Below are 112,857 nucleotides of genomic sequence, written 5' to 3' on the forward strand. Positions count from 1 at the left end.
TAAAAAAAAACAATGAAGCACAATTGTTAGTTTATCTAAAGTCATTTTTGCTTATTAGTATGGTTGAACTGGATCATCAAAGGTCCGCAGCACAGACATTGGTTAATAAAATGGGATTAGATACATTCGTGTTATTTAACATATTTAATTATTGCAGGTTTGCGTCATATTCTGAGTTTGCATTTCACTGTTTTAATTCATTTTGATGAATACTAAATCTGTTTTTGCCAGTGGGATGAATTAATGCACATTCACATTTAGTCGAGAACTACAGTAACATCATGTTCACACAGCACACACAACGCCTCTGTACTTCCGATCTCTCCCAGTATGGGGACAGGAGACTTGTTGTTCAATAAATGGGAAAACAAAGTAACTGGCGTTACTTTTTTGAAAAAGTAACTCAGATATTTTCACTAGCTACTTGAAAAAAGTAATCTGATTACGTAACTCACGTTACTTGTAATGCGTTACCCCCAACACTGAATACAACAAGTAAAAACGAGAGAGAGTGTGTGTGTGTTAATGGTCATATAGTGACTTTACAATATATTGTCAAATAAACCCAGTGAAGTGCTGCACTGAGCTATGAACAGCTCTGAAGCCTAATATTGCTTTAAGAGGGGGATGGGTTGAGGGCAAAGATCAGCTTAAACATGTCAAGAGAGACCCATACCCTCATTCTTCAGTGACAATTTAAGAGGAATTATTCAAGTCACAAAAATGTTTTACAGTTTTAGTTTAATTTTAATAATACTGTATTGTGTTTTAGAAGCATGTAATTAAATCTCCTGATTTGTATGGATTACTTTTTGAAGCTTGGAAGTTTTGGTAGAATGGACTTTCATTGAAGGAATAGAAAGCTCTTTTAGGTTTCATTAAAAACCAGTAAATAATGACAGAATTTTCATTTTTGATGAACTATCCTTTTATAAAATCTTTAATTTCTTCATAGAACTGTGCACTAGTTGTAGTAGTAACACATGCAGTGGCTCCTTTACCACAGTCTCTACTGCACTTGTCTTTCACTTGTTGGATTTTGAGCAGGAAAATCCCTGGTCAACGTGACGTGGACACATTCAATAAAGATTACAGTAATCCAGCTCAATCTCCTGAACAGGTGCTTAGGCCCAAACTCAGAGGTGTGGATTTAGATTTAGAGATTTAGTGCACAGCAGTAAAACACCCTCATATGGAAACAATGAAGACGAGCATCTCACTGTAAAAAGTGATAAGTTGACTTAACTTAACTTAAAAAAATTTAGGAAACCCGTTGCCTTAAAATTATTAATTAAATAATAATAATAAAAAAAAAAAGTCAAGTGAACTTGACAATTCACTTAACTTATTTTTTTTTTATTATTATTTACTTATTAACTTTAAGGCAATGGGTTTCCTCAATTTTTTTAAGTTATGTCAACTTATCACTTTTTATAGTGTAACCTCCCTTTTGCTAAAGGACACTGTATAACTGCATCAGCATTGACACAATATCCTATTAAATGTTCTGAGATATCGAGTTAAAGAAAGTTACACCTGTGAGCAGTGCGATATCATAATATCATCTGTGGTCTGCAGCTGTGTCCAAAACACCACACGGCTGTTACTCATCTCCTCAATATTCAGCATGAATGTGTGACTTTTAATCCCATTGTCAGTTTGTTCCTGGCAGATCAGGGCAAGGACTCAGTGTTCTTCCCATTAGTTATATGCCAATTAGTGCTGGATGCTATTCAAATAATGTGAGTGGTGACACTATAGCATATAAAACAGAGCATCTCTGTTCAGATTAGTACGAAGTCATGCTATAGCTACAGCATACAGGCTAAACGTACAGGGGCTGAACTAAATAATGTGAACACCCATTGTTATTATAGGGGTTCATTTGTGTAGTCTACAGTGAAACTTCATTTGTATTAGTGCTGTCAAACGATTAATCGCGATTAATCGCATTCAAAATAAAAGTTTTTGTTTACACGATATATGTATGTGTACTGTGTTTATTTATTATGTAGCCTATATATAAACACACACACATACAGCATATATTTTGAAAATATTTACATTTATATATTTATATTTTATATTACCGGTATATATAAATATATTTAATATATAAACATAACATATTTTTCTTAAATATATACATGCGTGTGTATTAATATATACATAATAAATATACATAGCACACACTCATTTATTATGTAAACAAAAACGTTTATTTTGAATGCGATTAATCGCGATTAATCGTTTGACGGCACTAATTTGTATTTATCTTTTCATTGTCTGTATTCTCTAGTTTGTGAAGTGTAATAAGCTGTGTTGAGAAGAAGTTACTACAAGCATGACTTGTCAGACTTCCAAATTGGAAAAATCATGGGAGCTTGGGAGTCTTTATGTTTATGACTGTGTAGTGTACACAAAACATGGCAAGACTTCATCAGCATAGAAGAAGAGTTGGTGAATAATAGGGACTGTCAACCACTAAGAAAGATTGTGTCCAAACAAGCAAACCTCAATACTGACCCTGTTTCCACAAAAACCAACCACAGAGAACTTCACAGAACCAACATCCATGAAAGAGCTGTAATTTATACAGATACTGATGATAAATTGTGAAAAAAAGATGCCGTTGTGATCATAAAACCTTCTCTTCCGTGTCATTCTCTGCTCATCTTGTGACCGTGCATCATATTCTGACACAAAAGAGAAGAAATTGTTGAATAAAGTCGTTACTTTTGTTTTCTTTGCACACAAAAAATATTCTGTAGCTTCATAAAATTGCAGTTGGACCACTGATGTCACATGGACTATTTTAACAATGTCCTTACTACCTTTCTGGGCCTTGAACGTGGTAGTTCCCTTGCTGTCTATGGAGGGTCAGAAAGCTCTCGGATTTCATCAAAAATATCTTAATTTGTGTTCTGAAGATGAACGAATGTCTTATGGAATGACATGTGGATGAGTAATTAATAACAGAATTTTCATTTTTGGGTGAATTATCCCTTTAACGCACACTAAATCCATACTATATTACATATGATTTGGTAGTAAAACATAAAGTGTTGCAAATTTTATTTGTGCAAAGATGAGTAGGCCTATGTTTATTTTGCTTTTTATCACTTAATTAGAAGAGGGACTACTCAACAGACATTTAAAAGTGTATTTTAAAATGCAAAGTATTGAAAATCAAAATATAGCTCTGTAAACACTTGCGTTTAACAACACCATAAGTTTGTCCCATTGGGTAATGAAAAGTACACTCATTCATCTTGAGCGTGCTCTCTTGAACACTTGGGCCAAATACAGGAAATACGTCATGTACTGTATGTAGACAAGTGGTTAAGTGCAAAGGCCACAAGTGTGGGCATTTGGATAAGCCCCTTGATTAGTTGTTTCAGGTGTGTTTAATAGGGTTGGAGCGAAACCTGGCAGGACAGTGGCCCTCTGGGAACAGGCTTGGACACCCCTGACCAAGATGAGCTTCAATCTATGACCAGACTAGACAAATCACCTGACCTGAATATAATCAAACCACTGTGGACAGTTTGGTGAGAAGAGAGAGAAGCAGATTCCCTTCTTCAACATCTCTGTTGTTCTGAAAGACGTTCTTTTTTTGTTTGAAAGAAAATGTTGAATTAACATTTTTTATAGTTAAAAATTTGACATTACAGTCAACATGGTAATAGGTTTTGAATATCTAATGACACAAATGTTACAAAAAATCTTACTAGGATGTGATTTCATAGCTAGTTTATACTTTTTATTATGCACATAAATGGAACAAGGTGAACATATTTAGACAGGTTGTGAACCCTGCTTGGTTTTTAGACAATTGAATGCAACTCTCTAAAAAGTCCAGTACTAATATTACTGCCACTCTTACCATTTAACAATTCAATTCGACCTTTGTGGCCAAAAAGGTGTGGACTTTGAAGTCTGCGTTCTTCAAAGGACACAGTCCCTGAATTGGGACAGAGTCATTGTCAACACCTGACCTTGTTTAATTTAGTGAGAGGATTCAACTTAGGCAGGATAGTCAAATAATACATCAAAAAGGAGATGGAAAGTTAAATTGAGTGCTTTGCGTTATTGGATGCAATATTCCACACAGTAAGCTCTTGTGTACTGTTCATTTTGGCATATGTAGGTCAGGCTGATATTCTTTGCATAACATTTGCATACTGTGCACAGTTTACATACTAAATACTGCAAGAGTGTTATATCACAGTGTGCTATTCCAACTTGTATACTGTGGAAAATTAAGTAAAAAAAATGTATACTGAAAAAAAATTATACTGTGTACATTAAGCATGTTTTCTGCATATACAGAATAGATTCAGTGGATGCCCTACTACACTGTAAAAAAAAAAAAAATAGTTGAGCCAACTTAAAATTTTAAGGCAACCAGCTTCAGCAGATTTTTGAGTTTTCTCAACTTATTTTTGTGGGAGATTCTCAAATTTGTGTTGTATAAACTTAAAATGACAAGTTGAGAAAACTCAAAAATCTGCTGAAGCTGGTTGCCTTAAAATTTTAAGTTGGCTCAACTATTTTTTTATTTTTTTTTACAGTGTAAGTTTTCAAAATGAGCATTATAAAAGAGCTTAACGTGTGAAATATTGTATCCCACAATGCATCAACTTGACCTTCTATTTCCAGTGTAATGGGTGAAACTAAAGTAGTATCAACTGCATTCATTATTTGACGGGACTAAGATATTTTTATACAAAATTGCATTTAAATGCAAATTAACAACTGGAATTAAGCGAAAAAGGTCATGTGACAACAATGCATACTACAGTCTGAAACACTTATTTTGGAAAGCCACATTTTTGTCCACTATTTGTTTTTAAAATAAATAAAGGTATTTATATTAATATATATTAATCGCATTTTATAATATATTTATAATATATGTGTGTATACTGTGAATATTTATTATGTATATATTAATACACACACACAGTATATATTTTGAAAATATTTCCATGTATATATTCATATTCATATAATTTATAATATATATATTTTAAACGTACACTGTAAAAAGTGATAAGTTGCCTTAACTTAAAAAAAATTTACGAAACCCGTTGCCTTAAAATTTTTAAGTAAATGATAATTAAAAAAAAAATAAGTTAATTGAATTGTCAAGTTCACTTAACTTTCTTTTTATTATTATGTACTTAATAATTTTAAGGCAGCAATTCTCAATTTTAAGTTTAGTCAACTTTCACTTTTACAGTGTATAAACAACATATTATTCTTCAATATATATACATGCATGTGTGCGTATTTATATATGCACAATAAATATACACCGTACACACACATATTATGTAAACAAAACTTTTATTTTGTATGCGCTTAATCGTTTGACAGCAATAGCATTTATTTCATAATTATGCTGATATTTATATTGAATGAATAATTTGAACACAAAAAATTCTAAAGTGACATAAAAATGCATAAAAACCAGATGGAGCATACATTATTACATTTATTTTATATTGCTAACACACACAAAACATACAAAAGGATCATTCCAGTATCAATTATCAGTTCAAACCTCACATATGCAATGTTTTGTGTTTAAACACATTAACATTTTTTGAAAAACATTCAAGAACACAGATTGACCAAAAACAAACACACAAATGCCATCTAAGCAGATAATTTAGCATCTTTGTAGATTTTTGCAGCAATCATTTCACAACCAACCACAGAGATCAAACAGGCCAAAAATCACTTTTACTGACTTCTATGCAAATTACGAAAACCGAGAGGGAATTTCCGAGCAGGATCACAGCAATAAATCACCGCAGGGTAGGAGATAATGAGATGGGTGGTGAGCAGAGATTTTCTGGGTGGAACTTTCTTCTGTTAATGAGAGGGACTGAAATGCATGCATGAAGATGCTGGATGTAGATATGAAATAGTATGATAACAGAGATGGCAAAAACACCTGGATTCAAAGCCAAGGTGCGTCAAGGCACGATGTGTGAAGTTCAGTGCTGATTTTGGTCAAAGCACCTAAAGCCTTGCTGGTTGCATATCATTTTTTCAATTTTTTCTCTCAGAATTGAAGGTAATATATTGGAAGAGTGTGTTAAAATTGAATCAGGATTCGTGTAAATGCTGGAAATTAAAAATAGCCACTTTTTTGTATCTGCTGGTGTGAGAAAAAAAGATTTCAGAGCTCAAACACAATAGAGGTAGAAGACATTCTCTCGGCTGATATTAATAGTCTTGTAGAGGAAACAGTCTCTGATGATTATCAGTTATCAGTCACAGAATTAGATGATCCATAACGGTGCAAATTTTGAATCCCAGGCATTCGATTCACCAACACATCAAGAAAATGTTACACTGTATAAAACACTTACATTATGGCATGCTATAATATGCACACACTGAATCTTTTTGGTGTATTTAATTGGCATTGTACTTGCCAAAACAAAGTTTATTAGCTCACATTATGAATACAGGTGACCTTATGCGAGTCACTTGACACTTGAGCAAAAAGAGACACGATGACACTCCCATGATATGCACTGAGAGGAAGTTCAAGCACAATGGAAGACTGAATCCAAGCAGCGATTATAGGTAAATAAATAAAACATCTAGAATAGGTTTACACAAGGTGAGAAGTAAATACTATGGAAATGTTATGGAGCTGGTTATCGATTTACTTACTTGTAGATATGTTTATAATGAGTTACACAATATACATGATGCAATGAGCAAACTGGGAGATTGCGTTTTGTTTTGGTGATGCTGTCACAAGCTCTTTGTGCTGGTTATACCCTGGATTACATTTCAGCAAACAATAGGTAGCAATTCCAGCATATTCAGAATTCATATTTTCAGTAAAAAAACAAAACCCTGTCTTCTGCAAGCACCCAGCGAGCGACTGCTCAACAAGAAATAAGACTTTTCTGAATTCAGAGGGGTGAAGCATCAAACATCTATAAATTCATCAACGTAAGTTTAACATGATTTACTGTAAACCTCATTATGAAATGATATGCTTCTCCCCTTATAAAAAAGATCTTATAAAATTTCCAACGTTGATTAAATCAGGAAAAAAAAAAAAATACTATGTAGAATATTATACAATAAATAATAATTCTCAATTATATGTCCTATAGAAAGAGTCTGCTGTAAAACTAAATGCCAGCAAACTAAATTATGGCACAGCTTGTTTTCATTAAAGAATAAAAGTCAAGTGTTTTAGATTGTGATATGGAACGAGTCATGTATCCAGCTATCTTTGGAGGTCCCATTTTAGGAGATGTATCATTTCCATCTGGCGTTTCGGCTGGTGTCATACCGGACTCGGTATAATATTCCTCATCTTCGTCGAAATAACCGTTCTCCATCCCGTAGGGTCCATCCGCACTGGACACAGCGGAGAGGTCCTGGCAGCTGCCCTTGTACTCCTGGATGGACTCGTGAAGGGACCAGAGCTGACAGAGCAGGGACATGTCCTGCTGCCGCAAACCCACCTGCGCAAACAAACTCTAATGAGTGCTTACGGAAACATCAAAGGGACAACATATTGCAGGCTAGCACAAAGTGACTCAAAACCAAACATTTACTTTGAAATCCATCTGTGGTGTTTACTCACATAACGCATATTCTGTGTTTGCATTCCAAACCTTATGTTCTTCTGGTTTAGCTTTGTTCTCATATTGTAATGATTTGATTCTTTCCCAGTGATGGTTCAAGTGTCACAACAAAAGGTAGTGTACAAATATACTCAAAAATAGACCTAAACAGAACCTGTTGTTTTTAAATATTTACACAAAATCACAAGTAGTAAGGAATGTAGGAACCCTGCATTTCTGTTCATCACAGGTGCATTTAGAACATTCAAATTGAACATTTTTGGGCAACACCCAGTAGTCCTGAACATTTAAACCGAACACTCATATCGAACATTTTTGTGGATCACATTCAAAACATCTGAAGCGAACATTTGTGGCCATCGCAGGCAAGTTTTGAATGTATGAACCGAACACTAGAATCGAACATACGAAGCGAACATTTTTGTTCATCACCTGCACAATCGGAACATTCGAATCGAACACTGTTGGGAGAAACAAGTTTTCAAAATATTCAAATTAAAAAAAAAAAAAAAAAATTGAAGATCAGGTTCACTTTCAAAACATAAAAAATAAATAATAATAATTGGTTTCACCGGCAGGTTACGAATTTGCAAACTGAACATGTGTGTTCATTACAGGTGAGACAGAACAAAAATGACGAACCGAACATTGTTCGATTCGCGGACTAAGGGAGTGTTAAAGTATTCAAATTAAACATTCAGAATAACAGTCACGTTCAAAAAAATCTCAAGTGAAGATTTTTGGGCACCATAGACTAGTTCTAACAGTATAATCTAACACTTTGGGCATCACAAGTGAATTCAAAACATCTGAATCGGAAATTGAGCATCACAAACATCTTTGTTCCGATTGGGCCAATGATGAACATTCTAAAGTCGAACAATGCTGGGGATCAAAGGAAACAAACAAACAAAAAAAACAAACAAACTAACTAATTAATAAATTAGGCATGAGGAGCGCAATCAGAACATTCAAATCACATGGATGTTCTAAACATTCAAATCGAACATTTTCCAGGATCACGGTCATATTCATATGAGATTTTTGGCCATTACAGCAAACTGCGAACATTCGAATCGATTAATCTGGGCATCGCAGGCGCGTTCAATTCTTGTTCCTTCCGAACTTTCGAATCGATTCGCGTTACAAAAATGTTCTATTCGTGACTTCGCTATCCAAGCATGTTGATTAGGTAGAAAGGTCACTAGCCTTTAAAACACAGGCACTGACAAGTTAAATGAACGCCTGCAGTCGGGAAAACAGCTGTTGCTTACAATTCTGTACCCTTACCATCTCTTTTCTGAGCAAAGCAAGGGCGGCATCCAGGTTTGCTGGTTTATTCGCCAGCAGACTGTCCGTGTTATTCCTTCCTCGGCTCAAGTCGTCCTGAATCATGGTCTTCTTCACATACATCCTCTCCATCTCTCTCCACGAGCCGCCGCTGGAGTTGAGCAGTCCGCTTAGGCTCTTGGGCAGCGGCGGCAGACCCTCAATACAGGCCAGCATACCGCCCGCTGCTCCATTCCCAACCTTACCATTCATACTTACATTCACAAATAGCACGCTCTGCTTACAGACGAGTGTACAGTAACGGCATGTGATAATTTACTTAAAGACCTTTACACCCTGACGTCGAAAAACCCATGTAACAGCCACCGCTCCGAACAACACTGTAATCTGTGAGGCTAGAACTCAACTCGCACTTCCTGTCGCTTTAAAGAGACCCCAGAGCAGACTGGGCGTGGCCGCCAATGACGGATAGCGAGGTCATTGAATATTCATGAGAATTAAATTCTGAATTAATCTTTTCTTCTGATCAAAGCGCAGCCAGAGCTATTGTGTGGTAACCTACATTTTCATCGCCTGTATGATATTATTTGGTCTTGCTACTGACCTTTTTGAAAACAAAAACAAACAACAACAACAACAACAAAAAAACAGTAATTTTAGGAAAAACTAAATTATAATAAAATAAAAAATAATCAACTTAATAAATATAAATAAAATAAATAGCACAAATGAATGAATAAATAAATAAATACATACACACATAAATAAATAAAAGACCAAAGATTTTGCAATGTGTTCTAAATTTGATTTGATTCGATTTTTTTAAATGAACTTAATATTATTTGGATCTGCTACTGAACTGTTTGGGAAAAAAATAACAAACAATAAAAAAACCCCAATAATTTTAAGAAAAACAACACACACACACACAAATATTTAGATCAAAATTTAATCTGATCAAAGCGCAGACAAAGCTAATGTGTGGTAACCTACATTTTCATCACAGTATGATATTTGGATTTGCTACTAACCTGCTTGAAAAAAACAAACAAACAAAAAAAAAACAGTAATTTTAGAAAAATAAAATAAAAAGTAAAATAACATAAATGAATGAATGAATCCCAAAGATTTGTGCAATCTGTACTCATTAACTGTTAAAAATATATACGTATTATATTCATTTTTAAAATGTAGAAAACATTATTTGTTTTTGGTACTGGCCTGTTAAAAACAACAACAAAAAACAACAATAATAATTCTGAGAAAAACTAAATTATAATTAAAAGGAAAATACATACATAAAAGATGAATAAATATAAATTAAATACAAATAAAGATTTTGCAATCTGTTCTAAAAAATTCTTCAAAATATGTACTTATATATAAACATATTAAAATATATTCACTTTAAGAAGCATTGGTGTTTTGATTACTGGGTTAAATCCAGATCACAGTCCTCTAATGGCAGCTCAGACCTTGGCTTGAGGAGCACATGGGCAGGAAATGGCCAAATGAAGTGACTCAGGGTGAGGTCAGGGCCGGAATCCCGACACAGAACAAAGGTGTCAGCAGCGGGCAGATGGTGAGCACGAGCAGCCACAGACCCGCCCCTCTGACACACACACACACCCAGCTGCAGCTGGACACAAAGCACTGACATGAGGCCAGTACAAAGACAGCATGCACACACACACACACACACACAAAGACAAAGCTGCTAAACTTCACGGCCTCCTTTACCAACCAAACAACTACATGCACACAATGAACACAACAAATGAAATCCACAATCTGGCTGAAACTGTTATCTGTTATCTTTGTTGGATACTCTTGAGAACAGTGCGATAAAAATTTGACCATGAGGACATTCTGTCATGACAATATAGATCCAAACAATTCACTTTTTACAGGCTCTTGTGACATTTTTCTGTTATGTACTGTCAACACATGTACTGTGTATTATGATGAATGGTATAACATGACTACGATATTCTGCTTGGGTAAATTTGGCTAAAATCCTTTGAAATGGCTGTATCATGCTGTATAATGGATCAAATATTAAATAATTTTCAAACAGTCTTCAACCATCCTCCAGGAAGTGACATAACTTATGGTGGCAAAATAACGGTATAGACAGCTATGTGCGATATTTTTGTGGTATTAATGTCACTTTGAGACATTCAGTCCCGTTTGATAAAATGACACAAATCAGTATGATAATACACATTTCCAAAGAAGAAATGAACACCATTAGTCAGTCAGTGCTTAATCTTTAAAAACTTGAGCTCTTATTTCAATCCTGTTAATTTATTTACACAATGACATACAATTTAGCTTGACCACAGCATATATTGTAAGGGGCCGTTTTTATATTCCACTATGCTGATTTTTCATAGTCTTTCTATGTAAACACATGGACGTGTTTGACTCAGGTCTCTTGCAGCATCTTGCGCATAAAAGAGGTAAAGGTAAAAGAAGTTAAACATTTAAAAATTACATGTTTAGACCTTGTCTTTTTTCAGTTTATTACCACTGCACTTTACTTTTTATGGTTTTATGTAAACATGTGCTTTTACCATTGCTCTCGTATCTTTTTGCAGCATCTCACATGACAGCATTTTAAAAATATGGTAGTCAAGTTAAAATGAACTTAACTTCATCTTGAGACAATTCGAAGTGAAAATTTTTGGGCATTACAAACTAGTTGCGAACATTCGAATCGAACTTCGAAACATTTGCTTTGACCATTGCTCTTGCATCTTTTGCGGTGCCTTAAGCATAACACGGCATTTTAAAAACATGTTGCTTAAGTTAAAATAAGTTCTACTTTTTAATATCATGCCTTTCTTGAGATTTCTTGAGACATTTTTGGCCATTATACAGACTAGTTGCAAACATTCTAATCAAACAATTTTGGCGTCAACATTTATTTTCAAAACTTTCGATATGAACACTTTCGAATCAAATTTTTTCCCCAACACATTTTGTGTGAATGGCCGTTAAGTCAACTTTATTCTGTAAAAATACTTTCTTAAAATTACAAACAAGCATATTCATTTTTAAAATATTACCAGAATTACCCATATGTAAAACTCGATGAAAATAAACACTTACAATTTTTCACAAGAGTGTTTCAAAAAGACAAAGGGATACTGAAATACATAATCGAACATTTATTTCAACAAAGTTAACTACAACAGTTTATAGGCAACATGAGTCAAAAATAATCAGGCACAATTTTGTATTTGAAAACACGATAGAAAAATCCACTTAACAAAATCAACATACAGACATTTATAACCACTTAATAAACTTCTTAATTTTATGTTAAAATAGAGCATCAATATTTTAAAACAAAACGTCTGACCCTAAATTGGCCAACAATAAATTGTGCAAAGTTTTCACTCCCAACAGAGAATGATGCATAAACAGACAGCACGGTTTTCCTTGAGAACCTGTAGTACATGTTAAAACCACATGCATACATTACAAATGACATCAGCATGTCAAACACTAAACAAATCAATGCGTCCCGCCTCTTTTTACGTAAATCAACGTTATGCGCACAGGCCTTTAAGTGAACCACGCCAAAAGTAACATCTGCGTGATCTACAAGTAACCCGAGCAGCGTGAACTCGTCATCAGGCATTGTTTCTTTCAAAGGTGGGTCGCTGGGTTTGAAACACAACAATACTTGTGACTTAACAATATATCATGATTATTATTACATCAGAAGGTTTGAACCTGCACACCCAAAACTCACTTCTGGGTGGAGTTCATTTTTAATTGTGCGTATTCCTCTAGGGCGTAAAGTAGATATGAAATTATTATGCAGAAGGTGGCACAAGCTCCGCCCCCACTCATGGGCCAACCTGCCAGAGCTGTTATTGATGACACCGAGATGAAAGCGACCTTGCAAAGCCTGATCCGGCAGAAAGCTAAGCACATCTAAATCCCACAGCGGACAGCCAATGCGTGTGCGAAATTCAGTACTGCTGATTCGACATGAACTGCGGACATCAACCCACACACCTCTTTAAACCACTCACTCAATTTCAACTAAGCTGTCAATCACGAACAACATTCTTCCCATGAGGCAAAAATGAGGTAGAGTAAGTCACACTGTAAAAAGTGATAAGTTGACTTAACTTAAGAAAATTGAGGAAACCCGTTGCCTTAAAATTTTAAGTAAATGATAATTAATTATGATAATTAATGATAATTTTTAAGTAAATTATTAACTTTTTTTATTATTATTATTATGTACTTAATAATTTTAAGGCAAAGGGTTTCCTCAGTTTTTTTAAGTTAAGTCAACTTTCACTTTTTACAGTGCAGTAATTGCACAAAAGTGCAAAAGGAAATATGGCGCACTTTGTAGACTTAAATGTCATTTATTTTAAGAACTGTCACTTATAGCTATTACATTGGAATTAAAATATCTCTACTATGACATAAAATGATATTTAATCTTTCTATTTGAAGCTATACCTGAGCAATGGAATATCACAGTAGCTTTATTAAAGCCCTACGGCCTGTACTTCCCCTCAGTGGTTATGACAGACAGGAATCCAGATGTTCATTAATCGTGGACTCTGGGACTTTGATGTGGCACACGGGGCAGTGGACGGTGATCAGGATTGGAGGATTGTTTGCTTGCTGATCCCTGACTAGCTCTTCCACCGCCTCTCTCTGCTGCACTGCGGACGTGGAGGACTTGGCGTTTGTCTGCTGGAAGTAATCAAAGATATGTTCAGATTTATGGTCGTCCCATGATCTCTTCTTGGCTCCTGAAGGCGTCGTCCCTGATGTCCGGGGGCTGCCGATGCTTCTAGGGCTCGGAAAGTTGGATTCAGGCTTTTCGGAGCCTCCAAAGTGCTTGGAACTGGACCCTGAAGTAACTGAAGTATGTGAACTTCGGGGACCGCCAGTGTTTCGCAATCCTGAGCTTTTAGCATCTGATCCTAGTTTTTGGTTACTTCCGAAGAGCTTAGAAAAGTAACCCGGTGTTCCAGACTTTTGGGGGCTTCCTAAAGTTTTCAACTGTGAATCTTGGAATTTCGAAGTTTGAGCACTGCTGCCGAAATATTTGGAGAGATGCGACTCTGGCTTTGGCACTGTGGCACTGTATGAGTTATGGTTATTGATCAGGCTAGTTTGCCCGTCTAAGGCACTAGATGAAGATGGTCCAATGCATTTAGCAGGGTTTGCTGTTGAGGCATCTGCAGCAGGCTTGGAGGAACCAGCAGCACTGATTGCTCTCTCTGGAGATTTGAGGACTATGTCCTGGAAGAGATCTCGTACCGACCTCTGCTTGCCTTTAAAGTCATTAACTTTGGTAATTCTCACAGGCGAGCCATTGACGTTGACGAAGGCATTAGTGTTACCAACAGACTTTCTGCGGGGAACATTCGATGCACCGGAGCTGACTCTTTTGGACGAGTTTGCCTCGCTGGGCTGCAGTCTTGGAAGGAGCGGCGAGTCAGGAGGAGAGGCGAGAGGTTCGGGTTGTGCTTTAGGAGGACTCTGATTCTGCTTGTTCATGGAAGTCTGTGTGTTCCAACCAAGAACAAACCCTCTCCCACTGAATGGAATTATATTTCTGAGGTCTTGTGAGCCAGAGCCTGCAACACAATACATATAGTTCAGTCATTTAAAGCTAAAGTTTGATTTTCTAGAAAAGAGTAAGTACAATGTGGGGCAATCAACTCATTGCTCTTTGTTTGTTTGAGAAACTCCATATCGCAACACTGGCTCAACCAATGGGATTAGTTTGGGGTGGCACTATCTGTTTGTTTGACCAATGGCAGAGAGGTTTTGTGTTCATGAAAACTTAAGGTGCATTCACGTCATTGTACAACCCGTAATTATTACTTGTAAACTCTGAATTTTCCGAGAGCTGCCACTTGTACCACCTGACCTCCGCAACATCATATGGAAAAACTTACAATGGCAGCAGCTCCAAAAGTAAAATGTAGTTAAGCGATCAACGATGGGACAATACAATACAGTTTAATGTAGCTAGTACAGAAATGCGAAATGAATAGTCTTATGTCCCATTAAACTTAAAAAAAAATTTTTTATTCAAGTTTATTAAGCATAATGTTTGTTGTTGTATTGTAGTTTTGTTTGATTACTGAAATTGCACAAATTCTTTATGGCATTAACATTGCTGGCATAGAGCACCATACAGCACCGAACGGTATAATAGTAATTATGGAAAAAAAGCAACATGGTGTGAATGTAGCATTATTTAAACCTATTTTGAAATATATTAGGAAAATTCACTGTTATACCGTAGGGGGCGCTATTGCACATCTTCTGAAAGTGTTTTGAATTTCTGGATCAAAACACTACAAAGAAGCAGAAAAAAGGGATCGCAATCAACCCAGGAAATATATTTTTCAATGCGGAAGTAAGCTGTTTTCTGTGAATGTGCGAGACTTCCGCTTCATTAGGCACAGTAGGGAAATAACCAGAAGAATAACAAAGTGCAATAAATGGTAAAACTGTGTGTTTATAATTAAGACAATACATTAAAACAATACGGTAAGAAACACTGGTTTGCAATATCAGGCTGTTTTGTACAGTTAAAAATAGCTGGAAGCGAATGACACCAGAAGCTAGACACGGCCATGGCCGCTCATATGGTGAAAAGTAATGTGGATAAGACTGCAAGTTTTGGGGGTGTTGATGGACTCGATTTACTCCATCTATGTTTTGATCACTGTTCTGAATCCGGTCCAGTTGTAGTCTTTGACAAAAACGCTATTTTCTCAAAATGCTGCTCTCTTTGCGGATGCTCTGTTCTTTCTTTTGACATATTGCATGTTCAGATATTCATGCTACAAAATATTCTGGGGCCCATGAAAATTTAGTGAAAATGATCAAAAATGCTGGCAGTATTTTTAAAAACACTAGTGGGAAAAGAGATAATAATGTGGGAATATCGACTGGATCACCTGTTGCACTGCTGGGAGGCTTTGGTTTCCTGGAGGTCTCATCGGAAGGGTTCTTGTCTTTCTTTTTATCACTTTTGCCTGTTTTCCCATAATTCTCTGGCTCTTTGATTTTGGTGTATGTTCCACCGCAGGTCCTCTGGTGCTCAGCCCACCAGGGGTCTCTGGCCGAGGGAGGTCTGTTCATCGCACGCTTCACGTATCCAAAGAACGGTCTGCGATTCTGACAAGGTCCATTACAGCGCCACCAGTGCTGCCTGTACACGTCCACCTCATCGTGAAAGGAGTGATATACCTGTGAAAAGACAATATTAAATCACATATATTGGTGTCATTAATATTTTCGAGGTTAAACTCTAACCAAGTTTCCAGGTCCAAACATCTACTCCGTTTCAACTCAACAACTGTTTATGAGCACTATTTATTTATAGCACATCTTTAAGCTAAGCTTTTATAAACTCATGGTCTACGCTACAGTCTTCAAGTTTACGGTGTCCCAGTCACCGATATTCTATCGATTAATAAAAGATGTCTCACTGTGGCCAACAGATTTCGGTATGGAAATAAAGGTTAGGATCATGATTTTTCGGTGGTGCTACAACACACTGTTAATATATAGTTGCACCATTTGTTGTTTGATTTTGGGATATGATAGAGCATTTGGACCCTGGAAACAGTGACGTCAAACTGGATATGGTTTCATACTGAATATCGGAATCGCTTCTTACAGTGATGTTGGTGCCACTTGCTTGGTTGATTCTGTTCATGTGTTTGCAGAACTCTGGACCATGGCCATCTCGATCTCTGTTGTTTTGAGTCACAAAGAGAAGAGCGTGGATCATCTCATGAAGAAGAGTCTGTGGAAAGAAACAGTAATATTAAAATCAAGCTGCAGCTGGTCCGAGAAATACATTTAAGGCACATAATCTGATAGAAATCGAAAAACACAATAAAAGTAAATGAGAATTTTCCTCACATAAAGCAGAAAGAAAATGATGCTTAAGAAGTTATTACATTTTAATGATAGATTACAAAAACAAACCTTTTTTTATTTAGAATAAGATGTAGTCAGTGTTGAATTGTGCACAATAAGACCAAAACATGTATTAACCCTGTAAAGCCTGACATATGAAATGATATCCTGAAAAATCCCTTTTTTAAATAGAACAGTTTATTGAACCTTCATTTTGTCAAAAACGGCATATGGCATATGTTTTGTATCATATTTGATACATCAGACTTTTATAGTCTACATAATATAATATAGTGAGAATATAGTGCTTATACCCTGAGAAAAACACTTCACTTTTATTCAGAGGCCAAAACTGGGCAAAAATATGAAATGTAGTGCAAAAGTTATTTATATGGCCAAAAAGTAAAATGAAAATCCAATAGCTTGTAATGACATTTTTATTACAGTATATTACAACAGAATATTTACATAAAATACATATAGGCCGACTGTAAATATCATTTGTTACTCGATATCTCCCAATAATATATCTTAGTAAGATTATAATTAAATTGTTAGTTTTATAATCAAAGCTCTGTCGCTTTTATTGTGGGGGCAAAACATAATGCAAAGCAATACAAAGATGACTGAAAGATAATAGTTCCTCATTTTAAAACAATTTTTTATCTTTAAAAAAAATATCTATGAACATAAGTAAACCTAAGCTGCAGTAAATGTTCATCTTGAAATATTCTGTTATTCTAACATTTTATATTGCAAAATCAACCAAATGGTGCTTACAATATAAGTACTATCATTACAATATAAATAAATCATTACAATATTGCTACAATATAAGTAAACCTAATTTACAGTAAATGTTCATCTTGAAATATTACTAGCAATATAAGTTATTCTAATGTTTATTTCATAAAAATCATTTAATATCTATTGGAGGACATTTTTTTTTGGAATTGCACTAAAATATTTATATGGTTAAGGAATGGAATTGGGATGTTTTGATTCTATTTTAACATTAAAAGTGAAAAAACAATAATATTAATAATGTTTAACCAACCTGTACAAGATCTTTGCGGGGTCTGAGCTTCAGGAGTGGTTCACTGAGCCGAATAGAACACAAGCCTCCTCTTCCCTCATAAGAGCAAACACCAGCACATCTGAAGGAGTCAAGCATTACAGAGCTGCATAATTATTAGGCAAGTTGATATTCTGAACATTTTTTATTTTTTCCAAGCACATTTTACCAATTCCAAACCACATCAATCTTAATAACTTCTATTAATTTTGTATTTAATCATTTATAAGTGATATATAATTGTCCATGAAGGCTGGAAGTGAAAACTCAGATTCAGATGTGTAGAATTATTAGGCAGGTTTTCTTTTAAAGATAAAATGAGCCTTTAACTCAGACTAAAAGTCAAAAATTATTAAATGCCCCTGAGAAGGACGCAATACTAGAGTTTGCAAAGTTAAGACATGACCATTGGACAGCGAAATGCTCACTGGGTCAGCACGGTCAGAAAAAACAAGTGGAGAAGAAAAGACACGTTACCTGCAAAAGAATTGAGGTGAATAATTAGGTGTGAAACCACCAGGAACCGTTTAGTCTCCAGCGCCACCATTTTCCAGAACGGCAACCTACCTGGAGTCTCCAGAGGAGCAATGTGTCAGGTTCTCAGAGACTTTGCTTGGGTAAAAAATTCTAAAAATGACTAAAACACTAAAAGTGTTGTGAAATACATGAAAACTGATTTTTTTTATAGGCTTTATAGACAGATAAATTGAGATAAATCACATCCTCTTGTACCACTCTTTCAAGAATTTATCATTTTTAGTTATAATTTGATCATTATTTTCATTTTCAGTCCATCTCTGCAAGACAGACTTTTCAGGATAGGAGATGGACTAAAAATTAATTCCCAAAACTTACTGTCAGATTCTGGAAGTTAACATGCAGTTAACATGTGTCTTTTCTTCTCTACCTTTTTTTTCTTTTTCTTTTTTCTGACCGTGCTGACCCAGTGAGCATTTCGCTGTCCAATGATCATGCCTTAACTTTGCTAATTCAAGTATTGCATCCTTCTCATGGGCATTTAATAATTTTTGACTTCCAGTCTGAGTTAAATATCTTTTTTTTTGCTCATTTTATCTGTAAAAGAAAACCTGCCTAATAATTCTGCACACCTGAATACAAGGAGCATTTCATTTTCAGCCTTCATGGACAATTATATATGTATATATTATATTATGAATGATTAAATACAAAATTACATTTACATTTAGCCGACGCTTTTATCCAAAGCTACTTACAAATGAGGACAATAGAAGCAATCAAAACCACCAAAAGAGCAACAATATGTATGAGTAACGAGTAGATAGAATCGAAAAAAAGAAACCTAGTGTTAGTTTTTCAAGAAAAGCTAGCAGTTAGAGAATAAATATGCAATTGAGAGGGTCAAGTGTGTTTTTTTTTAAATAAAAAGAAGACAGATAGATAAAATAGAATTAGAATAGAGAGTGCTAGAGTTAGAGGGTCAAATAAAAGATGGAAGAGATGTGTTTTTAGCCGTTTCTTGGAGATGGCTAAGGACTCAGCTGCTCGGATTGAGTTGGGCAGGTCATGCCACCAGGAGGGAACATTTAATGTTAAAGTCCGTGAAAGTGATTTTGTGCCTCTTGGGATGCAGCACAATAATGCGTCGTTCACTTGCAGAACGCAAGCTTCTAGAGGCACATAGGTCTGAAGAACTGGATTTAGGTAAAGCCAGAGCCAGAGGTGGTTTTGTAGGCAAACATTAATGAATAAATGAATAGTAGTTATTAAGACTGATGTGGTTTGGAATTGTGCTAGGAAAAAATACGACCAGAATATCAACTTGCCTAATAACTATGCAAGCACTGTAGGTCAGAAATGAACACAAGTCAAAGTCATCTTTCTGCCTATCTAAGCTCTCTCTCTCTCTCTCTAATACAGGTTCTGGTGAGCATCATGTCCGTTAGATGAGTGGATCTTACAGTGTCATCCGTGGACTCCACCTGACCTCCACACCGCTGAGTTTCCCCCAGAAGAACTTGTCATTGAACTGCAGGAACATGGCTCTCACGTCCGGATTGGGGTCCAGCATCTCCCACGACTCATCTACGATGGACAGCGGTCTCTCTGGTCTGGGCTGGGAGTATGAAATCACATCCATCACACCAGAGGAGTCAATCTTCCGCTTCTTACTGGACGGACAGTCTTCATCAGTCCATCCAGCAGTCGCAGTCTCCTGATCAAACTGCTCTTGTAAACGAAGAGCGAGTAAAAAGTCTTTATCCTCCATCTTCAGTCTGCTTTAGCAAGAACAGATCAACTAACGTTAGAACTCCTCATAAAACCATTAATCGCGACCAACGACACTGTCTCTCGTCTAATACACCGAAGGATTCTGTGTAAATTCTGGTCTAATCGCTGGTTTTCATGACTGTGACGATAAAGATTAACGTCTCAAATTTTGAAAGAAAACTGTCAGTGTATTTCCACTAGAGACCTATGAAATCCAAATTGCTGGCCAATCGTGAAGTCACACGGTGTTGGGAATGCTGGGAAATGTATTTGTAAGTCTAATTGTTATAATGTTACGTTATATGCATGAACAGAGCAACATTGGAGACGTGTTGATTTTACAATATGCAAACATTAAAATAACGCAACAAAAATAACAACCCGTGGAATAGTTTTTTTTTTTCCTCCTCCTCAAAAAAATGTTGACCAATAAAAATAGTTGCACGGAGTTGCTAGATCCACACAAACAACAACACATCTTAGAATTATTTGTTGTTTGTCATTTTATTTGATTTATTTTCCATTTGTCAGTTATTTATCATTTGAGATTTAATTATTCATTCATTACTGGAATGAATATTGGACACTTCTTCAAATATTTTACTCTGGACACTTCCTCCCAATAAGGTGGCACACTTAATTTGGTCTTTCTGTGTTTTACTCAGATGGGCATAATGACATATTTCATAAAATAAAGATTTATAAAATGTGACCCTGGACCACAAAACCAGTCATAGTAGCACAGGCATATTTGTAGCAATAGCCAACATTACATTGTGGGTCAAAATTATCGATTTTTCTTTTATGCCAAAAATCATTAGGACATTATGTAAAGATCATGTTCCACGAATATATTTTGTAAATTTCCTACCGTAAATATATCAAAGCTTAACTTTTGATTAGTAATATGCATTGCTAAGAACTTCATTTGGACAACTTTAAAGGCGATTTTCTCAATATTTCGATTTTTTGCACCCTCAGATTCCAGATTTTCAAATAGTTGTATCTCAGCCAAATATTGTCCGATCCTAACAAACCATACATCAATGGAAAGCTTATTTTCCATACCATTATGACTGGTTTTGTGGCCTAGGGTCACAAATGTTAACCCGTGTGTACAGTTTTAATACTGTATAATTCTATACTTTTTTATATATATGCTTCGTTAAGCTACGTTTGCAATAAAGTGAATGAATTAAAATATAACATGTTTATACACACATTTGACAGTTACTGATCCGATAAGTTTATTTTATTTTTTTGTAGTCAAGCCTTTTATTTATTTACTTATTATGCATATTAACATCGACAGCAACACTAAAAGACATGTGCCATACACCAGACACAAACAACAGCGTCTTACTAGATGTACGTGTAATTATTATTAAATTATTCAAACATATTATAAACGAGTGAATCTTTGTTGTTATTTTGAAACGTTCGCTGGTCACGTGATGTGACGTCACGGGGAGGCGTCGAGCGTTTCCTGTTGAGGAAGCGATCAGCTCTGCAGCTCAACTGCAATGACAGCCTGATTTCCACACAATTATCCTCTCATCTGTGTTTCATTTTCGCCGTAACATCGAAAAAATGGCAGACACTGGAAATCGTTTGCGTAAGTTGCTGGAATCCCCTAATTTTGATCCTCAGTCGTACGTGAAGCAGCTCTCGCAGCAGTCGGACGGGGACCGGGACTTACAGGAACACCGACAGAAGATACAAACACTCGCCGACGAAACCGCGCAAAACCTGAAGAAAAATGTTTATAAGAACTACAGGCAGTTTATTGAGACAGCCAAGGAGATTTCTTACTTGGAAAGTGAGATGTATCAGCTGAGTCACATTCTCACTGAGCAGAAGAGCATAATGGAGAGCATTACACAGTCTCTCCTGTCCACAGATAAAGATGAAGCAGCCAAAGAAATGCTCGCAGCCTTCCCAAAGGAAACGGAAGAGGTTAAACAAAGAACCCTAACCACACTATTGGAAAAAGTAGAGGGATGCAAGAACATCATGGAAACCCCAGGCAGATATCTGGTTTATAACGGTGATCTTTTGGAGTATGACGCAGACAACATGTCGCAGATCCAAAAGGTTCACGCGTTTCTGATGAACGATTGCCTGCTCATCGCAACCTGGCTGGCGAACAGACGCGGAGCCGTGAAATACAAATACGACGCGTTGTATGATCTAGAAAGCTTTGCGGTTGTGAACGTAAAAGACAACCCTCCAATGAAAGACATGTTCAAAATCCTCATGTTCCCCGAGAGCCGCATCTTCAAAGCCGAGAACAGCAAGATCAAGAAAGAGTGGCTGGAGATTCTGGAGGAAACGAAGAAAAACAAAGTGGCGAAAGACAAAAACATAAAGGAAGAGGAAGTTCCAACGTCGCCAGTCCGTCAGGAGGTCTCCACAAACCCTTTTGATGAGGATGAGCCTCTGTATTCAGAGGAACTGGTGGATCTCAGTCCCGAATGGATCCAGGAGCTTCCAGAAGACCTTGACGTGTGCATCGCTCAGAGGGACTTTGAGGGTGCTGTTGATCTTCTGGATAAGCTAAACGAATATCTGAAGGAGCAACCGGTGAGCCCACGAGTGAAGGAGCTGAGGGGGAAGGTGGATGAGCGTGTTCGACAGCTGACGGAGGTTCTGGTGTTCGAACTCTCGCCTGATCGCTCGCTCCGTGGAGGACCTAAAGCCACACGGCGAGCCGTCTCTCAACTCGTTCGCCTGGGACAGTCCACAAAGGCCTGTGAGCTGTTTTTGAAGAACAGAGCGGCGGCCGTCCAAACCGCCATCCGCCAGCTTCGCATCGAGGGCGCCACGCTGCTTTACATCCAAAAGCTCTGTAACATCTTCTTCACAAGCCTGCTTGAAACCGCCAGGGAGTTTGAGACTGATTTCGCAGGCAACACTGGCTGCTACTCCGCCTTTGTGGTCTGGTCTCGTTCGGTGATAAAGATGTTCGTAGATGCCTTCAGCAAGCAGGTGTTTGACAGCAAAGAAAGCTTGTCCACCGCTGCAGAATGCGTGAAGTTCGCCAGTGAGCACTGCATGCAGCTGAGCGAGATCGGCTTGGATCTGACCTTCATTTTGCAGTCTTTACTTGTGAAAGACATCAGGGCGGCTCTCCAAAGCCAGAAGGACATCATCATAGAAGCAACCAAGCATCGTAACTCTGAGGAGATGTGGCGTAGGATGAACCTGATGACTCCTGAAGCTCTGGCCAAGCTCAAGGACGAAATGCGAAGCTGCGGGATCAGCAGTTTCGACCAGTACACGGGAGAAGACTGCTGGGTCAACCTGAGCTACACCATTGTGGCCTTCACCAAGCAGATGATGGCCTTCCTGGAGGAAGGGCTGAAGCTGTACTTCCCAGAGCTGCACATGGTGTTTCTGGAGAGCCTGCGGGAGATCATACTGGTGGCTGTGCAGCACGTGGACTACAGCCTGCGCTGCGAGCAGGAGACCGAGAAAAAGGCCTTTATTCTGCAGAACGCATCGTTCCTGCACGAGACGGTGCTTCCTGTTGTGGAGAAGCGGTTTGAGGAGGGAGTTGGGAAACCGGCCAAACAGCTCCAGGATCTGAGAAAGAGCTCTCGGTCTGTCAGGGTCAACCCCGAGAGCACCATGTCCGTCGTCTGATAGAGATCAGTTCGGACGTGACTAACTAGAGGTCTTCAAATCTCAATACATTTCACTACATTGCACTCATGTGACTCACTTTTAGTGTTGCCATGCACTCCTAACCTCTCACACTCTTTAAAGGAATAGTTCACTGAAAATAAACAGTCATTTTTTTACTCACCTTTATGTTGTTGTACACAGAAAAAATTCGAACTGCAACTAATTTCATCCTTTAAATTTTCACCACAGAATAAAACAAAATAGGCAATTGTGACTTTTTATCTCACAATTCTGACTTTTCTTGCAATTCTGAGAAAAAAGAGGACTGGCAAGATATACACAGTTGTAAAGTTCAACTTTCTTGAATGTAAGTTTTTTAAATTTATTTTTTTGTAAAAACAGTCCTGTGACTAATTGTGAATTTTTATCTCACAGTTCTGTTTTTTCTTCTCAGAATAGTGAGTTTATATCTCATAATTGTGAGTTTATTGCTCCAAATTAGAATTTGTCAGAATTGCTTATAAACTTGGAATTGAGATGCTAACTTGCAATTTCAATTATGACTTAATATCTTGAAATTCAGACTTTTTCTCACAATTGCAAATTTATGAACTCTTTTTCTCAGAAGTGAAAATTGTGAGAAAATAATTGTAATTGCCTTTTATTTATTTTTTATTCTGTGGCAGAAACCTAACTGTATAACACTTAAATTTAATAATATTAAGTGTACTAATTGTACTTTGTAGAGAGATCAGCTGTTGGTTCTTTAATCATTTATAATGAACTGTATTATTCAAGTAAATAGAAATTAATATTGCCCTAATAAAACATTCATTTCAATCAAACAAAAAGACAGATGTAAAGATGAAAACACTTTTATTTATACTGCTTTCTTTTGAGTGTATTTTTGTACACATAAACTAGTAAACACGTTTGGTTTAAAAAAAAAAAGGCAAGGTGCTCACTTAAATACTCACTTAACATGAATATGCTGTATTCTTTTGATCTTATGCTCCAGATGTCGAAGCTTTTAAATGTAGTGCCCCCTGGTGTACAGGGAATTGTTCAATAAAAATAAGACTCTGTTAAAAATCCCAAAGCCAAAGTCTTGACAATAACACAGAGTTATTAAAAATATTCCTGTTTTGTCTGTTTCTTTTTCTCTTTGATACTGCTGTTTCTGTTCTCTGCCTGACTTCATATCCTTGATCAAATATTCGCAAGGTCTTATTGTATTGTGTTTTGTTGTTTTAACCCCCTGCGACACATAATACACCTACGACTTTGAATTTAAAAATGATAAGATGGGGAAAAGGTTTAAGGTGTTGGCACTGTTCATGAGACTTAAATAAGCATATTAAATTACCTTCTAAATCAATTTGAAGCAAGCATTTTAATGCATGCAAGAATATCTAACTTCACTACTTGATGCAGTCTGGTTTGCACTGACACACACACAACGTGGAAGCTGTTTTTCCAGCATTCTAGGTATGCGTCACCTTCTGGGTTATGACAGGAGTTCATTTTCTCTTGGCAGACCCCCAGCCTAATCTAACGGATCAGTCTCGCGCCTCTGAACAAAACGACAGGCATGTGAGAAAGAACAAAAGCATGTGCCTTTGTGCCCCTGATTGTCAAATAAATATTTTAACCCTGCACTATTAGTTTAGATTGGACTGGACATTAATCAAAAATCTTTTGTGATTCACGTTTTTTGTCCTATTTCTCAATTTTCACTTCTTTTTCCTATACATACTGTGTGTGTGTGTGTGTGTGTATATATGTATATATATATATGCATGTATAGAAACCTTTTTTTTAAACCATGTATTTCAAGAAAAAAAGTACTATAAATGCTTATATATATATATATATATATATATATATATACATATATAAATACACATAATTTATTTATTCATTTAGTATAATTGTTTTCCCATTATTTATTTTTTATATGAATGTATCATTTTCCCCATTACTCGTCAATCATTAGATAAGGTGGTGTGGTGATGTATGTGTGTGTGTGTGATGAAGTGCTCATTAATTCTGTGCTGTAATTAGACTGTGTGGGCAGGGTGGACTGTAAACAGCCCGATGCATGCTGGGAAAAATCCTTGCTCTAATTATTCACGACTACTCACAGAAATAGGCTACTGGTCAGCTCTCTCGGATGCCAGCACAATTACAACGCCTGTCCTCCTTTGACTGGGTTGTTTACACACGGGCTTCTTTAAATTGCAAATTAGCCCCCCCCCCCCAAACCTATGACCCTTGAATAAGGGACGATAATACAAATTCTTCTCGCCGCATTTAATTAGCGGAATTACGGGAGTTGTAGTTTTTAAGCGGTCAGCGGAAGCGGCGGGTATCAGCATAGGGACTACAACGCCCACAAGCGTCCTCTCACTGCGCATGCGCGGAGCGGGTAAACGGGAGCTGTCCGAGTCTGTAGTGCTGCTCTGATTTCGTTGAACGCTCGTGAGTGGGTTTATGGACGCGATGGAAGAAGAACTGAAATGCCCGGTTTGCGGTTCTCTCTTTAAGGAGCCGATTATTTTACCGTGCTCTCATAATGTCTGCCTGGCGTGTGCTCGGAATATCATCGTGCAGACTCCGGAGGGAGAGACCCCTCCGCAGAACCGATGCTCCTCGGACTATGACTATCTGGATATGGACAAGATGAGCATGTACAGCGAGACGGACAGCGGCTACGGCTCATACACGCCGTGCCTGAAGTCTCCCAACGGAGTGCGCGTGTTCCCGCCGGCTCTGGTGATGCACCGCCACTGCTCCATCACCTGCCCGCTGTGCCACCGCAGCGTGTCCCTGGAGGAGCGCGGGCTCCGCGGCTTCCAGCGCAACCGGCTGCTGGAGGCGATCGTGTCCCGCTACCAGCAGAGCCGCGCCGCCTCCGTCAAATGCCAGCTGTGCGACCGCAATCCGGTGGACGCCACGGTGATGTGCGAGCAGTGCGATGTTTTCTACTGCGCTCCGTGCCAGCAGCGCTGCCACCCCTCCCGCGGACCGCTGGCCAAGCACCGGCTGCTGCCGCCGGCTCCAGCGCAGGCGGGGACCGCGCAGCCGGCCGGCGCCTCCGCGCGCAAACAGACGACCTGCGTGGATCACGAAACGGAGAACTACAGCATGTACTGCGCCAGCTGCAAGACCCCCGTGTGCTACCAGTGTCTGGAGGAGGGCAAACACGGCAAGCACGACGTGAAGCCCCTGGCCGCCATGTGGAAACAGCACAAGGTAATTAACACATTGTGGCACTGTGGCTGGACCATGTAGTACAGTGATGGTATCACATGGTAAAAACACGGTACTTTCTCAAATTCATGGTACACCATGTTATCCAAGGTACTTTCAAGAATACCACGGTCCTACCAAGGTGCTCGTCTTCCTTAAATAAATAAGTAAATAAAAACAAGTTGGCTCCAAGAAGTAGCCTACCATTCACTCTTAGAAGAAATTGTGACCCTCTCTGTGAAATCCAGGCTAAAGTCTCAAAATCTAATTATAAGCATCAAAGGTTCCACTATGATTTCAATCTTTGACACGGTCTTGCTCAGTCAGTATTAAAGATAGCAAAGTTACATTTTCACAGAAAGTTCTTTATCTTATGAAGGATGGTTTTATGTAGAAAACAGTAAATCACACACACACACACACACACACACACACACACACAAAAGACTTTAGCTGGGTTTTCACAGCCATGGTCACAATTATTTTATATCGAACTTATTATTATATGTTCATATCATTATATGTTTATATCACTGGCGTCATATTTGGACCCCCTGCTGTGATTCATTACAGATGAAGATTTTTAGATATAGATTTTTTGAGAATTTAATCAAAAGACCCAATAGTTCTAAAAGATTTATATAATGATGCAAATAAAAGAACCATTTTAGGTTCCCCAAAAAACCTTTATATGAAAAGTTCTTAAAATAACATGTTCTGAAATTCCTTTTCTCCTAAGAATATGAAGACATTTTTAATACACTGAAGGTTCTTCGTGGAACTATTGATGCTAAAAGCTTTCATTTTTAAAGATGGTATAAAGAATCCTTTTAGGATTCTAAACACGAGATCATAGCATTTTATGGATTACATTCTTGTTGAAGTACTATTTCATGTATGTATCAATGAAATAGTGTATTTTATCACTGAAATAAATTAAAATAACTATTACACAGTCATCACAGTCACCAATAACTCATTTAGTTAATTCATTTTTATCCTGAAGTTTCTTTTCGGCATCAAGCTTTGTTAATATACTTAACCCTAAACCCTAATTTCTCAATGTAATTTTTCAATACATTTACAGTGCTTTTTTATCCTTGACATTCATATGAAAATGTTTTAATTTCTCCTTTTGTGTTCCATATACAACAACATCAAATTTTAACATGATGGCGAGTAAATAACGATAGATTATTTTTCCCCTTCAGTGAATTTTCAGTGCGGTGTTATTTGAACTACCTTGCAATAGCATGCAAATGTATTGAATGAGGAATAAAATCTATTGCATCTATTGAATAAGATTTCCGGCTAATAAATGCATGTACTTGTTAAAGTGCTGAAGGAGATGGTTCACATTTTTGGTATTGACTTCTCAGTCAAAACAGTTCACGCTTAAGCTGTTTTAACACACACACTCACACACACTGTCCATTCATTGTACTCGTGCTTGTCTCTGCCCCTTCAGCTCCGCTCTGTGTGTGTGTGTGTGCTGTATGTGTGTGAGTAGGTCAGTCAGTGTAAGTGCCTTATGCTGTACAGTATGTGTGTGAGCTGCTGTGCAGTGGCAGGGGGTAGTAGGAAATTGAGGAAAGCTTGTGTGTAGTGGATGGAGAGAGTCACGGTGTGTGTGTGCTGTTTTATTGTAGGCGGGGAGGAACTGTGTGAGTGTATATGAGTCAGTCTAAATTCTACCCTCCCGCCGGGCCTTTTTTTTCTTCAGCACTTTAATGGATTCAGATGGAGCCGACAGAACAGATAATTTTACACGTATTGCATGAAGCTGTCAGATTGATTGGTTAAATTAGAACACACCTTTAGTTTGAATTTAGCGTGAATCTCTTTAATCCTACATTGGGTCGCTTTTGGGTCTTTATCATTTAAGTGGTGATTGTGACAGTGTGCTAGTCATTTATGAACCAAATATGGGCTATGAATCATTATAACCTGCTCAGCTAGGAAATACACTGTTTAAAGAGAGATGTTCAGTATCAAGTAAAGATACAGGCTCATAAAATATTATCTGTTAAACCTGACGTATCTTCTCAGATCTTTTCCCAGTGAGATTGTTTGGAAGCTGAGTAAAAAATAGAACAGATAATTTTGAGAAATAAAATCAGAGTGAGAGCTATATAGTCACATTGTGATATAAAATCGCAATTATGAGAAGTTACAATTACAATAAATAATGTCACATTGTGAAGTATAATTCACAATTGCGAGATGTAGTCAAAATTACAGTACATTAAATGAAGTTGCAGTTACGTAAAAAATAAAGTCAGTTATGAATTATAAAGTCACGATTTGGAAATATAAAGTCACATTGCAAAATATAAAGTCACAATTAGGCTAAAAGCACAATTGTGAAATATAAAGTGATATTGTGAGATATAAAGTTCTAATTAACAGAATTAACAAAATTACAAGATATAAAGTTGTCACAATTTGTAGATATAAAATCACATTGTGAAATATAAAATTACAATTATGCTAAAGAAAATCGCAATTGTGAAAGATAAAGTGACATTGTGAGATATAATATTAGAATTACAATAAAGAAATAAAGTTGCAATTGTGAAATATACAGTGACATTGTGAGCTATAAAGACACAATTACAAGAAATAATGAAGATATACAGTCACAGATGTAAAAAAAATTGTCACAATTTGGAGATATACTGTTAAAGCATTTTTATTGTGCAAAATAAAGTCACAATTATATGCTAAGTAAAGTCACATTTGTGAAATATAAAATCACATTGTGTGATATAATGTTACAATTACAAGAAATAAAGTCACACTGTAAAATATACAGTCACAACTATGCTAAATAAAGTCACAATTGTGAAATACACAGTGAAATTGTGAGATATAAAGTCACAACAATACAAAAATATATTCACTGTTTGAAGATATAAAGTCACATTGTAAAATATTAAGTCACAATTATGCTAAATAAAGTCATAATTATGATATATGTGACCCTGGACCACAAAACCAGTCTTAAGTCGCTGGGGTATATTCGTAGCAATAGTCAAAAATACATTGTATGGGTCAAAATTATAAATTTTTCTTTTATGCAAAAAATCATTAGCATATTAAGCAAAGATCATGTTCCATGAAGATATTTTGTAAATTTCTTAACGTAAATGTATCAAAACTTAATTTTTGATTAGTAATATGCATTGCTAAGAACTTCATTTGCACAACTTTAAAGACGATTTTCTCAATATTTAGATTTTTTTTTGCACCCTCAGATTCCAGATTTTCAAATAGTTGTATCTCAGCCAAATATTGTCCGATCCTAACAAACCATACATCAATGGAAAGCGAAAAATTGACACTTATGACTGGTTTTTTGGTCTAGGGTCACATATAAAGTGACATTAGTCACAATATAAAGTCACACTGTAAAATATAATGTCACAATTATGCTAAATAAAGTAAAATTATAATACTATAATTTTACAATTACAAGAAATAAAGTTGCAATTATGAGAAATGATGCTGTAATTGGGAGACATAATGTCGCAATTACGAAAAATAAAGTCACAGTTAGTTTTTTTTTGTGAGGCATAAATTCCTCAGTGGAAGGAAAAAATTGCCATGTTGTACTAGTGTTCACCTGGCTGTCACCACTTCAATTTATTTAGAGCATACTGATTTGATATTGACTTATTTCCCTGTGCCGTGTGTGTATTTGAGGATTTTAGAAGCTGTTGTGTTGCTGTGGAACTCTGCTGAAGTCAATACACACACTCCCATATGGATTACTATTAGCTGACCCTTGACCTCTGAACTCTGACCCCTTCCTTAAACACTACTCATCACCCTGACCCTGACTGCCTACACAGACATCTGTCCTCTAAATAGTGCTGAGAGTCAAGTGTATGTAGAAATGTTCATGTGGCTGTATGCAAGCAGAGGTCTAGTTGTTACACATTTGACTCCAGCGTGTAGGCCTACTGAAAATCCGAGACACCTTCAAAAGTTGCCGTTGCACACGAAAAGAGATTCAGGTCAATTATTTTATCACACTGAGCAAAATTATACTTTGGACCAACCTGAAAACTCTGATGTGTAGTATAGTAACCCAAATGTATAGTTTTCTCAAGTTATATTCAAGGTTTGATTTAAAGCTTACATTTTGATTTAATATTAATCAAAGAAATGTATTTTCCCAAAGACAAAAACATTCATTAAAAAGTAAAAAGTCTTTATCATACAGACCATACCATCATTTTTCTTCAGACATCAGCCAAAATGTTACTTAAAGCTGCAGTCCGCAACTTTTTTTGGTTAAAAATGATCCGAAATCAATATTTGAGCAAGTACATAACCAGCCAGTGTTCAAAAGTATTGCCCTACTTTAGCCCGATTCACAACAGTTAGCTTATAATAGTGTTTTCTAATTTGAGTGGTACGGGTAGGAATTCATGGGAACTTTGAGCGTGCCGCAGCGTCATTACGTCACGTCTGTAAACATAAAGAAGTTTTCCCGGCTAGTAGGCTATCGCATGTGAGGATCCTGCAGGTGGCGGATCGTTTATAGCCTTTTCTCACAGCAGCTGGAATTATTAAATTTATTATTTTGATGGCGGATTGTAATCTTGAAAGGATTATAGGTTTATGAAACACATGGGACTGAAATTAAATTATATTTCAGTTTTAAATGTGCATTTGATTACAGATAGCCTGGGATTACACAAGATTTGTATTTTAAAGAAAACCATTTCAAAGGAAGAATAATTTGCTTTTTGGGTTAAAAGTATTTCTTAATATGAAATTCGAATGGTATGACAATTAAGAGATTAGACTGTATAGAAATTGAACTTTACACGATAATACACACTATATACACGTCACGCAATGCTGATGTTGTTAACATTAACAATTTGAGAACAAAGTATAACAATAATAATAATTTGCACGGTTTGATGTGATATGAGCTAATTAACCGATCTTTAGATTTAATCACCATTGGTAGCGTGATTTATTGTAATCATATTTTCCTCAGTTGGTCAGAACAAACGTGGCAGACTTGTTACTTACTCGTTCAGATGACAATATCCTGTGAAGATTCTTATTTGGGTCATACTCTTATTTGAGTAATACTTAGTTTTTAAATATTTTTAAAATAAAAATATGAATAAATTTTCTATTCTGTACTAAAACAACAACAACAAAAAAATAATAAAAATAGAAACAAATGATAAAATCCAACAATAAGTTCTGCAGTCAGTACATCATCTCATCAACATTTTGGTGTCAAGTGAAAATATTAAATGAAATTGATTCTTAGCAAGAAATCAAGTTTGGAGTGTTAATTGCTTTTAGACAAAACAGGTTTAAACCAGAAGCCATGCTTAGACAAGTAAAAATATCATGAAAATTAAACTGACAGATGTCACTAAAATAAAATATAAACAGAATAAAAATGGCTTTTAGCATCAGCACACATAATATACATGTCTTCTGTCAATGGAAAAACCAACAGTCTGCTGTGTGTGGAAATGCCAATGGATGTCACTAGAATGAAATATAAAGTGAATAAATATGATTGTAGTGCCTAGACACGTAATGCAGGAATGCCGTCTCCTTCCACACATAAATACAGTGTGTGGGAATAGCTGTGACCTCCTCCTCCGCACACATTCATGACACGCAACGGTGGTTTTGCCTCGCGCACACACACACACACACACACACACACTAGCAGATCGAATGTAGGTTAGATGTTTCAGACTGAAATATGCAGAACCACTCCTCCGTATGCCATCGCTGGTGAGTGTGTGTGTGTGTGTGTGTGTGTGTGTGTGTGTGTTTAAGGAGTCTTTTTCACGCGTTTTCCTGCCGGCTATCTGTGACCAAGGAAACAGCTCAGTAAACTCAGGCCACTGACTGAAATGATCTTAATACAGACCAGACTTCAGCAAATAAGACACGAATACATAGTGTAGCTGTAACGTTTCTTGAAGAAAATGAAGATTGAATTAAGAAAACTTTTGTCTTTGCAAAAGTCATCAAATACAGAAATAGCAGCTCACATTTTTTGGACTTTGTTGACGTTTGTGCAGCCGGCTGAAGTCAAAGATGGTCAGCCAGCAGGGTTTGATATGCAGCTATTCATAGAGAAGACAGGAAAACCCAGAAAGAGAGAGAAATAAATATAGAGACACCCTCCTACAAACGTGACCCGTCCTTTTCAACGCCTAAGTACAGAATCCTGTAATACAGCAGGTTTCCATGGATACCCATGAATATTACGTCAATGTTTCATTTTCCCACACAACTGAAAAGAACCATCAGTGACTGGGGTTTCTTCAGACTTGCTGAACAGACAACCTCTCACCTGCCCACTGTGATTTTAACCAGTGTCCATGTCAAAATCTGTAAACTTAAATGTCAAATATTTCATCTCAAAATCTAAATCTATATATTTTTATATTTATTAATGTACAAATTCCCTTTTATATGAAGAATATCTGAAGCTTATTCTTAGGGACCACTGAAATTGTATACATTGTGACTATATAACTTCTTTATGGATGTTGACAAATGTGACCCTGGACCACAAAACCAGTCATAAGTCTCAAGTTTTCAAAATTGAATAAATAAGCTTTCCATTGATGTATGGTTTGTTAGGATCGGACAATATTTGTCTTGCCTGTTTTGATATATTTTAAAATGTAATTTATTCCTGTGATATCAGCATCATTACTCCAGTCTTTAGTGTCACATCACATGATCCTTCAGAAATCATAATAATATGTGACCCTGAACTACAAAACCAGTCATAAGATTCACTTTTGTGAAATTGAGATTCATACATCTTCTGAAAGCTGAATAAATAAGCTTTCCATTGATGTATGGTTTGTTAAGATCGGACAATATTTGGCTGAGATACAACTATTTGAAAATCTGGAATCTGAGGGTGCAAAAGAATCTAAATATTGAGAAAATCGCCTTTAAAGTTGTCCAAATGAAGTTCTTAGCAATGCATATTACTAATCAAAAATTAAGTTTTGATATATTTACAGCAGGAAATTTACAAAATATCTTCATGGAACATGATCTTTAATTAATCTCCTAATGATTTTTGGCATAAAAGAAAAATCAATCATTTTGACCCATACAATGTATTTTTGGCTATTGCTACAAATATACCCCAGCGACTTAAGACCGGTTTAGTGCTCCAGGGTCACAAATGTGGTCACTATGAGCTACGTAGAAATTTAGAAAAAACAAACAAACTAAAAAACAATTCTAGTTTTGCATAGATTGGAACAACATAAGGCTGAGTAAATGGCAGAATTTTAATTTGCTGTAGGATTTAGGCTATTACTTTGTGACGTTTACTGAAATGTTTGTTTAAATAATTACAAACAAACAGCAAGTAACACAATTAAGTGAAATTTCAAAGACTGAAATAGTATTTTCTTGTGAAAAATACTCCAATAATCTTTAATTAACAGCTTTGAATTTTTTCCTCCTTAGAGTTTACTTACAGCAGTGCTATAAATATTGCTTTAAATATTTTGGAGTGATGAGTATAAACAAACTTCAGGGCTTCCCTTAGTGTTTTCGGCACATAACACTCATTTTCAATTCCCTCTGACTGCCGTTAATCTGAAGTTGTCTCGCAGCATCACAGAATGAATAAAGCAAAAGTAATGAATGCCGCAGTGAATAGCAGGGAAAACTAAAGGATTGACGTATGTGCGTTTAACCTTTAGAGCCAGATCTGCTCCTCAGTTCTTCGCACCATTGCAACGTTCTGTCAGTTATTCATTTAAAAATTGATGATGCCAATGACTTTCTGTCTGTCCACTGTGAACATCAAACCACAGAGATGTACAGCTAAATGGAGGCGAGAGACAGAGAGAGGGATGTTGTCGTCAGTATAGGGAGATTTGTGTGAGTCAGAAGGGTGATTGCTTCTGCTGACCTCTAGATGTACAGCATTAATCACACAGCTGCCCACAGAGACAGAGACAAAGACTCTGCTCCAAAACCTAATGAGCTGCTTGCACTGCAAAAATCATTTTCTTCATTAGTCATTTTGTCCTGTTTTCCAATAAAAACTAGATCTAAAGATTCTTAAAACAAGATTAATTTATTTGAAAAACAAAATCTGCTAAGATATTAAGATATTGATGAGATAATATATTGTGATTTATTACATATTTTTTTATTTCCCTTGCCATCTATAAGATGTTTAGATATTTTGCATTATGCATTATTGTAACATACTTAATACTGTCCAAATTTGAACAGAAACACATATATCTTCCACAGGTATGGCAATCCCATAACATATTGTTATAAGCATCCAAGATGGCAGATGAAGTGAGAGAAATATCGATTATAAATATATTTCAATCAGTACAGAAAATCATGTTTATGACAGTTTAATCAAATTAAAAATAATGAATCATTTTCTCCAATATTTGGGTATATGCTTATTTATTATCCTATGTATTCTTTCTCTTTATTGTGGCTATGTAAAGCACTTTGAATTATGATTGTGAATGAAGAGTGTTTTTTGTAAATAAACTTGCTTTGCCGCACCTTATTAGTGTAACATATTGTTAGCTTAGCAACATGCTAACACCCATGCTATCTCCTTCATGTGAGGAGCGCTAATAAACACAGAGCTGCTGCCTGTGTAGATCGTTCCAAAACCAACACACTCTCATGCTTATTCTTAACTAATTTATGTTTTTGTGAATTGGTGGTGATTACAATTAGGTATTCTCAAATATATACATTTGAGGGTTAAGGTACGGCCACATTTACTGCTGTTTGTCAAATGTTCATGGGTGAAATCCAGTTATTTCAATGGGAATTCGTGATGGAGAGACCTTAAAGTTGTCTTTCATCACTGCTTTTACTGTGCTTTTATTGTTTTTGGTTTACTGTTATAATATTTACGGAGGGGTTTGCTTGTATGTAGGCTATTTCCTGATCTAGCTAAGTGCGCATGGCAATAAGAGGTGCAAACTTGAGGGGAAGCACTCATTTTAGCTAATTTATGGAAATATTTGTGTAAATACGTTTTGATTTATCCGTCCTCTTTTAAATGGTATTAACTGTATCTACTTAACTCTTGTTCCTAATTTTCATGTATAAATCTTATTATGAGACAAGAGTTTATTTTATAGAAACATGGTAGGCTATGGTCCTATTTGTAAGGCCGGGAAAAATGTGTATTTAAGATGGTTCAGATCGAGATGGATTGAGAGCTTGTGAACGAGATTATTGTGGTGCTGTGTATCATGTAAAACTCCAGCCTCAGTGTAGTGGAGGGGAGTTAATACTGTTTTAAGTACTCAGCAGTTCTAATTTCAGACTGTTTTTATTAATAATCTTTGCTTTAAAGGAACACTCCACTTTTTTTGAAAATAGGCTCATTTTACAACTCCCCTAGAGTTAAACAGTTGAGTTTTACCATTTTGAATCCATTCAGCAGATCTCCGGGTCTGGCGGTAGCACTTTTAGCTTAGCTTAGCATAGATCATTTAATTGGATTAGACCATTATCATCAGCAATTAGACCATTATCATTAGCAATGATATGACGCAGCGCCTGAAAGTAGTCCCCAGCTATATCATAACTAGTTACCTAGCTGGGGACTACTTTCAGGCGCTGCGTCATATCAAAAACGGTAAAACTCAACTGTTTAACTCTAGGGGAGTTGTAAAATGAGCCTATTTTCAAAAAAAGTGGAGTGTTCCTTTAAACATATTTCTTAAACATATCTTAAACATATTTATTTGCACATCCTTTTTGGACGCCAACTTCGCTCCCGTGATTTTGATCCTCCTTGTGACTGCTCAGGGGTGCGTTTCCCAAAACCATCGTTAGCTAACTATAGTCGTTAGTTCCATTGAACTCTATTGGTAACGATGGAACTTGCAACCATAGTTGCTTTTGGGAAACGCACCCCAAGTCGTTGTCACAGAATTTCAAAATATTTTTGCATATTTCGCAACCGGTTCAGTTGGTTACTTGAATTTGCCACATTAGCTAACAGAAACCTGCTTGGCTTGAAAGTGATTTCAGTGTGGGCTGTGCGTCATATATCGATGCATTATTAACAATAGACAATGGAACAGGTTTGGGTTTTTAAAATTGTAAAATCATAAGTGTTCATACAAATCAAATCATACGACTTTATATGAAAAACTCAACTTGTAAAATAGTAACATTTTCTCATCAGATCGGGTTGTCCAAAGCAGTCATTTATGAATAATTTATGATGGTTGCCAAATGGTCCCATATGGAATAAATCCATATGAGACATAGGCTGTTTCTCAATATGCGAAACAGTCATAGTTTGTCCCATATAATAGCATATAAAATCTAAACAGCTGAAGACATCTTAGCATTTATTGCATATACATTTCAGGAAATATAGTAAGTATCAATGTAAAAAATGACAGATTAGAATGGAAAACAAATCATGAAAGATGGATGTGAAACAATTAAACCCTTTGTGTGAGAGCCTGATAAACAGACACTACATCTGACAGCAGGGGAAGGATCAAGGAGGATTAGCTTTAGCTAACTTACATTTGTTGTCTTTTTACTGATTCATTTCATTGGTTCAATGAAATTCAGTTTTGTTTCACATGCTTTGTTCTAAATCACAAAGTTACAATTCTTTATTGTTTATTTTTAGCATTTATTTCTTAAAACCGAGGTAATGAATGTGTATGTCAGTGAGCCAAAGTCAAAACGCATTTAGCACTTAGTTCAGTCAAGTAGTGATTGTCCTTTTTATAGCTATATACACATAGTTGCTGCCATACACCGTGACTTCACATGGCATTGCATTTTTATTTGCAGAGTGGTCAATAGCTTTACTTTAATCTAAAATAGTACACACAAATGGAGAATATCTCTCTTCTAAACCTGGTGACCCTATTTATCAGTTAGGATGCTGCATTGAAAGGCCTCTCCCCATGAAGAGGTACTTCACTGCATTTTGGAAGAGAGTCAGAAAGGGCAATAGGTTTAGATGTGATGGCAAACCTGACCCACTCTTTAGTGCACACTCCCCGAGGACTCACGATCAAGGTCACTACTACATCAGCACAGATTTGTATCTTACACACACACACACACACACACACACATTAAACAAACACACAGTCTCAGTCCAGCAAACATGCTGATAAGGCAAGTGCCCAATTACTCTGTCAAAAAAAATCAACCAACAGCAGTTATTGAAATGTCATTTGTGTCTCTGTGATGTCCCACACACACACACACACACACACACACACACACACACTGCTCATCTTCCACTCTCTCTAAATTCAATTCACGTCTCATCAGCTCTTCATCACATTGCTCTGCTGAAGTAGATAATAGGATAATAGCACTCCGTCTTTTAGCAAGAGTCTAAATAAAGAAGCTCCAATTTTCTGTGTGATTTCTTATTAGCACAACCTTTTTTCTCAGAGCTCTTCACATTATTACAGATAGACTCACTGTTCAGTAAATCAGTAAGGCCAATGAAGCATAGTGTTGTTATAGTTCTGCACTGCATGTGTTCTTCTGACTGACATCTTTTAACCCAAAGTTTATTGTCCAGTTTTCCACCTAGACATTGAAATGATACAGTGAAACCCATGAAAACTTGCACACCTACTCCACACTTGAATATAATAATGAATGTTATATATGTTATATATACACTACCTTTTAAAGGTTTGGGGCCGGTAAGATTTATTAATGTTCATGTACTTGTCTTAATAGACAGTAAAAATAGTAATATTGTATAATATTATTACAATTTAAAATTCTGTTTTGATATATTTTAAAATGTAATTTATTCCTGTGATATCAGCATCATTACTCCAGTCTTTAGTGTCACATCACATGATCCTTCAGAAATCATAATAATATTTGACCCTGAACTACAAAACCAGTCATAAGATTCATTTTTGTGAAATTGAATAAATAAGCTTTCCATTGATGTATGGTTTGTTAAGATCGGACAATATTTGGCTGAGATACAACTATTTGAAAATCTGTAATCTGAGGGTGCAAAAAAATCTAAATATTGAGAAAATTGCCTTTAAAGTTGTCCAAATGAAGTCCTTAGAAATGCATATTACTAATGAAAAATTAAGTTTTGATATATTTACGGTAGGAAATTTACTAAATATCTTCATGGACCATGATCTTTACTTAAGTAGTGATTTTATCTTCAGGTTTCATTGATAAATAGAAAGTTCAAAAGAAGAGCATTTATCATTTGTAACATTATAAATAACTTTTGATCAATATCAATAACTTTTGATCTCAATTTCTTTAAAAAACGACCCCAAAATGGTTTGTATATATATAATATTCTTCTATCCAGCACATGAATCTCTTCTCTTATAAAAGAGTCGTCATCTCTTATAAAAATTTGAGACATATTTGTCAAAAGTACCGTTAGTTTTTTATGATTTCAATGTAAAACCTTTTAGAGAGGACAAACCTCATTCATTCATTATTCGAAAGAAAAGTGTGCAAATTTGAGACATCAGTAATTAGCCTGCAGGATGTTTAGGACTGAAACACATTTGACCTCATCTGTGTAAGTGAGTCTGACCACCCGACCTTTGCACTGACTGTGGTCAGTAAACTACGTCTACGTGACATTTTGGACTTTAAAGTCTGTTAACACCATTTTAACAAAGCAAGCCTATTTCTTTGTTTGGTTCTTTGGTTGAAATTAGCCTGAGTAGCGTGAAGGAGGGCCAGATTGTACAGGGTCTATGGACACAAAAGCGGGGCGGGACGGTGACCCCGATGCATCATTGACCCCAGCGGTGTCCCGGTGTCTTCTTCTCCATCACACAGGCACACATACTGGGAGAAGTGGGCCATGAGAAGGGTATCTGTCAGGGTCTTGTTAGCAGGCTGGACAGCTTGCCGGGGCAGATGGCACGTTAATAGAGCGAGGAGATACGTCTGTGTGTGTGCTTGGGTTTGTTTATGTGTGTGTGTTTCTTTCGTTGATTTAAAGACACCGCTGATCGAAGAAGGCCAGGGAAGGCCCAGAGGAAGAGGAGCAGGTAGGAAGGAAATGTGTGTGTGTGTGGACTCGTGCCAGGGTGTTTTCCACAGACTTGAGTGATCATTAGTCAAGCCAGAGACCCACAGAAGATTTTGAATTTTAACCCTCTATTGTATGCATTATGGGAGCAGTGTTTAAAAAAAAAAAAAAAAAAAAAGATCTTATCTAAGCAATAATCATAAGCAATTTAACAGCTTTGGTTCTGATTCTTCTTAACAATTATGGTTCCTTAATGGTTCCTTTAGTACTTTTGAAGAATAAATATTTTGAGAAAATATGTTTTATTCCAGGCTGCATAAAATAAAACACAAATATTTTATTTATTAAATAGCTACTACTTACAAACATGTAATTTTAACTACACATTGTACACATTGTTAATAACCTTAATAGAGTCACTATGGTATTGTATATATCATTACAGTTTAAAATGTCTATTTACTATTTTAATATATTCTAAAATGTCATTTATTCATGTGATGCAAAGGTGAGTCTTCAGTGTCACATGATCCTTCAGAAATCATTCTAATATGCTGATTTAGTGCTACAGAAACATTTCTTATTATTATGAATGTTGTAAACAGTTGTGTTGCTTAATATTTCTGTGGAAACCATAACATTAAAAAATATATATTTTAAAAAAAGAGTTTTATATTTTAAATATGTTTTAAAGTTATAAATGTCTTACTCTTTACCATAACTTTTGATCGATATAACACATGCTTGCATCCTTAACAGTTCTTTTAATATTTTTGAAAAATAAATATTTTTGAAAAATAAATTTTATTACAGGCAGCATACAATAAAATCTAATAATTGGCCTTGATATTATATTAAATAACACAAACCAAAATGGGAAAACATTGTGCAAAAGGTGTTTATGACAAAAACAAGAATGCCTTAAAAAAATTATGCCTTGCAATTGCCGTTGTGCTTAGTATTACATTGCATGAATAGACACGTTTATAGAGCTTATTGTATAGAACATAATTATTTATTTACCTTTTACCACTCTTTTCCTTTCACTCTGGTGTGTGCTTTTTCAGTGTTCCTACTAAATCTGGATCTTGGTTTAGGTTCTCATTCCAACTGCTGTCAAATGTCCGTCGGGCTCAGACTGAGGGTTTTATTAGAGATCAGATTAGAATTAAATAGTTGGCACATACAGTACAGTAGGCTGTAAACTATAAAGAATCAATAATGCAAAGCTGTTGTTTGCTTTGAGAAGATCATATTCAAATGATCTTATAGCTGCTGCCTATGGATTACGGAGGTCTGGTAAAGCTCTGGGCAGAACCTCTCATGACTGGATATTAAGTTGACAGTGACAGTGTTTCAATAATCTAAAGCCAATTCGATACAACTCATAAATCATTCAAATCCTGACAGTTTAGTTTTGTTTGGGAAAAGACTGATAAGACATAGAGTTGAGTTGTATTTGACTGATTGAAGTGTGTGATGTCATATTGCACTGGTGAATGGGTTTAATTGGTAGTTGTGTTTAGTATTCCCTGTTGAAAACAAACAGCATATGCTGGTTAGGTATGTTTTGAAGCATGGCTGCTGGTTTGAGCTGGTTTAAGCTGGTCCTTGGCTGGTCATTTGCTGGTCCTAAGCTGGACCAGCACATGACCAGTTTAAACCAGTTCAAACCAGCAGCCGTGCTTTTTTTCCAACAGGGTTGTTGGGTTGGTTTTGGATGTTGGGAATTTTGGTGGTGTTTTGTGGTGTTCAGGATGTTTTGTGGGGCTTGGGGGTAGTGAGTAATGTTTGAGGATACTGGGAATCTGGGGTGTGTTTGAGGATTCTGGGAAAAGGGTAAAGTTGAATTAGCAGGACCAGATTATGGTCCTGTGGTCCAGGATGTTGGGTGGTGTTTAAGAATGCTGGGTAATGTTGGATTGGCAGGACTGGATCATGGTTTTGTGAGGCGCCTCAAAAATGTTGGTAGGTGTTTTGAAGATGCTGGGAATGTTGGGTGGTTGTTGAGGATGCATGGAATATGGGCTGTTTGAGGATTCTGTGAACGTTGGGAGGTGTTTGAGGATGTTGGGAAATGTTGGATTGGCAGGACTGGATCATGGTCCCATGAGGCCCCTGGGCAGTAGGTATTTATCTTTAGTTTGTTGTTATTTCATTGAAATAAATCAGGAGTCACCAGACTCAGTCCTGGGGGGCCGGTGTCCAGCAGAGTGTCCTGGGCGATTTTTCCGATTTTATCGATTAATTCGAATTTAATGTTTTGCCACAATTCTGTTTTTATAAATTGAGGAATCATGATTTTGGATTGAAATGTTACCAAACGTTAGAATTAGACACTTTGACAATATGCCAATGATAGTAAAGAGAAAAGAATTATCCAACCACATGTTGGCGCACATAATTAACGTGAGCGTGTGACGCACTCTGTGAAGGAACGTAAGTAGAATATTGCTAGGTGCCATTCAAACAGAATGCGCTTTTGTGTTGACAAAGATGCGACGCGCAGTGTTGCCAACTAATTTTCAGGGGAAGTTGCTAAAGGAAGGTTGATTTGTTGCTAAAAGTTGCTAAATGATGACACTGCGCGATGACATCATTACGTGATAACGAAGCAAAATTGTCTCACTACATCAAATCTCAGCAAAAAATATATTTTATATTGTTAACATTTATATTATATTATAACATTGTTAACATTCTGAACATTTATATTTTTAAGTGGTGTATTAGTAGTTAGTTAGTGTGCTACACTCTAAGAAAAGTCTGTAAAATAGGGCACAGTCTACTATGTTAATAAGAAGGAATTTTCTGTATTGATTTTTCCAAGTGTTTTTTTGCCTGCATTTTTAATTACGCATTGTAATTTGTGTTTTCAGGGTACAACAGATAACGGATGATGTCCTGGAAAATTACTAGTACCTTTTCCATTTTTGTAGATATTTTTCTTACAATGTACTAACTGATCGCAGGTACAAGTTACTAACAAAGTAGTATCATAAATTAATGAAAAGTTGCTAAATTTAGCAACAAAATTGGTAAGTTGGCAACACTGGTGACGCGGGCAATGGAATAGGAAAAAATGCAAGAAGATGGAAGTTGAACTTCTTTTAACACTTCTTGTCCACATAATATTTTAGTTATGGCATGTACCAGCAGGGGTGACTGTCCATGATTACCAGCCAAACCTTGACCCCCTGAATTGGAATATGTTGAGAATCTGGGGTATGTTTAGGAATAGTGGGAATGTTGGGTGGTATTTGAGGATACCAGCTAATGCTGGGTTGATCAGGACTCTATGTATTTTGGTAGGTGGAATTTTAGGATGCATGAAATATTAGGTAGAGAATACTGGGAATGTTCAGTGGGATGCGTTACATGAATTTATGCAGGTTTTAGATGAGCATGTGAAGATGGTGTCTAGTGATGATGTACAAGGGATTCAAATGTGTGATACTAGTGGATTAAAATATTTCATCTGTTTTATGCAACATGAATAGATTAATGTTTTAATTGAATTCATTGAAGTTACATAACATATTTTCACTCACGGCTCTATCAACACATTATTTTAGAAGAAAAGATTTTAAAGCATGTTAAGCAAATGATTTCATTGACCCATGTTTATGTGTGCAGTGTCAGCTGTCCCAGGCATTGAATGGAGTGTCTGACAAAGCCAAGGAGGCCAAGGAGTTCCTGGTGCAGCTGAAGAACTTGCTTCAGCAGATACAGGTAACAAAGCCATCTGTTATGTATCAAAAATGTGAAAATGATGTAAACTCTGCTTATTTATATAGGTTGCCAGTTTTGAATGTGTTCCTTTCAGTTTCATATAACAAACCTCACTATGTTTTGAACACTAAATATAACTATAAAAATTGTCTGCACATCAGAGCAAGAATAATAACATAATCAAAACAGCCATGCTAGCAGCACTCGAATATTAGCATCTCCTCTTTGATTTATGAGTGTCTCATTAAATATGCAAATGAATACCTCGTTAAAAATGAAGTGGGGTAATTATAACATTCAGCATGTATCCAACAAACATGCCATATGTCAGATGTTAACATGAATTTTGTTAGCATGTTAATGCGTTGCATATCAAAGGTTTTAACCAGGGCTCCATCGACCCCTGGGGTCTTGCAAAGATTCATATTAAACATATAACAATATGTGTCAGATTTGAAGCATTAATTATCTCTTAAACATTATAGAATGTAATGTAATGTTGAAATAAAATGTTATTGAGAGCAGAAAAACTTGCCCTAGTCCAGAGACATGAAAATGAAGCAGCTTAACATTCATTTGTATTGAATGTTAATCAATGCAATTCATATGAATGTCATGAGTTTTGAATTGTATTCTGCCTGGAGACCACTGGATTATGAGCTCTGAGCTATTTTTACTCAAGTAAAGAGTTTAATGCCCTTTCATACTGCCCAGCAGGCAGAGGGAGAGAGGAAGAGATTGTCTTTGAAAGCCTCTGTAAGCAGACTTTGCACTGAAGTGCTATAGTGATCGGTGATTTTCAATGCAATGTGACATACTTTCTCACACAGAGACGAGTCCTGCAGAAGGACTATGTCTGGTTTCAAGCCTGATCTCTTATTTTAAAATGTACCAGTCACACATGCTCATATCAGGCGTCTTCTCTTCATCATCGTTGTGTAGTAGATGAAATGACTCAGTCCCATCAGCCCCAGTGTGTGGGTGTAGGTCTCACATCTGAGTCACAACCGTACTCAAAGTGAATGAACGATTAGTTCCGTTCAAAACTCCTACACCACAGACTCCCTCGACTGATCTTTGCCAGCTTTACAAAATGCATTTTAAAGCTAAAGTGTGTAATTTCTGTGCCACTACAGACACCAAACAGAATAGTAAAAATAATAATATAGCCCCATCTTGCACGAGGGAGTCCAGCACCAACTCCACTGGTTGAACCCAAGAAAAGGTTTGCATTGTCCAATATGCTTCTTCTGGTGGATGCCGCAAACTACACCATTCTGATGCTTATAAAAGCATCCACACCATTGATGGACGTTGTGAAGTAGCTGTGAATTCTGGAAAATAATTGCAACATATCAACTGTCCATATTTCATAGTACTATTATCACTCGAATATGAATACATTATTAGAAAAGTGATGTGTGTATTTTTGTCTGTTAAATTACTTTCTTCATTTGTAGAGTCAGCTCTAATCCGGTGTCTTCATTGGACACTAGTAGCATGTCAATGTAGTATTTATTAATTTGCGTATAAATGTTTTAGTGGTAACACTTTAGAATAGGGAACACTTATTCACTATTAACTACGACTTTTCCCTCAATAAATTCCTTATTTGCTGCTTATTAATAGTTAGTGCGGTAGTTGTTAAGTTTGGGTATTGGGTAGGATTAGGGATGTAGAATAAGGTCATGTAGAATAAGCCATTAATATGTGCTTAATTACTACTAATAAATGGCTAATATTCTAGTAATATGCATGCTAATAAGCAACTAATTAAGAGACCCTAAAATAAAGTGTTACCAGATTAGTTTATTAGGTTTTAGTTATTTTAGTTCTTGATAACACTTTAGTATAGGGACCAGTTCTCACTATTAACTAGTTTCTTATTATCATGCCTATTATTAACATATTGGCTGTTTATAAAGCATATATTTTGCACAACAATATTCTACATCCTAATCCCACCCCAAATTTAATAACTACTTTACTAACTATTAGTAAACAGCAAATTAGGAGTTTATTGAGGCAAAAGTCATAGTTAATGGTTTGTTAATAGCGAGAATTGGACCTTAAAATAGTTCTTCAGCTTAAAGTTAACAAAAATGAGAAATTAACTGTTTTAAATGGTTTTAGTTGTAGGTAATAACCCTTATTTGTAAATTGACTTTGCCACATTGTGAGTTTGTGGCAAATTTCATCAACCACTGGCAGATGGAGGAGTATTTGTTTGAAAACCTCTGCTTCCAAAGTCCACCCAGACAATATTTTGAAACTAATCTGTAAAAATGTTATATTGTAACCATATTTCCACAATATACAAAGTTCTGTCATGAAACTCTAGATAGCGCAGGCCAATAGGTTCTAACACAATCTGATATAATCACATCATTAATATTATTATTAATGCAGCGGATGGCTAGTACTTGCTGTAGAATATGCTGCGTGCTTCAGAAACCCTGCAACTTCCCCAGCTCCACCTGTATAGATCTGCTACGGGGTGATTTCATGTATATTATATATGGGGGTTATTTCATATATGTTATATGTGCAGCAGCAGTATTTCTTACATGCTCACAGCAGCATGTCAGTGGATGTATTGACAGTAGCAAGTCCCTGTTCTTTCTCTGCCGCAGCAGCGTAACAGATGTATTCCACCAAGACCATTGATTGTCATGGTAGAATTTAAAATATTGCTTCCCACATTTGCATATAAACACCATTTAGTATTCAGCAGTTTCAAATATGGAGTTTACAAATGTGAAAAGGTTAGCCAATCACAAAATAGGTAATTTACATATATAAGCCTGAAAGGGGCAATAGCAATATTAATTCTTAGGGCTCAGACAGATGGTGAAACTTTATAACGACTAACTTTAGCAGACTTCTTCTGGAAGGGGGTTAAAATGTTACAAAAGTTCCATGTTAAAGTCACCAAAAACAAAATGATGGAGATATATTGTCTATAGTGTTTTGTGGGGAAAATTCTTGAGGCTCACTCTCAGTATGTGTATACTGTGTGTATGTGCGTAACAGGAGAATGGCGTTGAATTTGAGGCATGTCTGGTCGCTCAGTGTGACTCTCTGATTGAAGCGCTCACTCGGCAGAAGGCCAAACTGCTCACCAAGGTCACAAAGGAGAAAGAGAGTAAGCTGAAGGTGGGTCAACACACTCAACATGCACATCTCTTGTCATTCATTCCTATTCTAAACCCCTTTTGACAGGGGTCCACACACCTAAAATTAGCAGTAGCAAATTACATTTAGTGGTTGTAGTAGTAATTTTAGCATCAGCATTTAAGGGTAGCGTGGGACAGTATACATATATTTTATATACATATATATATATATATATGTATATATATATATTTTTTTAAAGCCATTCAAGAGTAGTCCAGCATATATTTTGCAGCAGTGAGATTATTTCCTAGTTCATTCACATGACATTGTGCCTGCTTCACCACACAGATGGGACAGAGGGAGAAAGAGTTTCTGTAATACACCGCACTATTAGTGTCGCCTCCCGTGACTTTATTGAAAGCAGATTGAGTTTTTGTCTTATCTGTGCAACTCCATATGGTCAGAATAAAGTGAGATCAGTGAGTTTATTTAATCTGGCTGTATGTAAGAAATACATTTTATTTACTCAGTCTGTGATCAAAATATTTGCACTAGTAGCAAATCTGAATGGTTTTAAATCATTTTTTTGTTCATTTAATTTTAATTAATTATTTAGTTTAATGTATTTTTTAACATATTATTATTATTTTTATTTTCTTCTCTTTTTTTGGGGGGGTGGAAACACTTGGCTAAAGATGCATTTTTAAATTAGCGTGATGCTTCTAGTGCCATTTTCATTAAATCTGGTTGTATTGAAGACCTCATGATATAAAAAGCCCATTTTTTTGTTCTCTAAGATAATTTGTGGCTAATAGCATAAATTCCTCCATCTTCCTGGGTCTGTGTGCTCTGCTCAGATAATCAAATGAAGTGTTTTTGTTTGCAGTGACAGGAGACGTCATTTTCTACTGTAATTCATTTCTTCCACGCCAGTAGTCTGACAACAGAGCTTTACGCATGCCCTCTTTCACCACACTGAACACAGGATGAAGGGGGTTGGGGGTGTGAAAGTAAACCCGCTCGGTCCAATGCGTTTCTTACAGTATGTTATGGAATTAATCCATACATTGTTCAATAGATTACAGTGATGCAAGATTATATTGTGTATTAGGAAGAATAAAATGATCTACAGTTTATGTATCGGAAAAAGAGCAGCAGAATTTAGGAAACCCTGGTTCATGTATGGCTCTTTGCACAATAAACTAATCAACATAAGATCCTTTGCTTCATTTGATACAGATTAGAGATAGAAGGCTTTCTGGTAATTTTAATCATGATAAAGCTGGCAGACAAAAAAAAAAGGAAAATGAAACACACAAAGGTGATCTTTTTTCACATGATAAATATTCAGAACCTCACAATATTAATGTCTTTAAGCATTGTTAGTTATTTTTTGATAATGGCACATTAAACACATTAAGCAGTGTGTTAATCTTCCTGCTTTTGTTTTGTTTAAATATTAATTTATTTCTAACTTAAAGTGTTAATGCTGGTTCTGTCAACTGTAATTATACAGTCATTCATCTCATTCCAGAGAGCACTCGACAAGTGCATCATTAAATAATTATGCATAATAATTAATGCAAGAATAAATAAAGAGTGACTGATTTGATCAGCTTGTCTTCACAATTGGACATGGATGGCAAAAAACCATGAGTGAATGTTTGAGAAATGAGTAATCTTTGTATTTCAAAAACAAATATTAATAGAATATATATATATATATCGGATTATTCTGTTTATTATTTCAGGAAATAACATTTAATACTACATTTAAAGGGATAGTTCATACAAAAAAAGATGTCATCATATAATCAGCTTTCTTAATATTAAGCCTAAATGTGTTTTAATATCACTATTGATGAGGATTGTATGATCTTTAAATATTGTCTTTAAATGTGAGATATTTACAGTGTATCTGAAGTATACTTGCAATAGTTCCACTTCAGCACAATCAAATATACTTCCGTATATCTTAAGCAGCACTACTTCTGCACAATTAAAATGCATTAAGTACAAAATCAGTCGTTCCAATTTAGCAGACTTTAAGTATATCAGTTTAGTACACCAGCTGTACAACTGCAGGGTATTTTTATTAAGCACCTACATATTTAAATGTATTTGTAGTATATTTAGCATGAAATAAATATATTTCAAATACATTTTAGTCTATTAAACCTTGCATGCAACATGAAAGTAGCCGTGTTTACCACATCATATAGTCATGACAGGAGTTGAAAGGTTTATTTTATAACACTAGTCTCATATTAACATGTATAACTGTCTTGTGCATATGTTAACACACACACACACACACACACACACACATATATATATATATGTAATGTTTATTTAGGGGCAATGCCCTGCTCCTTGTAAAATGCATTTGTGTTTACATTATTTTTGTGGTAATCGATTGAGCTTAGCTTGTATTGAATCTGGAACATTCCCTTAATTGGCTGAGACTGACGATCATTGACAGCCATACAAATCTTGTCTTGCAACTCTCTGACAGTAGATGATGATATTGGTTATACGGCTCCGTATGTCTTTGAGGTGTCTATCTGATGTGACACTCACAGCAGGAGTTCATTGCTGTGAGCATGTCTTTGATTGAATGCCTGTTTCTCAGACTGTATGTGTGTGATGAGAATATATCCATGTCATCTCTGTTTCAGACCGTAAAGGATCAGATAACTCACTGCACCATGAAGCTCCGACAGACCACAGGAATGATGGAATTCTGTCTGGAGGTTATTAAAGAGAACGATCCCAGTGGATTCCTACAGGTACAACAGAAAAACCCCAGAGAGAAACAAGTGCTGGTTCCATCCCTAATTTCTGCCTGTTATAATTCAGAAGTATGAATGAAACTTGGTGCCATGTAAGCTGTGGTTTCCGGTGTTCAGACTGGCCCTCAGCATTTAAACTCTTTCAATAATTGATGTTTCGTAGCAGCGAACGTATAAAATATAGAGACAACAGCTCCAGATGAGCAACGCTGCCTCTTTGCTGAATTTTTTATGAAGTATCGATTGTGATGTTTCTTTGAGTGTCTTCACAAAGCATGTAATGTGAGTCAGAGATGCCTGCCCAGCAGAGATTTCTGAAAAGGCAGGAAGAAAGAAGCAGTTGGCAGAAAACAATGTATTTTGAGGATCAAGACAAACCGATGCACAAAGGGAAAGAGTAAATCGCTGAAACACTGTGCATAATGTTATGGATTAAATCTTTTGTATTGTACATCAGTGGCAACCTAGCAAAGTACTAAAGTTTTACAAAAGCTAACTAACATTTCCTTAAAAGAATACAATAAAATGTTTGGGTGAACATTTTCAACTTCAAAAGTAGATTTTTAAAATGATTTTTTTAAATGATTATTTTAATCAATAATACACCTTAGTCATATTTCATTTTTGACAGGAATGTATATGAGGTTGAGAGGGAAAGAAGTTCTTGTTTGTTAATCTTTGAAAAAGATTATGTAGAAAGGCCATAAAACAGTTTGTGAGATGAATAAAAAAAAAAAAAAGAAAGTCTATCCTTCATTTTCATCTGTGTTAAATTCAATTTGGCATCTAACCTGACTAAGGTATATATAAAAAAAGAATTACACGTTTATAATAAATATAATTATAAAGCAAATTAAAATAAAAGATTTTCTTAGATTTTCTAAGACGTCACATTTGATAATTATCATTTCTCTTCCAGATCTCAGATGCGTTGATAAAGCGCGTCCTGTCGTCTCAGGAACAGTGGGTAAAAGGTGCATTGGAGCCAAAGGTCTGCCCAGAATTCGCCTTGACCGTCAACACTGATCCTCTGATGCAGTCGATTCTCCAGCTGGACTTCACCCAGAATAAAGGTAACATGTGGCAACACACCTAACAAATGAGATTTCATATTTGCTACTTGTAATCACCAGTGTTGGGGGGCGTAACGTCAACAAGCGACGCACATTACATAATTAGGTTATGCTTTAAATGTTTTGGTTTTGAGACCATGCATATCGTGCATGTTCTTGCATTAAAACAAATACATGGAACACAGCAGAGCTGATCAGAAGGTGCACATTTACAAGTTTACCAAATACCAAAACAATGTCGTAGTTGGGATTTTTTAAAGAAATTAATACTTTTATTCAGCAAGGATGCATTAAATTGATTAACAGTGACAGTAAAGACATCTATAATGTTACAAAAGAATTCAATTTCAAATAAATGATGTTCTTATGAACTTTCTATTCCCCAAAGAATCTTAAAAAAGCATTGATAATAATAGAGCACCAAATCTGCATATTAGAATGATTTTTGAAGCATCGTGTGACACTGAAGACTGGACTAATGAAGCTGAAAATTTAGCTTTGCCATCATAGGAATAAATTGCTTTTTAAAATATAAATGGAAAAGCATTAAAAAATTGCAATAACAGTTCACAATATAACTGTTCTGATTGTGTTCTTCATATAAATGCATATTATTTCATTTTCATATAAATGCAGCCCTGGTGAGCATAAAAAAGTAGCACCTCTTCTAAAAAAAAAAAAGGGAGAATTCGGAAATATTTTCAGAAATATAGAAAAAATGATCATGCAACATAATTTGTGTAATTAACGCAGCTGTTTATGAGTAACTAAAAAATGTTCCTCAACACTGGTGGTCACTGTAATAAAGCTAATAATATAATATGAATTTGTTTCTAGAATCTGGACTAGTAAACAACAGCTTCAAAAATGGCAATTAAACCAGTTTTGGGAAATAAAACCAATCTTGCAAACTCAAATTTACATCTTGTCAAATAATAATTGGGCTACACAATCCAAAAATAAATTCCGTCCTTCCCAGTTTCAGAGGCAAATGATCCCCCCAGTTTTACCTCTAGACTCACATGCAACACCTGCTTTGTCCGATATCATCTTTCAGATGGTCAGGAGGCTGCTTTATTGAAACAAATGCATGCAGGTGACCAGAAAGAGGAGGAGAGCACAGGAGGTATTTCAGAGCTGCTACAAACTGTTTGCCTAAAATTCTCAACCCCTCCCAAACCCACAGCCCCTTATCCTCCGTTTGGCACCAGTGACTTTCAGGAAGTGCTTACTCCCATGCATGTCACTCCACGATTACCCCATTTAACCTTGTGATGCTTCAGTGCATGACAGTCAGTGCTTAAATGCGTACTCTGTTAATATTTTTATGTTTTAGCGGAGACCACCACAGTGCCTCCTGCACCGCTGTTGCAGTTGGAAAAATGCTGCATGCGGAACAACAGCGCCACTCTGGCCTGGAGGATAACTACGGTCCAAGCCCTGCCTGTAGAGGGTTACGTGCTGGAGCTGGATGACGGGAATAGCGGGCCTTACCGGGTACATCTACAACATTTTTACTTCTACACTGAGATCATTCAGCAGTCAGGAAAACAAAGAGATCTCTTAATCATTTTGTACTCTGAATGAAATCAACACATATGCACAGTTTTCATTCTTGTGCTATGTTTCGTACTGAATCAAGACTTTTGGGCAGGACATTTTAAAGAGCTTGTTCCCTTTTTAAAAAAATAGCCAATAGCATTTAGTTTCACAGTCATGAACATGATTTGATATTTGTGTAATGGATGCAAGCTAGTCTGGGATGCAATGAAATGCTAGCCTTCTATTCGAATTGGTGCTAATTTAAATCCCATTGGAACGGTGCCAGAAGAACCAGTGACATTGGTGCCGTGACCCGGACAAGAGTGAGGTTTAAAGGAGGCCAGCTAGTAAGAACTGTGCAGGTAAACCTCGCTCCTCTGGCCTCAAGAAGATGTGCACTAGCAACTGACGCTAGTGGTTGCGGTCTTTAAAGGTATAGTTCAGCCAAAAATGAAAATTCTGTCATTAATTACTCACCCTCATGTCGTTCCAAAACCGTAAGACCTTCATTCAAATTCGGAATATAAATAAAGATATTTTTGATGAAATCCGAGCGCTTTCTGACCCTGCATAGACAGCAATGCAACTACCACGTTCAAGGCCCAGAAAGGTAGTAAGGACATTGTTAAAATAATCCATGTGACATCAGTGGTTCAGCTGACAATTAAGAAACAATTAAGAAATACATTACATTTATATTGTTATTTATCCATTTATCCAACTCATCCATTTAAAAAAAATAAAAATAAAACGTTTTGTTTTGTGAAAACCTTTGTGAAGTCATGCTTTTTACAGTCATTTTACAGTTCAATATGTTACCATAATCATTGCCCTACTACGCTCAAATATTTTTAAACATCCTGCAGATACTGTGTTTAAGATGACTTAAGGGAGCTGTTTTGGTCCCTTAAATTTATCAAGGTGAAATAGTTACTAAGGACTTTGTTGTAACGCTTAAGGGAACACTTAGATAATTAAGGGGAATAATTAATGACAGCCTTAAGGTTCCTTAAGTTGACCCTTAGGATTTTTCTTGCAACCCAAGTTTCACTAAGGGTTCCCTTAACCTTATAACTAAGGGATTTCTTAGCTTAAGGGCTTTCATGTATGCTGTCTATGGACCAGAAAGCTCTCGGATTTCATCAAAAATATCTTCATTTGTGTTCCCGAAGATGAATGAAGGTCTTACGGGTTTGGAACGACTTTAGGGTGAGTAATACATGACAAAATTTTTGGGTGAACTATAATGTCTTTGCTAGAGCGTCCACCTCCCGTGCCAGTTGAAGTTGGTTCGAATCCCACTTAAAGCGACAAAAGTCAGTCCAGTTAACTCTGTGCCATTAAATCCTCCAAACTGCTTTTCCAAAGTAGGGTTGCAGGAAGCTTTTAATGTTATCTTGTTTTTGAAATGCTTAAAATTCTCTGCTTCTCTGCAGCTTATTTTATCATCCATGATTAACGTGCAGTGTTGTCTAATAACTTATCTTACATGAGATCATGTTTTACCAGATGCTTTCTGTTTTTACCTTACACCTCGTCAGCTTTTTTTCCCTCTTTCCCTGTCCATGTTTTAGGAAGTCTATGTTGGGAAAGAGACCATCTGTACAGTGGACGGCCTTCATTTCAACAGTTCATACAGCGCTCGAGTCAAAGCGTACAACTCTGCTGGAGTGGGAGCATACAGCAAAGTTGTTGTTTTGAAGACATCTGATGGTGGGTGTTTTGGTCGTCTGCTTCTTCACACAGTTTCTTTCATTCACCTTTAATAGGGTCTCTGAGAGTTCTTAAAGCTTCTTTTCTATCTATGACGCTCATTCACACAGCTTTCGCATTATATATTCCCTTTCCTCCATGGATCCCTGCTGTGGCTGCATCTCTTTAATGAGTGTTTTATAGGACAACTCCTCTCATCAAAGGTCCTACATAGCCTCTATGTAGAAGTCGAGACTTATAGTCTCATAGAGACTTATACTCTCATAGGGAATTCATTTGACTGTTATTTAAAAAATTCTGATATTTATACCAATATTACTGAGACTTTTCACTGTTTGTACCACTCCATTCCACTTCTGCAAGTTAATGTTGAACCAACAGAGTGACTTTCTATATGAGCGAATCATTTAATCATTCACGCAACTGATTTGTTTAAAAACACTGACTCTGTTGTAGCTTTCTTGGAAACTGTTTTCTATGGCTGAGCAGTAGTAGACCAATTAAAAATGCACTATATTGTGTGAATTTGATGCAAGTTACTCAATATTAAAATAATAGTTAAACCAAAAACTCACACTCACCCTCAGGCCATACATGTCTTTGTTTCTTCATGGGAACAGATTTGGAGAAATTTAGCATTACATCCCTTGCTCAGCAATGGATCCTCTGCAGTGAATGGGTGCCATCAGAATAAGAGTCCAAACAGCTGATAAAAACATCAAGCAAACGCCACGAGTCCAGTCCATCAATTAACATCTTGTGAACCAAAAAGTTGCGTGTTTGTAAGAAACAAATCCCTCATTAAGAAGAGTCATCTATCCATAATATTGCTTTCTCCAGTGAAAAAGTCATCTCGTCTGAATCAAGAGAGAAAAAAGCAGCACGGTTCAAGCATCGTTTACAAGCAAAAACAGTCAAAAATAGTTCTAAACACATATGTCAGTAGATTTTGATAAGAGAGGATAACAGGGGACAGACTTTTTCACTGTTTAGACTCTCATTTTGATGGCACCCTTTCACTGCAGAGGATTCATTGATGAGCAAGTGATGTAAAGCTAAATTTCACCAAATCTGTTCCAATGAAGATCTTGGATGATCTGAGGATGAGAACATTTTCAGCAAATTTTGGGTGAACTGTTCCTTTATCTTGTGAATAGAACTTGTAAGATTTCACTGTATTTCTTAACTTTTAACGACATAACTACAGTGTTCACATTGAATAAACATGGCTAACGTGTTTATAGCTTGGAATGTGATAAAAGATGGCAAAACTATTTTTTCTTGAGGTTTATAGAATTAATTTCATATTTAGCGAAATGGCATACACGCTTAAATCACTTTGAAGAAGAACAGTGGGAACATGGGTAAATAACACGCACATTAACTATGTATATTAACTTTTTCAATGTCAACATTTAGATTCAAATGTATAAGTGTTTATGGAAAAAAATGATCATTATTTAGATTTATTGTAGGTGTATATTTAAGTCCTGTGACTGGCTATTAAGTTTTGCACCATTAGAAGACTGTTAGAATTAAGACCCCATAGTTACATTGGCAGGTTCTAGATTGCTGTTTGCTGTTTGTAAAACTACATAAACCAGGGGTCCCACAGGAGATGTTCAATTAACACTGGACTTATTAGGGTTTGATGCTAGATTTGCCTTACAGGCCCTCTGCTACCGAAAATCTTCTAAGAGAGCTTCAATATTTCATTCCTTCAACTGTTTCAATAATTCATGTGTCACTGCAGTAGTGAATATGTGTAGCTATGTGTATGATCAGCAAATTATGATGACTAAACTTAGCCTCTTTTATATCGTTGCTAAAGGAGATGAGAATTTTTTTTTTCTGGGAATATCACACATAAAATGACCCTTTTATCTGTCAGATATAACTGAAATAACTGTCCTAAAAATCTCTTGGCTCTGTTTTTTAAATCTAAACAGAAAACTAAACAGAAAAAGCCTTTTAAGTTTTAAGTTTTTTTTTTTTTTTTGCACAAACAGTTTGAGAAACAACTAACTATTGTCATATACAGTGCACAGTAATGTCTGTCAAATGCTGTGAGATGCTATTTTGATTCATCTTAGTATTTTTATTGATTAACCTCTTTAACTGCAAATGTTTTTGAACCACGCTGAATTATTCTGACTTTATTTTATCTTTCCTCTGCAGTGGCATGGTTCACCTTTGACCCTACGTCAGCTCACAGAGACATTGTCCTATCGAATGAAAACCAGACTGTGACTTGTAACAGTTACGATGATCGCGTGGTGCTCGGGACGGCTGCCTTCTCCAAGGGCGTGCATTACTGGGAACTTAGTGTGGATCGCTATGACAACCACCCCGACCCCGCATTCGGTGTGGCACGGATTAATACGATGAAGGACATGATGCTAGGGAAGGACGATAAGGCCTGGGCCATGTATGTGGACAACAATCGCTCCTGGTTCATGCACAACAACTCCCACACCAACAGGTACGCATCTTAATTTTCCTAGGGTGGTGATAAATTTTGCAGGCTGGGCTTTTGACAGATTTGGTCTACATTATTTTGGACAGGCACCACCTCTTGAACAGGAAGGGACCATCTGTCCAACACATAATTTTTGTCTATTCACTGAAAGTGCACATAACCAAAATTGTCAAGCTGGAAAAGGTAAATACAGACAAGTAGCCATATAAATTGAGTGCTTTAAAGATGAACGAAAGTCTTCAAGAAAGACTTGAGAATGAATAAATGATAGAATTTTAATTTTTGGGTGAAGGAATATTGTTTTTAAGTGCACATGGGAAACATTAGGGAAAAATAAACCCAAATAACTACATCTGAAACTATGAATAATATGGATTTATATCACTTATTTATACATGGACATGGTATCACAATTAAATGTGAAGCAAACTCTGAAAGTTGAGAGAGATACAGACATTTTTTATTTGAATTACTATAGATTTTATAACTTTATACAAACATTAAAAGAAGCCTGGATTCATTTCATTCTTTAATGTTAAGCACATAAAGGAACATTAATGTGTTCATTAAATGAATGTGCAGTTTTTCTGTAGCTCAAACAGTAGAGCATGGTGCTAGCAACGCCAAGGTTATGCATGGACTGTGGACTGTTATATGCACTGTTCGCATAGAACATGTTTTCCATTACACTATATTTCCATTTTTTTCTATGTAAACAAGCACTAGATGGACTTGTTTGATCATTGCAATCATGTTTTGTGTCTTTTGCAGTGTCTTGCGCACAACACGGCATACTAAATATGCAGTGCTTAAGTTAAAATAAGTTCAATTGTTAAGAAACGCATTTTGGAACCTTGCATTTTTCCACTATTCCAATATCATCGTCTCACGTTTTTCAAAGCAAAATGCATTCTGTGTGGAAAAAAAGCAACTGCCAAATACATAGATGTAAACTTGCTAAAATATTATAAATGGAAGAGCAAGATGTCTGTGATTGGTCAGACTATGCTGATGATGTATACACCATATTACAGTATGTTGGAATATTTTCATAGTTGTGGAGCATTATAAACATTGTTTCAGTATGAAGGTTTGATTAGGATATACTGTAGATGTAGTGCATGTACACATGGTGTATGTCACAGTTATGCTGATGCAGTGTCCTCTGGAGAGTATGAAGGACATGCTGATTATAACACTTGAATACTAATGCAATGATTTAAAATTCTGCCTCCTTTTATTGATAGTGAGGTGACTGCGAGGACACGCTAACAGTACTGCTAGTGTTACACTTAACAATCCCTGAAATCTGTGCCTTTCATATGTAGCCTACTTAATGTAGCCTGAAGCCAAGCTTGTTCTACTTCTTTGTCAGTCTTGGATCCATCATAGTCTTTTCATTTAAACCGTTTTTTCTCCTCTTTTTTTAAATAATATTTTATAGATTTTTTTAGATGTCTTGTTTTCTTTTATTCTCTTCTCCCAGGGGCTGTAAGCAGGTAAACCATTCAGGTGAAAGTAGTTTGTAGAATCACTTATGTAGAACTTTGCTAGTAGTTCTAGTATTATCAGCTTTGTGATAGTTGTTAGATAAGAGAGTGTTCAAGAAACTCAATAGTTCTGTTCGTATTGAGATGCATTTTTTGTGATCCGCACTAAGTGGTCAGCACTAAATACAGGTGGAAACACATAATGCTCTATATCATTTTCATTGATGAGTGCAGCATGTGCATTCAAGTTAAGACCCATTCACACCAAGGATAACTATAACATTGACTTAGTGTTGTAGTACTCCAGACCGCTCTTAAGACCATTTTTTGATGGTCTTGGTCTTGTCTCGCCCCTGCTGAGAACAAGTGATTTATACTGTTATGCCAGGTCAGAAATTATTGAGGGACTGTGTCAAAAATGTCACCAAAATTAATACATACACCCACAAAATTCAAGATATTGTTGCAAAAAAAGTGCTTGAGAGTATAAGTGCTTGAGTGTATGAGATGTAGATTTTTATATTATAATATGATATAATTAAGCAATATCACAAGAGCAAGAGAACTGTTTTTTTTTTTTTTTATTATATTGCTTTTATAAAAACGTTCAGTAAACAATTTTTAACATTATTCTCAACATTATTTATGCATTTGTAATTGTACCAATTCAGATGCAGCTTCAGTGCCACCACTGCAGTGCAAAGATGAATTTTGTTGTTAGAGATTGCATTTGATTGGTAACAGCTCTGTAAGTGTCTTATTATTGTATTTAATGATTAAAATTAAGGCATATGTCAGGCAGCAAATGTGGATCCTTTAGATGAATTTGAGCAATAACTCTGGTCTGGTCTTGGTCTTGGTCTCAACACACAATTGTCTTGGTCTCGACTTGGTCTCGGATTAGGTGGTCTTGACTACAACACTACATTAACTATAAAGTTTTAATTATCATTGTAATTCATCATTGTCATAAGTATAGAGAAGTTCAAACCACAGCTTTAATGAGAAATGACACAGTGGAACAATATTGGTGGAATCACTTTTAGAAAGATTTTACTAGCTCATGATCCATAAGATTTATATCAGTCCAAAATCATTCTGATGGTACACTGACACTGTAAAAGTAATCCATATGAATCAAGGGATTTAATCCAAGTCTTCTGAAGAGACACGTCACTTTATATGATGAACAGTTTTTATTTAGTCTTTCATTCACATATAAACATTACTTTCTTACATACAGCACATCAAATATAGTAAACAGTAGTTTAAAGCTGCAGTCCGTAACTTTTTTTGGTTAAAAATGATCTGAAATCAATATTTGAGCAAGTAAATAACCAGCCAGTGTTCAAAACTATCACCTCACTTTAGCCCGATTCATAACGGTTAGCTTATAATAATGTTTTCTAATTTGAGTGGTACGGGTAGGAATTCATGGGAACTTCGAGCGCTATCGCTATCGAGGCTAGTAGGCTATCGCATGTGAGGATCCTGAAGGTGGCAGATTATTTATAGCCTTTTCTCACAGCAGCTAGAATTATTAAATGTATCATTTTGATGGCGGATTGTAATCCAGAAAGGATTATGTGTTTATGTAACACATGTGAATGAAATTAAATTATATTTCAATTTTAAATGTGCTTCTGATTACAGATAGCCTGGGATTACACAAGATTTGTATTTTAAAGAAAACCAGTTCGAAAGGAGCATAATTTGCTTTTTGGGTTAGAAGAATTTCTTAATATGAAATTCGAATGGTATGACAATTAAGAGATTAGACTGTATAGAAATTGAAATTACATGCTAATAAACACTATACTCATAGTCACGCAATGCTGATGTTGTTTACATTAATAATTTGAGAATAAAGTATAACAATAATAATAATTTGCACGGTTTGATGTGATATGAGCTAACTGATCTTTAGATTAAATCACCATTGATAGTGAGATTTATGGTAATGCTTTTTTCCTCAGTTGGGCAGAACAAACGTGGCAGACTTGTTACTTATTTGTTCAGATGACAATATCCGGTGAAAATTCTTATTTGGGTCATATATTCCAAGACGTAGGCTAGAATCTGTGATTGCGAAGTACAGTAAACATCCACACCAGTGCGTGACTGACTGCCACACATTCACCTCAAAACATTATATTCATCCATGCTGGAGCCGTGCCGGAGCACATCCCACGCAAACAAGATAATTCCGCAAGAGGCTGCAATTCCAGTTTTTCAAATAGAGATGGCGAAAAAGCAACCTGTCCTCCAACCAATACGCCCGTATAGGTCGTTTGTCCAAATCCCTGAAATACGACCCATCAAAGCGTATACTACAATTGCGCCCCTATCGGCAACAGGACATTTTCATATTAAAGGGGTGGTTTACTGCTTTTTTTCTTTGCTTGATTGTGTTTATGGGGTGCAATATAACATGTCTTCGTGTTTCGTTTGTTAAAAAACGCCTTATTTTTCATATATTTCACCTTTATTATAAGCCTCTTTCTCCTCTGTCACTTGAACGACCGGTTGACTTCCTGATTCTCTGAAACCACTCCCTCAGAAACAGGCAATGGGCTCAGATTGGTTAGTTGGGCCGGTGTGTTGTGATTGGCTAAACTGCATACTGCACATTGTCCGGAAACTTCACGCCCATTACCTTCACGGGCGACAGTTGCATGTGTTCCGGTCAAATGTAAATAATGGTGTCAATATTGCCGTATCAGTTTGAGCCAGAATCAGACCCAGAAAGCGGTAATGAAGAGAGTCAAGCAGAACTTCCGCAAGCACGGCTCTTACAAACGTTTCTGAATGAAGTTTGCTGTTGTGATTACATATAATTTTTTGAAGTTTGTACACGTTTGTCTTATACACACAAAATAGCATTGAACTAACTGGCCACTATAACCAAACAGCGTTGGCTTGTGTTTACGTTCTTGATCAAATCGAAAACTTACGTCATAAAGTATACATGGAAAATACATTTACAAAATTAGTACATAATTACAAATTCGGGTCCAAAATGTTTGTACGCATTTGTCATAGACACACGAAATAGCATTTAACTAACTGGCTACTAAAGCCAGCGTTGGCATTTGTTTACGTCCTTGATAAAACTAAAACATTACGTCTGAAATTATACATGCAAATGCATTTAAAATTATGAAATCTTACTTACAGGTTGTGGCCCAACAACTGCTGCCTCCGGTTTTAAAGTTGGAACTGCTCCATGTTTTAGTAATAGTTTCTGTGTGAATCCGGCATTGAACTTGTGTAGATTCTGGAAGCTGTCTTCCGTAAAATGCGCAGCACAGAGAGCTAAATTAGGATTGTAATTGTCAGGAACATAATCAAACATAAATTTTAACCATTGTTGATGAACTACAGCGTCCGTAGGAAGCCCGAACACAGAAGACCTGACAGCTGGGTGAAAATAACACCGTTTCGACGGCATGGCTACAACTCTCCACTATAACTCTTCCTCTTCGACAAAGCCGCAGAACATGGCCTTGCCCCCTTTTTTGCATGTTCCGGAGGGAGGGGTTGATGCAAATTTATGGGTTTGTTACATATGCAACCCAGGAAGTATCTCGTTGTAGTTCCATATGAGTCGTTTTTGTAGGCATTAAACTTCCTGATTTTTAAAAGACGTTATCTCCGCTTACATTGAACTTTCAGCGCAGCAAATTTGCAGATACTGTTCATGCACCAACAGCAACATTACACACTATTTAAAATGAAAAATGAAAAAAGTGAAATCGCAGTAAACCACCCCTTTAATGTTTTGTACTCTTTTATCTGCGTTATAGTTCGGGTTTCGTGTAGCTCGGTTGGTAGAGCATAGCGTTATACGACGATATGTAATTACGTGGTCATGCGATCATGGGTTCGATCCCAGAGAACGCACGTGCTCATAAAATGTGCACTAAAAATCACGATTTTGCATGATTTCTGTAAGGGGTAGGTTTAGGGGTAGGGTTAGGTGTGGTCATTCGTACGAATTAGCCACCTAGTAAAATATGTACGAATTACTGTGAGATCGGTGTAAAAAGTCCACACATTGCATTTAAATAAACACACGCAATTTGTTTGGTAATGACAGTCATACGTGATTTCATGACGACAGACGCAACACGAGACTGTCATTATTTTTACGCGCGCTAGAGGGAGCTTAACTTTAAAACGTAAATATAGGTCGTAATAAGGCGCTTGCACAAACGACCTATAGGGTTGTTTTTTGTTGGAGGACAGGCTCCAAAAAAGAGGCAAAACTTATGGACTGCAGCTTTAACTGTACTTGCTTGATGTGTAAGAACAAATCTCACTGGTTCTTGCCGAAACACAAACGTGCTCACATGACTTGTAAGAACTAGGGATGCACGATATTGGATTTTTGCCGATATTTTTCAACTCATTTTGGCCGATAGCCGATGCTGATAACGATATATTTCCTATTGTTTAGAAACAACACCAAGTCTCTCCTGTGCAGAAATTATAAGCAAATGATTTTTAATTTTGGTTAGTTTTGAACAAGAACTTATTTTTTAGAATTAAATAAACAATAATAAAATTATTTTATAATGACAGTACGTTGAAGATTTGAAAATAACTAAATAAACCATGTATTAATCCCTGCATTTTTTCCAGAAAGATGCAGTGGTAACCTTAATTTTATTTTAAGTTTTAACGTTTCTAAATGGTCTAAAGCAAAAGAGTTGTAAAAATTCTGAAAAACTTTTAGAGCTCATAATTTGTTTAAAAATTATAACATATTACACATTAAAGGTGCCATGACATGCTGCTTTTTGGATGCTTTTATATAGGCCTAAGTGGTCCCTAGTACTCTATCTGAAGTCTGTTTCCCGAAATTCAGCCTTGGTGCAGAATTTCAGCCACTACGAGCCAGTCCCACAATGAGCTTTCCTTAGGATGTGTCATTTCTGTGTCTGTAGCTTTAAATGCTAATGAGGAGGAGAGAAGCGGGGCAAGGTGGAGGGTGGGTGTGTGGCCTTAACCAGCTTGCGCTACCATGCGCTAATGTTGACAGTGGATGTATTGCAATGGCTCGTAGACACGCAGTCATTCAAGCTTTTCAGTTTGACCCAGAATCTGATCTGGATGGAGAAGCACCGGATGAAGAAGTTGCAACTCAGCGGCTACAGCAGGACGTCTCTGAATGGTTAGTTTAAAATATTGTGTCTGGATACGGTACTTTAGTTGGTTTGTTTATGTATGCTGTTACAGTTATTATCATGTAGCTAATGCTAGCCATAGGCTCGGATGAAGGAACTAAAAAAATACTTTGGTGTTCATTTGTACATCCAAACACTGAGCAACTGTCATGCTTCGCTCGTTTGCAAGCCATGATGTAGCTCGAGGAAAAAAAAATATTGCGCTCGCCTCACGCGGTAATAGCTCATTTTCTCATGGGCGGGCAAAGGAGAGAAAGGGGAGGTAACCTTTCCCCGAATGACGACATAAAGGGAAGATTCCAGATCGGGCATCTGAGCTTTCATTTTCTCAAAGGCAAAGCAGGATACCCAGGGCTCGGTTTACACCTATCACCATTTCTAGCCACTGGGGGACCATAGGGAGGCTAGGGGGACTCATATTAATGTTAAAAAACCTCATAAAGTGAAATTTTCATGCCATGGGACCTTTAATGAATAAATAAGTATATATAAAATTATTTAATTTAAGTTTCATGTTTATGATTTTTTTTTTTCATGTAAGCTATAGCTTCTGACCTTTAAATCATAACATACTCATGATTTTAGGGCATCTATTACTCCTTTATTTAATCAGAAACACAGTCTAAATATTATTTGTGTATTTTGCTTTCATTTTATTAGAAGTAGGCTAACAGCGCCCCCTGCGAAAGTAAAACTCAAGACATATCAGCATAATTTTTCATCTCTGGCCGATGCCGATATTTACATTTAAAGCTAGGGCTGTGCGATATGACGATATATCGGATGGACGAAATAAAAAGTCTATCGTTTCATATTATGTTCTATCGTTTATTTCGTGGTGTCGCAAAATACATTGTTTACCGTAATACTTTTTAATCATTTGGATGACTGAGATCTTTACACACCACCACGGGGCGTGAAGGGGAGACAGAACCAGGTGGAGAACGACCAGAACAAAACGAGGAGCTCGTTTCTAAACGAGGGACTACTACATCTGTAGCATGGACACGCGTTTTTAAGCACTGCAGTTTTAAAACAACTGATTTTAAGCCATTGAAACAAACAACAGAGATCTGCGTGCGCCGTCTCCGTTTCTATGTGAGAGGACCGCACATTTTTTATTTTTTTTGCCGCTTTATTGACTTTGAACAATTACATAAACACACTTATATGCGTCAGAATCCCCGTCTTGGAAAGTATCCTCATAAAGACAGCTATTTAGGTCTTAAGAGAGAGGAAACAGCTGAAAGAGAAAACGCATATGTAACAGTATATTGGATCCGGACTTCGGTCTTAAAGGGGAAGCTGTCCAATATTCGTTCTGTCTGACATTCATATTAATAATAGCACATTGCTAGAACATCTCTCACTGCTCTTGACTAAATCACTTTTGTAACTTTAATAAGAAGAAATAATAATAAAAAATAAAGATATATTTATATATATATATATATATGTATAGAATCTAAACATAATACACGTGTTAATTATATCTATCATAGATGGTGAAGACTAATTAATTTACACAATGTATGTAGCGTTTATTTATTGTAGTTTTTGCAATTAGTTTCTTATACTTATTTCATCACTGACTGTTTATTTATTTTCAGTGAGCTTGAGTTTTCTTTGTTTTGTTTATTTTTAGGCTTGTATTAGTTTGATATTGACATTGGTGACAAGGATTATGAAAATTCTATGGTATCAAAGATTTTAATATCATAACCTTTTTAAAAGAAAAAAATTACTATATTGTGATATATATTGTTATCGTGATATAAAATTAGACATATCGTGATATAAGATTTTGGTCATATCGCCCACCCCTATTATAGACATTATCGGCCGATTTCGATACTGGTCTGATAATATCGTGCATCCCTAGTAAGAACTAACCTCATTGGTTCTTGCGCATCAAGCAAACATGGTTGAGCTTCTGTTTACAATAACGATGTGTGAATATCTTCAAAGATGGGGTTTGTGTAATGTCAAGAGGGCGAGTAAAACCCTGGTGAACTGACCCTTTAATAATAAGTGGAAACAGGGCCAATGTTTAGAAATACATGGTATGTATAGCTTCCCTTGTGTTCCTCAACATGTTTCTTCTAAAATGTCTATGAGCTGTTACAAAGTTTCTTCACTAGTCTATAAATATAAGTAGGTGATATCACACTTGCAATCATCTTGTCAGACTGAATATTAGCATTGCTGTAATTCAGAAGTAATATACACTGGAGTCATTGCACAGTTTCTCCTCCCTACATTGTTTACTCTGATCCAGCTCCACTCCAAATTCTCCATTTCCTGCATCCTTCTCATATCTCTGCCCAGAGAGATCTTGGATCAAAAGAAAACACTCATGTGTATCCTGTGTCGCTGATTCACTTCATTTGTCTCCTTCCTCTTCTCTGTGATTCTTGCAGGGCTGAGGGTGGCATCACAAAGGGTTCGACTGTGGGAATTCTGTTAGACCTGACAAAACATACCCTGACCTTCTTCATCAACAAACAGCAGCATGGACCCATGGCTTTTGAGAACCTGGAGGGTGTGTTCATGCCCGCAGTTAGCCTCAACCGCAACGTCCAGGTGAGCAGCCGATCCACACTGACCTTTAACTCAGTTATCGGTAGCATTGGGAATCCAGAGCTGTTTCTTATTCTGAATCATTCTCATGACCTTCAAGTTACCAAACGTCTAGATTCTTCTGGCATGCTTTGATTTTTAAAAAAATGTTTTCCCACAAATGTTATCCTAAGTTGAAAAATTTAGGAGCTCTTAAAAAACGTTTAGGGATGCAATGAAAATTTATCAAACGTATCTTTTCTTTAATAAAGTTTTTACAAGGTGACATTTATAAGCAAAATTAATTAATTTATTGAAATATAAAAAATAATAATATTCTTTTTGAAATATTTCTGCTTTAATAATTATGTAATGATTTTTAGGCCTACTTTAAATTATATATATACAACAGTTCTTTCTGGTCCTCGGATCTGATTGGCTGAAAGCCTTGTCCAGCCGTGCGATATTCTAGTAATAAGAGAACTCCAACTGAGCGAGTGTCATCATGGCGGACACCCAAATCCACTTTAATTTTCTTAAAGTGCCCCTATTATGGATTATGAAAGGTTCATAATTTGGTTTTGGGAGTCCCAACAACAGGTTGACATGCATGCAAGATCAAAAAACACTTTAATTTTCTTATAATATGCATTTATTTTTTCCTTATGTGTTCAACAACTTCCAAACGATTCGCTCAACGATTCATTTTTCCAAACCCCTCCTTTGCGTGATGCTAATCTGTGGTGATTGGTCCGATTGGTCGATTTCATTTAAAGCAGTGTTTGTGAGCTTTTAACGCTCCAAAAGTCAAGTCAAGTCAAGTCACCTTTATTTATATAGCGCTTTTAACAATACAGATTGTGTCAAAGCACTTAACAGTATCAAATTGGAGGATAGAGTGTCAGTAATGTCTAATGATAAGATTAAACACTCAATTTTCAATTTTCAGTTAAAGGCATTTCATTATTGAATTCAGAGATGTCATTGTCTAGCTCAGTTTAGTTTAAATAGTATCTGTGCAATCAAATCGGCGATAATCGCTAGAAATTAAGTGTCCCCAACTGAGCAAGCCAGAGGCGACAGCGGCAAGGAACCAAAACTCCCTCTGAGACAGAATGGAGAAAAAAAAAACCTTGGGAGAAACCAGGCTCAGTCGGGGGGTTCAAAAGTTTATATTTCTATTTTAATTTTGTTGCAATTTCTAACAATAGTAGTATTATGTAGTTAGGTATTTTATTATATTTTAGTTATTTTGTTATATTTTTTTAGTTTTATTGTAAAAGTGGCACCTAGTGGCAAAGAATGAATTCACATTTTCATTTCAACAAGTGGGCGGGCAATATGCTAATATTTCATGTTGACTTCAACATGAAATGGCTTGGGATTCGTTTTAAAAATGACTCGTTTCAATGATTCAGAGTCGGCTCTTTCTTTTGAGAGACAATAACTTTATACACGGTGCACTTTCAGATTTAAAACTTTGCAGGATGTTTTCATTCACTTAGAGCTGTGTTATGCACTGCATGAAAGATAATTTTCAAAAATCCAAAATAGGGGCACTTTAATAATACTGTTTTTGAGTCACAGAATGTAATGTAAGATGTTGAACTGTTGTATAAATGCAATATCACATTCGTAGCTGTTGCAATATGTCTGTATATCAGAACGCTACACCTGAATCACAGCCGTGCCAATATAAAGCCATATCACACTGCTACTCGTGTGATAATGCTCATAAATATTATTGTGCTGATACTAGTAATGCTCTTTCCCTGCAGACCAGACAGACAAGAGTTTGTTGAATTAAATGCCACTTTTAATTATAACAAGTTGCTCATGAGCAAGTTGCTCATTTACTGGCATAAATGCATGGTATTCATTGTTTGTAAACTGCTCTGAAACAGTGAGCTGTTGCACTGTTTTTACTTTGACATGTGTAGCGCTCATATTTATTTAATGAAATCATAGCCTTTTTAGGTTTGATAACATTAGTGTTTTGCAATTCCTGTTTTTCCATTCCAGTTTAAGACCTCTTAAACTGATAATTAAGACATTTTTTAAGATATGTTATCTTAAATTTCATAAAACTTGCTTCTAGATACCTTTTACAGTTTGCACACACATCTGTTTTTAGTTGCACAGTGCTTTACTTTAAACCCTTCTCTTGAAAGCTAATAGATGGAAATAGAATCATTTAAGGTGAATCGTAATATGAATCAGATTCCCATGCCTAGTGATCATCAGCACATCACATTTATCAACATTAATGATTGAAATTTGTCTTTTTCACAGGTGACTCTAATCACAGGTCTGGAAGTCCCAAAGAGCATCATGTGATCATCTTGGACCAATAAGAACGAGCCAGACCTTTCTTGTTAAACAAATCAGTGCTCTTAGACTGCATTGACATATTACGCTAATATTAATATTTTTCCCCTTATGGTCATATGGGTGATTTGCATTTCAGTGTTTACAAATCATTCCCATGTTTACAGAAAAGCAAACTGCGATGTCTTCTCCACGGGGGCCAAAACTGGAGTCAGACCCAAAAGCACTTTGAAGTAGACTTATGCCTCTTTTTCATACCTCCAACGAATAGCACAGATAGTACAGTTTCAAAAACATAATTGGATTAAAACCAACTTATTAGCTATTTGATATCTTAGCACTGGAACAGAGTGATCAAACGCAACGATAGTGATCAAACAACTGTGAGACTAAAAGTGAATTTGAAAATATTTCAGGTCAATCTCACATGCTACACAAATCTCAGGTTTACTCACCTTTAATGCGCTTCAAAAGCCCTCAGTAATATCACCACTCAGACCATGAAACTGGGTCAAGACAAAAGCCCTACGTCAGATAATGGTGAAGTTTACAGTCTCTTCAGTTCATAGTTCCACAAGCAAAATTGTAAATCTTATCGCTAATATTACACTTCTGCTGAATTAGCTGCACAATTTGACGAGAAAAAAAAAACAAAACAACGATCGTAGCACAGACAGTGCCGGATGAGTTACATGCTGAAGTGTAATACTTAACGTATGCACAATTGTCTTAGCAAACAGCACTAAAACACACAAGAAAAAACTCCAGGTTTACAGAAATGATATAATTCCTGCCATTAGAGATAGACTGTGCCCTCACCGCCAAGTAGACTTAGCCTTGGTGCTTTATATGAGCCACAGTTGTGAATATTTAGCCAGAATCTCAACTCTGAGGTCTCCTTACACTGTGACCGACATATTCTTTAAGAGTCTTGAAGTTGAAGTGTGTAATTTTCTCCTGTCTCAGCTTAATATGCAGAGATAAGCCATTTTAGGTTGATTTCACAGAAAAGTGTAAACACTGATTCAAAACATTGCTCGGTCTACCCCTAGCAACGACTCAACCAGTAGTGAGTGTTTAGGGCGGGGCTATCTGTATTTCTGACCAATGACAAATGAGTGGTCGGGAAACCTGTTTGAAAACAGTCACTATTTTTGTAAATGTATTTAGTGATGCAAAAATTACACACTTCGACTTTAAATACATGACAGACTCGAGCTTCATACACCTCAATACAAGTAAATGATCACTTCATGGTTCAATCAGTATTATTTCCTTTAACGCTTTTTTTAGATTCTGATGTCGAAATACAGAGTCATACCATGTAGTTGGAAAATAAAAGATTGCATTGCATGATGTACAGCTGTAAATATGGTCAAAGCAGTGAAGCACGCATGAGTTACACATTCATTATATTGAATTTGTGTTACATAGTGTGATGACATGGTTGAGACAGGAATCTGCAATCTGCCTCCTATTGTTTGTTGTGTGGAATTATTTTCTGATAACGTAGCTTTGAGTTAAAACCCCAAAATGCTACATAACTCCATAACAGCGCTTTTATTCTCATAAAACCAGTCACATTAAATGCTACGAGGAGTCACATATGGACCTTGCAATAGGAGATACAAGCCTATGTTCAGCTTATACCTCTGTTCAAATTACAATGGTTTCAGGGAGAAATGAGAGATAAATTAAAAATATTATATTTATGTTTATTATCCTGTCCAGACATTAATTTACGGGATTATGGGAACAGATAATAACCCATTGGTGATGTAAAGCATGGGATGTTGTTGATATTTATAACGCGTTTGTATGAAGAGTGTAATTAATGTAAATAGCTTGAGCCAATGCTTTTATCTCGCAGTGAGTGCTTTGCTGTCAGGAGTACCAAACTAAAACAGGGCAGGTACTGGCATTAAATAAGTGCAATGTGAGCACTTGTTAAAAAAAAAGGAGCTGTGCTTAAAGGAATGTTCTGGGTTCAGTCAGGGCCATCGAGAATGTTGTTCCAGGTCATTCATCAACATCTTTACACTACTATGATGGGCATTTCAAGTATAAATCACAGAAAAATGTAAAAAATACATCCGTGAAATAACAGAAAAAGTACTGGCAGCTCATTACACACGACATTATCCATTCATTTTACGGACATTTCTGTGAACTCTAAAACACAATGCAATGAAGTGTGAAATTAAAAATACTGGTAAAACACCTGCAAAAAATAAATAAGGAAAAATTCCTTTAAATTATACAGTATATTGTGCCCTATTTTTACCATTTTTATTTAGAGCGTAGCAGTAAAACACCAACACAGGTACCAACACAATCTCATGGCAGTTTCTAACTATTTTACATTTTGGCAAATTGGTGACTAATTCATATGAGCTTCTACAATCTCACTCGTACATTTTCATAGGATCTATTTATGCCCCAGTGACGGTTATGTTTAGGGGTAGGGTTAGAGGTGGACATTCATGCTTGCTTTTTCGCTAAAAATCATACATTTTTATCTGATAACATTTTAGTAGGGAAGAATTCGTACAAGTGCTTTAGCTGCATATTTCCACTTCTTGACCCTTCAGAACATTTCACCCCATAGACCTCCATTGTACTGTAAAAGTGCCAAGTTTAATTATTGTCATGTGGTAACTGCCAACATGCCACATATGCTGTCCATATGCACTTTTTCATATTTATGACCATCAGCTGGCAAAGTAATGGCGATAAATACAGAAATACAGCCATCAATGGATTTGATCCATACAAAGTACCAGAAAACATTTTTACAGGTCTCAGGTTAGCCCAAACAAATGTAACTTTCATAGACATTTATATATTTAATCTCTGTATGTAATGCCAGTGTATGGAGAGCACCGATATACAAGTTTTCATTTCACAGCCAATACTTGCTAATGAGTTGCCAGTGGTCATAATTATGGACGATGAGCCGGAAAGTCATGTGACTGAAACAGATGGATAGCTAAAGCTGAACTTTGAGCATTCCTTTAAATCCAGTTTATACTGTGGGTGACGCCTGCCAAAACTGCCGTCTGTCCAAAAGGATCTATCTTGCTGAATAGTTTTTTTTTTTTTTTACAGTGTCATTTTAAATATCACAACAGACTTTTTTGTTTGTATTAAAGTATATTTAAAAGTTTATGTCAATGTAGATAATAGAAACACTGGTCATGTACTGAATATGAAACAAAATGCACTCAAAAAAGTTTGCTCAGATTGGAATAATGCTGATATGAGAACTTGAGAGAATGCATTGTATATGTATGATAATAAACCAACTGTACAGTAATAGAGAATTCATAAGCTAAATATGGATATAAACCAGAATCATGGGAGAAAGGATGTGTATGAGGATATTTTACTTCCTCAATGGTTGAGGAAGTCAACTTGCAATTCCTGCCCAGCTGAATTTATTTAAACTATCATACCAACTGCCATAGCCTAAAATATCCAGATCTTGGACATGAATAGTTTTCCTTACTTTTCCAGTTTCTCACAGTCAATATTCATTAGGCTGAGAAAATGAACGTCTTGTGCTGTGCCTCATTCACACAAATCTGCCAAAATTAGAGACGTTGCTTTGGAATGTGGTGTGTTTTCACTCAGACTGGAAGTCAACAAACTTAAAACTTCATATCAGGGTGTTTCTTCATTTATGGTCACACTGTAAAAAAATCCAACTTTCGAAAAGTTCTACTAACAAATGTAAAAAATAAGTTGCCTTAATTTTTGGAACTTCCAGAACTTTTGTCATTTTTTTAACCAACAAATGTAATTTCCATCTTATCTCAAATGGAAATTACATTTTAAACATTTTGGAATATAATGGCCAGTGTTGGGGGTAACTCTTTACAAGTAATGCAAGTTACGTAATCAGATTACTTTTTTTTTTCTCCAAGTAAGTAGTAAAATAACGCAATACTTTTAAATTTAATAGAACATTTCTGAGTTACTTTTTTTAAATAAAAATAAAGTTTTAAATAAAGTTACTTTGTTTTCCCATTTATTCACTGACAGCTCTCTTCTCTTGTCCCCGTATTGAGAGAAATTGGGAGTGAGGTGTAAAGGCAGAGACACGTCCTTCTGCCCGAGGCTTATAAATTTCACTTGTGGTGGGAAAGGGCTTTTACATTTGCCAAGAATATAACTTTTGGGATTTTTGTTATTCAAAATTAAGCAAGCCCAGCTCAGGTGACAAAAAGTAATGCAAAAGTAACGTAAAGGATTATTTTCCATAAAAAGTTACCAAGTTACTTTTTTGTGGAGTAACGCAATATTGTAATACATTACTTTTAAAAGTAACTTTCCCCAACACTGATATTTACTTTGATTTTACCTTATTTTTTTAGCTAGCTGTGCATTAAACTGTTTTAATGCACGATGTGGAGGCCAACAACCCGACGCGAAGTGCATTAAAATCATTTAATACACAGATAGTCGTGCATTATCCCGCTTATACCACGGTCATTTGCTAGCGTTGACAAGTTAAAGCAGTTAATGATGTTTGCAGCATAATATTTGACCGGAAGGATACAAAGTGAGGTTATTTTCACATTATTTTACATTCAAATCAGACAGAGATGAAATAGTGTGAAATATCACAAGCCTTTTAATGTGACCAATCATTAACAAAGGTAACATCATAATCCTTGGGACATAAAAGGAGATGGTCCTCACTGCAGAACACAAGATCCAGGGGGTGTGGTTGGATCTAGATCCAACTCCTCCCACCTTACATTTACCTAAACCTACCCGTCTCCACCCCCTGATCCCTAAACCCACCCATCCCCACCCCTAAACCTACCCATCCCCACCCCTAAACCTACCAATCTCCACCCCCTGATCCCTAAACCCACCCATCCCCACCCCTAAACCTACCCATCCCCACCCCTAAACCTACCAATCTCCACCCCCTGATCCCTAAACCCACCCATCCCCACCCCTAAACCTACCAATCTCCACCCCGATTCCTAAACCCACCCATCCCCACCCCTAAACCTACCAATCTCCACCCCCTGATCCCTAAACCCACCCATCCCCACCCCTAAACCTACCAATCTCCACCCCCTGATTCCTAAACCCACCCATCCCCACCCCTAAACCTACCAATCTCCACCCCCTGATCCCTAAACCCACCCATCTCCACCCCTAAACCTACCAATCTCCACCCCCTGGATGTGGATCCAACCCCGCCCCCTGGATCTTCTGCAGTGAGGGGCTACTGCATGAAAGTGACCAAAGTTGAGGAAACACCCATAAAAAGAAAGCACATATGAATTACATTGGATTTTTTTCCAGAAACAAGGACATACTAAACAAAAGCACACAAAATGAAATGGTCCTGAGGTCTACAGAGCTGTATGGTTAATATGACTGCCTGTGAGTGTGACCATCATCACAAAAAGTTCAACGGTCCCAATAACAGAAAATCTGCCACTGTACGAAGCGTTTAAGGATTTATTTTTCTACATACAGCATACTAACTATGTGGATGTACATTAGTCAGGTGTCCGGCCCTCAGATTATCTCATTGTGAAGAGTTTGGAAAGGAAAGACAAGCTGTTTCTCTGAAGAGTCTTTTATTTGATCTGCTGACACAAGACACACACAAATGAACACAGCCTTGGCGCTGTGTGCCGCCATCATCATCATCATCATCCTTGAAGCAAACTCTAATGTGTGGGTGCGTGTGTTTTCGGTGCTTTTCTTCTGTATGTGATCTTGAGCTCTCATTTCCTCTTACTAATGTGATATTTTGTACGTCTTTGTGGTTTGTATATCAAATGCATTGTATATGACATTCTTTTCTTACTACTTAGTGTAGAAGAAAACCAGTGTCTTTCCCTTTTAATAAACAATAAAACTGTGATCCATGCATCTTTATTCAGAGTATCTCATCTATGATTGTTTCTTTTCACGCCACTTAGATTGTACCAAGTTCACATCCTCACAGATTTATTAAAACTCCAAAAAGCAGTGTTTTAGCATGATTTATAGTAAATAAAACTACACTTTCTGAAGAAATTAGGTGTGCCAAATCCCCTGCTAGTGTAATTGCTTAGGAAATCTAAGGTTTTATATATATATATATATATATATATATATATATATATATATACACACACACACGTTTTGGTGTTCTGGGTAGTTTCTCTAATATTTGGGTATTTTAGAACAGGCTCATGTCCCAAAAATTGCCAAATTTTGAGGAAAAGTGTACCTCAGCAAGCTGCATAATTTGAGGTGTATTTTATGTCTGTAGCACAAACAGTGAGGGATGAGTTATACACCAAAGTTAAGAAACCTAGAAATAATCATTAAGGGCATTGCAAATGTTCTATATGTAAAATGACTGAGGTAAAGTATCAATTTCAGCCCAGTCAAAATGCGATTTCAATGTTCTTGCATTTTGAATGTTGTCGTTTTTTCTGAATATTCAGAAACTCAGTCACTGTTACTTTTTCACTTTAACTTTTAATTTCTGAATGTCTCTGGAGCTCAACACCAGCATTCCGTTTTTGAAGCGTCCAACTTGTCCACCAAGCTCTCCGCTAGACGACGATTTACTTTTCTCAGTCCTGGGAAGTCAAAAAGACAACAACAATTAGCAACACTACAAAAACAAAGACCTGATATCTTGACTCAGCCAAAATTCTGTAAATTCAATAGGAATCTGTGGGCAAAAAAAGTTCCCCACGCAGATTTTTCTCGTGTTCATGCCAGATGGTCACACAGATTTGCCGAATTAACCAACAGAAAACCGCTGGTTTAAAAGTGACTTCTGTGCGAGTTGTGCTTCACGCATCGCTACAATACTGAAAACTGACCTTTTTTTATTTGCTACTACAATCAAGCACAAACTACAACCCATATCATTTAGATGACAAAAACTCCAAGAGAACATCAGAAGATGGACTTTTTAATGTTATTGAATTCAAAACATAAACACAAACCTTGATTTTCCTTCTTTCTTTCTTTTCTTCTGTGGTTCCTGACAAAACACCCAGAGAGGAAAGGTTAGTGAAAAGGTTGCACATGCTACAGAAGTAGTCAAGTGTTTGAAAAAAGAAATCATATAACAATTGTTTAAATGTTAAAGGTTGTACTTACAGAGTTTGCTTTCTCTTTGGCTTTCATCTTCTGTTCTTGTATCATTTGTTGATACACTTTGTAGTTAACATACTGCTTATCAGGGGGCTACAGAGAAAAAACAACAAGATTTATTCATTTGAGTATTGTTAAAAAATAAAATAAAATAATAATAATAATAATAAACAATAAAATAAAATATTATGACAATGATTAAAAATAAAAGTGCCAGAAACATACTCTACACAGGTACGCAAACCCAAGTGCAAACTAGTACTGATATACTATTATTAATTTTTGTTAATATTTTGAGTTAAATTTTATTTTATATTTTATGTTATAATTCTATTTTAGTTTTAGTAATTTTGTCGTAGTTTTGTCATTTTTATATTTTAAGTAATAAAAATGTTTCGGAGTGTCTATTTACACTAAGTGCAAATAGCCCGCCTTGTTGGCAGAGGCTATTTACACTAACTCCGCCCACCAACGTGTGATCATGATAGTCAACATTACAAAGAGACGCTTGTTTAACATCAGGTTCAGTGGCGTAGATGGTAAAGCGCATGCTTTTTGACGCGATCGACCCGAGCTCAAACCTGCCTTTTGCCAAACTTTTTTTTCTCCCTTTTAAAATGTCATATCGCATCGGAAAGGCATTTATTTTCAATAAAAATGAAGGAAATAATCAAAAAGTTGAAAATAAAGTATCGGGTAGGGTTAGGGTAGGTGTAGGGAGGGCTTTATTGTCCCAATAAGGTGGCAACCACTTAATAATTTGAATTAAAACAATTTACACTCAACACGTTATTATTGCGTACTGCTTTATAATGTAGTACAATGCTGAGATGCAGATAATTACCATTATTTGCAACAAGTAATATAAATAGAAAATCTTGCCATTTTAACAGTGTAAATAAAATCCATTGCTATTTGCACTTAGTGTAAATAGTATCTATCGCTATTTACACAGTGCAAAAAGCCGCTGCCAAAATGTTTTCAGCTTTTTTTTTTATTATGGTTTTAGGTTTATAATAATTATCCTGCCGCCAACACATTGCAAGTGTAGGCTCAAGGGGGCGACAGAGTTACCTTCAAATGTCTGTCCCATTCAAATAAAAGTATGATTAAATGTAAACTTGTCAATAGTTCAACCAACTTTCTCTGCAAGATTCGATTCCCCTGCTATAGCACCCCTTGTGGCAATGCTGACAATGAATACTTGTGCTGTGTTATACATTGCATTCTGAGACATTTCTGAACACAAAGCAGAAGGGTTTCTTCGAGTATGTCTGAGGCTCAGCAGTGCTGCATGTGATTAGTGGATGTGTGCTGAACTCACTCTGGCTCCCAACATGATGGCTCTGTCCTGCTCAAAGACCCTCTGCTGCTGCTTCTGATACCCCGACAGCCCAAACTTGTGAACCTCAAACCGAGCCTGTGGAGGACACACACGTCATGCGAGTTAATGTGACATTCAAGAAAAAAAGTGACTTATCATACTACAAATGAGTTTCAAGCCCTGGACGTTACTGACTTGGAACTGTGTACACAGGCAGATGAACAAATAGCACTCTGAACACGAAACACAAGAGACTCAACTCACAGTTGTTTTCTAATGTGATGCGAGAAAAGATGTGTTATAATAAGCATAAATATGCCATCACAGAACGTCATAAATGACTGATATGGAATACTTCACATGAGCAGAAACCCATGCAACAATTCAAGAGTTTGACATTAGCATGTTGCTAAGCTAACAACAAAATGTTCTAAAAACAAACAGCAAACAAATTTGAGGTAAAGTTTTTTTTTCTTCCTTTTTTATTTTGTTTTAAATGATTTTAAACCTTTTTTCTATACTTTCCAGCAGGGGTTCTCAACTCTGGCCTTCATGGTCCACTTTCCTGCAGAGTTTAGCTCCAGCCCTAATCAAAAACACCTGAATAAGCTGATCAAAGTCTTCAAGATTACTAGAGCCAGAGATGGTCTTATTATTCAGAAGTATGATTGAATGTCTATTTGATCAAATGTTAAAGGCAGGTGAGTTTGATCAGGGCTGGAGCTAAACTCTGCAGGAAAATGGATCTTGAGGGCCAGAGCTGAGAACCCCTGCTTTTCAGTGTTGAATGAGTTTTTAAGAGTATTTATAGTCAACATCCCTTTCATTTTGTCCACCATCTTGGATTTATTTTTTCACTGACTTCCGCAAAATGTCAAAGGGACTCATGGATTTATGAAGGAAATTTCTCTAATATGAGGCAGTGGAGGCCTACTGTACTGAAGAGTTTAGCTCCAACTCTAATTAAACAGCTCCAAATATCAAACATCTTTGATATCCCAACTGGATGAAGAAAAAATGAAGTCTGTGCCCATCATTCACTACTCAGTTTTAAATGAAATCTGTGAACTCTGACTTGCCAAAACCTGCAGACTGGCTCTGACTTTCAGAAACTAGCGTTGACGCATCCAGATCCAGAAGGCAAAAAATCTGGTCATGCTGTGTATTCAAGCCTTGAGCAGCATCATTAAGTTGTCTATCTTTTGGTACAGCCATCCACGATGCCTTCAAGCGAAACTGAAGTAGCTACAGATCTTTTCTTTCATACTGTGACAAGCATTTAAGTGAAATGGATTATTTAAAGAGACACAGGATGGGGACTTTAGCTCAATCCATCATCTGATTATTGGATGGAGACAGAATTGAATGCGTTTTGCAGTCGATTGTAAGAAAGAGGTGAAGTTTTAGTTGACTAAATGACTGGAAAAGTCTGTATACGTCACCAGAGAGAAATCTGTCACTTCTCTGGTAGATCCAATTTGACATTTTGATGAAAAATCACAAGGTCAATTAAAAAAAAAAATTATGCATTTAGTATAATAGGGTGAATTTTTATTTTGTGCTGACTTTTAAAATGCTGTCTATGTAAACAGTTCACTAGGTTTTGAAAATGAGCAATAATCTCACCTTTTCTATTGTTAGTTTTTCATCTGAGCTGTTCTTCTTCTTTTCTTTGACATCAGAAAGCTGAGGATAAACAAACATGGATAAAGACAGGTGAGAGTTGAACGCAGTTGCTGCAGCTGTTTTTATCTGTAGGGTTCACTCGTTCTTTCATGCACATTTACTCAATCACATGATCTTTACTTAATACCCTAATGATTTTTGGCACAAAAGAAAAATCGATCATTTTGACCCATACAATGTATTTTTGGCATCAAGAAACCAAAAAAACAAACAAAAAAAAACTAGACATGGATTGGCCCCAGAGATCAAGGTTTGACAGCGGCTCCTGCTGGTAGATACTGTAACTACAAAAATGGCCATTTAAAAATAACCTTGTATTCTGATTATATGAACATTTTTATTCATATCAAGAAACCAAAAAAAAAAAACAATTTTGAGGCTGCATGTTCTTCTTACCCTCTGCCTTGGTTCAACAGCCTTTGATAATTTGTTCTTCTTCAGAGGATTAATAAATGTAACAACCTCCACGTTGGATCGTTTAGCCCCAGATAGCATGTTTTCACATACTGTTGAGTTTGTCATGAGCTGCTCTGAGTCTGACTTAATCAGGAATTACAGCAGGAATATGTGTTAATAAAGCATTTATTAACACATCGAACAATTATCATCATGTGTCTGATTTATAAATGTACAGTTAAATAGTTTATTAATAATTTACTTACACTTTATAAATGATCTTATAAACCACTGACAACTCCTAAATAACATAATAATTTAGAAATGATAAGTTGATCATTAATACAGTATGAAAATACAATTACTGTTTCTGTATTTTCCTCAGTATTGTTCACGTCATCTTTAGCCGAGTTCTTTCTTTTCCGAGACTTTTCCAATCTTTTGTTTTTTCCATCACCTAAATATGAAAAATTGCATCAAATATTATAATCAGTAATTACAAATTCCATAAGACTGTTGTTAGCATATTTATTTTGTAGGCCTATATTACATACAGTATGCAACATTTGAATGATTAACAGCTGCAACCTTATTTGTTTGTTAAACTGCCACTTTCTTAATTATACAGAAAATGTTGCAAAGAATGGATTATAGTTTTTTTTTTTAATGTTTATCGTTGCATACTAATTATGTACTATTTAGTACATTTGTTTTGGAAACAGTGTGTAGTATATAGTGCACAATATTCAGCACGCTAGTATTTCGTTGTAAACAGAGCCCTGCATTACTACACAACACAAGGTGAATTTACTGTATCATACACTTTTCGGTGGTTTTATGCTCTACTTAGAGAGTCTGTTAATTTTAAAAAATGCTGTTAATCACCATCTGCTAGCTAATATCTACCGTAAATGTATGGCTATGTTAGCTGTTATTAAAAACTTCACTCTCACCAAAATCATACAACTTGTTCAGAACTTGATCGAGGAAAAGACGATCGTCGTCCGCCTCCCCACCGTGATCATCTCTCGTTTCGCTCATTTTTTAATAATTAAACACGTTTTAACAGCTATGTTGGTTTTCGTGTGTTTCACGTGTGTGCATCTTATACGCGAAATGTCCTTTCTCGCTTTCCGTCAATACGCTCGTCGTCCCGGAAGTAGTATAATCTGAAATGTTGACACCGCCCACGTGATAGGACAGGACTGGAGGAGGAGGAAACTGAACAAGGCTGTAAAAATGTTTTCTTTCCTCTAGACGGCGCATGGAGGCCCAGAGCTCCAACCCTCCATTGAACCACATTAAAATCTCACGGCGTTTTTGTCTTATTAGATGTACGGTAAAAGTCATACACTTTTAAATATATCACTTTTAAAGAGTGTTTCCTGATATAAAAATAAAAATATCGCGCAGAATGTTTAAAAAAAGACACAACAAGTGAACACAACAAGCTAATAATCACAAGCGTCAGTGATTGGCCCATCCGTGCAGCGCTGAGAAAAGTAAGATGTACCACGTGATCACGCCATCAACGTACCGCTGAGGCGGTTGTTTTTGGTTAAGGATAATGACACTAGAAAATTAAAAAAAAAAAAAAAAAAACACTTTCAATTAAAAATATACATATACGGCGAGAACTTACAGCAGTTATGAGCTATTTCATACACTAACTTGATTTAGTCAACCACACATTCAATCACATGAAGCCCGCCCCCAATTACTGTCAACCAACCCGCAACCAGCAAACTCAAACTCACAAAATGATTGACAGGGAGGAGGCGTTTCTGATTGGCTAGACTTAGGAACGCTCCCGCCTCGATTCGTTTTAACAGACCTGCATTAGGAATCTATGGGGTAATATGGAGATTTAATGAGCGGCATTAAAGAAATATATTGGGGCACCTAAAATTGTAATATTAATGATAAATAAAATGATTACTTTGACCAGCCGTACCTCCAAGCCCCGCCCACCCGGCACATGCTGTTTCATACTCATTTTTCATTCCACCCACATGTTGTATTTCTATGACAGGAATGAGTACTGGACTGAACAGTCAGCCTTGATCCAAACTTTCTCTCCCAGAACTCATCTGATCTATTACACTCATGCTCTGATAGGTGCGGAATCGAAATGGCGTCTCGAGCACTGTACTCGGTGAGTGTTACAATATTTTTGAATGCTTTCTGTCAAAGTAGCACATGCTTGCAACACTTGCAGTGTGAATCTCTCACAGAGCTTCCTTTAATATTTTCCTTCAAGGAAACATTAAGCACATTTCATGTCCAGTGCACACGAGAACCAAACATGATCTCTCACATGAGTTTTACATGTCATTTGTTTTAAAAACGATTTAACATGGTTTTAGAGCCATATACCAATAAAAAAAAACATATTGTGCAGGTTTCTATGAACTCTGGCAGCATTATATTTATTATAGCAGTAACAATTAAATGTATGTCTGTGTTTAAGCAACATACATTTTTAGCTATTATCTATTTAGTTTATTTTCTTTGCATTGTTTACAAATAACTGGACACACCTTCATTATTTTGTTGTAAGGTTTTCTACATTTTAGAATAACAGTAAAGGCAAAACTATTTTAAAAACACAAATGAATTAATAGAAATTATGTAGTGACCACAAATCAAAGTTACCTTATTTAGCATTAGTTATAAAAGATAGCATTTCATAAACCAAAAAATATGATAGAATATATAATTTAAATATGATAGAATATATATATTTAAAGAAAGTTTATAATATTATACAAAGTGTTATTCATATGTACAATTTATATTTGTTAATTTGAACAAACATATATTAATTTAAAGCAAATCAAAATAAATTCAGTAAGTGAATATATCTGTAATATTTTGTGCATGTGTGCCAGTGCGCCTCAGTCCTTGCAATATTTTTTATTTTATTTTTTTATGCACTGTAATTGTAATGTATTACAGTTTAAAAAAAGCAGAAGCAGAAATGTGGTCATGTAAATTGTCTTATTATTTTGAAAAACATGTTTTCTGTTTTCATACAGCCTAGGCATCCGGTGCTGAAGAAGCGGGATGATTTTGAAGACGTTCTGGAAGAGAGAAGACGTTCCAGTGATCTGAGATACGCACTGAGATGTTACACTCCCACACTCTATAAGGGACTCGTGCCCTGCAAGGCCAGCATGCTAAAAACCATCGTTCTGCAGTCGGACCACCTGCAGTATGTCATTAAACAGGTACAGAAACAACACAGATCACCACAATGCCACAGTTTCATGCAATAACTTACTATGCTTTTATTTAGGAACCCTAAATCTAGTGAGGTATTTTGGTGCAATTGTACATTCAGATGAAATACGGTCTTGTTTAATTATTATTGCGTCAATATTACAGTTATGTTTTCTGAAGAGTTGTGCTGTCCATTCAGATGTCTGTATCTAGTATTACAGATGAAACCCTGGGTGTTTTAATGGTGTGTGTGTGTGTGTAGGTTTCATCAGAATCGGGAGACAGCACTGAGTGTGTTGCGGAGGAAGCGTCTCTGATTCTGGATGAGATGGCTCAACGTCTGCAGCTCAGCATCGTACGCTTCTTTGCCTTTACGCTCAGCAAAGCCTTCAAGAGACTCTTCCGCAGCGTGTGTGTCAATGAGGAGGGCATCCAGAGAGTGAGTGACTCGTCACTGTCCCTAATATACACGTGTGCTAAAACACCTGGCATCTACACCATGAGCCGATTACTAGAGTCGTCTAATGTCACTAAAACATGTGTCCTAATTATAGGGATTGAGGCGGCTCAGATCCCTTGTGGCACTTGTCATTAGTATGTCATTATTTACTGCTGAATACTGCTGAAAAATATTGAATAATTAAGCCTTTTATTAAGAACTTTCTTTTGATCACTAAGGCTGTGTTTATTTCATTACAAATATAGTACAAGAGTAACACTGTGAAATATTATTAAAATTTAAAAGAACTGCTTTCAATTTGAATGTATTTTAAATAATGTAATTTATTCCTGTGATGCAAAGCTGAATTTTCAGCATCGTTACTTCAGTTTTCAGTGTCACATGATCCTCCAGAAATCATTGTAATATGTTGATTTGCTGCTCAATTATTTTTTATGCTCAATTATTAATAAAACAGTTGTGCTGCTTTGTGGAAAATGTGCTACATTTTTTTTTCAAGATTCTTTGTTGAATAGAAAGTCCAAAAGAGAACAGCATTTATTTAAAATAGAAACATTTTGTAACATCATTATTGTCAATGAATTAAATGACTATTATTTTTTAAATCATGCTTACCCCACACTTTTATCACAAAAATATTATGCAGCAAGCAAAACTGCAAAAATGTTTCTTGAGCAGCAAATCAGCATATTAGAATGATTTCTGAAGGATCATGTGACACTGAAGACTGGAGTAATGATGCTGAAAATTTAGCTTACAGTTGTGCTGGGAATATAGGAATAAATTACATTTTTAATATATAATTGTAATAAGATTTCACACTATTACTGTTTTTACTATTTATGACCCTGGACCACAAAACCAGTCATAAGGGTCGATTTCTTTTAAATAAATAAGCTTTCCATTGATGTATGGTTTGTTAGGATCGGACAATATTTGGCTGAGATACAATTATTTGAAAATCTGGAATCTGAGGGTGCAAAAAAAAGAAAGAATAAATATTGAGAAAATCGCCTTTAAAGTTGTCCAAATGAAGTTCTTTGCAATGCATATTACTAATCAAAAATTAAGTTTTTATATATTTACGGTAGGAAATTTACAAAATGTCATCATTGAACATGACCTTTGCTTTTTGGCATAAAAGAAAAATCGATAATTTTCACCCATACAATGTATTGTTGGCTATTGCTACAAATATATCCGTGCTACTTATGACTGGTTTTGTGGTCCAGGGTCACTTTTTTTTTATCAAATAAAAGCAGATTTTGTGAGCATAAAAATCCCAAAAATATATTTATAAAATATTTAAAATATTTTTAGTATTTAATTAAAAAATGGATTATTCTAATATATAATTAATAATTTATTCATTTAAATGCTTTTAAGTCATCCTGAGGCCCTCTGGTTGAGAACTGATGTTATAAATGGTCCTGCTGTTTGTTTTAGTAAAGATGGCATGTAAATAGAGTTTGGTGTCATGCTGGTTTTCACTGATGAGGCTATCTCTCTTCAGCTCCAGCAGGCTGTACAGGAACACCCGGTGGTCCTCCTGCCCAGCCACCGTAGTTACATGGACTTCCTGATGATGTCCTACTTGCTCTACATGTACGACCTTCCCTTGCCTGTGATTGCGGCTGGAATGGGTGAGTCAAGTCAAGTCAAGTCACCTTTATTTATATAGCGCTTTTACAATACAGATTGTGTCAAAGCACTTAACAGTATCAAATTGGAGGACAGAGTGTCAGTAATGTATAATGATAAGATTAAACACTCAATTTTCAGTTAAAGGCATTTCATTATTGAATTCAGAGATGTCATTGTCTAGCTCAGTTTAGTTTAAATAGTATCTGTGCAATCAAATCGACGATAATCGCTAGAAATTAAGTGTCCCCAACTGAGCAAGCCAGAGGCGACAGCGGCAAGGAACCAAAACTCCCTCTGAGACAGAATGGAGAAAAAAAAAACCTTGGGAGAAACCAGGCTCAGTCGGGGGGCCAGTTCTCCTCTGACCAGACGAAACCCGCAGTTCAAAAGTTTATATTTCTATTTTAATTTTGTTGCAATTTCTAACAATAGTAGTATTATGTAGTTAGGTATTTTATTATATTTTAGTTATTTTGTTATTTTTGGTTGATATATCTAGGGATATATCTCTGGGGGTCATCTGGGTGTCCTGGTCTCCGCTGACGATCAGGGCTGTAGACATCCTGATCCACCATCTGATCGGATACGGACTGAGAAACAGACTAGGAAAGAAACAGACAAATATTAGCGTAGATGCCATTCAACTTACGATGTAACGAGTACATTGTGTGTTATGGGGAGTGTTCCCGGTTCCGGTTGATCTAATTAATGCAGCCTAACAATCCTTTAACGGATTTGAATAATAGAAGCGTGTGCGTTATGTGTAAGCCAGGCTAAAGAGATGGGTCTTTAATCTAGATTTAAACTGACAGAGTGTGTCTGCCTCCCGAACAGTGTTAGGTAGACTGTTCCAGAGTTTGGGTGCTAAATAGGAATAGGATCTGCCGCCCGCAGTCGATTTTGATATTCTAGGTATTATCAAACGGCCAGAGTTTTGAGAACGCAGCGGACGTGGAGGACTATAATGCGATAAGAGCTCGCTCAAGTACTGAGGAGCTAAACCATTCAGGGCTTTATAAGTAATTAACAAGATTTTAAAATCTATCCGATGCTTGATGGGGAGCCAGTGCAGTGTTGACAGAACCGGCTAATATGGTCATATTTCCTGGTTCTAGTAAGGACTCTAGCTGCTGCATTTTGGACTAACTGTAGTTTGTTGATCAAGCGTGCAGAACAACCACCTAATAAAGCATTACAATAGTCTAACCTTGAGGTCATAAACGCATGAATTAACATTTCTGCATTTGACGTTGAGAGCATTGGTCGCAATTTAGATATGCTTTTGAGATGAAAAATGCAGTTTTACAGATGCTAGAAACATGGCTTTCAAATGACAGATTGCTATCGAACAGCACACCTAGGTTCCTGACTGATGAAGAAGAATTGACAGAGCAGCCGTCAAGTGTTAGATAATGTTCTAGGTTATTACATGTGGGGTTTTAGGTCCGATAATTAACACCTCTGTTTTTCAGAATTTAGCAGTAAAAATTATTCGTCATCCAGTTTTTTATATCGACTATGCATTCCGTTAGTTTCTCAATTTGGTGTGTTTCACCGGGCCGCGAAGAAATATAGAGCTGAGTATCATCAGCATAACAGTGAAAGCTAACACCATGTCTCCTAATAATATCTCCCAAGGGTAACATATAAAGCGTGAAAAGTAACGGCCCTAGTACTGAGCCTTGAGGTACTCCATACTGCACTTGTGATCGATATGATACCTCTTCATTCACTGCTACGAACTGATGGCGGTCAGATAAGTACGATTTGAACCATGCTAAGGCACTTCCACTAATGCCAACAAAGTTTTCTAGTCTATTCAAAAGAATGTTGTGGTCGATAGTGTCGAACGCAGCGCTAAGATCCAGTAGAACTAATAAAGAGATACAACCACGATCAGATGACAGAAGCAAGTCATTTGTAACTCTAATGAGAGCAGTCTCAGTACTATGATACGATCTAAATCCTGACTGGAATTCCTCACAGATATCATTTTCTCTAGGAAGGAATATAATTGTGAGGATACTACCTTTTCTAGTATCTTTGACAGAAAAGGGAGATTTGAGATCGGTCTGTAATTAACTAGATCTTTGGGGTCAAGTTGTGGTTTTTTAATGAGAGGCTTAATAACTGCCATTTTGAAGGTTTTGGGGACATATCCTAATGACAATGATGAATTAATAATAGCCAAAAGAGGATCTATGACTTCTGGAAGCAGCTCTTTTAGTAGTTTAGATGGAATCGGGTCTAACATACATGTTGTTGGTTTAGATGATTTAACAAGTTTATACAATTCTTGAGTGTGGACAGGTCACACTGATGCATTGTATCAGCTTAAAAACTGTACTGAGTGTAGCTATTATACAAACACAAGTTGACACACTTTACAAAAGTATAGTTCTTTCTCCTTAATATGCTTGAGTGGACTTTGTAACTGATTTTATAGCCTTTCTTTGGTTCTCTCACAAGTTTTCTTGTTTTATCAGGGAGTTTTTGGGGGTTGACATTGTATAGACAGTATCTGGTTGGTTTAATGCACAAAAAGTGCCAGCTAGAGCGTTAAACCATTGATATTCCTTCTTAGGCGTGTAATGGTACACAAATATGACGATTCGGTATGTACCTCGGTTTTAACGCCACGGTTCGGTACGATTTCGGTGCAGCAGGGGGAAAACTAAACTTTTTTTTTTTTTTTTTTTAAATAAACAGTGGTTTATTGAACAAGTTGCTCTTTCTTTAAACACATTCAGTTATAGTTTAAATGTTCTTACTGATAAACATCTACCTCAGCTTATGCTTAAAATTATAGGGAGCCTTTTTACATTATAAGGTTACAACTAGGCCTAACAACTTAACCCAAACTTAAATTTTATTACTATTTATTTTTAAATAGTTGATTAACACTCAACTTAAAAAAAAAATAATAATAATTGTATGCAAACATGTAAATCGCACATAATGCAGTTTTTAAATTAACTTATAAATAATACAATTTCTAGGTTATTTGTTAAAATATATTCAGTTACACACTGGTTGTCATAGCATGTTTCATAACGGATTAATTTAAAAATACATTAAATAATTAAGACTAACAGGTTTAGTAAAATATAATGAGTATATGGTGTAATATTTCGCGATATGCTCCTCTAGACTTCATTTCTCTTGTGAACTAACGAGCTGTGGACCCCTGATGACTTGCTGATGTAAATGAAATGCTACGCGACATTTTATTTCCACGCTGTTTTGTTGACGTCTTTCTGTAGTTGAAACACTGATTGAGCAATTACATGAGATGTTCAGTCATGTTTATTCGTTTTAAAACTAGTAGTGCAGAGGAAGGAATGATCGCATTCCACTCTCTCGAGTCAATGCTTGTGTTGGGTTTATACCAGCACTTTCTGAATCGTCCCAGAAGCGGCTCTTCAAGGCATTTATACAGCTATCTGTCATGCCACTAAGACTTTCAAAACGCCATTTATTATTTGAATTTCCTGAAAAAAAATAAAATAAAAAAATACTATATTCGTTTGATACCGAACCGAAAGACCCGTACCGAAACGGTTCGGTATGAATACGTGTACTGTTACACCCCTAATCTTTCTGTATTGTAATCAAAATCTTGATACAAGCACTCTATGGTAGTTTCTAAACTTCATATACATAAAGCATGGTAGTGCCGTGTTTTTATTCTAGAATATATATTCTTGTAAAATCATGGTAATTTTGAAGTACCCAGCTTGTATGGGTAGACAGCGTTGCATCGAATTCAGTTTACAAAAGGGATTTTATATTCATAGAATGCATATTAAATTCAAGCAAATGTCTAATCTTTCAAATAGCTTTTGTGAAAATGTCAAAATATGGGTATGTTCCATCATCATTCAGTGTAACATTTATGTAAAAATGAAACAACATATTTAGAATTTCGACCTGTACTTATTAAAATATACAAAAGAAAAAGTGGTCGTACTAAACTGTATTTTAAATTATTAAAATCTTCTTGCTGACAAAGGAAACCTAATGGTTTGAAGGATAGAGGCAAAAAGTGTACAGGTGCATCTCAATGAATTAGAATGTCATGGAAAAGTTCATTTATTTCAGTAATTCAACTCAAATTGTGAAACTCGTGTATTAAATAAATTCAGTGCACTGAAGTAGTTTAAGTCTTTGATTATTTTGATGATGTGACAGTCACCAAGACCATCACCACACGAGCCAACCAGAAGCCATGGATGACAGCAGAGGTTCGTGGGCTGCTAAAGACCAGAGATGAAGCATTCAGATCAGGAGATAAAGCAGCCCTCAAAACAGCAAGAGCCAATCTGTCTCATGGCATCAAGAAGGCAAAACATCAGTATGCTAAAAAAATCAACAACAACTTCAGCGACAGTAAAGACACTCGGACCCTGTGGCAAGCCATCCAGACCATCACTGACTACAAGGCCCCGCCACAGGCCAGTGACGATGACACATCCCTACCAGAGGCACTCAACCACTTCTACTCACGATTTGAGATACAGAACGACACACCTGCACAGAAACTACCCACATCTCCAAACGACCAGGTACTCTGTCTCTCCCCAGCCGATGTAAGGAAGACCCTATCCAGGATTAACCCACGAAGGCTGCGGGCCCTGACAACATACCTGGACGTGTACTGAGAGACTGTGCTGCACAGCTGACGAATGTCTTAACAGACATCTTCAACATCTCGCTGAGCCAGGCAGTCGTCCCCACGTGTCTCAAATCCACCTCCATAATCCCAGTACCAAAGAAGTCACATGTGTCCTGTCTGAATGACTATCGTCCCATAGCACTGACCCCAATCATGATGAAGTGCTTTGAGAGGTTAGTCATGCATCACATCAAGTCCAGTCTCCCAAGCACGCTGGACCCATTCCAGTTTGCATATCGTCCAAACCGTTCCACGGACGATGCAATATCCACCACTCTCCACCTAGCTCTTACTCACCTGGAACAGAAAGACTCCTATGTAAGAATGCTGTTCATCGACTTCAGCTCAGCATTCAATACAATAATCCCACAACAGCTCATCCACAAACTAAACCTGCTGGGCATTAACACCTCCCTCTGTAACTGGATCCTGGACTTTTTAACTGCAAGACCTCAGTCAGTCCGTATCGGCCGCAACACCTCGAGCACTACCACACTGAGCACAGGGGCCCCACAAGGCTGTGTGCTCAGCCCGCTGCTCTTCACGCTGCTGACCCACGACTGCACTGCCAAGTCCAGCTCCAACCACATCATCAAGTTTGCTGATGACACAACTGTGGTAGGCCTCATCAGCAACAACGATGAAACGCACTACAGAGAGGAAGTGGCACAGCTGGCTGAATGGTGTGGTGCTAACAACCTGTCCCTCAATGTGAGTAAGACAAAAGAGGTTGTGATGGACTTCAGGAGAAACTCTGTTGACCACCCCCCACTGACCATCGACGGCTCAACCGTGGAGAGAGTCGGTAGCACTAAATTCCTGGGGGTGCACATCACAAAGGATCTCACCTGGACCACCAACGCCACGTCACTCAACAAGAAGGGACAACAGCGCCTCTACTTTCTCCGTCGGCTGAAAAGGGCAAGTCTCCTCCACCCATCCTCACCACCTTTACAGGGGCACCATTGAGAGTGTGCTGACCAGCTGCATCACTGTCTGGTATGGGAACTGCAATGCTGCTGACCGAAGACCCTACAACGGACAGTGAACACTGCCGCAAAGATCATCGGTGCCCCTCTTCCCTCCATCCTGGACATTTTCCTTGCACGATGCTCCAGCAAGGCCTCCAGCATCGTGAAGGACCCCACCCACCCTCCCACAACCTCTTCCAGCTCCTGCCATCAGGAAAAGGTACCGGAGTATCAAAGCTCGTTCTGTCAGATTGCTCAACAGCTTCTTTCCCCAGGCTGTGAGAGCTCTTAACTCCAATCTCCTGTCCCCGCTCTGAAACCATGAACACCTCAGCCCCCAACTATAAATAACTATTGACAAATTTCTCCTAAGTGCAATTCTGGGTGTGCTACACAGGTGAGGCTATACAAACCACCTGTAGTAACGCACTCGTCCCACTATATGCACACTAGACACTTTCTATAAACACTCCCTGCAACAAAGACTCAATAAGATAATATATGTTTACTTGAATATTGCACTATAAAATAATGTTTACTGGAGCATTGCACTACTAAGTCTTTTGCACTATGCGCTGCTTCCCACAAAATCTCTCTTCTGAACAATTTAATGTAAAAAAAATATATATTTCCTGCACAATTTCATGTACAAATATCTCTTTAGCACTATTTCATGTACAGTATTTATGTAAAGTTCTTGTACAGTCTCAGTTTGTGTACGTGTAGTCAACTAGGTATAGTAGTATTTATAGTATATGTATAGTATATGTATAGTCAGATGGTTAAACTGTTGTATAGCCCTATTGTGTTTTTTTTTTTGTTTTTTTCCCCCATATTTGCATTGCTGTATGTGTATCTCATGTCTAACTAGTATGTAGCACCGTGGTCCTGCGAGACACGACATTTTGTTCCACTATATGTCCACACATGTAGCAGAATGACAATAAAGCTCAACTTGAACTTGAACTATTTTAATTGTGATGATTTAGGCTCACATTTAACAAAAACCCACCAATTCACTATCTCAACAAATTAGAATATTTCATAAGACCAATAAAAAAAACATTTTTAGTGAATTGTTGGCCTTCTGGAAAGTATGTTCATTTACTGTATATGTACTCAATACTTGGTTGGGGCTCCTTTTGCTTTAATTACTGCCTCAATTCGGCGTGGCATGGAGGTGATCAGTTTGTGGCACTGCTGAGGTGGTCTGGAAGCCCAGGTTGCTTTGATAGCGGCCTTCAGGTCATCTGCATTGTTGGGTCTGGTGTCTCTCATCTTCCTCTTGACAATACCCCATAGATTCTCTATGGGGTTCAGGTCAGGCGAGTTTGCTGACCAATCAAGCACAGTAACACTATGGTCATTGAACCAGCTTTTGGTACCTTTGGCAGTGTGGGCAGGTGCCAAGTCCTGCTGGAAGATGAAATTAGCATCTCCATAAAGCTTGTCAGCAGAAGGAAGCATGAAGTACTCTAAAATTTCCTGGTAGATGGCTGCGTTGACTGTGGACATCAGAAAACCCAGTGGACCAACACGAGCAGATGACATGGCAGCCCAAATCATCACAGACTGTGGAAACTTCACACTGGACTTCAAGCAACATGGATTCTGTGCCTCTCCGGTCTTCCTCCAGACTCTGGGACCTTGATTTCCAAATGAAATGCAAAATTTACTTTCATCTGAAAAGAGGACTTTGGACCACTGAGTAACAGTCCAGTTATTTTTCTCCACAGCCCAGGTAAGATGCTTCTGACGTTGTCTCTGGTTCAGAAGTGGCTTGGTAGCCCTTTTCCTGAAGATGTCTGAGCGTGGTGACTCTTGATGCACTGAGTCCAGCTTCAGTTCTCTCCTTGTGAAGCTCTCACAAGTGTTTGAATCAGCTTTGCTTGACAGTATTCTCAAGCTTGCAGTCATCCCTGTTGCTTGTGCACCTTTTCCTACCCAAATTCTTCCTTCCAGTCAACTTTGCATTTAATATGCTTTGATACAGCACTCTGTAAACAGCCACACCTTTCAGTAATGACCCTCTGTGACTTACCCTCTTTGTGGAGGGTGTCAATGATTGTATTCTGGATCATTGCCAAGTCAGCAGTCTTCCCCATTATTGTGGTTTCAAAGAACAAGAGATACCTGGAATTTATACTGTAGGGATGATCATTAATTGAAGCTCAAATGTAAATATTCTAATATTTTGAGATACTGATTTTTGACTTTCATGAGCTGTGAGCTCTAATCATCAAAATTAAAACAAAAAAACTTTTGAAATGTTTTACTTTACATGCAATGAATCTAAAATATATGAAAGTTTCACTTTTTGAAATAACTTACAAGAAAAAATTAACTTTTTCACGACATTCTAATTTATTGAAATGCACCTGTAAAGTTACAATTATTTGGAGTTTAGTTTTAATAAATCACTTTTTTCCTTTCAGTAATGTCTTTCTTTCGATTCATATTTTATCAATAAGTGAGCTTAAACCCATTGATTTCATATTATATTCATTACTTATACTGTACTATTTACTAACGGCAAGATGTTTCTGCAGATTTTATGAGCATGAAGTTTGTTGGTGAGATGCTGCGTATGTCAGGAGCTTTTTTCATCCGTCGGTCGTTTGGAAGTGATAAACTTTACTGGGCTGTGTTCTCCGAGTATGTGAAGACCATGCTGAGGGTAAGACGCTTCATCCAAACAACTGAACAAATGAGCAAATCAGTAAACTAGACTGTCCTGTACATGTAAGATAAAATACAGGCTTCATATTGCAGTGGATTTACAGCTTTTCACACAGCTCTTAAAGGGATAGGTCACCCAAAAATAAAAATTCTGTCATTAATTACTCTCCCTCACCTCGTTCCAAACCTTCGTTCATCTTCGCAACACAAATTAAGGTACTTTTGATGAAATCTGAGATCTCTCTTACCCTCCATAGACAGCAAGGGTCCTACCATGGTCAAGGAACAAAAACGTAGTAAGAACATCATTAAAGGGGTCATATGACGTTGCTAAAAAGAACATTATTTTGTGTATTTGGTGTAATGCAATGTGTTTATGCGGTTTAAGGTTCAAAAAACACATTATTTTCCACATACTGTACGTTATTGTTTCTCCTCTATGCCTTTCTGAAACACGTCGATTTATACAAAGCTCATCGTTTTGAAAAGCGAGGTGTGCTCTGATTGGCCAGCTATCCAGTGCGTTGTGATTGGCTGAATACCTCAAGCATGTGACGGAAATGTTACGCCCCTTACCGTATTGTGATGCCGTGTCCCGGCACGACGAGACAAAACCAATAAAACCCACTATAAAGGAGGCCTTCTTTCTTTGTGTAAACATTTGGGCGGTGTTATGCAAATCTTCCCACACCTAATATGCCTTATATATTACACGTAGATGTGGGGGCGTGTTTAAATAAGGCATTTTAGGAAGGAGTGCATGAGTCTTAACTTTTGTAAAGAATATCTCTTTGGGTTTGAGACTTTAGTCGTTGCAACTTCAGGGATCTTATCTATGCACGAACAGCTTGTAACACTCCAAAGAGAAAGGGAAACTTGAAATCGCATCATATGACCCCTTTAAAATAGTCCATGTGACATCAGTGGTTCATCAGTAATTTTACGAAGCTACGAGAATACTTTTTGTGCGCAAAAACCCCCCCAAAAATAATGACTTAATTCAACGATTTCTTCTCAGTGAAGAATCTTATGTGTTGTTGTAAGGACCCTTGATCAAGACCAGTGTTGGGGAAAGTTACTTTTAAAAGTAACGCATTACAAGTTTGCGTTACTCCCTAATAATTTTTTTTCATAGTTACTTTTTATGTAAAGTACTGTGACATGTTACTTTTGTGTTCCTTTTTTTCATCTGGGCTGGGCTTACTTGTTTGTTTTTAATATAAAAAGTTCAATTTTTTTGTAAATGTAAAAGCCCTTTCACACCAAAAGTGAAACGAATAAGCCTCAGGCTGAAGGAAATGTAAATTCATGTCTGTACAGTAGAAAGCACAGCTCAAACAAACCTTATAGCTGTGCTGTAACGTTATGTTTATCTAAAGGTTTTTTTTTTTTTTTTGCTTACTAGTATGGTTGAATTGGATCTTCCCAGGTCAGACATTGGTTAATAAAATCTGATTAAATAAATACAGAAAAAAAGGAGATTTGTGTTATTTAACATATTTAATTATTGCACGTTTGCATCATATTTTGAGCTTTTTATCGATTTTTTTTTTTTAATGATTTACACAGTGCACACAACGTCTCTGCACTTACTCCCGATTTCTCTCAACATGGCAACACGAGAGCTGCCAGTTAATACATGGAAAAACAAAATAACTGGCGTAGCTTATTTAAAAAAGTAACTATTTTCTTGTAAATAGAAAAGTAATGTGTTACTTGAATGTAACTTCCATTATTCCACTGATCAAGACAGAGGTCAAACAGGTTGATCCAGTGGGATTTTACAGGTAATAAAGGTACTGTGAGTCATTTTTGGATACAAGCATCTGCTAAATGACTGTTTACTGTATATCCTTCCATTCTTAAACAGTTGAAAATATGCATTGTTGAAAACCGATTAACCTGTATGTTGTTTATACAGAATGGTTATGCACCAATTGAGTTCTTCTTGGAAGGAACTAGAAGCAGGACGTGCAAGTCTCTCACACCAAAGACGGGTAAGTGTACATCGACTACACGTTTTGGTGTTTTATTTTGATAAAAGCTCTTTGCTGACTTCTGCATGTATTGTGCAGTGTCAAGGCTTTTCCCCACTTTTCTGCCTTTTTTATTGCTGCACATATAAATTCAAGGTGACAGGAAACATTTTTTTGGTCAGCATTGCTTGCACACAGGAAGTGGGATGCCAGCTAAATGAAATTTCACAGGATTTTCACAATTGAATCTCAGTCCCAGTATGATATAGAGCCCCTGACTAATTTATGGCACAGAGGTTCAAAACGACAGCTTGAAACCTGGAAAGCCTGACGGTGGCAGCTCATCAATCAAACCGAACAAAAGCAAATTTAGATGAATGAGAGAAACAAAACGGTCCGCCTCTTTGAACACTGTTCGTTTTGTGTCAGCTTCATCTCCCGCTCTCTATCTTTCTTTCTCTCTCCCTCAGGCTTGTTGAATATTGTGATGGAGCCGTTTTTTAAAGGAGAGTTATTTGATGTGAACCTGGTTCCTGTCAGCATCAGCTACGAGAGAATTCTGGAAGAGTCTCTGTACGCTCGAGAGCTGCTCGGCGTCCCGAAGCCCAAAGAATCAACCTCAGTATGCATTGCCTTCTAATATGCATTCTATTGTCCTGTTTTCCTAAATATTTTTATTTTGGGCAATAAAACAAGCAACAAACAATCAGCAACAACACATACATGACTGTTTAATGTTTTTGAAAGAAGACTCTTATGCTCACCAAGGCTGCATTTATTGTAGTAAAATTCAGTAAAAACAGTAATGTGGTGAAATAATAATAATATTAAAGTTTCAAATAATGTTTTCTATGTTAGTATATTTTAAAATGTATTTAATTCCTGTGATGCAAAGCTGAATTTTCAGCATTATTACGCTCATTTTCAAGTGTCACATTATTCTTCGGAAATCAATAATTCTAATATGCTGATTTGGTTTTGAACATTTCTTATTATTATCAGTGTTGTCAGTGTTATCAGTTGTGCTGCTTAATATTTTTGTGGAAAAACATGTTTCCTTTTTCAGGATTCTTCAGTGAAAAGAAAGGCTCTTTACTGTCACTTTTAATTAATTTAATGCATCCTTGTTGAATTTCTTAAACAAAACAAAAACTTACTGACCCCAAATATTTGAACTGTGTAAATATGAATAAATAATTACAATATTTTTCATGTTACGAGTCCATGTAATGGACAGTGGATAATTCTAAATAAATATTTGTTAAATACTCAAAATAATCTCTAAAATAGCTGTATATCATGAAACAAAATTGTACAAGCTATTTTGCAGCTGTCTCCTGAATTAAGTTTGTTTTCATTTCAGACATAAAACCTCACTTGATGTCTGTAAAATTCTGTATAGATATTCTGTTTTTTACTGGAACATTTTTTATGGAACATCCAGGACAGACAGACCAAAGGGAGTTAATTGTTCTTTTTTTATTGACATCCATTTCTCAACTCTGTTTCTTTCTCTCAGGGTCTGCTGAAGGCCCGGCGGGTCTTGAGTGAGGACTATGGCAGTATGCATGTGTATTTTGGCCACCCTGTATCTGTGCGCAGTCTGGCAGAGGGAAAAATAAACCGCTCTCAGTACAACCTGCTGCCCAGGTATGACAGCTGCAATCAGCCACGCTCAGAATGCTTTGCTCTAAAAGCCACAATGTATGCATTTTTGTCACAACAAGCTTTTAAAATCTTAACAATTGATCCCCTCACCTATCAGCATGCTAGCAACACACAACTTGATTCACTTACACCATGGCATGCAAAGATTTCTTATCTTTGAAATGTTTATTTATTTATAATGTATGTTTATTTTGAACTTTCTATTCATCAGATAACCCTAAAAACAATATATCATGGTTTCCGCAAAAATATTTATATATATAATGAAGCTTCATTGAGCTTCAATAAAGCATATTAGAATGATTTCTGGAGGATCATGTGACACTCATGACTGGAGTAATGATGCTGAAAATTCAGCTTTTGCCATCAAAGGAATAAATACATTTTTTATGCATCCAAAAAGAAAAGGTATTTTAAATATTATAACATTATACAGTATTGTTTGTTTGGTTCCACTTTATATTAGGTGGCCTTAACTACTATGTATTTACATAAAAAATGTGATTATATTATAAGACTTTTGCTGCTTTTGAGGTGGGATATGGGTAAGTTCAGGGACAGGTTTGGTGGTCTGGGTAGGTTTAAGGGTTGGTTTAGGTGTAAGGGATGGGTCAACAGTGTAATTACAGAAATTAATTACAGATGTTAATTACATGCAGATTTTTTAAAAATATAAGTACAATGTAAAAACATGTATGTATATAATCAGTGCATTGTACCAAATTATCAATTTAAATATAAGCACATAGTAGTTAAGGCCACCTAATAAGTGGGACTGTTTGTTACTGTATTTTAAAAAAATAAATAAATGCAGCCTTGGTGAGCATAACTTCAAAAATATTTTTCAAATAATATGTTCTTTCAAAAATATGTTTAAACTTTTATATTTATATTGAATATTATGTTCATTTATAGTAGATTCATATTTATTTAATTTAGTGCTGATTTTGGTTTGATTTGCAGACTGCAGTCTGTATACAAACTTTACTGTAAGCTGTACAAACTGTCCTGACTTGAGTGTTGTTTTTATCAGGTACATTCCTCAGAAACCCAGCGTAGACACTCATGAGTTTCTGAACGACGCTGCGTTCCGTCTGGTGCGCATCCAGGAGGAGAACATGGTTCTGAAGCCCTGGGTTCTCATCGCCACACTGCTGCTACAGAACCCTGACGGCCTGGACCTCTCCTCCCTCACAGAACAGACAGACTGGCTCAGACACCTGGCACTGGCATTTGGAGCGTTCTTGGACTGGCCAGGTAAGAGATCACATTATCTCAACCTCAGACTGACCGCTCGAATCACCAGTACAATCTGTTTAAACCTCTGCAAGTCAGGATGCACAGCTGTAAATCAGTCTACCAGCAAACAAAGCCTGGAACCTCTAACCGACATAATTTTCCCATGTCGTTTTTTTTTGGTTTTACTTTCCCCTTAAATGTGCGCTCGTGTCTTTTGCAGCGTCTCGCACCGTCCCACGTGAGAGGCGCGTTAAAAGAATGTAAACTTTTACACCCAGTTTACATAAAAGTTTATGTCTACATATTATATGTGTGTGTACTGTGTATATATAGTATGTATATTGTACATAATAGTATGTAAACAAACTGTTATTTTGAATGTGATTAATCGTTTTGCAGCCCTAGTTATGTTGGCTTGGCAAAGCCAACATATTGTTATGCTATTTAAACTTCTTTTTATTATATTTTCTTCTGAGACTCAAATTTACTAAACGCTACTCCTCCTAGGGCTTTAAAGCCACAAGCCCCAAATTTGGCAGAGACCTGGGCCCTGATTTCTAGTTTGTTGCTATATCTTTTCAAACTGATCAGACTTACAGTTTTTTTTTATTATTAATTATTAAATATGAAAAATGTCCCATTGACTTACAATGGCTGAGAAAAATTGGGCCCCTAGAGGAGCAATTCCCCTCAGACAGAGTCAAATGACTTGATCAGTTTCACTTTTACATCAGTTAAAAATACAAATAAATACATACATTTAACTCAAACTGACAAGCTTAACCAACTTATCTGATTATTACCGGGTCAGGGATCATTAATAAATGACTGTCTGGCCAGAGAACAGTGTGGAAGATGAGAGAACTCTCACCGCACCGATCACGAGTGCAGTCCGTACGTGCTCACAACAACAGCATTTTTACTTGTTTTTAGAGCCTTTTAGATTAAAATATTCCAGCGATTGCATGCAATACACTAATTAGAACAAAACAAGAGCTAAATGCAGGTGTTTGAGCTGATTTGTGTGAAACTGAAGTCAGTCTCTGTCGAGCTCTCCCGGAGCGCAGACATCGTGAGCTCACTGCAGTGTCCTCTTAAACTTGTTTATTTTCACTTGTTTCAGCCTTGTAAGTTAAAGCACACCAGCAACTGATCATAAAACATGTAGAAGAACATAGTGCAGAGCTAAATTGAGTGTATGTGAGCTGTTTTTTAATGTTTTACTCATGCACGTCGCAATCGCGGTAGAGGTCTGCAAGCCTGTCGGGTCCCGACGGAGCCTGACACGCTGAGTCCGTTCGGGCTGGGCTCGGGCCATTATTTTTTTTTTTTTATAGATCGGGCTCGGGTCGGACTCAGGCTCATTTAACTTCTCTCCTTTTATTGTGCCCATATACGTGCAGAGCACACATGGCTACTGTATTAAATACTGATTATATTATAAATATTATACATCACCTAAGCAATACGCAACGCATGCACGCATTAGCATACAGGTGATAGTTGACCATGCAGAGCATCAGGGAGAAGTTGCAGCGTGGAGTTACAAAAAGTTCCCAATGCTTCGGGAAAAGCTGCATTTTTTGATCAGCCATGCATTTGATGATGATCCTGACTCGCCATCTCCTCAGTGGATGCGCCTTTAGAGAGAAATGCATCTTTAGGGATTTTATAATGAAAGAGTTTTTGTTTTCGATTCGAATTATTTCGTTTTAAAGTAGTAATTCAAAGCTTTCTATAGATACTATATTTATCAAGTCAGTGTGGCAAGTAGGCTATATGCTGTGTTTCGGTTTTTCAGAAGCGCTCCGCTTGCTCAAAACCGAAACTGCTTTTTTTTCTTCTTTTTTTTTTATAAAAGCACGTTTTGTTGATATTGTGAGTGCACACAAATAAAAGTAGACCCTTTACAATTCCGAACAACGTAGCCTATTACTCTTACCTTTATGAGCAAAAATGACAGCGTATTTTGAAATGTTTCCAATGCAAGTGATCGCTCTGGCGCGTCCTGTAAAGCACGCTTTAGCTTCCACTCTCCGCACAAACTACTGGATATGCATCAGTGCACATTTATCTAGGTCAAGCGTTTAAACTAACATTGTGGAGCTGTTTTATAATTATAGATTTAATTTTAGAGAAGTCGTGATGATTTGAGAAAGCTAAATTGATCAAACATAGGATAGGCTATGATCAACTCGCTGTCTGCCACTGGCCGCTTGGTTGTTACTTTAAAAAACAAAAACTTACATTGTGAGATTGTTTCCTCTAACTGCAGAGCAAAGTGCAGCTCAGACCCTCGCGCTCCAGACCATTTTGAAATGAGAAATACATACAACAAACAACATAATTTCCATGTGTTTTACAGCCTTATAAATCAAAACATTTCAGAGATCCAACACAGTACAGAAGAACATAATAAAATGAGTGCTTATAAGATATTTTTTGTCTAACTGCAGAGCAACGCGTCGCAGGACACTCTTTCAAAATACATGATAGCTTGGCGAATATAATCGAAAACATTTGTTTATGTCTCTTAAAAACTGTTGAGAAATAAATCCGAGGTGGATGGATGTGAACATTAAAGCGACCGCATTTACCAGCTGCTTTCTGTCTTTCTGCCTGCTCTGTTATACTCGGAAACAGTCATATTTATGAAAAGGTGCTTGACCTATTGAAAAACAATATGAATGAAATTAGTGTTTAATTTTTAGCAATATATAAAAACCTTCTCCATTTCAATTCAAAATAAGGGTCTATACAAAATATTATGATAACAATGTACTTTTTCATCATTATATGGTTTATATATTATAGTTGTTCAAAAAAAAACATTTAACAAGTCACATAATAATCAATCATCACTGTTTAAAAATGTAAGTCGAGAATTAAACTATTAAAGCATGAAATAAAATACAGAATCAGTACATTTCAGTTTGTGGATATATTATCAGTAAACTAATCATTAAACATTTGTAATCATTCAAAAACATATTGTCCATTTTTGCTTAATGTTGTTCAGAGATGAAAGCCACAATGCTAATGTTGTCCACACGAGGGAGCCACAGGATAACAAATCCTTCAAGCTCTCACTTCAGACTTTGAAAATGTTTTATTTAAGTGACTTCTGTAATCTCCTACACACTGATAGACCATTAAATTTTTTAAATCTTAATTTTAATGGTATTGACAACATATTTGACTTAACTGAATGTAACAAATAACAAACAGGGAAAACCATAAAAGGCATGACTTATTTTGCATCCAGCTAGCCAACTCTGTTGAAGCTGTTGTCATAGCCTAGTAGGCTTTTTAATTAGAATAGAAAATGGCAAGAGTTCATAAAGAAATTCTATTTTACATTTTTTGCAGCAGGGCAGCTCAAGAACGCTGGACACACAAGTACTCTTGCTCTTTGGCCAAGCCAACATCAAAGTTCGTCTTCGAACTTTAGCTTCTAGTTTATGCTGATAGCTGTCATACATTATACATTTCAAAAGTTTGGGGTCAGGAAGATTTTATGTTTTTGAAAGAAGTCACTTATGCATGCTGCATTTATTTGCTCAAAAAATACAGTATAAACAGTAATATTATGAAGTATTACTGCAATTGTGCTGCTTAATATTGTGAAAACAGTGATACATTTTTTTTTTTCAGGAATCTTTGATTTAAAGTAAAAAAACACAGCATTTATTGAAATATAAATGCTTTTTATGCTGTTATTCCATCCTGAATAAAAGTCATTAAAAAAAAAAATCTTACTGACCCCAAACTTTTAAACATTAGTATACATTTATACCATTTATCACTCTTGATTCATGCTAATTTCTTCATACACTAATACATTTTTTAACATTAGAAGTTGTATAAATGATTATTAGTTATTGTATCATAAATAAACATGAATTAAGAGTTGACAACAGTGTAAAATCAAAAGTGTTCATCAAAAGTCCTATATGAAAATCATATCAAATGTAATAACATTCAGGTAAAGTGTTTGTATCCGTAAGTGAAGATCTCTAAATTTGAAATCTTAGCAGCGAGAGACATATGAAATTGCATCCTGTTATCATATATCATGTTCTTCAAATTTTCTCAGTATGGCAAAATTGATCATGCATATTTCCAGGATATGCAGAATCTGCTTAGATAAATGAAAGACGCTCGATGAATAATTCATTGCAGAGAAATCCAATAACTCAATCTAAGTTTACTTGACCTTAATATGAACAATCCCCAATAATATGATCTCTCTCTCTCTCTCTCTCTCTCTCTCTCTCTCTCTCTCTCTCTCTGTCTGTCTGTCTGTGTGTAGATCATGAGGCCTGCAGTGAAGTCGTCAGCTGTAGTTTAGCTCTGCACAGACACCTGTTGAGTGTGTCTGCAGGCCACGTTCAGCTGAGTGTCACAGATGCGCCGCAGGTCGAGACGACACCAGAGGAAGCCGTCTTTCACCGAGCGGTCATTGTGCTCTCTTGCGCTTCCTACAGGAACCAGATCTTACACGTGTTTCTGAGACCTGCTCTGTTAGCGGTGGCCATACAAAGCGCAAACTCCAATAGAAAAGGTGTGAGGAAAAAATATGTTTTATGAATGTTATTTGTGACCCTGGACCACAAAACCAGTCATAAGGGTCAATTTTTTTAAATTAAGCTTTCCATCGATGTATGGTTTGTTAGGATCGGACAATATTTGGCTGAGATACAACTATTTGAAAATCTGGAATCTGAGGGTGCCAAAAAATCAAAATATTGAGAAAATTGCCCTTAAAGTTGTCTAAATTAAGTCCTTAGCAATGCATATTACTTATCAAAAATTAAGTTTTTATATATTTACAGTAGGAAATTGACAAAATATCTTCATGGAACATGATCTTTAATATCCTAATGATTTTTGGTATAAAAGAAAAATAGATCATTTTGACCCATACAATGTATTTTTGGCTATTTCTACAAATATGCCTGTGCTACTTATGACTGGTTTTGTGGTGCAGGGTCACATTTGTTTTACTCTGGATTAGTATATTTTACCAATCACAAAGTAATTTGTGTTCTAGATGATGTCTACAACTGTTTCAACTTCCTGAGGAACATGTTCTCCAATGAATTTATTCTTTGCCCTGGGGACTCTGTTCAGGTTAGACCACATTCACAAGCTGTTTTTGCCACCAAAATTTGTTGCTGAAAATTTGAGATTCATTTGAATACTAGACTGTTTCACTCTTTCAGTTGAAACTGAAAGTCCTTAAAAGATTTTCACCTCTAGTCTGTACTCAAATGTTTTTTCATGACGTGTTACTCTGTGTATATGTGTGTTTTTTTTTTTTGTAGGACTTTGAAGAAGCGTGTTATTTGCTCATGAAGCGTGGCGTGTTGCAGGTATTGGAGCATGAGATTGTGATGTCAGCGAGCGGTCACAGCACCCTCGCTTTCCTGTGTTCGGTTCTGGACCCCTTCCTTCAGGGATACCAGGTGACACCTAAAACACAATGTGCAAATGTACACTACTGTGCAAAAGTTTAGGGGTCAGTATGATCTTTCTTTCTTTCTTTAAAGGGGTCATATGATGCGATTTCAAGTTTTCCTTTCTCTTTGGAGTGTTACAAGCTGTTCATGCATAGATAAGATCCCTGAAGTTGCAACGACTAAAGTCTCAAAACCAAAGAGATATTCTTTATAAAAGTTAAAATTCGACCACGCCCTCCTAAAACGGCTCATTCAAACACGCCCCCACATGTCTACGTCATGGTGTGGGGAGATTTGCAAAACACCGCCCAAATGTATACGCAATGAAAGAGGCATGCTTTTTATTCTCGCTGTAGTGTTGTTGCTGCCGCCAGCGCCATGTCGTGGAGACGCTGTGTTTCGTTGTGAAAGCGAAACTACTTTGTTTGGGTTTCCAAAAGAGGACACAACTAGAAATCAGTGGTTAAGTTGTATTTACAACACTGTTCCAGAACAGTACAACACAAATATTTGAGTGTGTGTAGCGCATTTTAATGGAGGACTATTTCCTGAACCTCGGAGAGTAGCCTGCCAGCTGCACAAAGGCTGTTTCTATAAAGTGGGGAATTACAACTTTGCAAGGATAGTTTGGCGCTTCTGACTCGCAGCTTGTAAGTACATTTTCTTATTTAAAGAATTGGCCACTGACTATTCAAATGCGAGTTTTGAGCTGTGTAGAGTAGTGCTTGTTGTTTGGCGTTTCTCAGATCACAAATGCAGACATGGTAATATTTACATGGTGCAATGCAATGCGACGTGTAAAAAGACAGTATAAGTCATTATAATCAGTAATTATGTCACCACTGGATGCAACAAATGCCTCGTTTATAATGGGTTTTATTGTTTTAGTCTCGTTGCGCCGACACGGCATCACAATACGGTAAGGGGCGTAACATTTTCGTCACATGCTTGAGGTATTCAGCCAATCACTGGATAGCTGGCCAATCAGAGCACGCCTCGCTTCTCAGAACGATGAGCTTTGTAAAAATCAACGAGTTTCAGAAAGGCAGAGCATAGAGGAGCAACAATAATGCACAGTATGAGGAAAATAATGTGTTTTTTGAATCTTAAACGCATTGCATTACACCAAATACACAAAATAATGTTCTTTTTAGCAACGTCATATGACCCCTTTAAATTATTAGTTTTATTCAGCTAGGATGCTCAATCAAAACAGAGAAATCCTGAAATAAATGTATCAAGATTTCCACAGAATATTAAGCAGCATAATTGTTTTCAACATTGATAGTAATAGGAAATATTTCTTGAGCAACAAATCAGCATACTAGACTGATTTCTGAAGGATCATGTGTCCTAACACTGAAGACTGGAGTAATGATGCTGACAATTCAGCTTTTAATCACAGGAATAATTACATTTAAAAAATATATAATTTTTCACAATATAACTATTTTTACTGTATTTTTGATCAAATAGATGCAGTTTCCATGAGGTTTCACATAAAAAAAAATAAATAAAAAAATGACTGACCCCAAACTTATGATTTTTAGTACACTGTTTTTTAATATTATCTACAGGAATAGTTAAAGGTATGGTAAACTATTTCTGAGAAACACTGTTGTTCAAACAAACACACCCCTACCCCAAAAAACAAAACACTATGCAACACAGGCAACGATTAATAGCTCCAGACAAACAATGACTCTCAAACCCATCCTGATACTATAATATTACAACAACACCATGTCTTGGTTCTGTAAAACATTGCAAAACCAATGTTACAAGCAGAAACAAAGCAGCATTGGCATCTGTTTTCAAACCTTCCCAATCTAACATCTCTCCAGCTCTGGAAAGCTTTTCCAATATTAACATGGGTTCTAGCTCTTGCCTGATCATAGCCCTTCCTTTTCCAGTTACATTCCTAACATTTTCCTCTTTGGTAATTTCTCACCATCTCTCTTTGTACAGTCTTTCTACAAATCTCCCGCTTGATCACTTTCTCTCCTCCCTCTAAATGCCCCCTATTGCTAATTTGCTAAAAGGGTGTTGTAGTGCTCGGTCTGATCCATCTGATCCACTTTGTGTTTTCCCCTAATTACACAGCCAGGACTATGTACAAACACAATTTTTTTTTTCAGCACTCATGTAGAACTAGCTTGCAAATATTCACATAATTGCTAGTTTGGGTGCTGATATGGTTGTAGGACTGATATGGTTGTAATTTTTTGAAGTTCTTGGTCTTGTCAACACATTGACAACATTTGTACTCAGTCTAGTCTCGGCCTTAGACTAAAATAACTCTGGATTTTATTTCAAGGCCGGTCAAGACCACATCTGTGGGGGAATATCATTAAATTGCCAGTGCATTGTCTGATTTATATGTTAACATCTCTCTGTGATTGGATGTAAAACTGCTTCGAATGCGATCATTAACTTGTTTGTAATTTGATTTCTTTTGCTACAGTTGTGCCTGGTCAGAAATGACCATGCGATTGTATGAAAAATATCACCCAAATTAATACAAATGCTCACAAAATGCAAGATATTATTGCATAAAAAGTGTTTGTATAAGATCTTGTGTTTTATATCGTAACATTTGATAAAATTAAGCAATATCACAAGGCAAGAGAGCTTTTTTCACAAGTATAAGCTTGATTGCAAATGTGTAGAAGCCTGTTTCCGCCACTGAATAAAAAATAAAAAAGGTTATTGCGAGATATAAACTCGCAATTGCAAGTTAAAAAGTCATAATTCTGAGATATAAACTCGCAATTCTGACTCTTTTTCTCGCAATTCTGAGAAAATAGTCTTTTTTTCCCCCTAAAAACTGGACTTTAACTCGCAATTGCGCATGCGAGATAAAAAGTCGCAATAACCTTTTTTTATTTTTTATTCAGTGGCGGAAACGGGCTTCCATACAAATGTGTTGTTGATTTCATACGAGCAATCAATAAATAAGAAATTAATATTAAGTGACTTGCCTTTTTAGATAAAAGTTAAACTGTTTAAACACAACGGTCTTTACTCTTTCACCAACGAAAATAGTTCCAAACAGCTCTTGTTCTCGGTTTAAGTAGTCTGACTACAACATTAGTTGTTGATTTTAATTTTAATAGTGTTTCTCAGAAATCACTTACTGCACCTTTAACTGTACAAACCTGTTTAAGTCTTCATTGCTTTTCACATAGGACACATTCTTAGGTTTGATAACTACGGTCATATTAAGTTAGTGTGTGTCTTTGTGCAGGTGGTGTGTCACTATCTGTGTGAGGAGACTAATGAGAACCTGACAGAGAAGGAGTTTATTCCTGCTGTGAGGAGTTTTGCACTAAAACTCATATTAGCAGGTAACACAGGATGACAGTGTTTTGTGTGTGGAAGTTTAAACTGTTTCCACACCAGGTCCTGTTTACAACTGATCTGATTAGGCATGTCCTGCATTACATGAGGTGTTGCAATTGTCTCAGACCACCAAAAGCTGATTTTACTTTGGTTTGAAGTTTCAATCTTCTTTTATATGTGTTTGTCATCAGGTCGTCTGAAGTGTTACGAAGCTTTATCCTCAGACCTGCAGAAGAACGTTTTAGCAGCCCTTCTGAGGCTCAAAGCTGTGAGGAAGGTCAAAGTGTAAGTCCATCTACATACAGTCTCCGTTTCATTAGATGTGTTATGGGCTTTTGAAGTGTTATGGTTGTTTAACTGATGTGAACTCTTTCTCACAGAGGAGATCAGGTGACGTTGAAGGTAAACAAGATTGCAGTGAACTCATTGGAGGATACGCTGGGTAAGAGTAACGTCATATCAAAATAGCTGGTGTTCAAGTATGGCAGTGTTGAAATGGCAATCTTCTAACATACTAGTCTAATCATTTCTGCAGTATATAATATGTGCATTCTAAGTTGATCTGAGCATCTTTTTTGGGGTTATTTTATTGGTCTGTAAAGTATTACATAATTTTTTACACCAAATAAAGTTATTTTGCATTTTTAAGCTGTTACTGTGCTTAAAAATCCATGTGATGAGGTCATTTGACTACAAATGTAGCATACTAATGTTTGAAATATTTATCATGGAATGCTTTCTGTGTCACCAATGTTGTTATTGTTAAGAAAAACTATTAAAAATATGTTTTGGTAATTTAAATAAAGCTGAAATGAAATGAAATGAAAATGAAAAGCTTAAAAATTAGAAATGTTGCCTAACTGTTATTACTAAAACTAAATTAAAGCTACTGTAAACAGAAGTAGAAAAAAAAAAACGAATAAAAAAGGCATAAGTAAATAAAATAAAAAAATGCTATAGTATATAAATAATACAAAGATATCCTGTCACATACTATTTATTTATTTTTTTAATAACAGTAGGCAATATTCAGTGTAAACTGTTCAAAGTCCCAGTAAATCAACCCTTATTTTTAATATAATAATATGTTTTTATCAACCCTTGTTTATTGTGTTATATGATGTTAGATTTACTTGGATTTAATTACTGAATTGTTTAGCAAAAGCACAATTTTGCTGGAACAAAGAGCATTATAAAGCATTAGATTGGTATAAATAAAACAGATTTTTGTAACTAAAATGACATGCAAAAGACTTCCAATTTATACTTATGAATAGTTTTACAAAAGTTAATGTAATCATGTTTTAATACCTTTAGTAGCCTATAGTTTAGATTACCGCTGATGTGTGTTCAGAAATAAAAGATGATTTAAAATAGTCAACATAAGAAACATCATAAAATTAACTTAAAAATGTTTAGATAAAAATAAATGTATGTCAGGTAAACTTTGAAGGACTTGTTTTATAAGATGGTCCCAAAAAAACCCACATTATTTTACAGTAAGTACTATTAAAGAATCTTTTATAGAATTATACAAAAGTATATACAAAATATTTTTTTTTTAGCTGAATTTAAAAGTTGAATTACGGTATATTAAATGTTTGCATTTACTGTATCGAGTGAATGCAACAAGATCTAAATATATAATAGGTAAAACGTAAACTGGTCAATGCACACACATACTACTAAATTAAATAATTACAAATATATAAAAAATAAACGCTAATCTATTCTGCAGATTTTTTTGGCCCAGATTTTATCGCTTGCTTTTAAAACACAATAATTTGCTCTTTAAGAAGTAAAGTTTTCAAAGTTTCCTCTCAGAGAGTTCATGTGTTTGCCTGATTTTCCACTTTGACCCAGTTCTTGTCTCGCTGTGCCGTACTGCCATGACCTCCTGCATCTTCGTTCTATTTCATAGCTATGCTTGTTTACTTTTCTTTTCCTCTGTCACACAGGAGGTAAAATTCCTACCCAGAAGCCCATCCTCGCTCGACTGTAGTCGCATACACGCACGTGGAGTCTCTGGAGGGCCAAACCAAACTAAACTGCCTTCATTAACATAATGACAAATTTTGCAAGGTGGCATGGCTTCGCTGACTACAAAGGTTACCTGTCATCGAGCTTTAAAGGGACGTCACGGGTTTGCCATCTGGGACGCCCGCGCTATGCTAGAAGCACTCTTTTTATCTCTCTCCCTCTCCGACAAACTTGACAGCAGGTTGCCATGTCTATGATCAGCCTTCGATCTTCACCGTGTCTTTATCAGACGAGTTTTAAACTGCTCTGATGTTGCCAAGTATATGAAGACAGTGACACTTTTTTTTTTTTTTTTTTTTTTGCGTTTGAACATCCTGTTACCACTGTTTGCGTGTGTTTTATCGATGTCTGCACTAAAGAGACTTCGCTTTGATTTGAAACACTGTTACTGTTTATTCTCACTGGATTTGTGTTGGGCCCGTTATCTTTTCTTTGTGAGTTGTCTGAATTGAACTGTTTTCTTTTGCTCTCTAGATATGGCCGTCAGTTGCGTTTGCTACGGATGAAGGTTTTTAGGGATCATGTTACAAAAATAGGTCACTCGAAAATGTGTTAACTCCTTCAGAGCTAAAGAAAAGATTGTCTTTTTGTATCTGCTCTCAGAAAGGAAACTTGTAGTTAAATGAACAGTTCGCTCAAAAATAAAATTTTCTGATAAATTACTCGGGTCATCAAAGATGTAGATGAGTTTGTTTGTTCATCAGAACAGATTTGGAGAAATTTAGCATTACAGTAAATCACTTGCTCACCAATGGATCCTCTGCAGTGAATGGGTGCCGTCAGAATGAGAGTCCAAATAGCTGATAAATACGTCACAATAATCAACACAAATCCACTCCATCAGTTAACATCTTATAAACTAAAAATCTGAATGTTTGTAATAAACAAATCCATAATTAAGATGTTTTTAACTTCAAACCTTTGCTTCCAGCTAAAATACGAGTCCATAATCCATAATATTGTTTTGTCTAGTGAACTTGGATTTGGCCAAAAGTGACGGTTCAAAGTTAAACGCCTTTTCGCTTTTCGAACCAAGCTTTTCGCTTCTCAAGATGTTAATTGATGGACTGGAGTATTGTGGATTATTTTGATGTTTTTATCAGCTGTTTGGACTCTCATTCTGACGGCACCCATTCACTGCAGAGGATCCATTGGTGAGCAAGTGATGTAATGCTACATTTCTCCAAATCTGTTGGAAAAACAAATTCATCTACATCATGGATAGCCTGATGGTGAGTAAAATTTCAGCTAATTTTAATTTTTGCGTCAACTTCTCCATGATTAACAGAAAGGCTGTTCTCACGAGCCAAATATGGAGACTCTTTATTGCCATAACAGTGTTTACATGCCTGTTGTAAACTACAGCTTTTCTGCTACAAAATAATGCATAATGAATTAACAGGCTTTATTTTACGAATTACTGCATTTTTGGGATATTTCACCCTATCTTTCAATAATATGACGAAATATTTTTATTATTAAAAAGGATCAGACGACACCGACGCATGTCGCACGGAACTGCTGAATCTCTGTTTGCTCTGTTAAATGCCCCTGCAGTGTTATTTCAAAGCATTATATCCATTTTTTTTAGATTTAGTCAATTAAGAATTAAGTCACACTGACCCAGATTTCAATATTACAGAAAATTTAACTTTTAAAATTGTGTTGATGCCATGTCGGATTCAGTTTCTAAAACTTAACTACAAAGTTTAGATACATTTATGTGCTGCACTTTTTCTAGGGGGGGAAAAATCTAAAATATGCCCATTGTGTGAATTTGAATGGGAATTCAGGTATATTTGTATCCCATATTTTGGACTGATCATCAGATATTATTTGTCTGTAATCACTGAATGGATGATGCAACTAATAAGCGCAAGCCATAAGTAAAGCCATAGCGTTCATCCATTCTGGGTTTGGGTTGATTCTTGCACGGTTCATCGAATTAAGTAAAAAGTTTACATTGAAAAGCAGCTTTTTACATAATTAGATGAATTCATCTTGAAATGGTTTTGAAAAAAATTGTGGAAATCACTCCTTTTGACTTGGACATTTAGTTTTTTTTTTTTCTATCTATGGATTGAGTGTCTTTCTAATAATGTTAATATTGTGATTGAACAGTGCTTCTGATAATTTTTGGGAGAAATGGCACTAAAACTAAAAATTAAATATGCATTAAAGCTAAGTGAAACCCAAATGCTGACCATATTTTGTGTGTTTTTGTAACATGTTCTGTATGTGATCAGTATTTGTTTTTCTCCAGCCATTTTGATTGTTTTAAATACTTTTTACCCAGCATTTAGTTGTGATGCAAAGCAGAATTTTCAGCATCATTATTCCAGTCTTCAGTGTCATATGATCCTTCAGAAATCATTCTAAGATGCTGATTTAATGCTCATGAAACATATTTGTTGAAAGCTTTTGTGCTGCTTTCTCATTTTTTTTGTGGAGACCACGATGCATTTGTTTTTCAGGACTCTTTGATGAACAGAAAGTAAAAAAAAAAATTAATTTGTCTTTATGTAATAAAAGTAATAATTTAATTTCTAAAAAAAAATAAATAAATACTGCCATTAAAATTTTGAAAATGGGTCTCCCAAGATAAAGGTTTGGACCATAGACTGTAAGGTTTGGACATAGCTACTCATTCGTTACTATTACTGTTTCACACACACCTTTTAGAATAATAGCCTAAGTTAGTAAAGTCATTAACCCTAAATGGAAATATCTTGGTAAATAAAAAGTGACGTTAACTTATTCCATTTTGTCTAAATTACAGCCTTGCCACTTTTGACATTTCATCAGTGTCTTGATATGCATCCTGGGATGCGATGCAAACTGTATTTACTCTTCTTTACTAAAATAATTCATGGTTTTGTTTTAAAATACAGTAATGCATTTTTTTTTTAATCTACCAAATCAAGTCTAAATAATCTGCTAGTCCAATAAAAATCCAATAAAAAGTGCAGAATCTTACATTTAGAAAGCTATTATTCATCTTGATGTTGTTGTTTTATCAGTGTTGTCCTCTAGATGGCAGACTTGGATGTGGATTTACCAGCTCACATTAAGCAGCCAGTGTATTGTGGCCAGTTTGGCCCTTTCACCAAATTTGTGCATCCAAGCAAAACCTTTTACTCATATTTCCTTCCCATTTCATTCATCTTGTCAACAGGATATCAATCAATATGCCAGCAATCTCTTCCACTGAGCACAGAACATGTCTACTGTTGTTCTTGACATTTCAGTGCTCGTTCTGTAGCTACAGCTCAGCATATGGTATCTGTTAAATATCCTGTATTTCTTTTCTTATTCAGATATCCATGGTTTTATTTGATTTATTAGGCTCATTTAGCAGAACACATTCAACAAATTAACATAAGCAGCGAAGTCCTGCTGTTTATTCTGCCGCGTGGAACTGGGAATATTGGCGGTAAAATGTCATAGCAAATGCAAACAACGTAACCTTAATCTGAGTACACACTGCATTTTAATTTGACTCAAACACAACCAGAGCCCTTCTCCATGGGGAGCCATCAAAATCCGCTCAAAAAATGTATTACTTTGAATGGAAGTCAATGGCGGAGATGCTTCAGTACGCTGAATAAACTGATTTTGTGTGGAAACAGCCTGCCTCGTAATAAATTTCGCGCCCCTTGCAGCTAATCTTCAACATGTTCTGCATGCCATATTGGGAGTGAGCTATATTTGGAATTTGCTACAAAAAAAAAGAGTAGTTTTATAATTGAAATTGCAGTTTTGCAGGAGAGATTTGTTTACAGCCATACATTCATTTCTGTGGTCAATTAACAGGCTTTTGTACAATACTGAAATTGCATTGTCAAAATGAATGAGCATTGGGAGTCAATCATATACAAAGTTCAACTTTTTTTTTTTCAGTGACACACTCAGAGTTTGCCATTTCCACCTCTTCCAGAAATCTCTGATGAAACCGAGACTGTGAGGTCTGTTCAGTGTCATACTGCCTTAGGGTCACATCTAATTGTCACAGCCCAGACTTTTTGTCCACTAGAGATTTTTTCAAAGTCACTGCACATATTTTCAGTGTTTCATCATCTGATGATATCAAACACATTGGCTGCGTCTAAAATACATAACACATGTCGCATATTTAAAAAAAGCGGTGCGGGCAGCGGGGGTTCACACACATGCTGGGTGCGACGTCGGGAAATGGCACTGACTAAGCTCATGAATATTAAAAAGGTTATGAACAAATAAGTGTATTGCTTTGTAAATATGTGATATATTTAAATTAGGTCTGTATAAAGTATTTTACCACAATCCTGTGCATAACGGCATTTGTTGAAGGAGTAAAAATTCCACTTCAGGGGTTTCGAAGTCCTCATCGGATTGGTTAAATTATACAGGATCTTTAACATTCTGCCTGGAAACAAAGATGTTGTGATGGAAGAAGAAAGCCGTCGTGTTTATAATTGTGACAATGAGCGCTTCAGGATCAACTAAACACTGGATTTTCAAAAGTATGTGAAATATTGAACGTTTGCGGCATAGAATCTTTAAATTTAGAATCTTGTGTTTTACACAACGGTCTGTTATTGTGGGAACATTTCCACGCCCCTAAACATGACGCAGTACAAAACGAAATGTGATTGGTTGCTTTACCTGTCAGTCATATGGCCTTTTGAATTCAAAGTGACCAAAGTTCCCAGACCTTCTGCCGTCAGTCTGAAGGTCTGGCTATGGGAGACCTATGCTTTTCCCTGCATGTAAAATAATGAAGATTATTATTAAGTTCTTACATTTAATCTACTTATTATCTTTCATATATGTGA

The 112,857-nt window shown here is 36.4% G+C and overlaps 6 protein-coding genes across 8 annotated transcripts; 3 read left to right on the plus strand and 3 right to left on the minus strand.

Moving 5' to 3' along the window:
* Positions 1-5,487: 5,487 nt before the first annotated feature.
* fam89a (family with sequence similarity 89 member A) lies at positions 5,488-9,337 on the minus strand. The gene is given in 3 exon segments (XM_058754846.1): positions 5,488-7,289; positions 7,292-7,508; positions 8,922-9,337. Coding segments are annotated over 3 exon segments (525 nt in total). The 5' UTR covers positions 9,174-9,337; the 3' UTR covers positions 5,488-7,233.
* A 2,574-nt stretch (positions 9,338-11,911) lies between these two features.
* On the minus strand, positions 11,912-20,508 carry sprtn (SprT-like N-terminal domain). Its single transcript, XM_058756959.1, has 5 exons — positions 19,869-20,508; positions 17,911-18,010; positions 16,609-16,737; positions 15,884-16,175; positions 11,912-14,545 (listed from the first exon to the last, which is right to left on the minus strand). Exons 1-5 carry the CDS (start codon positions 20,174-20,176, stop codon positions 13,476-13,478), a joined length of 1,899 nt encoding a protein of 632 aa, XP_058612942.1. The 5' UTR covers positions 20,177-20,508; the 3' UTR covers positions 11,912-13,475.
* Positions 20,509-21,629: 1,121 nt separating this feature from the next.
* On the plus strand, positions 21,630-24,756 carry exoc8 (exocyst complex component 8). Its single transcript, XM_058756924.1, has one exon. The coding sequence runs from the start codon at positions 21,769-21,771 to the stop codon at positions 23,821-23,823; it is 2,055 nt and encodes a 684-aa protein (XP_058612907.1). The 5' UTR covers positions 21,630-21,768; the 3' UTR covers positions 23,824-24,756.
* Positions 24,757-26,237: 1,481 nt separating this feature from the next.
* LOC131526813 (E3 ubiquitin-protein ligase TRIM9) lies at positions 26,238-73,038 on the plus strand. Of its 2 annotated transcripts, XM_058755388.1 has the most exons (11): positions 26,238-27,060; positions 43,751-43,846; positions 46,880-47,002; positions 49,642-49,752; positions 50,675-50,828; positions 51,886-51,954; positions 52,165-52,325; positions 53,945-54,083; positions 56,262-56,565; positions 65,662-65,824; positions 68,093-73,038. In XM_058755388.1, exons 1-11 carry the CDS (start codon positions 26,299-26,301, stop codon positions 68,135-68,137), a joined length of 2,127 nt encoding a protein of 708 aa, XP_058611371.1. In that variant the 5' UTR covers positions 26,238-26,298; the 3' UTR covers positions 68,138-73,038. The 2 variants fall into 2 exon arrangements, with proteins under 2 accessions (XP_058611371.1, XP_058611372.1); XM_058755389.1 differs by lacking the exon at positions 51,886-51,954.
* A 192-nt stretch (positions 73,039-73,230) lies between these two features.
* c20h1orf131 (chromosome 20 C1orf131 homolog) lies at positions 73,231-79,867 on the minus strand. The gene is made up of 8 exons (XM_058755392.1): positions 79,619-79,867; positions 79,031-79,122; positions 78,666-78,809; positions 78,210-78,269; positions 76,584-76,679; positions 75,266-75,352; positions 75,109-75,146; positions 73,231-74,733 (listed from the first exon to the last, which is right to left on the minus strand). Exons 1-8 carry the CDS (start codon positions 79,704-79,706, stop codon positions 74,610-74,612), a joined length of 729 nt encoding a protein of 242 aa, XP_058611375.1. The 5' UTR covers positions 79,707-79,867; the 3' UTR covers positions 73,231-74,609.
* Positions 79,868-80,500: 633 nt separating this feature from the next.
* On the plus strand, positions 80,501-110,532 carry gnpat (glyceronephosphate O-acyltransferase). Of its 2 annotated transcripts, XM_058755391.1 has the most exons (17): positions 80,501-80,519; positions 80,698-80,820; positions 81,704-81,895; positions 82,150-82,326; positions 83,861-83,990; positions 92,187-92,314; positions 94,238-94,313; positions 94,763-94,914; positions 95,812-95,942; positions 96,994-97,217; positions 101,512-101,763; positions 102,253-102,332; positions 102,527-102,667; positions 105,909-106,008; positions 106,195-106,288; positions 106,384-106,445; positions 107,962-110,532. In XM_058755391.1, the coding sequence occupies exons 2-17, from the start codon at positions 80,797-80,799 to the stop codon at positions 108,003-108,005; spliced, it is 2,007 nt and encodes a 668-aa protein (XP_058611374.1). In that variant the 5' UTR covers positions 80,501-80,519; positions 80,698-80,796; the 3' UTR covers positions 108,006-110,532. The 2 variants fall into 2 exon arrangements, with proteins under 2 accessions (XP_058611374.1, XP_058611373.1); XM_058755390.1 differs by lacking the exon at positions 80,501-80,519 and having other exon boundaries at positions 80,564-80,820.
* Positions 110,533-112,857: the final 2,325 nt, after the last annotated feature.

This window comes from Onychostoma macrolepis, chromosome 20 (assembly GCF_012432095.1).
Source record: "Onychostoma macrolepis isolate SWU-2019 chromosome 20, ASM1243209v1, whole genome shotgun sequence".
Classification (NCBI taxonomy): Eukaryota; Metazoa; Chordata; class Actinopteri; order Cypriniformes; family Cyprinidae; genus Onychostoma; species Onychostoma macrolepis.

Excerpts from the sequence above, each read along its gene's own strand:
- sprtn (XM_058756959.1), bottom strand. The coding sequence starts at position 20,176 with ATGGAGGATAAAGACTTTTTACTCGCTCTTCGTTTACAAGAGCAGTTT. Across the intron at positions 18,011-19,868 it reads TGGAGTCCACGGATGACACT|ATGTGCTGGTGTTTGCTCTT; the intron begins GTAAGATCCACT and ends TGACTCCTTCAG. Across the intron at positions 14,546-15,883 it reads GCCTCCCAGCAGTGCAACAG|GCTCTGGCTCACAAGACCTC; the intron begins GTGATCCAGTCG and ends ATTGTGTTGCAG.
- exoc8 (XM_058756924.1), top strand. The coding sequence starts at position 21,769 with ATGGCAGACACTGGAAATCGTTTGCGTAAGTTGCTGGAATCCCCTAAT.
- LOC131526813 (XM_058755388.1), top strand. The coding sequence starts at position 26,299 with ATGGACGCGATGGAAGAAGAACTGAAATGCCCGGTTTGCGGTTCTCTC. Across the intron at positions 56,566-65,661 it reads AACAACTCCCACACCAACAG|GGCTGAGGGTGGCATCACAA; the intron begins GTACGCATCTTA and ends TGATTCTTGCAG. Across the intron at positions 65,825-68,092 it reads GCCTCAACCGCAACGTCCAG|GTGACTCTAATCACAGGTCT; the intron begins GTGAGCAGCCGA and ends TCTTTTTCACAG.
- c20h1orf131 (XM_058755392.1), bottom strand. The coding sequence starts at position 79,706 with ATGAGCGAAACGAGAGATGATCACGGTGGGGAGGCGGACGACGATCGT. Across the intron at positions 76,680-78,209 it reads AAAAACTAACAATAGAAAAG|GCTCGGTTTGAGGTTCACAA; the intron begins GTGAGATTATTG and ends TGTCCTCCACAG. Across the intron at positions 75,353-76,583 it reads CCATCATGTTGGGAGCCAGA|CCCCCTGATAAGCAGTATGT; the intron begins GTGAGTTCAGCA and ends TTTTCTCTGTAG.
- gnpat (XM_058755391.1), top strand. The coding sequence starts at position 80,797 with ATGGCGTCTCGAGCACTGTACTCG. Across the intron at positions 102,668-105,908 it reads CCTTCCTTCAGGGATACCAG|GTGGTGTGTCACTATCTGTG; the intron begins GTGACACCTAAA and ends GTCTTTGTGCAG. Across the intron at positions 106,289-106,383 it reads GCTGTGAGGAAGGTCAAAGT|AGGAGATCAGGTGACGTTGA; the intron begins GTAAGTCCATCT and ends TCTTTCTCACAG.